At 44.1% G+C, this 142,430-nt stretch overlaps 6 protein-coding genes across 14 annotated transcripts in view; 4 read left to right on the top strand and 2 right to left on the bottom strand.

Annotated features, from left to right (window-relative positions):
• Nucleotides 1-5,294: 5,294 nt before the first annotated feature.
• PDRG1 (p53 and DNA damage regulated 1) lies at nt 5,295-11,380 on the top strand. The gene is made up of 5 exons (XM_001362647.5): nt 5,295-5,668; nt 5,899-5,974; nt 7,308-7,382; nt 10,055-10,135; nt 10,748-11,380. Exons 1-5 carry the CDS (start codon nt 5,540-5,542, stop codon nt 10,828-10,830), a joined length of 444 nt encoding a protein of 147 aa, XP_001362684.2. The 5' UTR covers nt 5,295-5,539; the 3' UTR covers nt 10,831-11,380.
• A 3,390-nt stretch (nt 11,381-14,770) lies between these two features.
• TTLL9 (tubulin tyrosine ligase like 9) lies at nt 14,771-58,898 on the bottom strand. 8 transcript variants are annotated; one of them, XM_007474459.2, is made up of 15 exons: nt 58,736-58,894; nt 54,544-54,587; nt 52,603-52,695; nt 51,608-51,719; nt 51,069-51,254; nt 35,218-35,286; nt 34,413-34,503; nt 29,100-29,140; nt 28,663-28,750; nt 22,801-22,859; nt 20,680-20,876; nt 19,528-19,641; nt 17,150-17,242; nt 16,223-16,347; nt 14,771-15,184 (listed from the first exon to the last, which is right to left on the bottom strand). In XM_007474459.2, the coding sequence occupies exons 1-15, from the start codon at nt 58,748-58,750 to the stop codon at nt 15,108-15,110; spliced, it is 1,404 nt and encodes a 467-aa protein (XP_007474521.1). In that variant the 5' UTR covers nt 58,751-58,894; the 3' UTR covers nt 14,771-15,107. The 8 variants fall into 8 exon arrangements, with proteins under 8 accessions (XP_007474521.1, XP_056667944.1, XP_056667947.1 ...); XM_056811966.1 differs by lacking the exon at nt 51,608-51,719 and having other exon boundaries at nt 58,736-58,898; XM_056811969.1 differs by lacking the exon at nt 52,603-52,695.
• A 1,446-nt stretch (nt 58,899-60,344) lies between these two features.
• On the top strand, nt 60,345-78,733 carry DUSP15 (dual specificity phosphatase 15). Its single transcript, XM_056811974.1, has 7 exons — nt 60,345-60,753; nt 62,247-62,280; nt 66,752-66,834; nt 68,279-68,328; nt 73,349-73,423; nt 75,088-75,259; nt 76,449-78,733. The coding sequence occupies exons 1-7, from the start codon at nt 60,733-60,735 to the stop codon at nt 76,692-76,694; spliced, it is 681 nt and encodes a 226-aa protein (XP_056667952.1). The 5' UTR covers nt 60,345-60,732; the 3' UTR covers nt 76,695-78,733.
• Nucleotides 78,734-91,243: 12,510 nt separating this feature from the next.
• LOC100619304 (interferon regulatory factor 4-like) lies at nt 91,244-106,369 on the top strand. Of its 2 annotated transcripts, XM_056811973.1 has the most exons (8): nt 91,244-91,639; nt 93,212-93,401; nt 93,600-93,673; nt 94,134-94,239; nt 94,466-94,558; nt 97,540-97,929; nt 100,735-100,853; nt 101,710-106,369. In XM_056811973.1, the coding sequence occupies exons 1-8, from the start codon at nt 91,466-91,468 to the stop codon at nt 101,815-101,817; spliced, it is 1,254 nt and encodes a 417-aa protein (XP_056667951.1). In that variant the 5' UTR covers nt 91,244-91,465; the 3' UTR covers nt 101,818-106,369. The 2 variants fall into 2 exon arrangements, with proteins under 2 accessions (XP_056667951.1, XP_056667950.1); XM_056811972.1 differs by lacking the exon at nt 101,710-106,369 and having other exon boundaries at nt 100,735-101,701.
• On the top strand, nt 104,451-106,369 carry FOXS1 (forkhead box S1). Its single transcript, XM_001364119.4, has one exon. The coding sequence runs from the start codon at nt 104,451-104,453 to the stop codon at nt 105,684-105,686; it is 1,236 nt and encodes a 411-aa protein (XP_001364156.2). The 3' UTR covers nt 105,687-106,369.
• Nucleotides 106,370-133,741: 27,372 nt separating this feature from the next.
• The window catches only part of MYLK2 (myosin light chain kinase 2), a 26,974-nt gene continuing 18,285 nt past the window's right edge, over nt 133,742-142,430 (bottom strand). The window contains 3 exon segments of the mRNA XM_056811975.1: nt 133,742-136,373; nt 138,988-139,120; nt 139,926-140,078. Of these exon segments, the coding sequence (XP_056667953.1) occupies nt 136,293-136,373; nt 138,988-139,120; nt 139,926-140,078 (367 nt within the window). The 3' untranslated portion in view covers nt 133,742-136,292.

Consider the following 142,430-nt stretch of genomic DNA (forward strand, 5'->3'; position numbering starts at 1 on the left):
CCAAAGAGCCCTTACCTGAGAGGCAGGAGACCAGAGTTCTAGTCCCAGCCCTGTCCCTAACTTTTGGTGTGACCTTGTGTAAATTGACCCTCTCAAGGTCTCCATTTCCTTCTCTATAAAATGAATAGGCTAGACTACATAATCTCAAAGATCTCTTCAGCTTTGACAGTTTATAGTCCCTCATAGCTTTAAATTCTACTATTCTTGGTGAATCACACTCTTCTTTTTCCTCTAAGAAATTAGCCCCCATCATCAGAAGAGCCTGAGTTGAATAATATTAAAGCCCAAACCTGACTCACTGTCTTCAGCCTTTTCATACATGCCTTGGTATGGTGTCATAGGATTAGGATCACACTGCACATAACTTTTACCTTTAATTTCAAGGAGCTGGAGCTGTGGTTACGTCTATGGTCCCTCAGCCTTTCTTTGGCCTGGTTCTTTTCTGGCAAATGTCACCCTTTCCCTGTCTGTGTGCTTGAATTCCTCCATTCTAAACCACAAGTTGTTTACACAAAATAGTCTTGGTTTGGCCACACATTCAGCTTAGATAAGGAATTATTTATTAAATCTAACACTCCATTTTAGGGGGGAGGAACCCCTCTACTTCTTCATCTAGTGGCTACTCATAGATCAAAATTTTCAGCATTCAGAAGGGGAAAGGGAACTGGATTCTTTTCTGTATATTCCAACAGCCTCTAGGTGTCTTTGTTTTATTTTGAATTAAATATCTTATTAAGGCATTTTTTTAAACATAACCGCCTCTCCTCCAGGACTCCCTCACCACCAAAAGAATCTACCCACACAACAAAGATGTATAGCCAAGCAAAACAAATGGGCACACTGGTAATATGTTCATCTGACAAAGAAGGCTTTATTTTGTGCCCGTAGTCAGTCTATCACATCTCTGCTGAGAAGAAAATGTGCTTCACCAACAGTTCACTGACATCACAATAGTCACTGCATGAACCAGAATTCTATCTTTTAAAAACAACTATTGATAGATCTTTCCTTTTAAAATAATAGCTAACATTTATGTCATGCTCAAAGGTTTGTGAAGCACTTTACAAATATTATCTCATTTGATCCTCACACGACCATGGGAAGAGGTACTGTTATTTCCCCCATTTTACAGATGAAAAAACTGAGTCAGACAGAGGTCAATAGACTTGCCCAAGTTTGAATAAGATAGGTAGTGTCTGATACTGGATTTGAATTCTTAAGTCTTGGTCCAGTGCTCTATCCACTGCGCCACCTAGTGACTTTCATTTCTCAATATAACTTGCCCCACTCCTTATTCAGAAAATTATTCCTTATAACAAAAGAAGAAAGAAACCCTAATCAACACATCAACCAAGTTTTATATTATGTTAAGTTTTCCATATAGTGGTTCCTTGCGTCTTCAAAGAAGAGAGAGGATTGCATCTTAATCTCTCTTTTTGGAAATAAGCTTGGTCGTTTATAATTATGCTGTTTGGATTTTTTTTTTAAAGTATTGTTCTTGGTACTTAACTTATTGTAGTCACCAGTTTCCTGGCTCACCTTTTTCTCTTTGCATTGGTTTATCTGATGCCTTCCAGTGTATTTTTAAATGCAATATTGTGTTCATTGCATAAATACTTCTGCTTCTGCAAACTATACCAGTTGATACAAGTTTTCCCAATTTCCCTAAATCCTTCAATTATTTCTTAAGGCAAAGTAATGTTTCATTACAGTTATTTACGTCAGTTTGTTCAGATAATTCCCAGTTTATGGGCCCCTTTTTTCTAGTTCTTTACATTCACAAAAAATGCTACTACAGATATTTTTGAATATATGAGATCTTTCTGTCTTTGACTTCTTTGGGGTATTGTGATAGAGGCAAGCCAGAAAGAGAGAACTTCCAGCTTGCAAACCAAGCTGGGGACCTGATCTGCAAAATCAAGGTGAAGATTCCAAATGGAATGTTCCGGGAGGAGGCAGTTGAGCTGGCCAGGGAGAGGATCTGATTCTGTCTCTCTCTCTCTGGGAGTTGAAGCTGGCTAGGGGGATTCTGTCTCTCTCTGGGGATTGACTGACCAAGAAAGGAGGCAAGCCTGGTTGTAGGGGGAAGAAGCTGAGAACTAATATTATTAACTTCTGTCCCAGACTGAAGGACCCTTCTTCCCCCTACAGCCAGACTTGCCTCTGAAATAGTACCTCTAACTAGGCATTTTAACTAGGCAGCCCTCAGGTGTGTCCCCTAGTAGAAGCTCTCTAGTCTCAAGCCAGAGTACCTAGTTATTACAACAAGAAATAGTGTCACACATTACCCATTTATTACAGTATATAATTAGTAGTTGATATGTTCAATTTAATATTTCAAATTAATATTAAATTTAATATAATATGTTCAATTTAATGATACTCAACTATTTCCCGGAATGATTGGACCAATTTATAGTGCCACCAACAGTGCATTAATCTGACAATTTTTTCTCATAGCCCTTTCAACATCTTCCATTTTCTTCTTTTGTCTTCTTTGTCAATCTAATAGATTTGAGAATTGTTTTGATTTTCATCTCTTTTATAGATTTAGAGCATTTTTATGTGGTGGCTGATATTTTGCATTTCCTCTTCTGAAAAATTTCCAACCAAACTTTTTAATACATCAGTCATGATAAAGATGAACCCAGAGGATATAGAATTCCTTTGGGGAGAGGGGAGTGTGGTATGTGGGTTGGGGAATGGGGGAGGTGGAGAAGGGAGGAGTGGTGCTATTCTTACCTATCCATATATCCATTCTAGCTTTTTTTCTGTTTCCTCTTCCCTGTGGAGAGAGTGGCACAAATTGGCCAGACTGTACCATTTCCTCGGAAGTATATAGATTCACAAGGCTCAGAGTAGAAACAAGTTATTCATTTTACCCCATTACTGGCTCTCTTAACTGTTCTGTTAACCTGTTACTCCCCAGTCCACCTTCCTTGCAGTCCCCTTCAGCTTCCAACAAAGTTGTCATCATTTCCTTTTTTAGAAGACAATCTCTCCTTTCCATCAGCATTTCAACTCAAAAATACATCTCTATTTTTGTCTAATGTCTTCTTTGGTGCTGTATAGTTCCTAAGATCACTGACCCAATAACTACCCTGGCTGTTTTTATCATCTTGTACTTCTCATAGTTCTAGAATCTCAGAAAACATACTCTGTCATATGCTGGCAACTATTTAACAATCATTTCTCAAAAAAAGGTTTAGTAGTTACACCTTTAGTTTTCATCTGCATGATTAATATTTTCTCCATCACTTTCTTAAAATTAGAAAAATCAACAGAATGATAAATCAAGCCTGACTTACAGGATTTGCCGATTCCAAAGTATAAATGCTCACACTGAAAATTTAGTTAAATTCAAGCTGACTCCAGCATGCCACTGAATACTTTTTCTGCTGTCCTCAAAATTTTTTGTTTTGTCGTAATTCTTTTTTTACATTCTATTTTATTTTCCTTTCAGTTAAAGATTTTCTGTCTACCCTCACCTATTGAGAAGGCAAGAAATATAAAACCCATTACAAATAGTGTGAGACAAATTTCCAATTAACCATGTCCCTGAAAAAAAAAAAGAGAGAAAATGCTACAATCTGTGTGCAGAGTCCATTAGTTCTCTATCTAGAGGTGGATAGCATTTTTCATCATGACTCCTTCAGAAGTAGTTGATCATTGTATTGGCCAGAGTAACTAAGTCTTTCACAGCTGGTTATCTTGATAAGGTTGCTATTGCTGTCTAAATTGTTCTCCTGGTTTTTCTCACTTCACTTAGCATTAAGTATATGATATTGAAAATATTCTAACATTACTAAACTTAAGCTATATGGAGTCCAATGACAAATCCCAAGTACCTAAGATGAGGTAGCAGCTTGGAGTTTATAGGTTGAAGGGTGGGGGGAGCAGCTAGGTGGCAACATGGATAGAGAGAGAGCCTCTGGGTAAGTCACTTAACTCTACCTCAGTTTCCTCATCTGTAAAATGAACTGAAGAAGGAAATGGCAAACCACTCCAGTATCTTTGCCAAGAAAACCTCAAATAGGATCACACAGAGTTGGATATTGGCCTCTGGTGAGTAGTGGAGATTCTCCAGCCTTTGGGGAACTTAGTGTGTGGCAATGGAATATGGAGTAACTTATTGTAATTTGATTGAGTATCTTGGCCAGTAGAACCAGGGTTAAACCATCTCATGGCCATATTGCATTTCATAGGCCCTTGCAGGTTAATTTTGTTACTACTGTTTAGTCTTTAGTGTCCAACTCTTTGTGACTCCATTTAGGATTTTCTTGGCAAAGATCCTAGAATGGTTTGCTATTTTCTTCTCCATGATGCCTCCAGATGAGGCAACTGAGGCAGAGTTAAGTGACTTGCCCAGGGTCACACACTTAGTAAATGTCTGAGGCTGGCTTTGAATTCAGGAAGATACTTTACCTGATTCTAGACACTTAAACTCTATCCAGTATACCACCTAGCTGCCTGTTGCTAATTAATTAACTAATTAATTGACATGCTGTTTTTCTGAGGTTTTCAGAGAGTAGAAAAAGGAGCCATGGAACCATATTCCTTCTGCAGCACCAATGAGTGTACATCAAGCCCACACCACCAATGGTGATGAGGCCTACAACTATCTCTTTGGAACTTAATCTACTTATTGGTTCTGCCTTAGGGTCAGAAAACCCAAGTTCTAGTGAAGAATTCTTGTTACATCTGCTGAGGATAAGCAGATATACTGAAATTCGAAGTCTGTAAGTTTGCCTTAGTTGATAAAAGTATCATTCTTATAGCAACCCTTTTCTCCCCAACATACCAAACTCTTTGCACTAGAAAATTCCTAAAGCTGTGAAGAGATTTTTATACTAAATACCTAATTAAATTTTTCGAATTTGAATCACATTTTACAGAGGAGGAGACTAGAGAAGTGACTTGCACAGGGTCTTAGATTAGCTTCTAGCTTCTTTCTGAAAACATTCTCCTGACTACTCCAGTCCACAAATATCTCTTCCCTTCTAGGTCAAAGCCATAGTTTGAGTTTAGCGGCTCAGCCCTTCCTCAGACTGGCTCCCATGTAGTACTCTTCTAAGTCTTGTTTTCTTGGCTAAACTGTTTGCTTTAGCAATTAGCCTGAGCCTGGGCTTTTGGAAAAGTTCATCCAACCTTTCCTTGCTGCCTTGGGAACTAAAAATGGCTGGATTCCTCTTATTTTCACTCTGCACTCCCCAGTGTAGGCGTCCAGGATTCGGGGTGAGTCCTGGATGTGGGGAAGGAGGGAACCTTGAACTATTTCCCCAACTTAAGGACTTTAAGTGCAGAGACAAGACCCAGCCGGAAGGGGGTGCCAAAACACCTGTCTTTTCCTGCAACACGTGCGCCGCCGCCCAACTCCGTCGGGCCCTGAAGGCCCTGAAGGCGTTGTCCCACGTGGTCCCAAAGGCCATCCCATCTACGTTTCCCCTGCTCCGCCCCGCCCTCAAGGCGTGCGTCCCGGCCTACGTGCGGCTTGCGCGCCGGTGGCCACCGGCCATTCGTAGCGTGCCGGCAACGGCGCATGCGCACAGGGAGACTGCCTAGCTACCAAGTTGCTGAAATCATGTTGGGGCCTGAGGCTGATCGTGTGCTGCGCTACCTGGGAGAGGTAGAGGAGTTAGCCGAAGAGGTCCTGGCCGACAAGCAGCAGGTTCGTGAAGGGCCTGGGAACGAGGAGAAGGCGCTTTCAATTCTTGCCCTTCTTTCTTCTCCATTCCCCTTCTTAACCCGACTCGGGCCCAGGACTCCTGTTCCAGACCCATTTTTGTACAGGGAAGGAAACTGAGGCCCCCCGGGTGGGCGGAAGGAATTATTAGGCCGAGGTCGGTGCTCTGACAGCCTGGGCCCACCATCATGTTTGGCTGTGGGATTTTCTCCTAGATAGTGGACCTGGACTTGAAAAGAAACCAAAACCGGGAAGCCCTGAGGGCCCTCCAGAGAGACCCCAGCCCGTCCGGTAAGTTATGGGAAGTAGGGGAAAGATCAGGGCCTATGGAAATCCTTTCCCGGCCCCCGCCACCCCACCCCCAGATACCCTCCTTTCCATCCTTCCGCCTGTAAAAGTAAATTTCTTTCCCAACTCAATCAAGTATTTAGAGAGCTTGTGAATCCTTCTGATAAGAGTTTACACCCTCAAAGGACTGTGAATCCTACAGACTGCTCTCCTGGGCAGTGCTAGGCAAATTAAAATACCATGATTGGTTCCTGTGAAGTGGGGGAGCCACAGGAAATGAACTCTCATATTGAGTCAAAACCAAAATTTAATTGTTACACCCTCTCATTCTGCCTACAAGCTTAATTTTACTCTATAGTTCAGCCCTCACAAACCTGCGATCTGTGACCTCTTGACCCAGCCTTGTGGTCAAAGGAATGACTCCTAGCTCTTGAAGGCTTGCTCTATGCTAGGGAAGTGTAAGCAGCAGTGGATCTTGCTATTCTTGAACTTTTAGGAATATTTAGTATGAAGAAGACTGGATTTATTGTGACTTAGTCTTCATGCTTTCAGTCATTTTTCTGTGACCCCATTTGAGGTTTTCTTGTCACAGATACTGGAGTGGTTTGCCATTTCCTTCTCCAGCTCATTTTTTCTGAGGCAAACAGGGTAAATGACTTGCCCAGAATTTAAACTCTGTAAGATCTTTTTATTTTTGCCACCAAATTAGGGCTTGAATTCTATCACCTTCCTTAGGGAGTTATGGATACCTTTAGACTTGTGGAGAAGAATATCTATAATAGCTAACACATAGCACTTGAAGATTTGTGAAGTACCCTACATGTCATCTCATTCAATCCCAATGACAACCTTGTGAAGTAAGTATTATCTTCTCTATTTTATAAATGAGAAACTGGAAGAATAGTAGTAAGGTTGACTCACACAGGGTCAAACAACCAGTAAGTATAAGGAGGGATTTCATGACATGTCTTCCTGTCTCCAGGGCCACTAAAAAAATCTGCCTCATGAATCCTTTAATATCACTAGCAAAATTTGGCATTAGTCCTAAAGATGCCAGCTTCAATGAGGACTTGTCTCACAATCAGCATAAGAACCCTTCTTGATCCTTCACCTCCACCAACTTCTAGTGTCCCCCTCCCAAACTACTTAAAATACATTTGTATTTGTTTATTTGACACACCATATATTTATATATGTATTGATGGTCTCAATTAGAATGTAATCTTCAGAGTAGGAATTGTTTCATTCTTAATATTTGTGTCTCATAGTTTCTGACACAAAGCAGGCACTTAAATACTTGTTGATTGATTACACTGACCATGGGCTACTATTTCAGATAAAGTGATGGTTTGCTTTGGAAACATGTTCATCAAGCTTCCCCAATCACGGACAAAGGATATGATTCAGAAAGGTAAGAGACCCCAAAACTGTACTGTGAACACTGCAGCTTCACCTTCCAAATCAGGCTTTGCATAATTTAGGTTTAGATCTTAATTCAAACCTGGCAAAAAGTCTTAGTTCCCAAAATCATTAAACTGTTTATAGCCTTTGATCTAAAGATCCCACTTTGGGACTTACACTTCAAAGATGTCAAAGATAGAATAGACATATTAAAATGTTCATAGCTGCACTTTCTATAGCAGCAAAAAACTTTGAAACAAACTGGGTATGTGTTGATTAGGGAATAGCTATAAGAAACAAAAATATGAAGAATTCAGAAAAAAATTAAGATTTGATGGAGTAGAATAAGCAGGGCCAATAAAATGATAAATATAATAATTATAATTTTTTTAAAAGTCTCAGCCCCCAAAACCTTCTTAGGCCTAATTTTTTTGGGGGAGGAGAGGGATTGTGGGTTATCAGTGCAGAAAAGATGAGGATGAGCTCTACATTCTTCACTGGGAAGAGAAGAAGGGATTGGATATCCCACCAATCTGGTTCAGGAAAGAGCACTGACTAAATCCAGGAAATGGATTCAAGTCCTATTGAACCTATAAAAAGACATTATTATAATATTATTATTATTGTTAATTGTTATTGGTAAGACTTGAACATAGGAAGACTTGGGTTAGGCCTCATGCCCTAGCTGTATACTCTGGACAAGTCTTTTAACCCAATCGCCTAGTCCTTACCACTTTTCTGCCTTAGAACTGATACTTAGCATTGATTCAAAGATAAGGGTTTGTTTATTTAATTATTTGTTTAAAGAGAGGCATTATTATCCTTGTGACCTTGGACAAGACACAACTTTTTTAGGTATGTTTCCTCATCTGTAAAATGGACTAGGTGGCCTCTCAAGTCTCCTTCAGCCCTAAATCTCTGATCTAAATGAAGTCCTGTGGTCTCAGAATTACCAAACAAGGTAGAAAAGTGTCATTTGCAAATAAACTGATTGGGAGTTCTTGGTATCCAGACCTGGAAAAGAAATTATACAATATGACCTAATCTCTCTTTATCTCTTCACTTTCTGTCTGGTATACCATTCCTGATGCTTCCCCATCTTTTTGTGTTTGATCTTGCTATTACACTCTGCTTGCAAAGCTCTTCCTCCTCTCTTTAGTTTCTCTGTACATTTTCTACATACATAAAAGTTTAACTCCTTACTCCAGCAGCAGTTTTCCCCTATGTAACCCATTCTAGGGATCCTCCTTTTCTCACTTGCTGTGCCATTAATCTGTGTCATCATCAAACACATAAATATTTCCAGCCAGGTACTGTCTTTGGATGTGTCTGAATCTCATCAGCTAGATGGTATGTAGAACCAGTCATTGTTCTATAATCCTTTGTTAAGGGGGACTTCTTAACATCAAGTGAGAAGAATCCTTGAATGTCTAAGCTGCAAGGAATTTTAGAGACCATTTAGTCCAGTCCATTTGGTTTTCAAAGTCATGGAGTCAGGGAGTATCAATTGTGATCACTTAGCAAGTTGGATGCAGGCTTTGTTTAATCAATCCACAATTTCCTCCATGTTTCAGCCCAGCTTGCATTATGGTTCACATATTCTTTGTCTCAACAATTCCTTCTCTGCCTCTGAGACCTGGCCATGAACTTCATAAGCCTGGTTCCAGCAGCATTGAGCTGCCTCTCCCACCTCAAACTTGGCTGCCTTTTTTCTACTATTTTTTGGGACCTTGGTAAAACATAAAAGAGACTAGTGACCTCTCATTCCCACTTCTCCATATCAGGCTGTTGAAGTGTGATGGTGTGTGTAAAGACACCTTGTAACAGTCCACACCTGTGTATGCACAAGGGAAATAATCTGTAAGGATTGTTTTAGGAAAGCCTATGCTCAGTCCTGCGCATGGCAAGAAAGGCATTGACCTTTGATCCCAGCATTCCTAAGGTTTAGGCGAGAACTCAGGTTTCTTTGTGCTCACCTGGCTGAGACCATCCAGCCTCTGCCATGTCGTAATTTGCAGCTGAACCAATGGCAATCCACTGTGTATTCATTAATATGTATTATGTACATTTGCATCTCAATGCCAATAAATTCGAGCACAGAAAGCAAGCCCTAATTACCTCTTACCTGTCTATCTTTCCTGGAGCTTGGCCTCTGGCCAAGAACAGCTTTCTCATGGAATTTCCTTTATTTCTGTGAAATACCTCTCTTTCTTAATCTCCTACCCTCTAGCCGGAGTGATTAGAGCCCTCGATCTAAGGGATTGTGGCTTTTCTCTCAGCTAAGCTCTATACTCATTGATTACTCCCATGTGTTGATTTAAAGTTACCTATCTGTTTCATGTCCTTGTGAAAGTTAGGAAGCTGGAGCTTGATCTGTGCAGCTAGATTATTATAAACATTGTGTGGGTGTCTGCCTCCTTTTTATCCATCCCCTTGGCTTCAGCCCCTTTCCCCCAAGGTCAACCTTCTATCTTTCCTTTCTTGTAAGGGCTGCGGGTCAGCCCCTCTTCACACCTGGAGTTGGGGCTTGATGCTGTTATAAGTTGTGTGACTGAGTAAGTCATTTGGCCAGTTTCCTCTATAAAATAAGAACAATGCTATTTGCCCTTCCCACTGAAGAAAAGTGCTTTAAAAACTGCCAGATGCTTTGAAAATGTCAGCTGCTATTATTGTTTCTTTCAGATCAAGAGCATCTAGATGAGGAGATAGAAAAACTACGGAAACAGCTGAAAGGGAAGGTCAACCGCCTTTTGGAAGCCCAGGGTAATTCCTTGGTGGGAACTGAAAAGTGGGAAAAGCCAAAACCCAGCTTAGCATGAAATCTCAGGGATTGGGGTAAAACAAGTGAATGTAGGCCTCCAGAAGTCAAAGAAGAGGGACCTAATAGAAGGACACATGTTAAGAGCCTGGGCCACTCTGAACTCCACCACCAACAATAATCTGAAGTCTCATTGAAGTTTCCTCATAAAGTTGTGCTCCCAAATTGGTCACAGGGGGCCCCTGTTTTGAATTGATAAAAATTGAATCCAGGAGAGAGGCAGGCAGATAGTATGACCCAGGGAGATCTTTATGATCTTGGGTGAACCCAGAACTTGCTTTTCTGCTCTGACAGTGATTGAAGAAGATGAGTAGGCAAGAAAGCCCCTCTGCGATAAATGAGGAAATAAGGGTCAATGAGTGCTTGCAGAGTCCAAAACCCAAGAAATCAGTTTTGCTTAGCACACAAAAAACTGTTTTTGCCTAGTCTTTCTTAATAGACCATTAGTCTCTCCCATGACAATGTATGGAAGCTCAGTAAGCTCTTCTTCCCTCAGCTAGAATGTGGTGGGACCAGCCAGCACTCCACATCTGACCTATTGATGATTCTCCTTGTAGGTAAACCGGAGTTGAAAGGCTTTAACTTGAAGCCCCTGAGCCAGGAGGAGATGAGAGCCCTAAATGTCATCTTGAAAGGTTGAGGTTCAACAACCAAAGACCAGCATGGAACTTAAACCACTGATCCCTAGATGCTCACTGAAGAGCCACTTCCCAACCATGGTGCTAAGGCATAGTAGGAACTAGCTTCAAGAATCTGTCAATAGCAGTTTGCTACTAAAGACTTTTGTTTACAAGATTTGGCTGCTCTATTAAGGCCAGGAACCTAGGGCCTGTTATTATCCACCCAGGACGCCACCAGGGTGGGCCGAAACACCAAGCCTATTGATAGTCCTTGGAGAAGATCCAAGATGAGAGGCTGGGGCAGCAGCAGTGGGAGCATTAGAATGACTGCCACAGGCACTTCCAACAATGTCCTGCTGTCTGGGAGTGTGCGTTTTTCCTTTGCTTCAAACCCACAGTTTGACTATTGTTCTAGGCCTGGGGAAGGGAGTGGGAGAGAGTGAGCACTTCATTCCAGTATAACTTCTCCTTCCCCTCTCCTAGTTGTGGGGAAAAGATGGAGAAGAGAGACTCAGTGATGATGGAAAGTGTTTATAATAGGTATGAATAAAAGAGCAAAGCTCAATGGTGGTTTGTGATATACAGGAAATCTCTACTTGTGGTTCACCACACAGCTCATACAACTAGTGCTGGAGACAGCTCACATTTCTCAACACAGCTCCCCCTTTTTAGTATGTCCTGAGTTCTGATTACATCAGAGCTTTTAATAAACTCTTATTAGTAATTTGTAGATCAGATTGAGACTTAGTCTCCTTAACTTCTCTTGGGCAAAGGGCAGTTGTTTCATTAGTTATTGCAGGGCTTAGGGGCAATTTATCATTGACTTTTGATAATACTGTTCCTATCTATACTCCCCCTGGCTTTGTGGAATTTCCCAGAGGTGGACATACCCTTTGACTATAGCAAATGAACTTCCAGAGAGCCACAAAAAGACTTGAGTGGAGTAAAGAGCCTGGGATGGAATCTCCAGTATCCCTGTGGTGCCTGAGACAGCTTTCGGTGTTTGTAAATGGTATATTCTCTTGCAGTCTCATTGGCCAGGGTCGTCATCAGTGGTATCCTACTACTGGAGATTTTACCTTATATGGCAACTGCTGCACCTCCTATATGAGAGCACTTGGAAAGGAAGAAAGAAATGTATGCTATACAAAATCATGCAGGGAGCATGCAATTGTAGGTTGGACTATGGTTTTCTATTAAACCAGACTTGGGAGTGGGGGGGGAGAAGGGTGAGGACTGGGATGCAGCTGATGGTTCCTAACATTGATTAAATGATGCTTATAGTTGCAGTGACCTCTTACTGGCTTTCTAGTAGGGACCTTTCACCTCTAGTTAGTCTTTATTTTTATTATCATTTTTAAACCCTTACCATCCATCTTAGAACCAATACTGTCCAAGACAGAAGAGCAGCAAGGGCTAGATCATGGGAATTAAATGGCTTGCCCAGGGTCACATAGCTAGGAAGTGTCAGGTCACATTTGAACCCAGGACCTCCTGTCTCTGGGCCTGGTTCTCAATCCACTAAGCCACCCAGCTGCCCCCTAGCTTAGTCTTTCTTCTCCCTCTCCATCCCACTCATTTTTGGCTGTGGTAGAGTGGGATGCCTCACCTGGAACCAGGAGAGGCCTGGCCTCCTACTCATACTCCTGAGACCAAACACTTCCCTTCTTTAACTTCATTTTCTGTACAATAATAATGACATCTGGACTGTTAACCTTACAAGGCCTTGAGAAAAGTACTTGGCAAATTTTAGAATGCTCTGTCAGTGTTAGTAATTACCCCAGGAATTAGAAAGTATATTCTGGCTAGTCGATAGGCTTTCACACCTTCAAACTGATGATACCCCCATATAGTAGGGAGATTATAACTGACATTTAAATTTTGCAAAGTACCTTAGCTACAGTAGCTCATCTAAGTTTGTCAGGAGTCCAGGAAGTAGGTACCTTGGATGATATGTTCTCTATTTTACAGAGAAGGAAACAGGTTCAGACAGGTTCAGGTTTATTTCGCCCTTGGATCTTCAGTGTCACCTCCATGAGACCTTTCCTGATCTCTGGAACTTCTGATGGTTCTTCCTTTGTCTTTAATTAGCTTTTTCTCAGCTCCTCCCAAGGCATTTGGGTTCCCAAGAATGGATAGGACTATAGTCCTCTCTGATTTCTCTGTCACCTCTGACCCTTTGTCACAGTGCTGGCACAGGATTTCCTGTCTGCTGGATCTGTGATTCTGATGAAATGACATCTACCAGTAGAGATCAGTCACTGGTAACTCGGCTCCTTGTCAGGAGGGATTCTTTCCCTAATTGTACTTATTTCCCCAGCACCTCTCACAGTGCTTCACATATGGTACAGGCATAATGCAATGGTGACTGGATAAATGACCCAGCCAGTATGTGTCAGAAGTAGGGCTGCTGGGGCAGCTAGGTAGTTCAGTGGATAGAGGTCTGGACTCGTGACCTCAGACACTTCCCAGCAGCTGTGTGACCCTGGGCAAGTCACTTTGATGAGGAAGGGTTGGGGGTCTTGTTAGGACAACCCATGCCTAAGGCCCTACTGACCACAATAGCTACTGGGGCTTTCCAGGGGGAAAGGCCACTCACACAGCCTACATAAGCAAACTTAACTGTCCACTTGTAACCTGTGCCGAGGGGATCTTATCCCCTCCCCCTCCTGAGTAGCTTGTCCAGTTTGTAGACATTCCTCACATAAGTTACATCAGGTTTGGTGTCCCTGTACGTCAATAAAAGTGAGGGAGCAGTGACTGACCTGGCCTTTTGGACAAACGTGAACTCGGGAACAGAGCAGGCAGGTAAGGGGGAAAGAGGAAGGGACTGACAGGCTAGGCAACTCATGGTCAGGTTACTGAGAGGAATGATGAGATTTAAAATCATGATTGTCTACCCTTTCTAATAAACTTCATAAAATATATATCTGCATAGAAATATATATTTAATTCTTACACACCATCTTGTGTAAAAGCTATCACGTACAGTACCCTAGCCTCCAGACTGACACGCACATGGCTAAACCCTTACAAGGCTGCCACTGGCTTCCTCATAGCTCACCTACTCCCTTAAGGAGAGGGGCCGACGGGTGCCTTACCCCAGACCCCTCCCCTTGAGGGACACATTTGCTGTATTCACTATGGAGAACGTTTGAGACAATTCTTTGAAGGTGACGCTGGCCTCCTCCAATGGCCCGCCTCAATTTAACCTTCATTGCCTAGCCCTTGCCCTCTGTCTTCAGAGTTGTTAGGTAGAAAGTAAGGGTTTAGAAAGAAAAAGGATAGTTCTGCCCTTAAAAAGTGAATAAGAAATAGCTGGTTGCTTTGTTGGCCCCATTATATAGATGTGAGGAGAGGCCACCTGACATTAAGAGCTGACTGAATTGGGAAAACCTGGGTTCATGCCCTACCTCTGACCCACACTGGCCAGGTGACACTGGGCAAGTCACCTAATCTCTCAGGGTCCCAGGCAATCCCCTCTGCCACCAAGGTGGAGAACAGTTAACTGACATTAGGGAAGGGAAGTTTCTTCAGTAGGTAGGAGTTTGGGTTTTGTTTTTGTTTTTTCAAACCCTCACCTTCCATCCTAGAATCAATACTGTATTGGAAGAGCAATAAGGGCTAGGAAATGGGGGGGTATGTCACCCAGCTAGGACGTGTCTGAGGCCACATTTGAACCCAAGACCTCCCTTTTCTAGACCTGGCTCTCCATCCAGTGAGCCACCCAGCTGCAGCCCATAGGTAGGTGTTCTTGATGCCAGTGAAGTCATATGTGGTCTGCACAGAAACTGCCTCTAGAAGTGAAGTCTGCCTTCCTATAGCTAATGGGGCGATTCCTGTCACTAAAACCTTCCAACCTTGTGTTCACAGCTTGGGAGCCATCACTCTTTTTGCCATCCATCTGTAAAATGGGGGTGGCTTCGGCCAACAGCATTCTTGCCAGATCACAAACAGAACTCAAATGATGACTGGCTTTTATTAAGAAAGTTCTCTTTAGGGCTACAAGGCTGCTACATTTCTCTCTGTGGGTCAGATCCTTCCCCAGGCATAGCACCACTTCAGACCAACCCCTGTCAAGGTCACAGATGCATCCAGCTTCCCAGGCTGGCACAGCTCCTGAGCACGCTTCACCCGCAGAGCACGCTGGAGCCAGCGAGTCCAGAATGGCTGATGGTCGGTGACATGCTGAGCCAGCAGAAGTGCTGGCAGGCCTGAGAGAAACTGGAGGAACAGCTCCAAAACTGGGAGGGGTCACTGGGCACCTGCTTAGGCTCAATTTCCCCCTGGCCCATGATTAACTGGTAACCTTCTTCTGGCTGTGAAATGAACAGAAGAGCTGCCTCAGCTGTTTCTTTCGATCGTTGTTGCAGCCTGAAATGAAAGCAAGAGCAGGGCTGCTAGCAGGACCCCATCCTGCCGGTTTTCTCTACTATCTGGTCAGAAGACCTAGGCCCTAGCTCTAGGCTCAGCTCATACTCCCTGCTGGGGCAGGACTGTGGGCAAGCCTCCGTTTCCTCATCTGTCAAATGGGATAGGAGGAGCCCATGTAGTACTTAAAGGTTTACCAATACACCTCGGGACCTCTTCAGGATAGACTGCAAGCTTGAATTACTACCCACAGCTAGACAGATGAGGAAATGGGGCTAGAAAATGGGGGTTTGCCCACAATCCATGTCCTGCATCCAAGACCAGCCGCTGCACTTGGTCTTTCCCCAGCCTTGAAAAGTAAAGCCCTAATGTAGTGGGAGTGGTTAACCCCAAATCAACTTCAAACTCTTTTGCCTGGTTTTTGAGCCTCTCCACAGTATGGGAGCAATCACTACCTTCTGGGTCCTTTTCTCACACTTCCCACCTGGGGGCCTGGGTTCTAGTCCATTTGGAGTACCTGCCACACCCCACCACTTGCCCCATCACATGCCTCTGCCCCTGTGGAAACCCCTTCCCCCTTCCAGACTCAATGGCCTGTTCTAAACACCATCTCCCAGAAGCCCTCCCAAGTGTCCTAGTCCTCAGGATTTCACCCCCCTGGACTGCATTCAAGTGATTGGAAAGCTAAGAAGCCGTCCCTTCTCACTCAAGAGTAAAGAAAAGAGAAGCAGCAGCAGCAGCCCCCGCCTCAGAACTGGGGAGAGCTGATACAAAAGGCTTCAGGGACAGGTAGGTCCCAGGACTAAAATCTAAAAGGCTGGGAGGAAGCCTAGAGGAGGGGAAAACTCAAGAAGGGAATTATAAAAAGAGAATTCGTCTAAAGAGATGCATGTAGACAGCTCACTACTGACTTGACAGGTAATGGTGGAAATTTCTCCACCAGCCCACACTCCCCGCTTTGCTGCTTGGATTTCCCCGTCCCCAGATCATACCAGGCTGGAGATGTGACCCTCAGAGAACCTGGCCAGAAATCACACGTACCCAGGTGGGTGTTGGCCACAAAGTTCCCAGTCCCTGCCGTGTCAATGCCCTCTTCCTCTCTGCTGACCGGTCCATCATTCCACATGAGGTCAAAGCCGCCAACTCGCTTTTCCTTTCCTGTGAGCCTAGGAGGCAGGGACAGCAGGGATGGGTAGCCCGTCCAAGGAGGAATACAGCCCAGCCCTCTGACGGGAAGCTTTGTGGAGGGGGCACTGGCCTAGCCCTAAGGGACTAGCACTTGTTCAAAACAGAGCAGGGGGGGGGGGGGGTCAGTGGTGCCAGTTTTCGTTCCCATGTCACAGAGAAGTCAGCGGAAGCTCCAAGGCCAAAGGATTTGCTCATGCAGACCCAAAACCTGAGCTTCAGTTTTCTGATTCAACTGAAACATCCATACTCTCTCCCTCTAAAAGGTAAAAAGCTGACATGGGGTGGCATTTGAGGAGAAAGCAACGCACTCCGAATTAACAGCCTAATAATACGTGGTATCTGCCCACTACGATTTCAAAGGTACTTCATATCGATGAGCTCATTTAAGCCTCACAATAACGGGAGCACAAACACATTTTTTCCTTGTGGCCATGGAGGTGCCGGTCAGGGGAGTCCACCCCTATGATCCCATTGCTGTTGGACGTGGGAAACAAACAGCCTCAGAGAGCTACGCAGGGGCAGGATCACAGCGCTGCCATGTCAGAAGCAGCATCTGAACGCCCATTTAACAGACTCGCTGAGAGATAGCGGCCTCTCCGTACAAGTATTATTACTCCTGTTTTACAGATCAAAAAACAGAGGCGAAGAGATGAGATGACCTGTGTAGGGTCACACAGCAAGGGACAAGGTCTGGATCCAAGCCGCAGCCCCTCTGACTCCAGCGGCAGCCCTCCTCAGTGCCATGCTATACTCACTGCTGGCTTTGAGTCCCGCACTCACCATGCCAGCCTGGACCCATAGGCCTGTTTCCTCCTGTAGAGTCTGAGTAAGCAAGCCTTGCCCTCCACACTCCCATGGGCTGCTCTGTGTGTGCTTTGTAAACTGAATGAAAGGGATTATCATCATTTTGAACACCTTCTAGAGGATCTGGGCCATTGTGTCTTTCCACCCTTGACCCAAGAGGCATGGAAGCCTTAGGGTCACTGATTGCTGATATGTTTCTGACTTGGCCAGGGATAGATATAGGCCTTAGAAGGGAATGGACTTAGAGTCAGTGGTTCTGGAGTCATGTTCCAGCTTGTTCCCATTATACTTTAGGCAAAGTCCATTCTCTTCTCTTGACCGCACACTCCCCATTTGGGAAATGATGGGACTGAACTAGATTACGTCTAAAGTGCCTTCCCGATCCAAGATCCCATGATCCTTCCAGTCCTTTGGATTTCTCCATTTGGGTCCGAATTGGGTACCTTTCCCTCCTAGCTCCTCAGCTTTCTTTTGTGAGTTGTCTTCTCCCAATAGATTGTAAGCTCCTTGAGAGCAGCAGCTGCCTCTTTTTTTTATACCCCAGTCCTTAGCACTGAATCTGGCATATGACTTCCTGGAACTTCTCTATTAAGTTTTTCCTCACCCAACAATTAATTTTTTCCCAGTAGGAAAAAAATGAATGTGGTTAGGTCTGCCTCAGGGAATAGAAGGCAATCTAGTTTTCTTTCTTTCTTTCTTTTTTTAAACCCTTACCAATACTGTATGTTGGTTCCAAGGCAGAAGAGCAGTAAAGGCTAGGCAATGGGGGTTAAGTGACTTGCCCAGGGCCACACAGCTGGGAAGTGTCTGAGGCCACATTTGAACCCAGGACCTCCCATCTCTAGGCCTGACTCTCAATCCACTGAGCTACCCAACTGCCCCAGCAACCTAGTTTTCTATCCAGTTTCACTCCTGTAGAGAGGTAGTGTGATATAATGGATGGAGAACTCCCCTCAGTGTCAGGAAGATCCCAGTTTGAGACCTGACTATCAAATACTTGCTGTGATGATATGGCATCTCATTTAACCTCTCAGGGTCCTTCCTGTCTTTCTCCTGTCAACCCTCTAACGTCAATAAAGGAGAAGGAAGGTGTTGCATCAGAGAGCTCACTGAGAGCTCTCTACACCAATGAAATGAAAGGTAGGTCTGGGGACAAAAACAGCTCCAATTGGCATCCATTAAGTCTAAAGTACCATTTTTTCTAAGACAACTATGTTCTTGAACAATTGAATAAATCACATTAAAAGAAAAAAGAATCATGCTAATTAGAGAAATGCACATTAAAACAACTGTGAAATACCACCTTATTCTGGAAGATTGGCTAAGATGACAGAAAAGGAAAATGGCAAATGCTGAGGGGACTGTGGTAGGACAGGTACACCAATGCACTCTTGGTGAAGTTGTGAACTCCTATCATTCTGAGGAGCACCACCAAAAAAGCTATTAAACTGTGCATACTTTTTCAATACCACTAATAAATCTATACCCTAAAGAGAACAAAGAAAGAAGAAAAAGACCCATGTGTACAAAAATATTTATAGCAGATCTTGTGGTAGCAAAGAATTGGAAACTGAGGAGATGCCCATCAACTAGGGAATGGCTGAACAAGGTATGGTATGTGAATGGGGTAGAATACAAAGGGTGAGTTTCAGAGAAACCTGGGAAAAGTTGTATGAACTAATGTAAAGTGAAGTGAGAAGAAAGCTGTACTCAATAACAGCAAGATTATAAAGATAAACAGCTGGGAAAGACTTAGTAACTAATCAGCACAATGACCTGTTACGATTCCAAAGGATTCATGATGAAACATGCCTCCTGCTAGAGAACTGATAGACTCAGAGGGCAGATGGAAGCATATTTTCTTTCCTTTTTGGGGGGGATGGGGTAGGAGACATGGCTAATGTGGGGATTTATTTTGTATGATTTTACATATTTGTATGGATTTTGTTTTTCTTGCCTTCTCAATGGGGTGGGGATGAAGGTAAAGAAAAGTAATAACTGAACATTAAAAAAACTGAATTAAAATAAAACAATCATTGCTTGTCAGTTCTGGGAGGGGGAAAGAAAAGGGGAGGGAAAGAAAATGAATCATGGAAACATGGAAAAATATTTAAAAGTTAAAAAAATAAAAAAAAACAATCATATGTGAGGTGCACTAGAGAAAAAATAATCAGCCACAAATGTGTGGACATGATAGCATAGTAAAAAGGGCAATGGCTTGGGTGGGAGTCAAAAGATCTAGATAATGAGCCTGTCTCCAAGAATAAAGAAATTATTTTGTTTAAATCAAAGCTTTCATAGATGTTTCCTAAAGAAGGGCCCCCAGGGCTCTTAAGTTGGATCAGTGTTCTCACCTGGCCTCCATATCTACAATGTGCAGTGTATCTTCTAGGAGGCAAGTTTTGAGCTGATAGTCCTCCTGGCTACTGGCAGCAAGGGATGGGGAAGCATTGACTTCAAGAAGCCACCTAAAGAATAGAAGAGAGGAGAGTTGGTGTTTTCTCAGCTCTGTAGTTAGATGCCATATAACCAACCTGCCTTGGGATGGAGCTCCTAGATTATTCTCAACCTGAACCTCTGAGATGAAAATGAAAGCCCCTTTGCACTGGGGAGACGTCAGACATCATTTGTCAAGATGATGATAATGGACTCTTCCTATTGCTCTTTAAGCAATTTCAATGTTGACGGATCCTCGGAATCCTTATGACCCTCCCTTCAGTGAGCATTTAACTGAGGTGCACAGAAGGGAAAGTACTTGTCCAGGATTACACAGCAAATGAATGGCACATCCAAGGCTAAAACCCAGCCCAGAATTCCTTCCACACCACGTTGTCTCAATGACTATCTCAAGATGCTGAGTCTCTAGAGCTAAATTTTTAGATGTTTGCCATGTGGGATGCTGATGGCCTTATCCCTATGTTCTCTACACCCCTGGCTTAACTTGTGACCCACGCCAGCTGTTTGCCCACCCTCTCTTGAATGAATGGAGAAGGCCGTTTTGCAGTTGGGAGCTACTGGGGCCTGGTGTTTGGTGTTCTTTCTGGGTGCGATGATAACTATAGTATATTGAACCTCTTCCTCCAAGCCTACTAAGGGAGAGACTGTGGACAGTTGGAGAAGAAGAAAGGTGGTGCCAGCTCTCATCCTTGGACTAGTAGCAATTAGAAATGCAATTAGTAGCAAATAGAAATTAGAAAAATTAGAAATCCATAAATTGCAAAATGTCAGAAAACAGTTGTCAAAAATTGTTTCTCCAAAGTACTGAGGAAAAAAGTAAAAAAAAAGAAAAGAAAAAGAAACAGACCATCCTTTAACCTATATAACGGCCTGCCCTATGGAAGAGGCCATTCTTTAAAATAAGACCACTCTGTGAAAGAGGACACTTAGCTCAGAATGAACTTGAACTGTGGAACAGGCTTATCCTCAGGAATGGTCCACTCTGGACAGATTCACCCTAAGCAAGGATCTACCCCAAGAAATGGGCCATGCCACAGAATAGTCCTTACGGCTTCAGGTCCTGGTCGATAAGAATGTCATAGCCATATAGCTCAAAGCAGTGCTTATCACTGATGATGACTTTCTGCACGCTTTGCAGGCTTTTGATGAAAATGTTGTCCATGTCCCGGAAGAGTGTCTCCACCATCTCGGGGCCATGCTTAGAGGTCAGGTACTGGCGAAATCGCTGGATCATCCATTTACAGCCCTACCAGAGAATCACAGGGTGAATGAAAGGAACCTCAGGTCTTAATAACCTGTACCTCGAACACAGGGATCTGAAGATCTAGAAAAGATTAGCACTAACCAACCAGACCCACCCCCATCATCTTATAGAGGAGATTACCAAGGCCCAAAGATAGGAAATGTCTGCCTCAGGCACACAGCATTTAGAAGAGTCTGGATTTGAACCTGGGACCTCTGACTTCCACTCCAGAACTCTCTACTGTACCATACCATTCTTGAATACCTAGGATTATTTGGGGGCCCTGAATTGTCAGGCAGAAGAGCCAAATGATTGTTAAGTGAGCCTATTAAAGTTTAACATAAAATCAACTTTTAGGAGTTATCCTTGTGTTCAAATTGTGATAAGTCCAACCTCTATCTCTAAAGAAGAGCTAGTTCACAGTAATAGGGAGATCTCAGACATAGTGCTTCTGCTTAGCACTCACTTAACCAGAAAATTCCTTTTCGATTCTCTTGTCCTGGCGAGTCATTGTCTAGCTGTTCCCAGACACACAATATCATTTCACATGGGGATGGCTAGACGTCACTGTGGCGATATGCCACTGTAGGCCTACTGACACCTGGTTAGGAAAGGTAGGCTGTGATGGATCAGTCTGTCTAAATTCAGTAGAAAGTCCTACTGCTAGAAATTGGTCAAGAGGCCAAGAGAGGCCCAGACAGCTCCAAATAGAAGGAAGAGCCTAAGAACCAAGGTTGGGGAGCAGCTTTGTAACCAGCTGTTTCTTCTGCAAGGTGACTAAGCCTGGTGACATCTGGGCCCATCTGCCAAGAAGCTGGACTGGCCTATAGGGCCACATGACAAGAACTTGTACAAGATTTGCTGGTTTAGCCATTCAGTCTGATTAATCTAGGTGTGGGGGTTTTATTTTACTTCTTTTTGGTGCTAGTGAAAGAAAAAATACAAACCTCTCTCTTATAGATGAACTAAGAAGAAGGATAAAGAAGCACAATCCAATGGAAAGATGGGGAAGGAGAGGAAGAGAGAATGGAAAGGGAGGACGAGGGGGGAAGAGGAAGAAGAGGCCTCAGTTTTTCATCTGTAAAATGAGAGTATTGGACTGGACAACTGTCCCTTCTATCAGCATCTTTCTTCTCTTATTCCCCTCCTCTTTTATCTCTCTCTTGGAAAAAAAAAAGATTTCTATGCCCAAATGAGGGTGTATGTTATATCATCTTTGAGCCAATTCCAATGAAATTGAGGTTCTAGTATTGCCTGCCACCCTCACCTCTAATCTCCCCCTCCACTGTAAAAGTTTTCATGCCTCTTTTATGTGATAATTTACTCCATTCTACCTCTACCTTCCCCCTTTTCCCAGTACATCCTTTCTTTTTGCCCTTTAATTTTATTAGTTTTTTTGAATATTATATCATCATAGCAAACTTACACTCATGCCCTTTGCCTATACAGAGTCCTTCTGACTGCTCTAATAATAATGTTAATCTCTAAATCTAAAATTCTTTAAGGGAGACATCCAAACCAAACCAAAGACCATTTGGTGGCAGTAGGAGAGATAGAAAGTTTTTCCTCCCAATAGCTTTGGGGCCAGTCAAGAAAAGAAAAGAAAAGAAAAGAAAAGAAAAGAAAAGGGCAGAAAATAAGAGGGCCAAAACTCCTGGGTAGGTCAGGAGTCTAGCCTGGTACCTTTACTTCCACAGGGTTCAGTTCTTCTCAGAGTCCCTCCAACCCTGTCATCCAGTAGAATGAACTTCCTGGTAGAATAGGCTTTCTTCTTTAAAGGAAAGAGCCCCCTTGGCCCAGGTCCCCCAAGGCTTAAGATGTTGGTTTGCAAGGATATAATGGCCTAAGGAGCCTTGCTCCCAGGACCCTGGTCTTTGGTTCATGCCCTCAGGTAGGTCCATGCTCTCAGCTACTGCTATTCACTCACCTTCTCTGGGTCATAATCCGGGGATGTCTTCTGTACAGCAACATTGGTGAGGTGAACATCTGGCAGAGGTCAGCAGTCAAGGTCTAGAATTAGAAGCTAAGAAATCATTCCCTCCCCAGCTGGGCAGGAAGCTCCCCATCTCCCCAAGCCTTCCACACTTATCTCAGGGTCCAGTTTTTTCTATCTTCCATTCAGGATGAAGATTTTCCCATCTTCATATTGCATTTAGATTCTTAGATCCTTATAAAGCTATAAGTGGAAGGGGCTTAAATATCATTAGTCTAACCTGTGTACTTGATACATAGGAAAAACTGACATCCAGAGAAAATAAATGCCAAAGGCAACAAAGCAAGTTAGAAGTCACTTCCTTTCTTTGGACCTCAGTTTTCTCATTTGTAAAATGAAGGGATTGGCCTAGATCATCTTTGAGGTCCCTTCTAGCTTTAAATCTTTTCAATTTCAAAGTTGGTGATCACCACCTCCTTCTGCTGATTTGTGTGGAGACAAATGATATGACAGAAAAGAACCTAGAAAGTACGGCTAATTATCCAAAGCCCTGGACTAAAAGCTGAAGACTTTGTGGTACCTAAGTGGGGTTTTCATCACTACTGTCAATTGGAGGTAGGTGATTTGTAAGAGAAAGACCACATCTAGATTTTTGGACCGTGGCTCAAAATATAGGAATGATGGTGGGGCGGCTGGCCAGGGATGAAGTATGCCTCCTGAAGGCCAATAAAAACACATCTCTTTGGAGCGTTACAGACATGATCAAGAAAGAATGGCAAGTGAGAGACTCAGCAAGCCATCAGAGCAAGCACAAGACTTCTGGCTCAAAGTACTGGTACTAAACTTGGACAATCTAGAGATGCTAATCTAAGGAGACAAATCGGATCTCATCAGCTGTCACTGAGACTTAATGGAACAGGACTAGTGACTGGAATATGGCTCTGAAAAGGTATACTTCTGTTCAAAGGTAGCAATCAATAAATGGGGGTCAGAAAATAGATATACTCATGAAACTCAAGAGCCAGAGGAGAAGGATATGATACAAAGCACCTGGGCTAAGATTAAATGAAATAGCAAAGCAAGGCTGCCAGGGGCTAGACGCCTCCAGGCTATACACCACCTGGCCAAAAAGGAGGAATTAAATAGGAATTTAGGAAACTGGTGAAAAGCTGTGCATCCAGACATGGCAATATGATATAATAGCTTTGAGGGACTTCAGTATATGCCAACATCTGCTAAATCTCTTTCTCTGCCAAAAGCAGAGCAGCTGATAAATTTGTGATTAGCCCTAATGATAATTTTGTCCTTCAAAAGGCAGAGGAAGCAATAAGGCAACTGCTCTTCTGGATCCGATTCTGATCAACAAGTAGAAACTGGTTGCCAGAGGAGATGAACTTTGGAATAAGAGACCATTCTGCCAGAGATGATAATAGAGGAGAAGAAAGCTGGGCACAAGCTAGATGCACCCAAGGTCAGGGCAGAACAGATTCCAATGGGTCCAAGCACAGGAAATAATCAAGAAAAAAATTCTGAAAACTCAAACAGAAATCATTCCAATGGGTGAGCATATAAAGGGTGCACTGATGCATGTGGAGGCAAGGGGAATTTGTCAACCACCTCAAACTGGGAAAAAGCAAGCCCAATAAATGAAGGCAAAGGCAAGTAACTAAGAATGAATATAAACAAAGAAACATAGTCCCGTAAGAATTAGCAAGTGTGCTAAAACCCCAAATGAACTGCAGCTGGCAATCAAGGACAAAAAAGGCTTGGGTGTTTTATTTTGGTTTTTAAAGTTCTGACAGAGGCAAAGGGAAGATCAAAAAAGAGCCCAAAGGGTGGGTAAAATGATAATAATGGATGACAGAGAAGGCTGAACTTTTCAACTCATATTTTGTTTCTTCATTCTCTATGAATGGGAATAATCTTTAGATCCGTTTAGTTAATAGAGTGTAGGTAAGGAGTAAGGTGACATCAGGTAAGCAAGTTACCAGGCTGAGCAACTGCTTTGTTGTTCAGTCATGTCTAACTCTTTGTGACCACATTTGGGATTTTCTTGGCAACAATACTGAATTGGTTTGCCACTTCCTTCTCCAGCTCATTTGACACATAAGGAAACTGAGGCCAACAGGGTTAAGTGACTTGCCAGGTGTTACAGGACTGAGAAGTATCTGAGGCCAGATTTGAACTCAGGAAGACTCATTTTGGTGATCTTAATTTATTTGTTTAAAACCCTTACCTTCTGCCTTGGAATCAATACTGTGATTGGGTGCTAAGGCAGAAGAGAGGTAAGGGCTAGGCAATGGGGGTCAAGTGACTTGCCCAGGGTCACACAGCTGGTAAGTGTCTGAGGTCAGATTTGAAAGTAGGACCTCCCATCTCTAGGCCTGGCTCTCAATCCACTGAGCCACCCAGCTGCCCCCACTTTTGGTGATCTTTAAAAGATCATGGGGGTCTCAAATGGCACCCTGGGCCTGAAGAAGAACAAATATACCCATTTTTAAAAGGGGGTCAGAGGATAGAATTTGTAAATTATAGATTACTGGGCTTGACATCTTTGCAAAATTATAGAAAACAATTAAAAGTGCTGATTGTGAACATTTAATTCATCACCAATTAAACACTCTTGTTAAGGCCCAATTATATGCAAAGGACTAGGAATATGAAATCTCTGCCTTCCAAGAATTTAAATTCTACTAAGGGACTACAATACATAAACTCATCAGTAAATACAATGTGTATGTATATAGAGAAGTAAAAAAGTGAATTCAAGACACAGATTAGACCAATTGAGGAGATAAAGGAAAGGGAAGTAAATATAAACTTTTAGAGGAGGGAGTATTTCTTTGGTTGTATTTGTATCCCTAACACAAGGCTAGCACACAGTAGGTGCTTAATGGACAGATCAGCATGTGCCAGACTGGGGATACAAGGAAAGGTAAAAGACAATGGAAATGATGTACAAAAAGCCAGTGTACAAACATATAATATACAGGAAAAATTGGAGATATTGGTCCTTGATAGATCACTAAAAACTGACCCTAATGTCATCAAGATCAATCCATGCCTAATTAATTTTACTTCCTTTTTTGAAAGAGTAACTTAACTGGTAAGTCAAGGAAATGTTGTAGACATATGTGTTATGCCTGCCATTAGACTGAAAGGTCCTTTAGAGCAAGGACCATTTTATTTCTGTTTCCCTCGTGCTCAGCATTGTTCTTTGCACACAGTGAGCTCTTAATAAGTTCTTAACTCATTTATTCCTTGGTTCATTCATTTGTAGTATATAGATTTTAGCAAAGCATTTCACAAAGTATCTCACGCTGTGCTTGTGGCCAAAATGGAGGATAACAGTATTGTTAGGACAAAATGGAGACAATAGTACTTTTAGGAAGAATCAGAATCAATTTAATGATTAGCTCTCTATAGATCAAAGTCACTTGAGAGACAAGGTCTTTTGTAGAAAGATTTCTTGGATCTGTCCTTGCCCTTGTTCTATTCATTACTAGTCTCAATGACTGGATGAAGAGATCTAATTTGATCATCAAATCTGCCTAACACATGGCAGCTAACACACTAGAAGACAGGTTGAAAAATGGGCCAAATTAAATAAGATCAAACATAATAGGAATAAATGTGAAGTTCTATCCTTAAATCTAAATAACTTAAAAAGTACAGAATGAGGAGGGCCCGGCTAAACAACATTCCTGTGAAAGAGATTTAGTGGGCCACAGGAACAATGTGGATCAATAATGTGATACAGCAGCCAAGAAATAGACTTAATTAAGAAAGGTATAGAAGGGGGCATCTAGGTAGCTTAGTAGTTTAAGAGGCAGGTCTAGAGATGGGAGGTTTGGGTTAAAATCTGACCTCAAATACTTCCTAGCTGTCTGATCCTGGGCAAGTCATTTAACCTCCCCTGCCTAGCCCTTACTATTCTTCTGCCTTATAACTAATACACAGTATTGATTCTGAGACAGAAGGTGAAGGTTTTTTAAAAAAAGAAAGGCATAATATCCAAAACAAAGAAGGCAATCATTCCACTTGTCTCGTTTAGATTATATTTATACCTGGAAAGATGTAGAAAACCTGGAGAACTTCTAGGGGGAAAAAAGATGGTCAACTTAGAGAAGGTGATAGGATTCTCAAACATTCCTTACAAGTTGATGAAGTAAGGGATGCCTAGCCTGAGGAAGAGATGACTTAGGAACACCTCCACTATTATTTGCCCCAAAGATAAGAACTGGGAACATCAAGTGGAAGTTGCAGAAACAGATTTAGCACTTCCAAATAATCAGTTATCCCAAAACAGTGGGGCTTCTCAGGAAGTAGTGTGTCTTGTCTCACTCATTTCAATTCAACAAGCATTCAAGTGTATTGTCTTGGGTGCTGGAGTCTCTGGGAAGAGGTTGGATATCTTCAAGGATGTTTAAAGGAGATTCTTGGTTAGGTAAGGCTGGATTAGATGGCTTTTGAGATCCTTTTCAGTTAATTTTGACATTCTTTGACCAGAGGACCAGAGTTCTTCCAAGACAGGAAGCCCATGGACTAGAATTTAAATCAGGAAAAGGAAAGAGCATGGGCCAAAGAACACAGGGGATAATGGAAAGTTGTTTGGGAGGAAATTCACCCAGTCTATCATACCCAATTTCTCCTGAACACCAATGTTGTACTCCAAAGGCCTGCTCTACATCCTGATCTCAATGGTCCCTCTGGCATTCTAAACTCAACATGACTAAAATAGAACTGATTGTCTTTCTCCCTAAACTCCTCTTCCAAACCTCCCTATTTCTGGTTAAGATGGATCCTCCATCTTCCCTGTCACTGGTTCAAAATCTCAGAGTTCATCCTTGATTTTTCTGTCTTTAGTACAGTATATCTCCCATATATAATCAGTTATCAGGTTTTTCCTATTCTTCACCTGCTCAATATCTCTAGCATCTATCTCTTTCTCTCCACTCACAGAGTCACCATGTTAGTTCAGGCTTTCATCTAGTCTTATACTTGAACCACTGTCATGAAGCCTATATATTGTCTTCCTCTTTCTAGTCTTCCCTCTCTAATCCATTTTCCACACACTTGTCAAGATAAACTTCACATAATACAAGCCTAGTTATTTGTTGTCATTGTTTAGGCTTTTCAATCATGTCCCACTTTGTGACCTCATTTGGGGTTTTCTTGGCAGAGATACTGGAGTGGTTTGCCATTTCCTTCTCCAACTCATTTTCCAGATTAGGAAACTTGAGACTAACAGGGTTAAGTGATTTGCCCAGGGTTACCCAGGTAGGAACACATAAGGATATACTTGAACTCGGGAAGATAAGTCTTCTTGACTCCAAGGTGGGCACTCTTATCCGCTGAGCCAGCCACCAGTTCTAGCCATGTCACTTCCCTATTCCAAAAACCCTCCATGGCTCCTATGATAAATACAAATTTCTCAAACCTACTGTTTAAGGTTCTCTATCATCTGGTTTTAACCTGCCTTTCCAGCCTTATTTCACATTACTCCTTCGCCCACTATAGTCTAGCAAATCAGCCTACTAGGAATGTTGAATTCTGCAAATTTGACATTTCATAGCCCAGCTGGGTATATTTGCATAAGTCATCCTAAATGCTTGGGTGCATTTACAAAAACAAGTCCACCCCAATCCTCCTCTCCATTTAGCAGAATATTTGAAGGCTCAATTCACGTGTCATCTTCTCAATGAATCGTTCCCTCATTCACTCCCCACCCCCAGTTATTAATACAAATTATTTTGAATTTACTTATGTGTATGCATGCATCCCTGGTAGTACACAAGTTTCTTGAGGGCAAGGTCTCTTTCCCAATAGATACTTAACAATGTTTGTTGAGGATACAGTGGTCATCAATACTGCTCAGGGTGAATCGGGTGTTGGAGAATCGAACAAAGCCATCTCGATATAACCAGGCTCGAAGGGGGATGTACTGTTGAAGACAGAAAAAGAAAGATATAGGCAGAAGAAGAATTGAGGGAAGGAAGTAAAGGAGATGACCAGGGATGGAGAGATGCAGAATAGATGAAGAGAAGAGAAAGTAAGGAGAAATGGGAGAGGAAGAGAATGAGAGAAACAGCTGGAGTGGAGAGATAGGAAAGTGGGAGAGAAACAATGTAGGAGAGAGTATCAGAGAAAGATGGAGAGTGGACAAAGGAGAGAAGTGGGGGGCCCAAGAATGGAGGGGAAATGAGGGAAGACAGACATACCTGAGTGAGGGAGGAAAGAATCAAGGAAGAAAGAAAGGGGCCCTACAGCAGCCAGCAAATCCAGTTACTTACAGACATCACCAGGACATACACTCGAAGGTCGAATTTTCGCCCTATGGAGCAGAGAATTAATGTTAGGTAGAGGCCACCTTTGATTCCAACCCCATCCCAAGCCAGTTGGTGTCACACAGAGAACCTGTTCTGCTGTACCCCTAATCCAAGGCAGCTGGCTCACAAGCATATTGCCCTTCTCACAATGGCATGGGGTAGTGGGGCATGGATGGTTCAATGTGGCCCATCTCCATTGCTGAAGCCACAATTCAGAGCACATGTGCTACTTATACATTAGCCCTTGTTTCCATTTCTTTTTAAATTACTTTCAACTGCTGGGGCCACACTTTATTTGCCACCCACTCCTCCCTCTCCTGGTAGATGAGGAAAGGATCTCAGAAGGAACCTCAGGCAGAAGTCAGATCACCAACCAGAGTGCCTTGTGCTCCTATCACATTCGTTTGCACTGTTGATTGGTTTGGCCTAACTGTTTTTCTTGTTAAAAGGGAAGGCTCATTGGGGTAGGAGTGAGCATATCAATGAAGGACTACAATGCAAAAACAAAAGGCCTTTTAAAAATGGGGAGCAGGGGGTTGCAGCAGCTAGATGGTTCAGTGGATTGAGAGTCAGGCTTAGAGATGGGAAGAATCAGGTTTTAATCTGACCTCAGCCACTTCCTAGCTGTGTGACCCTGGACAAGTCACTTAACCTCCACTGCCTAGTCCATACCATTCTTCTGCCCTGGAACCAATTCACAGTGTTGATCCTAAGCCAGAAGGTGAGGATTATTTTTTTTTAACCATATAAAAACTGTACAGAGGAAATAAGGAGAAATCAAGTTGCTCCTGAGGCAACCAACACAGAAAAGGGCACAGATTAATAAAGCAACAGGAGAAAATAATTCTAGCCCTCAAGAAGACAAAAGATTGATTCTCCATGAAGCGAATGCAAGGAACGAGGTTTGTTCAAACTTCAAAGTTCTCCTAAAGCACAGTAGGGCCTCATAGGCCTGCTGCCCACAGTAGGCAGCTTAATAATGTTTGAAGTAGCAGCAGCTGCCTCAGCCTAAGAGCAAGACACACAACTCACACCTGCAACCAATTCAATTCAACAAACAATTCACAGGCGTGAAAGTACCAGATGCTGGAGAGACAAAGAGACAGACAGGAGAGGAACCAATCTCTTTCCTCAAAGAGCTTCCATTCTACCAGGACAACATCAACAGACACTGGGAGGAGGTGGTGGGGTAGGTCCTTGGGGGTCCTGAAAACAGCTAAGTCTTCTTATTCTCCCAATGAGTACCCAGAAAGTAGCAACCTCTGAATATCTCTAAAGATGGTCTAGTGTTAGTGCACTGCAGCCCACTAGAGCAGAGGGCCGTAGCATCCAGTCGCAAGCTCTGGCTGAGAATCTTATTGGTGCCTCAAAAAAAAAACCCAAAAAACCAACCCTTATTTTCTGTCTTAGTAAGACAGAAGGGCAATGGCTAGGCAAATAGGGTTAAGTGATTTGCCCAGGGCCACACATCTTGTAAGTGTCTGTGGCCACATTTGAACCCAGGTCCTCCTGACTCCAGGTTTGGCACTCCAACCATTGTGCCATCTAACTGCCCCATGCTTTTTGTTTCAACATCATAGTCATTTCTGGAGATATCACCTCTAACCTACCTCTCCAAAACTAGAACTAAACCTCCCTCGTAACAAAGAAAACCAATGAAAGGAAAACCTCTGATACTATGACCTGGTTGGACCCCTGCACAGCACTGACAGTTGTCACTGAGTGTGAAAGCCCTGTGTGGGGGCCCTGAGTGTCAGTATGGAGCCAGCATTTCACAGAGGAGACTTCCTGTTTTTAACAAATTTTTGGGAAGATCCCACTAGAGCTGGTAAAATAGTTGTTTTAAAAGTTTCTAAAAGGAAGAGATATTCCTATATTTGCAGAGTCATCAAAGTTCACAAAAAAGTCAATGGAGATGTCAAATTTCTAACTAAAGCAGACAACAATGAAGTTGATGATAGAGGTTTGTACAAAAAAGGCCAAAACTGACTAGGAAAGAAGAATGTAGGAAGAGCAAGGTATTTGTCATATGTTGGGATGAATGATTATCTAAAGTTCAAATAGGCTCTTTTTGGCTGTAATGGGTGCATATATATTACTAAAACATGAATCCTAAAATGAGAAGCAATTTCTGGAACAGGAACAAAACGAATCCTATTGAAAAAAGAAAAACTAATGTATTTTAAATGTTCTACTTTCTATATAAAAGAAAATAATGTGTAAGGTTTGGGGGTGGTTTTTTGTTTTGTTCAAATAAATGGTTCATAAGTTTAAAAAATAAAGCCTCCCTCTGCTGAGAAAAGGTGGGGGATGGTGGTGGGGGGAAGCTGGGTGGCTCAGTGGATTGAGAGCCAGGCCTAGAAACAGGAGGTCCTGGATTTATATCTGGCCTCAGATACTTCTCAGATGTGTGACCTTGGGCAAGACACTTAACCCCCACTGCCTAGCCCTTATTGCTCTTCTGCTTTAGAACCAATACACAGTATTCATTCTAAGATGGAAGATGAGGGTTTTAAGTGGAAAAAAGGAAGAGAAAAAAAGGGTAGCCTATCTCATGACCTGTTCTCCTTCATAGTTTCCAAGTAACTCAGCTTCCAAGTAACTCAGGCTACCATATTTTAAAGTGCTCTTTTCATTTACATTATTGCCTTCATGTCAATTGTTCCTCTAGTTCTGCTGACTTCATTCTGCATCAGTTCATACACATCTTCCCAGGTTTCCCTGAACCCCTTATATTTAGTCTGTCATGCACAGTAACATTCTATAATATTCCTTATACCGCAACTGGTTTAGCCATGGCTATGAATATTTAGGCATACACCTTTGTTTCTTTTGACCTCCTCAGGGTATATGCCCATTAGTGGGGCAGATGGGTCAAAGTGCATGAACTGTTTAATCACTTTCCTTGCATAATTCCAAACTGATATCCAGAGCAGTCTTATCCATTCATTACTCTACCAACAGCAAATTAGTGTGCCTGTCTTCTTACAGCTGCTCCAATATTGGCTTCCATTTTTAGGGGGTGAGGGGAGCATCTTTGCCAATCTGCAGGATGGAAGGTGAAACCTCAGAGTGGCTTAATTTGCAATCTTGTCAGTGATTTGAATTATTCTCATTTGGCTATAGTTTTGTATTTCTTCTTTTGAAGGGCTACTTATCAATTGAGAAATAGTTTTTTGGCTTATAATATGGTGCTTCCCTATATGTCTTAGATATCAGACCTGTCTGTGATATTTATTACAAGGATTTTTCTCCAGGCTACAATTTCTCTTATTTGATATGCATTGCTTTTGTTTATATAAAAGCTTAACTTTTGTCATCAAAATTTAAAAATAAGTTCTAATATTCTGGTTAAGAATTTTCTCCTTATTCATATTTATGAAAGGTACCTCCTTCTGTTCTCTAATTTTTTTAAACCCTTACCTTCTGTCTTAGAATCAATACTAAGTTTCGATTCCAAGGCAGAAGAGGAGGAAGAACTAGGCAAGGGGGGTTATATGTCTTGCCCAGGGTTACATAGCTAGGAAGTATCTGAGGCCACATTTGAACCCAGGACCTCCCATTGCTAAGCCTAGCTCTTTATCCACAAAGCCACTGTTCTCTAATTTTTAAAAATGTGATCTTTTATACTCGTCACATATCTTTTAGGAGTTTATCATGGCATATGGCATAAAATACTAATGGCCTACTCTTTTCAAAGAAAGTAATGGTTTAGGATCAAACTGTATCTGCATTTCTACTCCCATAGTTCTTTCAATGTGGTTAGCATTCTTTCCCATAAGACCTTCAGGAATGTCCTGGCTTATTGCATTGCTACTAGAAACAAATTCCATTACATTGGATATTTTCACAGTATTTTACTTCCTGTGTACAATGTTCTCCTGGTTCTGTTCATTTCACTCTCGTATCTGATTCTCATTCTGTACCCCCTAACTTTTTGCTCTCATTCTTGTCACTAGGTGAAGCTCCTGCACCAGTGTGGTAAGATTTGGAGTTTATTCAGAGCTGTAAAGAAATCCTTCACTCTAACGGAAAGAGCCTCATATGATATTTCCCTCCATGCCTGTGCAAGAATGGGTCATATCCCTAACTTAATAACCAACCCCACTGCCCAGAGGATCAAGGTCAAACTCCCCTGACTGGCTTTCCATGATCTACCCAAACTTCCCTTTCTAGCCTTATTTCCCATGACTGACCAACTACTTACTCAAGCCAGCCTTCTCTCCTCACCATCTCTTGCCCATGAAATATTAATCTTGACCTCTGTGCTTCTGCTAACACTGTGCCAGCCAGGAATGTCCTCCCTACCTCTTCACCAATGTGATACTACCCACCAGTTTAAGCCATGTGAACTGAATTTACATGGAAAAAAACTTGGGAGATTTGCTGACTACATACTCCAGATTTGCCATCCAATCTTGGGCTGTACTCCTAGGGGCACAATACCAGAAGAACAGGACCTTTTATCTGTTTATCCTTTTATCTGTCCTTTGCCCTGATCAGACCACATCCAGAGCACTTTTTGGTTCTAGCCATCACATTTTAGGGGTGGCTATTGACAAGATAAAGTGAGTTTAGAGAACAGTGACCAGTGTAGAGAAGAAAGCTTGAATCTTGGTCACATGGACAACATCTGAAAGCCCTGAGGTTGCTTAGCTTGGAGGAGAAGACCACAATCCTCAATTAACTGGTTCCACCAAGGGGAAGGAGGACTAAGACCATTCTGGCTTAACTCCAAAGGGCAGAAGTCAGAACAGAGTGTAAAAGGGCAATTCTGGTTCACATGAAGGAAGAGAATACCAACTAGCAGAGCTGCAAAATGATGGAAGTGGTGAGGCGCCGAGTTCTCTGACCCTCGGGATGATGAAGCAAAGGCTGGATGCCATTTGGGGGATAGTTAGAAGAAATTCGTACATCAGGTAGGGAGTTGAGCTATATAAAATCTGAGGTCTCTTCTACCTACAAGATTCTGATGCTAAGGTTCTCTATCACACCTCTTCCTCCATCTTTCCCTGAGTATTATCCAACATAAAGACTGCTCCCATCTCTGAGGTCTTCCTGTGCAACACTTAACTACTTATTTTATATGGCATTTTGGAAAATTTTTGCATGTGTGTCTGCATTTTCTCTCCCAAAGAGGGGCAGGAGTTGGACCTGAAACCGCTCTGTCCCTCAGAGAAGACCTCATGCGGGGCTAGTCATACAAAGGGTCCCCAGTAAATGTCTGTTGCTTGACTAGTCCAAGAGGATTGGGAGGAACATAGGGAGCCACTCTACCTCCTATCAAATAAGGATTCTCGATGTACCGTTGAGCTACATAGTTCTCCACTGGGATGTCATCTTTCTGGTCATCGGAGCGGCCCACATCCTGACAGACACAAAGCCCCAACTTCGGTTTCCTTCGTGACCAGCACAAGCTAGGAGAGATATGATGGGGAACTCCCTGTCCCACCCCTGGGCTTCCCTTTCAAGCCCATCTTCCCCCCACCAGCCTCCATACACACATCTTCCATTGGGGTTGTTGCAATTCCAGGCTGGCTGCAGCTCCTGGCTGAGGGGCTTCTTGGCAACAGCGCCCTGTTGGCACCACGCTGGGAGTCAGGGGCACTCCCACACATATGGTAGCCTTGCTGCTCCTCCCTGCCCTAGGATGCCAGTCCCCGCTGGCTTCAGTTTTCATTGCTGCTCCCTGCCCAACCCAACCTCCCAGAAAAGGGCCAAGAGGGCAGTTTTACTATGTCACAGAGAAGGAATTTTAGAAACCATCTACTCCAACCCCTTCATTTCACAGAGGGGAGAACTGCAACCCAGAAAGTTACAGAAATTTGCCAAAGGTCATGATGGATATCAGTGGAAGAGCTAGAAACAGTGGTGGTCCTCTGGCCCAAGTCTCTCTGTCCAGAGTGGGAGTAAAAAATGAAAGAAGGAGCTTTCAGGGCCCCATAAATGAAGGTGAAGATTTTGTCCAAAGAAAATAGCTGGGTCATGGTCAAGGTCATCTCAAAGCCAGGAAGTAAGGAGGGAAATGACCTTTCATTTGGGGAAATTGGTGATAGGGGAAAGAGGAAGAAGAGAATCTCACCTTTCTCCAGTCCATGATGTCTTTAAGCTTCCGGAAAAGGAAAATGCCTTTGCCTTGGGACCTGGCCACCTGGAAGGAGGAAAAGGGAGAGGAAGGAAATAACAGAAAAGATTAGAAGTGGAAGGGTGTATATAAGAATGTTCAGAATGTGTGTCAATGTGTATTGATTCTAAGACAGAAGGTAAGGGTTAAAAGAATTTATCAAAAACAAAAAAGAATATATAGTACTATTTGCCACTAAGTCCTAAGGACCATAAGGCTTTCCAATCTGTATTTGAAGATTTCTATTTATAGTCTCTCCCCAATTTGAGCATGAACTTTTGAGAACAAGGAATATCTTGCTTTTCTATTTGCATTCTTGGAGCTTAGCACAGTGCTTTGTACATTAAAAAAAACCCACTTAAAAATGCCTTTCATCTATTTATTTGTTTTTTAAAAACCCTTACCTTCTGTCTTAGAACCAATATTATATATTGGTTCTAAGACAGAAGAGTGGTAAGGATTAGGCCATGGGAATTTAGTGACTTGCCCAGGGTCACACAGCTAGGAAGTATCTGAGGCCAGATTTAAACTCAGGACCTCCTATATATGGGCCTGGCTCTCAATCCACTGAGCCATCTAGCTGTCCCTTTTTTTTTCCATTTATTTATTCATTCATATATGAATGTGTATACAACTCAGTAGCGATGCATGCAAGTCCATATATATATATATATATACACATATATATTTGTGTGCGTGTATGTATATATACATACATATATCTTCCTCCTCCCAATCCAAGCCCACTTGCCATGCTAGCCTGAGGCCTTTAGAAACTGGAAACCTGGGCAAGCCTGGTTCCCGCCTTGAGTTGCATAAACACTTCTGTCCCCTCTTCTGTCCCTCAATGGACTGCCATGTAGAAAGTGCTACAGAAACAGAATCTGTAATCAGCAATCAGTGCTCTATTACCCAAACAGCACTCAATCCACTTCTAATGTCTTTGAAATTCATGACATGATTGTTTTTTGGCAACAGATTCACTAAGTAAAGTTTCCTCTTAAAATGTGTTTGCAATCCCTGAACTCAAATCAATGACTGTGGTCTATGGGAAGTGGGATGGAGGGAGATGAAATCATTCAGAATAACAGCTGGATTTAAACAGCTGTCCTGAAAAAATCATACTACTGTCATTAAGGGCACCCAGGGCTGGGCCTTTCCAAGGCTCCAGATGTCACTCCATGCCCTTTATTAACAATAATCACTCACACATGTGCAGCACTTGACAGTTACACAGCGCTATCCACTGTCTTATTTGATCCTCATGACCACCCTGGGAGGAGGAGAATGCAGGTTCATTTTCCCCATTTTAGAAGGGAAGGCTGCACAGCTAGCTTGGGGAAGGTCATGTTGCTTATAAATTTCAAAGGCTGCACTCAAAGCCAGGGCTTCTAACTCCCAGTCCAGTGCCAAAACCCAGGGTGGCCTTATTAAAGGGGGTTTTCCTGTTCTTTGAGTCTATACAAGTAGGATGTGATTAAGTAGTTAAGAGACTGAAGTCCAACAGATACGTTTATATGAGATCCTAGAGATATGAGGGTTTTACTTAATAGGAGAGTGACATGGTTAGATCTATAGTTTAGAAAAATTGCTTTGACACCTATATAGAGGGTGGACTTGAGTGAAGGGAGTCATTAAGTTGAGACCTTAATGAGAATGGTACTGAAATAATGGTTCAAGTGTGTGGTCATGAGGGCCTAAAATGGGAAGGAGCATGTGGGGGTGTCTGTGATTGGAGAGCAGAAGACATATAGGTATGTGATTTAGGCATAATGGGTGATAGCATAAGCAAATTAGGATAGTGTGGTATAGTTTATCTCTTAGATCTATAGATAAGGGAAAAATTATAACCAAATAAAATGTAGAGAATGTTATAAGATGTGAAATGAATCATTTCTGTTCTATTAAATTAAAAGTTTTTTGTACAAACAAAATAAATGGAACCAAGATTAGAAGGACAATAATTCTTTACAGCAAATTTCTCTGATAAAGACCTAATTTCTCAAATATGAAGAAAATTGAGTTAAATTTCTAAGAATAAAGGTTATTCCCTAATTGACAAATGGTCAAAGGATATGAATAGGCAGTTTTCAGATGAAGAAATCAAAGCTATCTATACTCATATAAGAATGTTCTAAATCACTACTGATTAGAGAAATACAAATTAAAACAACTCTGAGGTACCACCTCACACTTATTAGACTGACAAATATGATAGTAAAGGAAAGTGATAAATGCTGGAGGGGTGTGTCAAAATTGAAACACTAATGCATTGTTGGTGGAGTTTTGAACTGATCCAACCATTCTGGAAGGCAATTTGAAACTATGCCCAAAGGGCCAGAAAATTGAGCATACTCTTTCTGTTCTATAATCCAAAGAGGTTGTTTTCTTAAGTGGGGTGCAGGGAGGATCTTTATGTACAAAAATATATACAGCAGTAATACTGAATGATGATCAACTCTGAAAGACTTACCTATTCTTAGTAATACAATGATCCAAGTCAGTTTTGAAGGATTTATGCCAAAGAATGCTCTCCACTTCCAGAGAAAGGACTGGTGGAGTCTGAATGCATATTGAAGAGTACTGTTTTTCACTTTATTCTATTTGTGTTTTTATATTTGGATTTTGGTTTTATATGAGCATTCTCTCACAACAATGATCAATATAGAAAATTTTTTGAAAGATCATACGTGGATACCTGAATCAAATTGCTTACCATTGCAGGGAAGAGGTAGAGGGAAAAGAGGGAGAAAGACAATTTGGATCTTACAATTTGGGAAAATGTCTGTTGAAAATTGAGAAAACAGATATAAAGAATTAATATTTTTAAAAGGATATATAGAGAGGGGTTGATCTTGTTGAGATGAGACATTTCATTATTAGAGAATAAAGAGGAAATTGGGGGAATGGCAAAATGATGTCTAGGCATGGCAAAAAGAGAGAGGTAAGAAAAGGGAGCTCTAGGCAATGATCTTAATTTTCTCATTACAATATGAAATAAGGTCCTCAGCTGAGGGGTAGTTGGAAGGGTATTCTGGGAGGATTAAGGTCAAGGTTTGGAACATTGACTGTAAAAAAACAGAATAAAGCTTTGTTCAGTAGCTTGTACGTAGAAGAGACAAATCAGGGGGCGAATCCAGGGTTGGGGTTTGATAAGGCATGACAAGGGTACAAAAGATTCAAGAGTATAAAATAGAACAGAGTTGAACTGGCTGATTAGCAAGTTCATCTTGGGAAGGGAATAAAATATATAGAGAGTAGGAGTGATGATGGCACAGAGGGATAGAGGAACTGATGGTCACCACAATAATGATGGATGCTATAGGTTTATGAAGAGTAAAGCATAGGTAGAGGCAGAGTGACTAATTGAAACCAGGTAAGGGAATTTCAGGATTTTTTATTAGGGGATAGAATTCTTAAGGGTAATAACAAGGTGATCACCCTTGTCTTTGGCCAAGGTGGAATAAGTAGAGAAGCTAGTCATGGGAGTTGAGCTGACTGATGAACTAGAATGTCAGAATATTTGAGGGAACATTTCTCTATCTGTATGTTAATATATAGACTGATGTGAAGGTAAAAATTGAGATGGAGAGGAAAATAATGCATTGAACCCATTAAGTGGGGGAGGAGGACATCCCAAGAGTCATCAATTAACAGTCACCAGGATCTGAATTGGATGATAAATTTGGATAGAATAAACATTAAAGAAATTGCATAGTGATGGTGGTAGAGGGAGTAGCAAGGCCTGTTCAGACTTCTTCTCAAGGACCAGTGAGTCACTGGGGGAATTGGGAGGGGGTTCAGTCATGGATAGAAGGGACATCTTGCATGGCAAAAGATGGAAGAACCATAAGAGGAAGAAGTCTAGAATGAAGAGAAGTTTGTTCATCACAGATCAGGAAGTCCAAAAGGCACAGTGGAAGTGGGAAGGCAGAGAAGGAGTGGGACACCATGGGGACAGGGTTGAGGGAGGGAAATATAAGAGAATGGGCAGCAAGGGGTTTGCTCTTCCAAAGTAGGAAATTCAGGCTCACAGGGATGAGGTAAATGAGTGCAGGGTGAGAATTTGCCAACCACTGGAGAATGAAAGAGGGGGTCCATGGATGGGAGGTGCTCTGCTGATAAAGGCAGATGAGTAGAATGTTCCAGGCCTCTCCCAATTCGATACTGACATTTCATAAACGTGTAAAACACAGAATATCAGAGCACCCTTAGAGATCATCTAGAACAAACCCTCTATTTGTCTCTAGCTCCTCTCAAGTACATATACAAGACTGTTCCTGGAAAAAAACCCAGTGAAGGTGGGAGGGCAGAAAGAATTATCTCTCATTTTGAAGATGACAAAATACCCAGAGAAAGAAATGTTTTGCCTAAGGTCACCCAGTTAATCAGCGGTGGGGCTGGGACTCCTGGGCCGGGTCCTTTCTACCAGCCTCTAAATGTGGCTGGGGGAAGGGGAGATTCTGAACTTCTAAACTACAAACCACAACCTTCTAGCTGAGAGGTGAAGGAAGCCTCTCCCACAATCCTCTTCTCCTAACAGACTAACTCCTCCTCTTAATGATATTCTTTTTATTGCTGCTAATTGAGGATGCCAGAATCAGTCTAATATGTGGTTTCTAGTTACCAATTAGCACAAATTACCCTTTGTCAACGTGGTTAATCGCTAGTTGGAATCCTCGAGGTCTCAGGTTCCAGTGCTCATTTGCATAATTACCTACTGACTGCTCAAAATTCGACTCCCCCAGCTTCGCCCCGCAAGTCCCAGCCCTCGCGAGTTCTTCTTACTCCTAAAACTGATCGCTTGGCTCCCAATCTCTCCCTTTCTGGTCACTGGGCCCCCTCCAACCCAAACAGCTCGTGTGGACGCAAATTTGTGCCAGATTCCTCACTGCCGACAAATTAAACTCTTCCCGGCCTGCCCCCTCCCCCACCCCTCTTTCAACCAGGAGGAGTATTGGGAGCTTCAAAAGAGACAACTGCTACAAAGCATTCAGCAAACCTAGAACAATGCCGGTTGTTATTCTTTATTAGCCTCCAGGCTCGTGATAATTTTATTCCCGGAAGGAGCCTTGTGGGCGCTCTGGGTTTACCCCGCAGAACGGATGTTTAACTGGGAAGGGAATGTTTGCAAACACACTTTAAGGTTTCACTTGCTTTATTAACACTTTCCTAATTCGGCTAATAAACAAAACAATAATCAAATCCCAGTAGATAGACGGTGGATTCCGAGGTGTCGAAGCTCCGCTGAAAACCAAGCAGTCCAGTTAGAGTCGCTGTCTTCACCACACCTCGGCTTCCGGCCTCTCTCCACCTTCAGACCAAATCAGACAATGCTCCTGGTTCTCTAAACACATAGCTGAGGGGCTTCCTCATTCCCTACCAGGCCTTATATTATTCCCTTCCTTGGCCCCAATCCTACCGGTCCGATCCTTCTCGGAAGTAAAACACAGGTTTACTGTAGAGCTCAGGGTTTATAATCTGAGTGTAATATCAGGGGGCCGGGGTGGGGGAGGGTTTATCAGAAATTCATAAATGAAAGGGATCTTTCAGAGGTCTGTTGGTTGGAATGAAAAAGAATCTGCACTATACTCAATAAAGAGCATTTAGCCTTTTTTTGAAGACCTCTACTGAAGGGAGAACCCAATGGACCTCCAGTCCATTCCACTTTGGGACACCTCTAATTGTTTTGCTTTTTTTTTTACATTAAAAACCGTTTTTTTTTTTAGTTCCAAATTCTCTCCTTCCCTCCCACCCCTCTCCTAGGCTTTGGGAAAGCAAGCAACATTATAGACATTATACTTGTTAAGTCATACAAGACATTTCCATATATGTTACAAAATAACAACCAAGGAAAAGTTTTTTTAAAAGCTTCAATATACACTCAAAGATAAAAAAAAAAGTTTATACGAAAATATTCATAGCTGCACTTTTTGTGGTGGCAAAAAATTGGAAAATGAGAGGATGTCCCTCAATTGGGGCATGGCTGAACAAACTGTGGTATATGATAGTGATGGGATACTATTGTGCTGTAAGGAATGATGATCTGAAGAATTTGCATGTGAACTGGAAGAACCTCCCTGACTTGATGCAGAGTGAAATGAGCAGAACCAGGAGAACATTGTTTACAGAAAGTAAAATATTGTAACAGACTCTGCTACTAATGGCAATACAATGATCCAGGAGAAAGAAAGCTATCACATCCAGAGAAAGAAATGTGGGAGCAGAAACACAAAAGAAAAATATATTATGGATCACATGGTTCTATGGGGTTATAACTGGGGATTTGGGTTTTAAAAGGTCACTCTATTACAAATATGAATAATAAGGAAATAGGTTTTGAGCAAGAATATATGTATAACTCAGTGAAATTGCTTGTCAGCTCTGGAAGGGGAGAGGGAAAGAATATGAAAGAGAACATGAACCATGTAACTATGAAGAAATATTCTAAATTAATCATAAATAGATTTTTTAAAATATATATTCATAGTTCATCAGTTCTCTCTCTGGATGCCAAGAGCATTTTTTGTCAGGAATCTTTTTGGAACTGTATGGATCAGTAGCTAACTCAAAGTTGATTTCTGTCACAATATTGCTGTTATAAAGTTACTGTGTACAATGGTTTCCTGGTTCTGCTCACTTCACTTTGTATCATCGGTTCATATAAATATTCCCAGATTTTTCTGAAACCATCTCCCTTATCATTTTTATAGCACAATAGTATTCTATCCCAATTATAAACCTAGACTTCTTCAGCCATTCCCCAAATGATGGGCATCCTGTCAGTTTCCAATTCTTTGCCACTACAAAAAGAGCTGCTGTAAATATTTTTGTACAAATAAGTCTTTTTCCTTTTTCTTTGATCTCTTTGGGATATAGTCATAGTAGTGACATTGCCTGCTCAAAGGGCATGCACAGATAGCCCTTTAGGCATAGTTCCAAATAATTTTCCAAAATGGTACAGACTACAACTCTACTAACAGTATATTAATGCACCTATTTTTTCCACATTCCCTCCATCTTTTGTCATTTTCATTTTTCAGACAACTCTAATTGTAAGGAAATTTGCCTTACATAAAACCTAAATTTGTTTCTTTGCAACTCCCACCCATTACTCTTAGTTCTACCTTCTGGGGCCAAGCATAATGAGTCTGATTTAATTAATTTAACTTTAGTAATAATTTAATTTTAATATTTAATAATATTTTATTAAATCAAATAATAAATAAAAATATAACATGTCTGAGCTTTCTCTTCTCCAGGCTAAGGATCTCCAGTTCCTTTAACAAACCCTCATATGGCACTGACTCTAGGTTCTTCATCATCCCAGATGCCTTCTACTGGATGGTATCCAGCTTATCAACACCCATCCAGAAATGTCATGCTCAAAATGGAATACAACACTTTCCCACTGTTGAGGATATTCCCATCCTTCTAGCCACCTGGGTTTGCAATATAGGAGTCATCCTTGACTTTCCCCTTTCTCTCACAAAAACCCCCACATCAATCACAGTTGTCAAGTCTTGTTGATTCCACCTCCACAACAGCTCTCCCCTCCATCTCCTCTCCACTCTCACAAGCCTTTATGCCAGTTCAGATCTTCATCACATCTTGCCTGGACTATTGCAATTCCCTCCCGATTCATCTCCTTTGCTCCCAGGCTCTCCCCCAACTACCTTAGAGCTGCCAAAGCATGTGTCTAACTTTGTCATTTCTCTATTCAAGAAATGTCAGTGCCTCCCAAATGTCCCTATGATCAAATAGAGATTCTTTTGTTTGGCCTGAAAAGTTCATCACAATCTGGCTCCAGATTGCCTTTCTAGGCTTGCTGAGCACGAATATTCTCATTCATTCTCTCTCTCTCTCTCTCTCTCTCTCTCTCTCTCTCTCTCTCTCTCTCTCTCTCTCTCTCTCTCTCTCAGCTGTCTGATACATAATAGGCAGTTAATAGATGCTGCTTGTGGAATATTCCTAGGTCTGCACAGGGCTCTAACCTCCTTATTCCTAAAAACTCAATCTTCTTTGCAGTTCACATCACCTTTCCTGGTTGACCTATCACTTGTTGACTCTTACAGAACTTGCAGTCACAAACCATTTCCTCTGACTTATGCCTTCAACCAGAGTTCTCCATGAGAAAATGGAATTTTACTCATTTTGCTCAGGGTTTCCCATGAGAACATCAGAATATATAGTTCCTTTCTAAGTCTCTGCAAAATTGGAAATTAAGCCATTGGACTAATTCACTGCAAACAAGACAAACTTGATTTCAGATGAAAAAATATATATAAAATGTAAAGAAAATATTTGAATCCAGGACCATAAATAGTCAAGGTAATTCTTTTCTGTCACTGGTAAGCTCCATCAACCTCAGAGTCCTGACACAGTTCTTCAGGCTTAAAGTGCTGTCTTGTAGTTTCGGATCCTCAAAAATGATCATAAATTCTTCCTTTTTCCATAGATCTGACAGGTAAACTATTCTACATTCCCCTAATTTACATATAATATTACTCTTTATGTTTAAATCATATACCCATTTTGACTCTTTCTTAGTATAGGGTGTGAAGTATTGATCTAAACCTATTTTTTGCCATACTATTTTCCCAGCAGGTTTTTTAAAAAATCAAATAGTGAGTTCTTATCCCAAAAGCTGGGATCTTTCTAGATTGCTGAGGTTATTTACCCCTGGTCTGTTCCACTGTGGATCCCCCCAAAAGAGAGAACACCAGGGATCACTAGGGAGGTAACCCGCGTTCCATACCGGTTTACTCCATAGAACTCACAGTACTCAAATGAAGGGTAAGATCAGGGTGTGCTCCTCCACAATGTGATTCTAACCCTTGCTGTTTCTTGACTGGCTCCTGCTTAGTCAAGGAACTCAAATGCACTGTTGACCTCTTTTTCTCTCCAGGGAGCTTGGGCCAGTATATACAAGCTTCATTGAGAACATTTGATCAAAGACCCAAATGTGGACTTTATGTGAAATATTCTCTCTTTCTCTCTGTCTCTCTCTGTCTTTCTCCCCTTCCCTCCCTTCCTTATCTTGTGACTTAGAATCAATACTAAGTATGGGTTCCAAAGCAGAAGAGCAGTACTGGGCTAGGCAATGGGGGTTAAGTGACTTGCCCATGGTCACACAGCTAAGAAGTGTCTGAGGCCAGATTTGAACCCAAGATCTCTCATCTCCAGGTCTGTCCCTCAATCCACTGAGCCACCTACCTGCCCCTATGTGAGATATTTCAACAAAGTGCTCCTCCTTCAACCTTGATAACTTTTACCAAGCTCCTCTTGGCCATTTCCTTTATAGTAACCTTTACTGATATAGCCAAGCTGAGGTGATCTCTCCCCGAACTCTGCACAAACTGAGGATGTCAAAGCTAGAAAGAGCCACTGACCTGGCATTCTCTGGCAACTTAGCACCTCACATGCCAATCTGTCATCTGAGTGGCATAGTCTAGTGTAGATTTACTCAAAAAGAGCCTCCATCCTATTACAAAACTCCACCAACTCCAGCTCAAAACTATATTTCATTGAGTGCCAGTAATGCTCCTATGGCAAAATGGATTTGCCTCCCAACAAGAAGATTGTAACAAAGCATGACTTCAGGGATAATATGCATTACTCTTGGCATCACACCAATAAAAACAAGAAGCAATACACAATAAAACATCATCTCCTCAGCTGCAGCCAGGTTGGTAGCCTCTCCCGGACTCAAGCTGTTTCTAGATCAAAGGCCATTCTAACTCCAGAAGCTCCAGTAAATGCACATTTTACTTTGCATGACCTTCATGGTACTCCCCCTGTAAGCATGCAGTGGAGATTATACATTTTACAATTGATGTTCAACTTATCTGTTCAATAGGACCATTCTGGAGATAAATATTTGCAAACTCTGGATCCAGAACCAGGATCTCAAGACCTTCTCTGGTCTTTGTAGTTGTATGCCCCTGATCAAAAATGTGTATAAAAATGTGTTTGTTATTTCACATTTTTGCAACTGCAAATGCCAACTCTCCATCAGAAATATGAGTTGCTATTTTTGCTAAAGAACATGTGCATGGATAGTTATATCAGTAAATAAGATCCTTTCTCCTTATCACCTAGAATCACTGAGAAAGTCACTCTCTCTCTCTCTCTCTCTCTCTCTCTTACCTCCTGCTGTCCTATTTGGGCCAGAATTCATACCCAGACTCCAAAGGTAAAAGTTGTCACTCTTTAAAGAAAATGTGCTGTTGTTCTCCCTTGAGAAACAAACTGTAAAAAAGTCTTTCTGCTTGGCACTAAAGAAGCTGGAGAAAATTCCTTAAGATACTTTGTCTTCCACTTACCTCCTTAATTTCACTATTTTTCTTACATTACTAAATTGTTAAGAAGCTCTCTCCCATCTCCAAGAGTAAAATAATTCTCACTTAGAATATCTGAGAACTAGAAAACTAGAAAAACTGAAACATCTCTGTTTCAGAAATGAGACCTTTAGGGGGCAGCTGGGTGGCTCACTGAATTGAGAGTCAGACCTAGAGATGGGAGGTCCTAGGTTCAAATCTGGGCTCAGACTCTTCCCAGCTGTGTGACCCTGGGCAAGTTACTTGACCCCCATTGCCTAGTCCTTACCACTCTTCTGCCTTGGAGCCAATACACAGTATTGACTACATGATGGAAGGTAAGGGTTTAAAAAAAAAAGAAATGGGACCTTTTTTATATAAAAAGGGGGAACCTGAAAGCCATCTTAAGAAGAGGGTTTTTTGAAAAAAATATTTTGATTCACTTTTAATTTAATTTTCATTTCAGAATTCTTTTTCCCCCAACAAGACAAGAAAAACATTTTAATTACAAATATGTATAGTAAAGCAAAATAAATCCCCACATTAGCTATATCAAAAAGGAAAGAAGGAAGGAAGGAAGGAAGGAAGGAAGGAAGGAAGGAAGGAAGGAAGGAAGGAAGGAAGGAAGGAAGGAAGGAAGGAAGGAAGGAAGGAAGGAAGGAAGGAAGGAAGGAAGGAAGGAAGGAAGGAAGGAAGGAAGGAAGGAAGGAAGGAAGGAAGGAAGGAAGGAATTCTGATTTCGGAAGGGTATTAGGCAGTTGCTTCCTCCATCTCCATCCCTCCACCCAGCCCCCTCCCTATACCCAAATAGCTAGTAGAAGGCCACCTACTATTCAGCACCTGAAACCCGTGGAGGTTTGGACTCTCTTTTCCCCATTTGCCTATTGCTAAGTTACTCCCCTTTCCCTTAAGTTCCCCCTTTTCTCCACTGGCCAAACTGAGACATGCCATCTGGTAACAAACCAATTCAAAGCAAGACTGAGGAGCCTGTTATCTGAGATCCACCATCCTGAGACCTCAACTGGCTACAAAGAATACTCTTAATACAAGACTTATGCATGTAGCCTGCCTCTTTCTCCCTTAGCTGAGGCTTTAGTTTATCACAAATCACTCATTCATTGGGCACGGGATAAATGAATATAAAATAACATTTGATAAACCTTTATATTTTCTTTGAACCTTAAGAGTAACCTGACTTTGCTCCTTCTCAGTCTCTCTGCAACAAGGGGATAAGTGGGAATTGTGGGGAAGGATCAAGAAAGGGAAGCTACATTGCCCTTCTTTCTGCACTCTCTAAGCCAGAATTAGTTGCTCCTCATACAAGACCCTCCATCTCCTGTCTCTGTGCCACTGCAAGGGTTGTCTCCCCATGCCTAGAATGTAGTCCCTTCCCACCTCCAGCTCTTGGAATACATAATTTCTTTCAAGACCCAGCATAAGCAACACCTCCTACATAAGGCCTTTCTTATTCCTCAAGCTGCCAGTGCTTTCCCTTCCCAAAATGACTTCATATTTGTTTTATTTATATAAATGTATGCTGTACCAGATCTCCATTAAATATATTCATGGTCTCCCCAGTAGAATGTAAGCTCCTTGAGTGTAGGAAGTGTTTCATTTTTTGGTACCCTCAGCCCCTAACTCTAACCCTAGCACAAGTAGCATTTAATCATTCTCTCTCTCTCTCTCTCTCTCTCTCTCTCTCTCTCTCTCTCTCTCTCTCTCTCTCTCACCCCCACCCCCATCTTCTCATCTCTCCCCATCTACAGGTTTCTTTTCTACTGCCTACAAACATGCCCAAATCTTCATGTTAGCATACCTCTATCTATCCATCCCCTCAACCAGCTATCTTATATCTCTCCTCCATTTCTCAGCCAGATACCTAGAGAAAACTACTTAAACTTACCGCCTCTCTGGAGCTCTCATTCAGCCCTCAACTCTTTGTAATCTGGTTTCCAACTTCATTATTCAACTGAAACTGTTTCCTAACCATCTGTTAATGGCCAATTCTGCTGGTCTTTTCTCAGACCTCACTGTTCTTATCCTCTTTGTTGCATCTGCACTGCCGATTGCCTTCTCTTGCTGGATAGTCTCTTCTCTCTGGGGTTTTGTGACATTATTCTCTCCTAATTCTCCTATCTGACAAATCCTTTTCTGTTTTCTTTGGATACTGTGCCCCCTAATTGTGAGTGCTCCTTATTATCTATCCTAGGCTCTTTCCTCTTTTTCCTCTACACTCTCTTACTCATTGGCCTCATCAGCTCCCATGGGTTTAGCTATCATCTGTATACAGCTGACTCACAAATCTACATGTCCAACCTCAACCTCTCTGTGTGGATGTTGGATTAAGTCCTATATTACCTACTGCTCATTGGACATTTTGAAATGGAAGCCCCAGAGACCTTAAAACCCAACACGTCTAAAACAGAGATTATCCTTCCCAAAAATTCTACCCCTATTTATTCAAAACTTCCCTATTTCTGTTGGAAGTATCACTATTTTTCTAGTCTCTCAGCTTTATAAGCTTGGTGTTATTTCAATGTTTCATTCACTTATGAATCAGCCTACATATTCAATCAATTGCCAAATTTTGCTGCTTCGACCTTCAAGACATTTCTCATACCCAATCTCTTCTCTCTACTTACCCAGTTAGCACCTTAGTGTGAACTTTCATCATTTCTCACCTAGACTATTCTAATAGTCTCCTTGCCTCATCTCTTCCCACTCCAATCCATCCTCTATACAATTCACAAAGCAATTTTAAGTGATTTTCCTTAAACAAAGATCTAACCATGTTATTCTCCTCAATAAATTCCAGTGGATTCCTATTGCCTGTAGGAGAAAATCTAAACTCTTCTGTCCCCTTCCACCCAAACCATCCTGCCTTTGCCCGTGGGTCCCTGGCCTCTTATAGGTAAATGTTTCATTTGTCCTGAATAAAGCTGTTTCTGAAGCATGTCCATATTCCCCTGACTTCTAGCTACCCTTTTTTGTTGCCTTCAGTATGATGGGAGAGCTTATGGTCAGGGACTCTCTTGCTTCCCTGGATTTATATCTCTAACATTTAGCAAAGTACATTAGTAAGCTCATAGCAAACGCTCTATTATTCATTCATTCATTCCAGACTAGTCAAAGAAGCAAGGTAACAGGAGGGAGAGACAGCAGGCAGCATGTGCCAGTCAAGTCAAACAAATATTACCACTTTAACTACCAGCTCCTTCCCCAAAACCTGATGGAGACAGTCTAAGACTCTGTACTCAAAGAGCTCCAAGAAGAGGAGTAGCAACCCCTCCCCACACCTCCAGACCACAAGTCCTGCCTCCAACCCAGTCCTCAAAGTCATCATAGGAAGCAATCCTTATAAAATGTGGTCTGGTGAATGCCTCTGCGGGTACTAAAGCCCCCACTTCCAGAGACCCAGAAACAAAAGTTCTCAACACCAAAGTCCTTGACCCTGTCACATGATTCAAGATCAGAAACAGATAAGATTTTATTAGTGGAAATAACATCAAAGAAACTTTATTGGTATCCTTCAAACATTAATGCCTTCTACTCTCCAAAGCTATCTTTTTGCTGCTCCACCCTAAGGACGATGAACCCTTCCCACCTGACTTATGGCTGGAATTTTCTGTGTGTTGTCTCCCCCACTAAAATAGGAGCTCTTTGGCAGCAAGATTTTCTATCTGTAACCCAAGCTCTTAGCACAGTGCTTTGCATATAGTAAGGCACCTAATAAATGCTTTTTCATTCACTCACTCACAAGCAGGTCTCAATCCATCTTTCTGGCTTAATTCTTCCTTACTTCCCTTCCCACATTCTATAGTCCAGACAAACTGACCTCAACTTATCTCTTGCATACTGTACCCCATTCCTATCTATCTCCCTGTGTGTGTGTTAATGATACCCCATGCCTGGAATCCACTCTCTTCTTACTTATGCCTTAAAGAATACTTCACTTCCCCTAAGAGTCTATTCAAGCACCACCTTCTCTCTATGAAAGTTTTATTGGTCCCTTTCAACTTCTAGTGTCCTTCTCTCCCCATAATTATGTTGTACTTAACTATCTACTATTTATTTTGCATTTGTACTGCTGTTGTTTAGTCATTTTTCAGTTGTGTCTGACTCATCATGACCCCATTGGGGTTCTCTTTTTTAATTTTTATTTATTTATTTTTAAATATTTTTCCATGTTTACATGATTCATTTTCTTTCCCTCCTCTCTTCCCTCCCCATTCCCAGAGCCGACAAGCAATTCCACTGGTTTGTACAAATGTTATCACTTGATATCTATTTCCATATTATTCTATAATATTGCTCTTTTTTTTTGCAATAGAGCAATCTTTTAAAGTCAAAACCCCAATTCTTATACCCATATATATGAGTGATAAGTGATAAGTCATGTTTTCCTTTTGTGTTTCTACTCCCTTAGTTCTTTCTCTCAATGTAGATAGCATTCTTTCTAATAAATCCTTCAGGAGGTGTCCTGGATTATTGCATTGCTACTAGTAGTAAAGTCCCAGTGGGGTGGAAAATGAAGCAAACAGGGTTAAGTGACTTGCCCAGGGTCACAGAGCTAGTACGGGTCTGAGGTCAGATTTGAACTCTGCAACATGAGTCTTTCTGACTCCAGCCCTATTATTCACTGCATCACCTAGTTGCCCTTATTAGTACTAGTGGCCTATTATTATGCCACAGTGAGGGAAGTAAGGAATAATAAGCTATAGCTAGAATTGGCATTTGCCCTTCATGAATTCCAAAAATGGAATGAGCTCCTTAGCACTGAGAATAGTCATAATCCAAATGGTAAAGCCAGAAGGGACTTTAGGGATCATTTAATCTAATCTCTTCATTTTATAGAACAAGAAACAGAGGCCTAGAGAGAGAAGTACCTTACCCAAAATCACACAGCAGCATAAGTATTTACACATTAAAAAAAAAAAAACCAAACCCAGTGCTTCTCCTACTCTGCTATATACAGACCCTACTCATTTTGACATTTTATAACATACTTTCTTATACATTTTACCACCACCATCAACCATCCACCAAGACATCTTCAGGAACACCCAAAGAAAGAGGCACCTTTTTTTTTGTCTCCCTCACAGTGTTAATCATAGTGCTAGGCAAATAGTAAGTACCTACTAAGATTATGGGATACAGAGCTAGGGCTCCTGGGAAATCATGTTTTCCTACATCTTCATTTTACAGAGGAGTAAACTGAGGCCAAAGAAATAACTGGCCCAAGGTCATAAAGGTATTAAGCAACAGAGGCTGCTTCAAGCCCAGGGACTCTACCTCCAAACGTGGGGCTCTCCCCTACCCCTTTTTATTGAATCCCCAAGAAATCAGCTGAGAAAGAGCACGGATATATTATAATATATATAAATAATAAATATATTTATTATCTTTGAGTCTCACAGACTGATTTCTCTGAAGCCCTAGAACCACAGCCTCCAGCTAGATGGAGGGGTTAGATGACTGTCCTGGACTCACCGGTTTCATGATCCAAGTGATGCCGGGAGTTTTTCGAAACTCCTCCACAAAGAGATGATAATCGGAAGGCAGTTCAAAGGTCTTGGGGAAGAAGTCACATTTAGCCGCTTCTAGTTTGCCCACCTCTCTTTCCAGCTGCTTTCGAAAGCGTTTCAGGTTCTTCACCATGTAGTTCTTCCTTGTTAGCTGAGGGAACACATAGGAATGGGGGTCAGCCAGTCCCCTCCTTGCCGGGAGCCTCACATCCAATCTATGCCCCTTACCTCCAGCTCTACATGACCTCACCACCCCCAAGCCAATCTGAACCCTTGTGCCCACAGGCCAAGACAAGGCCTGTGCTGTTGTGCCCTGTGCCCATGCCCAGCTTATACTGCTGCCTGGAGAAAACAATTCCCTTCAGCCTGGATATTCCAAAAACTCAATCAATCTGGGAAGTGGAGAATGGCCCAAACAAGGACAACTCTTAGTCTTACCAAGAAGGGCCTGTGGTCAATTATGGGGTGCCCATTAAGCCTCCCCATTTCCCCCAAATGCTTCACCTCATAATGATTTCGGAAGTGGCTGATTCGTACATGTTCGTCCATATAGGTGTGGTCGAAGTTTTCCCGAAGCCAGCTGACATCACACCAGTAGAAATCCCATTCCCCCTCACTGTAGGGAACACAAGCTTTGGCCACCAAAGGACCCTGAAGGACTTTAGTCACCACTATTGAGAGCGAATGGGGAAAAGCCAGGACCCTGTCTTCCTACCCTCTGATGACTGAAGGGACAGATCACTTGAGAGTCAAGGGGCTAGGAATCAGGGGAACTGGATTTAGGTCCTGACTCTTCCAAGATTCAAACGCAGACCCTCTGACTCCAAATCTAGTATTCTATCTACTTCAGAACATGCCTCCCTATTCAGGCCATGGCTTCCCCATGCTTTAGAACCAATAAAGGAGAGTTAGCTGGAAAAGTAAACCTCTACCCACATTCCTCAACAATGGGAGAGAAAAAAGGAAAAGAAAAATATTCTGGAATTCAGTGAAAAGGTCTCACAGTTAAGTATTCTCAGATCCCAGATCTATATTCAAAGGAGTTAGATCTGTGGGGTACAAAAAAAGCAATCTGGAGGGTTCCTACTGCCTCCCTAGGGAGGCAAGACTAAGATTTCCTGCTAGATTCCTTTGCAGATGGGAGGAGCAGCAGAGGTGAGAGTTAGAGGAGGGTAGGAAAGGAGGGTCCTGGCTTTTCCCTGTTCACCCTCAACATTAAAGCTACTGATGACTTGCCAAAGAGGTTACAGTATATAGGCTCTTGAACCCAGAGCAATTCACCAACTAAACTGGAAACTGTACCTGAGGTCATACAGGGAATCAAGACAAAAAGACTCTATAGCACAGTTTGGCTCCAGTAGATTGATTGCTTTCTTCATGGTGAGTTTCAAAGTGTGAAGGGTCAAAGGCTACCCCCTCCTCTCCTTAACCAATTGGGAAACAGGAACCCAAAAGAGAGCAAGAAATAGAGCAGAAGAGTAAGGAAAGGGCGATCTTACTCTTTCACTTCTACCCAGCCAGGCCTGTGGCGGAGGACATCCATAAGAGTATTCAGGACTGTGCACTTGAATCGGATACATACTTTCTGGTCCCTAAGAGACAAACCCACATCAAAAATCTCAGACAGTTAACTGCTTTCCAAGGGAAGTTCCTGGGAAGTGGAAGGAAGATATGAAAAGAAGGCTCTAAGTCTCTTCACTGGGGCTCTCCATCCTTGCTCCCCCCATAGTCTCTTAACCCTTCTTACAATTCTCTTCTGTCTTCAGAATTTGGAATCTCAAGAGCATGAGTTTAGGCAATTTTTTAAAAGTTGGGTGAATGACTAGGCTAAGTGGAAAAAAATACAAAAACCAAGCCAACTATGAAGAGAAAACACAAGGGAAGAGAAGTTTAGTGTTGCCAATCATGCAAAATATCTCGTGTACAAATTAGAATCCCAGAGTATTAGAGGCTAAAAAGCAATTTCTAAATCATCTCCACCAACTCTTTCATTTTTTGTTCATTTTGTTTTTTATAATTTTTAATATAATTGAGTGTGGCATTTTATCAAAGGTTCTTTCTACATCTAAACATATTTGTGCAAATAGCAATGGAGAAGGGACAAAATTCTCTCTATTTGAAGATAAACTCATGATTTATTTAGATAACACCAGATGATTAATAAATACAACATTTAAGATAATTAAGAGTTTCAGGGGGCAGCTGGGTAGCTCAGTGGATTGAGAGCCAGTCCTAGAGATGGGAGGTCCGAGGTTCAAATGTGACCTCAGACACTTCCCAGCTGTGTGACCCTGGGCAAGTCATTTGCCCCCCATTGCCTAGACCTTACCACTCTTCTGCCTTGGAGCCAATACACAGTATTGACTCCATGATGGAAGGTAAGGGTTTTAAAAAAAATTTTTTTAAGAGTTTCAGAAAATTATTTATACAGTTCAACAATCCTATGAGGTGAGAATTACTTTTGTCCCCATTTTAGAGATTTAGAAACTGAGAAAGTAATGAGATGCCACATGACTTTCCTGAGTCACACAACTAATAAATGTCTGAGGCAAGATTCAAAGTCAGGGCTTCTTGAATCTAAGTGCTCTATCCACCATGTAAACTTGCCTCTTTCTATGAAAAAAATCTGTAAAACTCATTAACAACAAGAAAAAGGAATAATAAAAGAAACCTCATTAACAATATTACAAAATGGATGGAATATCAAAGACAAACTACCAAGGTATATGAAGGATTTAGATGACTGCAATTACAGATAACTATAGATATAAAGGATTACTTAAATATTCAAGGGATTTTTAGTCAACAGGGTGGGGCCAACCAAAAAAAATATGATAGCTATTTTTATAGATTTGTGATATCCCAATTAAATTAACAAGGCAACCCCTTCATTTTACAAATTAAAAAAAATGAGGCCCTAGTTAGGGAAATGGAATGTATTAGAGATCATAGACTTAAAGCTGGAAGTTCCCTTTGAAATCTTCTAGTTTTGTCTGACTGCCTTATTTTACAAATGAGGAACCAGAAGACTTTGAAAGGTTAAGCCACTTACCCAATTCACACAGCTAATAAGGGTACATGCAGAATTTTAACCCAAGTTCTCACATTCTTAGGCAATGTTCTTTCCACCATTACTCAGATGAAATGGCTTTGGAACAATTGCAAAAATAAAAAACCATTTTGCTCTCCCGGGAACAAGACTTTCCAGTCAGGCAAGTGACTTAAGTTGAACAACACTAAGCCTTGACTTCTCAATTGTAAAATAAGGACTGCAAAACCAGTGCTGTGGATCTCACGGAGTTCGTAGGAGGATCCAATGAGATAACAGAACTGGAGGTGCTCCTCGAATGAGTGGAGCCAGGTGTATAGGGTTGCTTCTGGCCTTGGAACTTGACAACCAAAGTCCTTTCCTTGTCTCTGTCCAAAGCCCTGGCACTCACCGCTCTTTCACTTTTGGCGCACCATGAGTCTTCGAACATTGATTCTGGAATTAAAAAAAAGGAGGCAGGAGATCAGCAACAATTGTACAGGGCAGGTGCTGGAGGCAGTTGGAACTGCTTGAGATCTTCCTAAGGAGGGCCTTTTCCTTGCAATTGTACTGAAGAACAGGAAAGAGCTCCATATAGTCTACCAAAGATCAGACTGTTACCAGACAAAGGGCAAAGGGGGAGCTGTAAATCTGGTTTCTCTAACTGCAGAGATATGGAACCATGTGGCTCTTGGATCATAAACCATCACTAGGCTGAAAACCTTGGACCAAGTCCCTTCTTACTGTACCTCAGTTTCTTCCTCTCTAAAATGGAAAAGTTACAGAAGCCCCAGAGTTAGATAAACCAAATCGATTGATCAATAAGCATTCTATTACCTCCTGGGTGCAATGAGTGTAAGGCACTGGGTTTACAAAAACAAAAATGCCTGTCCTTGATGAACTTACATTTTGTCAGTAAAAAAACAAACAAACGTGTATACAAATAAGCATAGTATACACAAAATAAATACAAAGTAATTGGGAAGAGGGGTAGCAACTGGAAGAATCAGTTGGAGGGATCAAGAAAAGTCTCCTATGGGAGGTGGTTCTATACAAATTTTTTTTCTAAACCCCTATTTTCTATCTAAGAATCAATACTATGTTTTGGTTCTAAGGCAGTAGAAAAGTAAAGGCTAGGTAATTGGAGTTAAATGACTTGCCCAGAGTCATACAGCTAGGAAGTGTCTGAGTTCAGGTTTGAACCCAGCATCTCCTACCTCTAGGCCTGGCTCTCCATCCACTGAGCTACCTGGCTGCCTCCAGCTTTATTTACCTTTAAAAAAATCCCCCCCAAACTTTATAAAATCAAACAAGTATTTCCTTGCTCTCTGTTTTTAAAGACAGCTAGAGCCTTCCAGGCATGGGGGAAGGCATTGAGATAGGAGATGGAACACTGATGGAGGAATAGGAAGGCAAAGAAGCCAGTAATTGTGGAAAGGAAAAAGCAAAGTTCAGGCAGGCTGGAGCCAGATAGTGAGGGGATTTAAATACTGAAAGGGTTTATATTTTAATCTGGAGACAACAGGGAGCCAGTAGAACTTTCTAAGAAGGGTAGTGGCTTGGGCAGATCCTTATTTTCAAAATATCACGTTAGTAGCTATGTAGAAAACTAATGAAGAAGAGAATTCTTGGAGGCCTGAAATAGGAGAGAGGGTGGAGGTGATGTAAATGGAAAGATCTTAGGCTCAAAGGATATCAGAGAGATTCATAGGACTTGGCAACTCTTTTATGAGAGAGTGATGGGTTGAAGATCACTCCCAAGTTGCAAACTTGTTAGGATTGTGGACAGTAGAAATGGAGGATTTAGGAAGAAGGTTCTGGGGAGAAAGCTAATGAATCCTTTTTTGGATATGTTGGATTTTACCCTCCCCCCACTGAGTACTGGGTGACCCCACCCCTACCCCACCTTCCCCAACACAGGGGCTGCTGCTGGGAAGAGAGGTGGGTGAAGTGAAGAATGTCCTCAGCACCAGTCAAGAGAGGGAGGGGAGTGGCCCAGGCCCTCCACTCCTCTCCAGCTCTGCCCCCTTTACTCCCTGTATACTACCATTGACTGCTGGGCAGAGGGGCAGGTTAATGTGAAAAAAGGTAGTCAGGCTAGGTAGAGAGGGGGAGGGAGCAGCTCTGATATAGTCCCTCTGCCTTTCTAGTAGTGAACTCTTTGGGGGGGGGGCACAAATGCCCACAGAAAGCGCTTTGTGTGCCATCTTTGGCACCCATGCCATAGGTTCACCATCACTGGTCTAGGCATCTTCAAAGACATGATTACTGAACACATGAAAGTAGACAAAAATCACTAAGAGAGTAGGTATAGAAAAAGAAGAGAATTGGGGGCAGCTGGGTAGCTCAGTGGATTGAGAGCCAGGCCTAGAGACGGGAGGTCCTAGGTTCAAATCTGACCTCAGCCACTTCCCAGCTGTGTGACCCTGGGCAAGTCACTTGACCCCCATTGCCTAGCCCTTACCACCACTCTTCTGCCTTGGAGCCAATACACAGTATTGACTCCAAGACGGAAGGTAAGGGTTTAAAAAAAAAAAAGAAAAAGAAAAAAAAAGAAAAAGAAGAGAATTCAGGACAGAGCCTTTATATATATATATACACACACTCCGTTTTAGGGGATAGGCTGGCTATACATAAGGATCCAGCAATGTAGACTGAGAAGAAATGGCCAGAAAGACCCAAGAACTATATGGGGGAGGATTCCCAATTTGACAAAACTGTTTGGCAGAAAGTACTTAGACCTGCACCTTATACTATGTACCATTAAGTTTCTTAATAAAAAGAATTTTTTTACAATAAGTTTCAAATAGATACTCAACTTAAATATAAAAAGTGATATTTTTTTTAATATAAGAGAAGAATGGAAGGAGGCACCTTTCTCAGTGGTAATCATAAAATAAGTGACAGACAACTTTAACTATGTAAAATTTAAAACATTTCACACATACAAATCAAGACAGCTAGGATTGAAGGGGGAAACTATCAACTGGGAAAATGTCTTTATAATGAAAAATCCTGAAAACATGAAATCCAAATATATGACCAAGAGTTATTCCCTCAGAAATAAGTGGTCAAAGAATATGAACAGTTTTCAACAGAATTGCAAACTAAAGACAACTACATGAACGAATACTATGGGGCAAACTATGTGACTCATTGGATAGAAAGGCAGACCCAAAGACAGGAGGTTCTGTGTTCAAATGTAACCCCAGAGACTTCCTAGCTATATGAATCTGGGCAAGTCACTTAACCTCCACTGCCTATCCCTTACTGCTCTTCTGCCTTGGAACCAACATACTGTATTGATTCTAAGATAGAATATAATGGTTTTTATTTTAAAAGAGAGAAACAAACCTACAAATCATTGTTACTAGAGCTGGTTTGGGCTTGCCCAATTCAAGCAACCCGGAAACCTGCATAACCTACCAATTTTCCCACTGTGCTCTTTTCCAACGTGTGCTGTGGAAAATCAAGAGTCCAGAGGGTAAAAATTCCAGTTAATCCACATAAAAGATGCCATGAAATTAAACTGGTGAAAAGGGAAGAGCCATCATTCCTCTCTCTTTTACCCCTCCAGCTCTCTGCCCTCAGTAATACAACTCAAAGAACATTTATTAAGCACCTACTGTGTGAAACCTACGCCAGACCCTAGTTATTCCAAAATGGGTCTGAGTAGGGAGTTTGAGTTTTATTCCTTAGATTCAGGATTGCAGGTGTGATAGTGCAAAAGACCAGCCAGGGATGTAATCCCTGAGAAGCCAGAGTGCCCATTGGAGCCCAATGTAGGAATTTGGAACTGGGACTAAGCTCTATAGAAACTAAGCTAAACTGTCCAATATTGGTAACACTACTACTACTAATAATAATAAAGAAAAATGCAAATTAATTATTGTGATGTAAAAACAAAGTTTTTTGTTTTTGTTTTTTTAAGAACAGCTTAAAAAATAAAGTGAAGGAATGAGCCTAAACAAATCTTCAGGGCCCCTTTCAGGTTTGATATATGAGTCCATTTGGCAAGACTTGGACCTAGGCTTTGGAGAGACAATGAGTTGAAATGTGGCCAACCCGGGAGACAGCAGGTAAATTCAAGGACTATTCCCTTGTCATATTCCCTCCCACTCAATGGAAAAGTGGGGCTGACAACCTCCTTAGTCCTTAACCCCCACCACCAGAAGGCCAAGAGTCCTAGTAACCCTGGTAGTATCCAAGGTACACCGCTGATTTCAGTAGCCCGGTTGTAAAAGGGAAAGATAGCAAAAAGGTTCCTAGAAAGTGATGGAACTCTGAGGGTGGAGTAACACTATAAGTTTCAACCCATTTCGGTGAAGGACATTCCCAAAGCCACCAGAGGAGTCTGTTTCTCTCCTTCCCCCCTTCAGGAGAATGAATGGTTCTGGCGGCCCAACGCATTTCGGGACCTGTAGTTTCTTGCCCTCCGTTCCCCACCTTTCTCCAAGACGTTCATCAAAAACATGCGCAGTCCCGGAGGAACTCTCCTCTGCCCCCCACCCCCAGCCAATGCAGGCGTTCGCGGTCTTTACGGCAGCTTCACCTTCCTCTCTGGGGAGGACGGCAGAGCTGCTGCTGGCTCGGCCTTTTCTTACCTTCGGTTTGGACATTGCATCGCCTCCCGGACTTCTGGGGTCCCCCCCAACCTGCCTGAAAATGGCCACCGCGTCCTTCTCCCGCCTGTGCGTCGCGTTGCCGAAGCAACGCTGGGGCCCGCTTCCTCCCTCTACCTCTCCCCCCGCCCATCAAGGGCTGAGCTTGGACGTGATAGGCGGAGCCGAGGGCAGGGGCGGGGCGGATGGCCTTTCGCAGTGCGCACCCTGGGGACTCTCCGATGCTCTCTACACGTGTTTGCTGGGTGTTCCTTGCCTATCCCAGTGCGTCCGTGGGCCGGATGAGCAATTCGCTTTAGCCGATTGCGGAATTTATTTTTTTTAGGGCACATGATCTGTAAAATTAAGGAGACTAAGAGAGGGGAAGCAGTCTACCCAAAGGCACACAGCAGAGCCGGGATTCACTACCACCTAGGTCCTGGGAACCTCTCCTGATGCTCCTTCCCCACCGCATAGGTAGCACAGCCGTATATGGATTGTTATGATCAGGGTGCCTGTGGCTCTCAGTCTGGGGATGCTGGGACTTCCAGTTATCCCAATTTTCCTCCTTTTGTATGTGTGGGATTCCTCACATAGCCTTCCCACTAGAGCCCTTGAGGTGGCTCCTCTGCTGAGACATCACTATCTGCCCTCAATAATACAGCTCAAAGAACATTTATTGAGTATCTACTGTGTGTGAAGCACTGTGCCAGACCCTGGTTATTCAAAGAGAAACATTCCTGATCTATCTACTCTTCAATAAGCTGTAACTAGATTTGGGATAGCCTCCCCAAAGCAGACTGATCACAGTGAAGAGTTTTCTATGACTTCCTCCTCAACTAGAGAGTGCCCTTGTTTAGAAATCAAGAGACCTGGATTCTAGCTGAGGTTATTACAAACTGAATGTATGCTCTTGAATAAATTACTTCTCCTTAGTGAGTTTCATTGTCTCCATCTTTAAAATGGTCCTTCCAGCTCTAACATTCTATGAGTCTATGAACTGAAGACAAATACCTCTCATTCCTCCTTCTTTCCTCCTCAGTTAACATTTCTTTTTCTCAAGGACTTTTGGCCTCACCTCAGAGAAGGGGGGCGGGGGGGAGGGAGAAAGGAAGGGAGGGAGGTAGGAGGAGGAGGCAAGAGAGAGAAAGAGACAGAAACAGACAGACAGAGACACACAGATGGACAGACAGAGAAAGGGAGGGAGGGAGGAGGAGGCAAGAGTGAGAGAGAGAAGAGACAGACAGACAGACAGAGACACACACAAAGCGAGAGGCAGACAGACAGAAAGGGAGGGAGGAGAGAGAGAGAGAGAGAGAGAGAGAGAGAGAGAGAGAGAGAGAGAGAGAGAGAGAGAGAGAGAGAGAGAGAGAGAGACTCTATTTTCAACCAAGTCAGCAGTGACAGGGATTCTCATCCCAGAGTCAGTCTCTGGAAGTAACTATCTTTCTCTCCTTCCCTGTCCCTCCCCCCCACCTTATACCACCCTCCCCCAGAATGTCCGGCTTCCCACGGACCCATGCATGGTGCCTGCTTGTGACAGCCCTGCCAGGGTTTGTCCTCCCCCCAAAGGTGCTCCTAGCTCCTGGGCATGGCCAGTGGAGCCTAGTCAGGAGCCAGCCTCCTACTACAAGGTTGAAACAATCTCTCCTTGTCCCTAGTTGGGGTACAAAAGACAGCCCTTGGGGGTAAGGGACACTGAGGCTTTTGTTCATTTAGCCTAGCCTAGCCTAGCCTCCAGTCAGCAGCCCAGCAGCCTGCACATGATTAGAGAATAGGTGGAGCCTTCCGGCTCTGCCATTGTCTCCCTGCCGAGGCTGCCGGGGCCAGCTCTGGGAGAAGGAGCACCTTTGAAAGCTGGTTGGATCATCAGAGCAGGTCCAAGAGGGAGAACCCTGCGCCTGCGCCTGGATCTGACCTCCCAGGCAGCCAGGGGCCCTGTCGGGCTGGAGCCTGGTTGGGAGCAGGAGTCAGGGGCTGCTGGCTGGCCCACAAGGACCATGGGGAATGGCATGAACAAGGTAAGGAGTCAGTGGGGATGGAGGGTGGGTTGGGCCTTGATGCAGACCCCTAACCGGCCAATCCCACCATCCCCCATCCCCCCAACAAGGAATTTCTTCTGACTCAAGTCTGTTCAGCCTACTACAGAAGGGGCTGGTTCTGTGTATAGCGATACTCCATCTCTCTCCTTCCCTCCCATTTCAAGCCTGTCCTTCATCTCTGCCATACCATCTCATCCTCACTGTGTACCACCTCCCCTTTTGAGCTATCTGCCTGACTCTGTCCTTCTCTCCCTCCTTCTCTCCATCTCTGGGTCCCTCTATACATTTCTCTTTGTCCTTCTGTCTTTTTTCTTCCTTCCCTCCTCCCCCTCTCCATTTCTTAGTCTGTATTTCTGCCTTTCCTGTCTTCCCTCCTTCTCTATTACTCAAAGCTTTTTTAATATTTATCTCTCTATATTCTTTTTATTCCTCTCCATCCCTTTCTGGCCTTCTGCCCCCCCCCCCATCTCTTTCCATCTATTCTTCCTTGCATTCTCTGTATTTCTGCCTTTGTCTCATCTGTATCTCTCCCTCCCTTTGTTTCTACATTTCCAAATTTCCCTTTCAAGTCTGTCTGCCACTTTTTCACCTGTCTCTCTTCATAGTTCTCCCTTTATCCTTTGTCCCTCTTTCCATTTCTTGAGTCTGCCTCTCTGTTTTTAACATTGACTTTATCTCCCCAAAGTAGACTGTATCTGATCTCTTTCTGAAGGTCTGGCCCTGTCCCTGTCCCTGTCCCTATCTGACTTTCTGAGATCTTTCTAACATAGGCCAGGATTTTGGTGTTTCCTTGAGTGCAGAATATCTGTCACCAGTATCCACGGGTCCTGAACTCCCTGTCCCCACACTTCCCCTGTAGTCACAGTATCCTGCTGACCCAGGAAAGATCTTCAAGATACCCACCCAGGCTAACAAGGTGCTGGGCTCAGCTCTGACCATCTACGTTCTTGGATTTTCCTCCTTGATCTGGGCTGGTCCCTCAGGCCTTGGGTGCAGACTAGGTCATTCAGAAAAGAGAAAGAGTGGGTCAGATGTGGGAGGACTGTCATGGGGATGAGGGTAGGGGGAAGATGGAAAGAAGTTTCAACCAACCTAGGTCACTTCTTGGCGGATGTCTAGAGACCGGCTATTTCTAATGTCAACTTTGGTGTATTTGAAGGAAAGAGGATTTGGTGACAGAATGACCAAGTTTGTATCCCATTAACTATCCCACAAGACCTTGGCCAAATCATTTCTACCCCCTAGGTCTTAGTTTCTGTAAAGTGTAAAACCTGTAAAGTGAAGGGATTTGGATTAGCTCTAAAGCCATACTATAAGGGCTAAGGTTGGGAGGGTGGGTAGGGCAGCAAGGGCCAGAAGACCTTTCCTTCTTTGCAATTCATACGGACAGCCCTGTGGTTGGGTGAGGGAGGTGCCCCCTCTGCAACCCCACTATAGCCAGAATCTGACCTTCCTTTTCCATGTCCCCACAGGTTCTTCCTGGACTCTATCTGGGCAACTTCATCGGTAAGCAGTACCCAAGTCCTTGGTTACCAGCTCCATGCCTCAATCTCCTTCAGTAGAGCCCCTGCCTCAGGGAAAGGCTATAGCTCTAAAATGAGGCTTTGGCACTGGCCTTCATTCTGAAAAAGCTGATGTTAAGGAGAGTTAAAATTGGAGGATAATTGAGATTAGATCACACTTCCCCGCAACCAAGGACATATTTTCTCATACAATGAGAACCAACCCAAGTCAGCAGTGACAGCAATCTTGGTTGTGTTCTAATCCTGATCCAGCTACTGATTCATGCCTGACCTTGAACAAGATAGTTCCCCTCACTAGACTTATTTCCCTGTCTGTTTAGTGAATCAGTGGTGCGAATGGGAAAAGCACTGGATTTGGAGTCAGAGAACCTGGATTTGAATATTTGTTCTACCTCTTAATAGAGGTGCTGTGGCTTAGAACTCGGGAGTCAGGAAGACTTGAGTTCAAATTCCATCTCAGACACTTCCTAGCTAAGTGACCCTAGGCAAGTCACTTTACCTCTAATTGCCTGACAAAATGATCCATTGGAGAAAAATGGGAAACCACCCCAGTATCTTCGCTAAGAAAACTTGATGGATAGCTATGGTCCATTTGATCACAAAGAGTCCAACTGTGACTGAACAACAACAAAACAATCTTCCACTTAGTACTTGTAAGATATGAGCAAGTTGCAGCTTTTCTGGGCCAGTTTCCTTCTTTGTAAAATGGGGGAAGTTGAGGGAGGTTAAACTAGATGATGTCCAATGACCCTTGTAGCTCTGACATTCTGTTCCTGAAGTCCCAAGTATAGACTTCTCAAGGGTGAGGGAGAAGAAGGAAGACACTTGAGGGAAAAAATAAAAAGCAGGTCCCCAGGAGCAAGGATATTGGCAGACAGACCCCTCTCCAGATAATAGCCAGGAAGGCATCCTGCATAGCCATTACCCCAGAGGCTGGAAAGAGAACCCAGTTTATTCATCTTCTTGGTGGTGGAAGTGGTCAGGAAGGTTTCAGCAGGAGCCTAAGTCCCAGATCTATGCCCAGAGGAAGTGTGGTTTCAGGAATGGGAGGAACCTGGGTTCTGATTCTGTCTTTGATGTTAATTGGCTGCCTGACCTTGGGCAAGTCCCTGCCTTGCTTTGGAAGAAGAAAACAGATGGGATCCCATTTTGAAAATCTAAAATGCTGGAGAGAGAAGGATTGTGTTACTGCAACTGGCTTGGCCTGCTGATGCTGCTCCTATACTTGTTCTCCTCCTCTGGACATCGTCCAAGATGTGTCCAGAGCTGACCTAGGAGATGGGCAAAGGAGGCAGCCACTGGGAATTCCATACCCAGAGGAATACTAGGGGGCACCTTTTTAAAAAACTTATTGCATAACCTCTTGCTAGTCACTTCGAGGAGGGTAATAAGACCTCTCTTTATTCCAAGGTTGTCAGGGGGTCATACTGCATAAGTCTTAAAGTGCTATAGAGATAGAAGTAGCTACTATTAGCAATGGGTAGAAGACAGCCCTCTTCTTTAGGGCACACAAAGACCAATATTGGCCATTGTCCAATTGCCTATTGTGAGAAGGGCAGTGTGGTATGGTACAGTAGAAATAACATCACTCAGAGGCAGGAAATTAAGGTTTACATCCTGGCTCTGCCCTGGGTGACCTTGGGAAAATCACTTCAGAGTGGTCCCTAGCCCAGGGCTCACTTTTATAGGTTGCTAAGCAGCTCAAAAGGCCACTGCCTTAAGAATGGGACCTTTACTCTCCCTGGGTGTTTGCCTCCCAAGGACTGTTCTTTGAGTGTCCCTACACCTTGGGTGAATTTGCCCCAAGCAGAAAGCTTTGTGATTATGCCTGAATTGCTTAACTTTTAGAGCGTCAGTTTCTTTCTCTAAAATGGGAATAGTGATACTTGTACTGCCTATATCGCAGAGTTGTTGTGAGGAAAGCACTTTGTATGTCTAAAAGCCCTATAAAAATGGAGTCATTATTATTATAAACATGTGAGCTGTGATTATCCCAATGAAGGTGATGAGCTTGTAGTAGTCAGTCATACCCAGGAAGCACCATTTTCAAGTACAATGGGGTTGAGGAAGGGGAAGTGGCAGTTTTGATATTTGCCAAGGCTGCAGCTCCAGCTCTGAGTGGGGCTCCCTCCTACTCCCCCTCTCCTATCTCCTTTCTCCCACTGGTAAAAAGTCAAGAACCAGAGACACCTAGCAGCAGTCATTTTGTGTCCCACCACACTGCCCTCCTCTTCTGCTTCTGAAAGGGTAATTGTTAAAAAGAGTTTACTTTTCCTTAGTACTTTATTATTGAAATGCCAACCCCATGAGATGTCATCATCCCCATTGATAGAGAGAATTTGAGACCCAGAGATAAATGCCCAAGCAGAACCAGGACCAAAACTCAAGGCTCCTGGCTCCCAGGTAGAGCCTTTTGCCTTGTGCCAAGTTCTAAGTTTACCCACAGGCTGTACCCAGCAGATACTTGGCTCTTAGGGGAGACAAAGGGCTGCTCTGGTTTTGAACTATGAATCCTCCCACCTTTCTCCTACCACCTTTCATACATGCACACAAACACCCACACATATACACACCCCAGGAAATGGAATTAATTTTTAGTGCTTACTGATGGAGAGGAGGGAGGTGCCCATTATGTGGGCGAGGCAAAACAGATTTTTTAAAAAATGTTTTATTGATGCCTTCTGTCTTTCCATCACAATCATTCCTGGAAGCTGCTCTCCCTGCCCCATTCATCTCCTCAAATGAATTCTTCATTGTAACAAAGAAAAGACAATTAAGCCAAAACCCTGGATGATCTGACTTCATCCCACAGTGCCTACAGCATACTAAGACAGACTCTCGGTGCTTTCAGCATTAAATTGCATCTCCTTTACCACCTATCCCCCAGGTTGTGCCCATTCTCTTTTCCTCACATGAATTGCTTTCTCTAGGGGAATGGGACTTGCGAAATCCATCCCCTCTTTTTCCATTCTTTATCCTAGAGGATTGTACCATGGCCCAGCCTCCATCATCCCTTTTCCTATGATTTCTCAACGTATAAGACATAAATATAATAAATGTATATGCCTTTACATGTAAATTTACATATAATTAATATAGTATATCATAATATAGAATATATTTATATTATATGTTATAGGATTATGACTTATAATGTATAATTTATATAATATGAATATATAAACATGATATAGTATATATACAATTTCCAATGCCTTCTCTTTATTCCAACCCTTTCTACCCCACCAATCCAAAGGCCCAGGACCTTTACCCTTATTATCAAGTCCCTGTTCCTTTTCTGGAAGACTTTTCTTACCTAAACTATCTACTTACTATAGAACCATGAGGAAAGACATCTTAGAAAACACAGACTGGTGGAGCCAAAAAGGAGCTTGGAATACCAGATTTAGGTTGTCAAAGCTGGAAAGAACCAATGGACATCCAATGGAAGAGCTAGAGAGGACTTTGGATCCAAGACTATCAAAATTGGAAGGGACCTTCAGGGGTTTGTCTGTGGATAAATATTTAGGAATCCATGAGTTTAGATGGGAAAAAGAATTTATATCCTTATTCTTTACTCACCTTTGGTTTCCTCTGAAATTAATTGGGTTTTTTTGTTGTTGTCATTCTTGTTTTTTAGTCATGTCTGACTCACCATGAGTTTTTTTGTTTTAAGGGGACAAAGATTATTGGGGTGGTTTGCCATTTTCTTTTCCAGTTCATTTGACAGATGAAGAGACTGAGTCCAACAGGGTTAAGTGACCTGCTCAGGGTCACACAGCTAAGTAAGTGTCTGAGGCAGGATTTGAATTCCTGAAGACAATCTGCCTGATTCTAAGCCCAGTGCTCTCTCCACTGCCTCCACCTAGAGAAGGGATCCATAGACTTCACCAGATCCTGCTAAGGGACCCAAGATACACAAAAACGTTAAGAACCTCTGGTCTGGACCAACTTCCTCATTTCATAAAGGTGGAAGCTTGTTGGCCAAAGCCATCCAGGTAGATCTGGCAGAATTGGGCCGGGAATCTGTTTCTTCTGACTCAAATTCAGTGCTTTTCCTACACATTCTCTTCCTCCTCCCTTTTTTCAGGTAAAGGATTGACATTCTCTGTTAAAATGCAAATGTGTTTCCAGGAAAAGGGACTCCTTAAAGCCTTTGTTAGCTTTTGATATCTTAGCAAGAATTAGATTATCTGAGAGCCTGGTAGACACAACCCTAGCCTCAGTGAAGAACCCTGCCTTCCTGTTTGGGACCTCCGCACTACATGCTGCACCCAGGTGTGACCCGTGGTGGAGAGAGGAGTCGGGGGGGGGGGGGGGGGGGGGGGGAGGGGGGGGAAAGAAGGGGTTGTATGTGAGGGAGTTGGGGGCAGGATGCCTCCGCCTGCTCTGCCAGACTCTAAGGGCTATAAATAAACCCACCAGGTCAGCACTGGATTTTTCCTCTTTCTCAGATGCCAAAGACCCAGACCAGCTGAGCAGGAATAAAATCACCCACATCATCTCCATCCACGAGTCTCCTCAGCCCTTGCTACAGGTATTGGCATCTCTCCCCCTAGAGCTCCGTAACCCCGGGAATGCCTCCTGCAGCCGTTGCCCTACTGAGAATGTGGCCAGAGTCACCCAGGCCATGGCTCAGACTCAGCTCAGGGGGAAGGGAACCCTGTTGTTGCTCTTGGTACTTCTTTGGGGGTGGCCTTAAGGGCAGTGTAAATCCTAGGATGGCAAGTTGGCTGGGGAAGCTTAAAATGGAAGTCAGGAGGCCCAAGTTCTAGCCCTACACTTCTTTGGGATAGGCTAGGAGATGAACTGTGAGTTTATCAGGGAGGCAGATTTCCAGGATGGTGATTCCTTTCACTGATGCAGATCAATAGCTCAGCTATAATTTAGACTATACAGAAATGTTAAGGGACTTGCTGTGGTCACATAGCTGGTATCATCAGAGACAAAACTTGTACCCTAACTTCAAGGCTAGCCACACCTTTTTCTCTTGCCTTGACTCTGAATAAGTCATCTTTTTTTTATTATTTAAAAGTGTATTGACATATAAAAAACAAAATAAAATTTAAAAAAATCAACATTGATGGAAGGAGTTTCCATAGTGGGAGTTTTCTATATTGGTGAATTAGGACTGAGTGGTCTTTTAGGTTTCTGCTAAATCTGACATTCTAGGTTTTAAGGTCTTCTTATAGCTCTGATATTCCATGTCCTGTGTTCTAAGCTTCCATTATAGCTCTAACGTCCTGGCTTCTAAGGCCCCTTCTAGCTGATGTCCTATGTTCTAAGGTCCATTCTGGCTTTGACATTCTGGGCTTACCCCCATCCATAAAATGAAAGAATTAGACTAGCTGATCTCTCAGGCCCTTAAAACTCTAAAAATCAGTTGCTGTATTGATATCGTCTGTTCTCAACTTGTTCCCCTCCAGAGCTAGGACTGGAGGTGGCCAAAGTAGGCAGCTACCTAGAGCATAGCTATTTTTTTTCCAGAAAAGGATATGTTTTAATACAACTTCTTGCAAATGTGCATATTTTTAATGCCAGAAAGTCCTGTTCTCAGGGCCCTGGGGAGATTTATTTTGAGGTCAACCTGTATTATAATAAACACCAAAGATTCTGAGGCATACGAACCTTTCCTAGTTTGCTAGTTATTAATTCCTTTGTTTTTTTCTTTTGTCCTCACAGTTGTATCCTAGAAAAACTTGGGACCAAAAGTCAAGAGACCTTATGTCTAAGCTCTTGCCCTGTAACTAATTCATTGGGTGTTTTCCCCCTCTATGGGCCTCAGTTCCATTGACTCATAGGATATCAAAGCTGAGAAAGACCTTAGAAAGTCCCTTTTTTTTTAGTTGGGAAAAATGAAGTCTAGACAGGGGAAATGTCTTTGGCCCAGAAATGGATCTAGGAGAGGGCACTAGGGCTGAGGAATGAGAAACTGGCACTTTGGCATTTTTCAGCTTCCTGAGCTTGTTTTCTTCTTTTAGGATATCACTTATCTCCGGATCCCAGTGCCTGACACACCTGAAGTTCCTATGTAAGTATTAACTAAGGATATTGCCAGGTCAGAGGGCCTGGAAGGCAGAGGTACTGAGAACTATTATTATAAGGGCATCTACAGATTCCCCCATTTGAATTAGGCTCTGATACTCAGTGTGAACTGTCTTGGAGAAAAAAGGGTAACTCCAAGCATGTTAGAAGGCATGGGGGTTATTTAATGGTTTATTCAATAAATTATGTTGCATAATCATATTGTTAGAGTTGGAAGAGGTCATTTAGACTGACTTCTTCATTTTATTTCTTTTTAATAGTTTTGTTGATCCTTTTTGCTTTTATATTGCATTTATTTCTTCATATAACCCCTATCCCTACCCCCCCTCCCAAAATGAACTTTCTTTTGGCACATAAAGAAGAGTACAGGGTCAACTAGATCACTCAATGGATAGAGAGTCGGGTCTAGAGATGAAAGGTTCTGGATTCAAATCTGGCTTCAAACACTTCCTAGCTGTGTGACCCTGACCAAGTCACTTAACCTCCATTGCCTAGCCTTTATCTCTCCTACCTTGGAACCAATATACCATACTGATTCTAAGATGGAAGGTAAGGAAGAAGAAGGAGAAGGAGAAAGAGAAAGAGGAGGAGGAGAAGAAGAAGGAAGAGAAGAAGGAAAAGAAGATTCAATAAAATAAACCAACACAGAAATCTTAACATATACATAATTTTATACCTCTCACCTCTTTAGGTAGAGGAATGTAGTTTATTTCCTCTTCACTGTGCCCAAACATAATTATTATAATTGCATATGGTTCTATACATTTATATTATATTCATTATGGATATTTTCTTGGGTCTGCTATTCCATGTTTCTCTGAATTCTTCATATTCATTTCCTACATCACACTAATATTCCATTCTATAAGCATTGATCCTTCTGGGCTACCTTCAAAGAAGATGGTTATTACTTTCAGGTTCTGGGTTCATACTCCTAAAACTATATCATAAACCCCCATCAGTGAACTTATCTTCAGAAGTTAGCCAGCAGGCACAAATAAAAGTAAAGGCATTTATTAAAATGACGTAGTTAAGGACAGTAGTTACAAAATATTCCCTTTCTCTCTTATAAGCCTGAGACACATTTTCCTAAAAATACCCATGTAGTCTGGGAGTAAAATGGGCAAAAACTTCTAGTACACTGGTTGCAAGGCATACAGAAAGGGAATACAAGTAACCAAAGCAATTCATACCTCTGGTTATAGGCCCTTATGTCCTTTCTTTTTCTTGTGGAGTCCTGATGCTATTCCCCTTTAGGGGCAGCATCTTCTGGGCTGGTTATTCATCCAGTACGCAGCTCCTAAACTTTTGACTGCCAAGGCTAGTTTTCCCTCTTGTCCAATAGTCCGCTCTTTTCTTTGCTGCCAGCGATCCCACTACTCAATGATTTTTCCTGCCTCAAGTTGTTCTACCTGATTCTCCATGTCTGGCTCTGTCTGGAGAATGAGTGGTTCTGCTCCCTACCAGGCATGGTGTCTCCTCTTGGAGAGTAACTCTGTTGTCATGGACCATGTGTGAGAGGGAGGAAATCTTCTCCTTCTTCCACCTGCACCTGCTTCTGGCATTTATTGCACAATTCTCTGACCTGGGCAAGTCATTCCATTTCCAAATCTATTGTTGATGGGAAATCAGCTATGGAAAAGAGAGAAATCTCTTCCTCCCCACTAAGAATTTCCTTCTCAGTGGCCAGATTCTTTCTTAGTTGCTGGCCTGATATGACTACAGAGCTAGAAAACTAATTTTTAAGTGCTAACCAGGACAAAGTCAATATTTTCCCAGATAATGGCAGGGCTCTCCTTTCAATTAAACAGAAGGTTTGCTTCCTAAAGGGATAACAAAGTGAAGACATGGCTTTATATTTAGTTTGATATAATCCTTACTTTTTTCCTATTCTATCTTGGGCTGGACAGGAGAAAATGTGTATACCATAGTTTTTTTTAGCCAATCTAAAACAAAAAACAAAAACGACCCTTACCTTCTGGCTTCGAATCAATTATCGGCAGAAGGGCAGTAAGGGCTAAACAACTGGAGTTGAGACTTGCCCAGTCATGGAGCCCTAGCTAAATGTCTGAGGTCAGATTTGAATGTATGGCCACCCATCACGAAACCTTTCACTGAGCCACCCAGCTGAGCTCTTAGTCAATTTGTTTCTAGTTTTTCCCTACCCCAAAAAGTGCTTCCAGAACTCCTTCACCTCATAGAATTGTTTTCCTACCACCACTGTAGTATACTGCTAGATTGGGAGCCAAGATACCTGGATTCTGATTCCAGCTGTACCACTAACTTCCCCCCTGTTGCCTTTCTTCCTGTGTCAAATGGGAAAAAAGGATTAAATCAGGCATTTAAAAAAAATTAATTCAGACATTTCTAACTTTTTTGGTATCATGATTAAGAATAATATTTTAAGTATATAATATAAAATGAATATGATTACAAAGGAAACCAATTATATTGTAATAGAATTGTCAAATCAGATTTTTTTAAAAGTTCGCAGACCCACAGGTAAAGAACCCATGGCTTAGATGATCTCAATAATACCTTCCATCTCCAACATCCTCTCTTCTCATAACCATAATTCACATTTCAGTAGTGATTAAAAAAAAAAAAACCTCCCCTTCTGTCTTAGTATCAATTCTATACAATTGAGGTTGTGACTTGTCCAGAGTCACATAGCTAAGAAATGGCTGAGATCAGATTTGAACATAGGCCCTCCTGCCTCTGTGAATAGGCCTGGCATTCTATCCACTGGGCTATTTAGTTGTCCTTTTCTATAGTTATTTATTATTGGCAAAGCATTTTCCCCACCAAGATAAAATGATCTACTCTTGCAGTTAATAAGTGTTTGAGTCAAGACTTGAACTTGAAAAATCTTTTTTTGGGTTGTTTTGTTTTTAAATATATCTTATTTTACCAATTACATGTAATAACAATTTTCCACAAAAATTTCTGAATCTATAAGATCTAGATTATCTCCCTCCCTTCCTGCCCTCCCCTTCCCCAGAAATATTAAGCTATATGATCTGGAATAATACATGTATTATCATGCAAAACATTTCCATATTGTTTATTGTTGTAAGAGTGCACTTATAAAATCAAAACCCAAATCATCTAAAATGAAAAATAGTATGCTTTATGCTTTAATTCTGACCCCAATAGTTCTTTCTCTGGAGGTAGATAGCATTCTTTGTCATAAGTCCTTTATCTTTGTCCTGAATCTTTGTACTGATGAGAGTAGCTAAGTTTTTCACAGTTGATCATCCCACAATTATTGCAGTTACTGTGTACAATGTTTTCCTGGTTCTGCTTATTTCACTCTGCATCAGTTCATGAAGGTCTTTCCAGCTCTTTCTGAAATTATCCTGTTCATCATTCCTCACAGCACAATAGTATTCCATCACCATCCTATATAACACAATTTGCTCAGCCATTCCCAATTGAGGGACATCCCCCAGTTTCCAATTCTGTGACACCACAAAAAGAGCTGCTATAAATATTTTTGTATAACTAGATTCCACACACACACTTTTTAAAATCTTTTTGGGATACAGACCTAGTAGAGGTATTACTGGATCAAAGGGTATGCACAGTTTTCTAGCCCTTTGGGCATGAACTTTAAAAATCTATTAAAGTCCAGGTCTCTTTCCACCTCAGTCTATGAAGATTCCTTCCAACTCCAACATTCTATTTTCTGTTTTCTAAGGCTCCTTTCAGCTTGATGTTTTGTGTTCAAAGGATCATAGATTCAAGGATAGATAAAACCTTAAAGAATGTCTAATCTAACCCCCTCATTTTATAGATGAGGAAACAGAGTTTAAGTGACTTGCACAAGGTCACACAGTTAATGTATTAGAAGTAGGATTCAAACCTAGTTCAGTATTTTGTCATTTAAGAAAAATTATTGATCTCTTTTGTCTCTATCACCTTCATTTCCAAATATGTCCCTTCTCCTTCACCTACAAAAGAGTCATCTTCCATGACAAACAACTGTTAAATTTATTTTATTTTAATTATCAAAAACATACTTCCATATTGGTCATTGTAAGAGCATACTCATACATAACCAAAACCTCCAAATAAAACCACAAATACACTGATGTGAAAGATGGTATGCTTTGATCCACATCCACTCAACACCAACAGTTCTTTCCCTGGAGGTGGATAGCATTCCCCATCATAAGTCTTTCATGATTGTCCCAGATCATTGCATTGCTCAGAGTAGCCAAGTTTTCACAGATAATCAGCATACAATATTGTTGTTACTGTGTACAATGTTCCCCCAGTTCTACTTATTTCACTGTGCATCAGTTCGTACAGATCTTTCCAGATTTTTCTGAAATCACCTTGCTTATCATTTCTTATAGCACAAGAGTATTGCATACCAATTTATACCACAATTCGTTCAGCCACTCCCCAAGTGATGGTCATCCCCTCAATTTAAATAACTTTTTTAAAAGAGGAGAACAAAGCAACATCTTAGACTACTTTATGGACACATCAGCTGAGTGTGATGGAGCAGGCAATGTGCCATGCCCTCTGTAGAGAGAGGAAGGAGGGAACTGCATTCTCTCATCTCTTTTGGGGACTAAATTTACTCTTTATCATTCTCAGAGCTCAGGCTTGGGGTTTGTTGCTGTTGTGGTTATTCTTTCTATTACCTAGTTGTAGTTAGTGTATACATTTTCCTGGTTCTGCTGATGCTCTTTCCACCGTACCCTCACCATGCCTGCTCTTTGAAGGATCCTCCCTGCTCTGATATTTCATATTTCAAGGTCACTTACAACTCTGGCAATCTTTGATCCCATCTTCCCTGAGGATCTCAAGACACTTTATCCAGAGATGCTTTAGAGTGAAAAAAAAAGAGTATGTAGCAAACCCAGGCAGAGAATAGAGGAACAGCTAGACCAGAACCTCCTAGACAGATCAAGGCACACTGGAGCAGAGGACTCAGGAATCCTACCTCCCTCTTTGTCATGTCAGCCATTCACCTGTGTCTCTTTCTCCCCTAGTAAGAAGCACTTCAAAGAATGCATCAACTTCATCCACTACTGTCGTCTCAGTGGAGGGACCTGCCTCGTGCACTGGTGAGCCACACACTTACCCACAATCCTGCCCACTGTCAAGGGACTCACTTCTTTATACCACAGGAAAGGGAGGGACCAGTGTTCAAGGTCGGAATTTTTAGCTCAATAAGATACCCCTCCTCTTCTTCAACCCCATCCTTTTAGTTCAGAAAACACTTCCTCAAAGGATCCCTTGAAGTACCTGAAATTCCACCCTTCCTGACTCATTCTGTTGGGGGTAATGGAATCGAGTAGAAACAGCACTGGGCTGGAAATTAGGGGAACCCCAGAGTCTATTCCAAGATCTGATATTGATTCATTATGTGACCTTGGGAACTTCCTTTTCCTTTAAGAAGTCCAGCTTTCCTTGTCTGTGAGATGATTGGGGTTGATCTAGAGGACTTCTGCCTGGAAAAGTTCTGTTAAATCTTAATTTTCTTTGCTGAGATTAACATCATTAATACATAATGAGGGGAGCAGTTAGGTGGCTCAATAGGTAGAGAGCTGAGCCTGGAGATGAGAGTTCCTGGGTTCAAATCTAACCTCAAACACTTCCTGTCTGTATGATCCTGGGCAAGTCACTAAATTGCCTAGCCCTTACCGCTTTACTGCCTTGGAACCAATACTTAGTGTCAATTCTAAATCAGAAAGTAAGGGTTTAAAAAATACCCAAGAAGGGATTTATTTATTCCTCGAACTTCTAACCTAACAACTGCCCCCACCACCACCCCAAGAGCTCTGTATGCGGAAGCTTTGTTGGGCAGTGTGTAGAAGGGAGGGTCTAAGCTTTGAGTCCTGCTAAGGGAGAGTCAGGTTGACTGAGGACATATGATTAACTAGGGAGCTGAGAGCCATACAGGATGCCCTTAAGGGAGAAAGAAATATTGCAAGTGTAGGCTAAGGAGGACCCAGAAAAGAAATGTTAACAACTTCACCATTGTATTGAGCTCTAACCCTGCTTTACCTCTTCTGTGGGCCCTTGGCTGAATTGAACACCAAGGGTGATAGGGCCTGGGGATCTGCCCCAATGGGGCATTCATAGAATGGTGCAATCATAGGACCTTACTTAGCACAGAAGACATAGAAAGTCAGAATTGGAAGGGGTCTTTATAGATCTAGCCAGATCCTCCCACTTTATGCAGGGGGGAAGGAGGCTCAGAGAAAGAAGAAAGGGGAAGCAGCCAGTGGTCACACAGAAAGCTATTAGCAGAATTCAGATTTCATGATTCCTATTCCTGTTTTTTTCCCACTATTTTCTGTAATTCTGGGTGAGAAGACCAGGGACAAGAGGGCAAAAGCAACTGAGCTTCTTCAGCTTCTGGTAACAAGGAGAATCCCCAGGCTAAAGTCCATCCTGAAGATGTCGTCTCCTATGTAGAGGACAGGCTAAAGTACCTTATAGGAGAGGCCAAAACAGAAAAGAATGAATTCCCTTGCACTTTGTAATCACAAAAACTTGATCCTTTGGGAGTTTCTTCCTTCAGGATACCATGGGTCATTCTAGAGGTCCCTGACCTTGCCACATGATGCCAGGATCATTGAGACCCCTCCCCTTCCTGCCTTTCCTTGGACTGAGCCACTCTCAGTGGCACCTATGGGATTAGGCAAGCAGAGGAACCACACAGTGGGGTTAACCTAGTTGCCCTGGCAATGATGCCAGTAACAAAAAGGTTGGGCATCCTCAGCTTTGCGGGCATCTCCCGAAGCGCCACCATCGTGACGGCTTACGTGATGACGGTGACAGGACTGGGCTGGCGAGAGGTTCTGGAGGCAGTAAAAGCAGTCCGCCCCATCGCCAATCCCAATCCAGGCTTCAAGCAGCAGTTGGAGGAATATGGCTGGGGCAATGCCCGGAAGGTATTGGGAAAGGCTGTGGGCCTGGCTACAGGGGAGGGAGAAAAAGAACCCCAGAGACTGACATTCTCACTGAGGGCTACCGTCAGACAGCAGGCTTGGAGAGGGAAGGGGAGGAAGATTCTAAGCACCAGGCACCAATCTGAGGCCCCTGGGGAGTGTGGAAGGTGGAAGAAATACAATAAGCATTTATAGAATCTATTATGTGCCAGCAACTGATCAGGAACTGTAAAAGTGAGAAGCACTTTGACAAATATTATCTCACTTGATCATATTCTATCAACTTCACAACTTTGGCAAAATCGAATCTTGTCATTGATCTTACCCTCTATGGCCCTTCCAACCCTCCTCCCCAATATGCCGTCCTGGAGCATAAAGTCAGGGGCATCCTCGTGAAAGAAGGGCCACAAGTCACTTTGCCCCTAGAGCTTCCCCACGCCTAGGCAAGTGAAGTATTATGTGGGCTGGCATAATCAGGCCTGTATTTACAAGGCTGTGCTCAGAGACAGGTCCCTTCTGACCCAGAAGATTGGTGTGAGAACTCCTGTCTTCCTTTCTATAGGGCCAGAGGTCTGCTAAGGGATGCCTCTAGGGCTGAGCCCGTCAGGTGTTCCATCCCTGCCTATATTCAGAATGTCATTCCAAGGGTGTCACTAGATGTGAAGCCTGGGTACACACAGCCCATCAAGAATGGGTAAACCATAACTTCTCTAATCCTCACTTTCAGATATTTCTCATAATGTCTTACCCTAATTTGGTCTAGGTCACCATCAGAGGGCAAGATTTCCATGAGGATGTTGTCGGGTGGGGGGCTGCCCCTGGCAGATGTGGGGGGCTCTCTGCCCTGTGAGTCCTTCCTAAAAGAGGAAGAAGCATCAAGGGCTTGAGCTACAAATCCATGGGCACTGGAGCTGGAAGAGAGTTTAGAGGTGCTCTTATTTTATAAACTGTCCCTTCAGGATCCCTGTCCCTCACCCCAAACTTTAGCCCAGTGGCTAAGCCTCCTGGGTTAGATTACCCTGGCCTTTGTAGATGGCACTAGAGATGACTTCCAAATTGCAGAAGGAGAACTAGGCTGCCTGGGTTTTGTTCCTCTTTCCTTGATTTCTCAAATTCTTTTCCCCATTTCCCATGTACACTCTTCTCTCACCCTCCCCTCTTCCCCTCCCCCCACCCCCCTCTGGACCCATAGCTGCGCAGGCAACTAGAGGAGAAGTATGGAGAGAGTCCATTCAACGATGAAGAGGAGATCCGGGCCTTGCTACCCCTATGCAAGCGCTGCCGGGAGGCATCCCCATCAGGCAGCGCTGAGGGTACCCTGCAGAGACTGGTTCCCCGACCCCCTCGAGAGGTTCGGAGGCCTCTCCCTCTTCTCACCCGAGTCAAGCAGACTTTCTCCTGTATCCCCCGGTGTCTGTCCAGGAAAGGGGGAAAGTGATCACTGTAAGTTATGTCCAGGCCCTTGTTTTGCCAAGCTGAGTTGGGTGGGAGTCAGGTTCAAGACCCAGAAGCATGAAGGCGGAGAACTGAAAGGATGGACAAGATCGGGCTGCAGCAGAGATACCCAGCTTGGAGTAGCCTTGTGGTTTGGGGTGGTACAGACACCCCTGGCTGCCCTGAAGAAGAACAGACCTCTCCTGGGCTTGAACCGGCTATATCTATTCCTGTCTATGGTTTCTCCTTCCCACCTACTCACGTCTCCTCTGTCTCTTGTCTCCCTCCTGTCTCCATGTCTCTGTTGGTTGCCTATGGTCCCTAAGTACCATAGGATCCAAAGGGAAGGTCCTAGTCCCCCTCACCCCATAAAAGATGATCCCAGATCTGAGTTTCTGGGCCATGCCACCTGATTCCCTGGGTCCCACATGTCTGGGTCTGGTGTCTGTGAGTCTGTCTCCTGTCTGCGTCTGTCTGTGTCTAGTCTGGTGAGGCCCTGCTGCAGTAACTGGTGCCTTAGCTCTTGGGGAGACCCAGTTTGCCTGGGACTTATTAAGCCCCTGCCTTACCAAGGAAAGGAGCTCCTAGGATTTGGAGCAGGATAAGACCTTGGAGATAGATCATCCAGCCCAACCTCTTGATAAATAGGGAATCTGAAGCCCAGAGAAGTAAAGAACTCTACAAGGTAGGAAGGAAGAGGCAGAGGCAGATTCTAATGTGTCCCCCTAACTCCAGATTCAGAGCTCAGGGATCCCTGTGGAAAGTGAACCAGAGTGGGTCAGGGTCGGTTTGGTATGTGGGCCCAAGGGACCCAAGGAAGGTGGTTAGGGCAAAAGAAGCAGAGAATAGGAGTTCAAGGAATTAATAAGGTGAACAATAGCCTACAAAATTCCTGTCAGCCAACGAGGAGCTTTCTCTTGGTACTACAGATATTGCCATCCCCATTTAAAGATGAGAAAATAGTCTTGAAAGAAATTAAGTGGCTCATTTACATATTACTAGTCAAAGCCAGATGTCAGACTTGAACCCTTGCCTTATCTGACTCGAAGTCTGACACTCTTATTGCTATACTACACTGCCTCATTTTACAGAAGAGAAAGCTGGGGCCCTGAAAGACAAAGAGGCTTACCCAAAGTTAGAATCAGGGCCAAAGACTGACTTTTTCTGACTTCAGATTTAGAGCCTTGGGAGACTTCTGGAAACACCAATCTGGTCTCCAGCCTCTTTCCAATCACCACCTCAAGTGGAGGCTTAGATCCTGGCAGAAAGAAAGACAATGCACAGGCAAATTGGATCTTCTGGGAACTTAAGATGGGTAGAGAGGGGAGAGAACCTTCCTGTGGCCAAAGCTGAGCTAGCAGCTAATGGAGCTCTAGTTCATTCCCTAGAGTGGCCCTGGGTTCCCAAATACCTCCCAATCCACTAAAACTAATCCAGTCCTTGACACTGAGACCCCAATACCTTCACAGCCCTCATTCCCTTGAGCCATCACCCTCACTGAACCTCATCCTTAGTCACAAAGACCCCTTTCCTCCTCCCCACCACCACTCAAAACCTTGTCATTTCACCAAATACCTTAATTTATTTTTAAAAAATAAGCTCAGTTGATGCTTTTGACATTGCAGTCATTTTTGGTTATTCTCCTTCATTCCTTCCCACCTGTCTGTCATTGAATGTGTTCTCTCTTATAACAAAGAAAAATGGTTCAACCAACCCAACCATTACAATGATCTTGTCTGGCAATGTAGGCTACATTCTTCCTCCACAGTCCCCCAGATCTCTACCAGAAAAGAGGGAGGCATTCCTCATCTAATCTTGGGGCCAAGAGCGATCATTACAGTTCCATAGGATTGGACTTCTTTTGGAGGGGGTGGTAATTGTATATATTATTCTCCTGTTACTTCTTTCTGCATCAGTTCATATAAGTCTTCTCATGTTCTCAGAATTCCTCCTATTGGCTATTTCTTACCACGCAATAATATTTATCATATTACATACATGTGCCACAATTTATTTAGCCCTTCCCCAATGGGCACACATTTATCCTGCTTTGTTTTGTTGTTTTGTTTATTTGTTTTTGATAACACAAAAAGTGCTGCGTTAAATTTTTTGATATGCAGGGGGCCTTTCTGCCTTTGACCTCCTTGGAGTGTATGCCAAGTAATGGAATGTGTGAGTCAAAGGGTATGAAGAATTTAGAAACTTTTCTCACACCATTGTAAATCATTTCCCACAGCAGTTAGAATAATGCACAGTTTCACTAAGAGTGTATTAATGTGCCTGACTTCTCGTTGTTCCTCCAGTATTGACTTTCGGTCTTTGGTTATCTTTGGCAATTTCCTGGGTGTGAGATAAAACCTCAGATTTGTTTTGACTCATTTCTCTCATTAGTGATTTGGAGCAATCTTTCAAATGGCTGCTATTCGTTTGAAATTCTTTTGAGAACTTTCTTCATATCCTTTGACCACCTGTCTCTTTGAATTCCTTAATTTAGCTACTATAACCCTCAATGAATCACCCAATCCCTCAAGGAGCCCATGCTCCCCTCCCAGAGCTTCCATTACTCTGGGAATTTGGGCCCACTCCCTCACTGAGCCTTCATCTCCCATCTCAAATCCCTACTGATTTTCTTTCCCCCTTTCAAACTCCCTAAGCTCACATCCTCACTCCCTGAGCCTCTCCTCCTCCATTACAGAATCACAACATTTCAGAGTTGGAAGGAATCTCAGAGCACATCTAGTCTAATCCTTTCCTAAACAAGAATCCTCTCTGCCCACCATGTTGTCACTCGCTCATTGGGACAGAGAAGGAATCCACTACTTCCTGACAGCACATTCCACTTCGTAATTGTCAGGAATTTCTTATATGTACTGAACCACCCAACACTCTCACAAAGCTTCCCATGTCCTTCATGATCCCCTAAGCCCCAATTATTTAGTCTTCATCTCCGCACTGGGGCCTTGTTCTCTTCACTGAGTTCCCTATTCCTTCATTGTATTCTCTGTGCTCTTCAGGGAGCCTTCATCTCCTCAATAACCCACCATCCCCTCACTGAGTCCCTGTCCTCTCATTGAGCCCCTGCATTTATCACCATGTCTCCATTCTTTCAACAAGCCCCTATCCCATCCCTGAAGCCTACATTACTCTCTGAACCTACATACTCCTAGGTGAACTACCATCTTCTTCATTGTTCCCTCATCCCTACATTTACCCCCCATGCTCTTCACCCCTGACAACCTCCTTCCCATCCCTTTAAATCACCCTTGAAATACCTTCTAGCTGTTACAATGAGGACCTTTGCCCGAAATCCTCAGCCCCCATATAGCCTGCCACTGTCACCACGTCTACCTCAGCTTCTCTACATTCCTCCCCCTCCTTCATACAATAGCCCTTGGGTTCTCCTATAGCCTTGGTGTTGGGCCACTTCCCAAGAGGAAGGATCCCATGATGGACTTGCCAGTATTTCCTGGTTCGCTCAGTAAATGCACCCACTACCTCAAACCCTTCCTGGGCTCTTAGGATAAAGCAAATAGGGAAACTATACCCACTCTGAGCCACACCATCTGTCCCCCAATTGTCCTGAATAATAGAGAAACTACTTCTCCATGAATCTCCATCTCTGTTCCACCAAGGACTCTGGTGACTCCAAAAGGAGAGTCATAGACTCTCACTAAGGTGCAGCCAGTCTGAATATCACGGTGACTCAAAAGGCAAGATAACTGACATCAGTGGTCCCAAAATTCATGGGAGACAGGAAGAAATAGTATTTCTAAATCCATTGAAGAATAATAAGGGACATAACAGCAATTCCTTCTCTGGACGTCAGACTTACATTTTTCAAAGAAGCATTTCCATACCCAGTATGAGAGAAGGGGATGTCAGATGTCTATATTTACAAAGTAGGGAACTGAGAAAGCAACAGTAGAAAAGTGACTCACCCAAGGTCACAAAGACTAAGCTGGAACTAGAATTCAGGTTTCTGGACTCCCGTTGCAAAGGACCTGGCTACCTGCACTTCTTGGGCTGGAAAGGCTGATAGATTTAGAGCCGAAAGAAATTTGAGAGGCCAATTAGTGTAACCCCTTGTTTCTCCCAGAAAGTCAAGGAGCCACATGGGTAGTAAGGAGCAAAGGCAAGGGCTTGTACTCAGTGCTCCAAGTCAAGAGCCAGTGCTTTTTCACTGAGCCAAGCAGTGAACATTTAGTAGATACCTACTATATGCCCAACATTCATTCAACAAACATTTCCTGAGCATCTTCTGTGTGCAAATTGGGCTCTGTACTGTAGCAGTCAGTTAAAAAGAAGAAATAAAACCTAGTCCCTAACCACAGAGAGTTCATTAGCTTCTTGGAAGATTGGAATAATACTAGTTAAAATCATCCTTGGGTGCTTCTTACCTAGTGAGTAAAGTATATAGTGATTTGGGCATCCAAGGCCATCTGGAATCTGGCTCCAAATTACCCATCTAGCCTTCTCTACCACTATATTTTAGCTAAACTAAACTAATCTCCTATCTTATTTTCTCCCATCCCTGAAACCTAGAATACCCCCCCCAATATCAACACTTCTACCTCCATCTCTTGGAGTCTCAGCTCACATGCCACCTCTTCCATGAAGCCTTTCCTGGTACCCCTTTTTTGCTGCTCCAAATGAAAGGGATCTCTCCTCTTACAGAACTTTGCCTGGATCTTTCCACTGGATTTATCTCATAGAAACTTAAAGTTGGAAAGGATGCCAGAAGGCATCTCATTTCAACTTTACCCTAACTACACAATGGAAGTGTACAGAAGTGCTCTTGATGCCATGCTTTTGGAGGCCTGGAACATTTTACCATTTAACATTTTTAGAAAGGTTGCCAGTTTGGTCCTGGCTATAGTCTTTCTCTCAGACTAATGGCAACTTGGTACAGGCAAAGAATACAATGCAATGCGGTGCTCTTCCATGTTGTGTGAGCCTCACCTCCCTTCCACTTCTGCAGAGATGGGGGCAGAGGGTGCTGGGATTCCCAGAGATTTAGACCATCTATAACACCCTCAATGTGAGGTCATGGTCCAATGACCAAGAAGCAGGGGGAAGTGACACGTTCTGGTTTCTACATTCTCACAATAAAGAGAGCCAGAAGACAGAGGACAAGGCTCCTGGATTTTCTATGGAGAGACAATCACAGAAGATGACTTGGTTGGTTACAGCTGCAGCTCATCATGAAACATTCTTTCAGGGTAGCTAGGTGCCTCAGTGGATAGAAGCCAGGTCTAGAGACAAAAGTTCAAATCTGGCCTCAGACACTTCCTAGCTGTGTGACCCTGGGCAAGTCACTTCACGGCAAGTGCCTAGCTCTTACTGCTCTTCTGCCTTGGAGCTGATAGTATTAATTCTAAGACAGAAGATAAGAGTTTTTTAAAAAAGAAGAAGAAAGAAAGAAGCATTCTTTAATGGAGTATTTGTTTATTTAATGTAATTCTCATGGTAGTAGTAGTAGTAGTAGTAGTAGTCTCTTGGTAACCGAGTGAACATTTGTAAAGTCAGCCAACAAGCATTTCTTAAGCACCTTTTATGTACTGGGCACTGTGCTAAGTTCTAGGGATACAGAGAAGGGGGTGGTGAATCCACAGTCTTTCTCCTCAAAGAGCTAAAGTTCTAAAAAGGAAAAGAACATATAAATAACTATATTTACAGGAGATCTCCAATATAAATGGTAGGTGATCTCAGAAGGAAAGGGCTAGCCGGAGGGAGAACAAGGAAAGGCTTCCTAGAGATGGTAGGCTTCCAGCTGAGTCTTGAAGGAATCCAGGAGGCCTAGGGGAGGAGGGAGAGCATTCCAGGTATTACTGCAGCCATAGAAAAGATCACAGAGGCAGGAGATAAGAATGTGATGTATGGGGCCCAGTGAATAGGCTATTGTGGTGTGTAAAGTAAAGAGGGAGGAGTAAGACTGGAAAGTAGGAAGGGCTTGAAATGCCAAATGAAGGACTTTAATCATGGAGATAAGAGCAAGTTTATTGAGCAGAGGAGTGACACCATCAGATACACACTTTAGGAAAATTACTTTGGCAATTTGGAGGGTGGATTGGAGGAGTGGGAGACCTGAGGCAGAAAGATCTTCCAGTTAGAAGGCTACTGCAGCTATCCAGGTAAGACATGACAAGGACCTTTGCAAAAGTAGTAACCATGTGGATGGAGAAAAGAGGCTGGACCTCAGGGATGTTGTAGAGATAAAACACAACTTGGCAACAGACTTGATGTGTAGGATAAGGGTGAGGCAAGAATGACACCAAGCCTGGGCAAGAGGGATGTCAGTGGTGACCTCAACAGTAACAGGGAAATTGGAAAGAGGAGAAGGTTGAGGGGAAAGATATTGGATGAGGTATCTTCATCTACAATAGGATAACTCCAGTTTAAAATAACAAGTGGCAGATTACACTTTAAAGTTTACAAAGTGTTTTATGTGCTTTATCTCATTTGAATCACATGAAAAAGCAAGCAAGCAAGGAAGGAAGGAAGGAAGGAAGGAAGAAGGGAAGGAAGAAAGAAAAAGGAAGAAAAAGAAAATGCAAGGAAGCGAGAGAAAGCAAAGAAGAGAGAAAGAAAGAATGAAAGAATGAAAGAAAGAAAGAAAGAAAGAAAGAAAGAAAGAAAGAAAGAAAGAAAGAAGAAAGAAAGAAGAAAGAAAGAAAGAAAGAAAGAAAGAAAGAAAGAAAGAAAGAAAGAAAGAAAGAAAGAAAGAAAGAAAGAAAGAAAGAAAGAAAGAAAGAAAGAAAGAAAGAAAGAAAGAAAGAAAGAAAGAAAGAAAGAAAGAAAGAAAGAATGAGCTTACATTCTAATAGTATAAGACTCCATGAAGGGAAGCTGAAAGGGGTCATAAGAAGGAGGAAGGGCTAGGAAATAAGGAACCTAGTGTAGGGGGCATGGTGGGGTTTTTTTAAGTCCAGCAAATCAAGAATAAAGCCTAGAGGGAAATGAAGACTGGCCAGTTTGGGCACCTCCACAAAATAGAAGCTCTACAAGGAACTCATCAATGGGAAAATGGAGGAAGGCTTTGCAGAGGGATAAATAAAGGGCTAGTGGGCTGTGAGAGTACAGGCTATTCCAGGGAGAGGAAGCCCCAGGTATACTGAAAGGGATTTCTAGTATGAACCAGCAGTAGATGGGGCATGGTTTTGAAGTCCAGAGAAAAGTTTGGAAGAGCATTGAGAAAGGAATAAGAAATAGGTTGGGTGTTTGGTTTTGTACAGATTTGTGATTTTATCAGAATAGAGAACACCAAGAGAGGGTTATTCCCAATGTAATGAGCAACTGTTCTGCAGCCTATGATGAGAGGTACCTAGGGCACTTACAAGTTAATTGACTTGTCCAGGATCACCTGACACATATTTGAAACAGAACTTTATTCCAATAATAAATGGACAGTATCTACTGCACCACCTTCTACTTTATAAGCCAACATCTGCTAGAGAGGATAAAGAGGTATAAAAATTCTATTAAAAAACTCAATTAAGAACCTCGAGGTTAAATCAACACACTTTATTTTTAATTAATATTTTATTATTCTGAATTACATGTAAAAACAATTTTTGACATTCTTTTTTAAAAAATGTGAGTTCCAAATTCTTTCCTCTCCCCTCCCCCTTCATTGAGAAAACCAGCAATTTTGTGTATCTATATACTTTAATGCTTGGTGACTTCAATGCAAAGGCAGGCATGAACAGGATAATGAAAATTATGTTAGACAATATGACTAAGAAGTAAGAAATGAAAGAATTCAAAGACTTGGAGATTACACAAAATATATCATAAGTACTTTCTCAGGAAAAAATCATGTCCTTTTCATGTTGAACATCAAATTTTTTGTTGTCATTCAGTCAGGTCTGATTGTGACACTTTTGGGGGTTTTCTTGCAAAGATACTGGAATGATTTGCCATTTTCTTCTCCAGTTCATTTTACAGATGAGGAAATGAAGGCAAACAGGGTTAAGTGACTTGCCCAGGGTCACATAGCTAGGAAGTGTCTGAGGCCAGATTTGAACTCGGGGAATATGAATTTTCTTGACTCAAGACCCAGCATACAATCCATTGCACCATCTTGCTGCTCCTTCAAATGGCATTATCCCACCCCCACCTTCCCAAGAAAGGGAGGGGGACTTATATAATTCAGGAAATGATTGCTTATCAACTTCTGAATCAGCTGCCTGGGCACAGTTAGACCATCAACTTGGACAACAGTTAAAATCAATACCAAATTGAAAGGGGGAAAAAAAAGAAAATGAGCAGGCATGGTGGGCAACTTTAAAAGTGCCAACCTATCCCATTTAAACAAGCTATTGATGCCACACACAAAAAGGAGAAATGAAAAAAGCAATGCTATCAATATTGACACCATTTCCTAAGGAAGTTTCACCAATGTAAACCAATCTCCAGATGTCTGGATACAGTCTAGATACTGTTTCAGCCAACAAACATTCGCTTTTCATTTGCTTTCATGGATGGTAGGCATGACAGCCAATGACAATAAGAGTTTAGTTGTGTAAAAGATCAAATGTACAATCCTACATAAGAGGATGGTGGAAGATCATGAGTTATATTCCTTGAGTTTACAGAAAGCTTAGCAAAAAAAATCCAATTAAGCCAGAGTAGTCTGAGAGCCCATAAGACTGAAAATGGAAAGAGAACAAACAGGTGAAAAAAGGAAAAAGATCTGCCATGATATTTTTTTAAACCCTTACCTTCCATTTTGGAGTCAATACTGTGTATTGGTTCCAAGGCAGAAGAGCGGTAAGGGCTAGGCAATGGGAGTTAAGTGACTTGCCCAGGGTCACACAGCTGGGAAGTGTCTGAGACCACATTTGAACCCAGGACCTCCCATCTCTAGGTCTGGCTTTCAATCCACTGAGCTAGCCAGCTGTCCCCCTGCCATGCTATTTATAATTATTTTCTTCAGCAATTCCAATAGAGACACCAGATTGAACTCTAATGTCACAAACATCAATGTGCTTTAAGAAGGCATAGAAATGGCACTAAGCAAAATGAAGATGGGAACTCCAATCAACTGAACTAGACCAAGTATACACAGAGGTCCATGTTGTAGACAAAACTTTTGGTGCCATCAAGGGATTAAGTCTTAGAGAATATGAAAGAGGAAAGGATAGTAAAAGGATTGGGAAAAAAATATTACTCCAAAAAAGACAATTGAGAAAATGTTAATAACTATTCACTCATGTGGTACAGTGGATAGAGTGCTGAACCTGGAGTCAAGAGTTCAAGTCCAGCCTCAGACACTTCCTAGTTGTGTAACCCTGGACAAGTCAATTCACTCTGTTAGCCTCAGTTTCCTCATCTGTAAAATGAGCTGGAGAAAGAAATGGCAAACCATTCCAGGATTTTTTGCCAAGAAAACCTCAACTGGGATCACAAAAAGTCAGCAAAACTGAATAGTCACCCATATGCTTACTTTCTCATTTCTTTGCTAAATGTTTTTTACTACTGAATCTTAATACAAATAATATATATATGTATATATATACACATATCAGGATATTCTTGATTAAGTTATGAATAAGGAATGGGCAAGGTTTCATTACCTTCTGCAGGCCACGTCTTTTCAGTCATCCTGTTAACTGAACAAGTCATACAAGACCCCATTGTCCTGATTTTTTGTTGACTATTAAAACACATTTGTTCTAGGAGACCAAGTTGCTACCTTAAAGGTTTTTCTCCAACAAGGTACTTCCAGTGTCTATATTACAAAAGTCCTTGAAAAATTCAACAAAGATAACTTTGTTTAAAATAACTCTACAGGTAGATCCTGATTAGTGCAAATAACAAATCCCATAAAGTGGCTGAATTTTCTAATGAGCACGGCACAGTTGATTGGACTGGAATTAATGACTGTATTTTATATAATTATAATTTCAAATAGAGCAAAAGGTTGGCATAGTGGATAGAACATTTGACCTGAAGTCAGAAAGACTCATTTTCCTGAGTTCAAATCTAGCTTTACACACTTACTAGATCTATGACCCTGGGTGAGTCACTTAACCCTGTTTGCCTCAGTTTCCTCTTCTGTCAAATGAGCTGGACAAGTAAATAGCAAACCACCTCCAGTATCTTTGCTAAGAAAATCCCAAAGAGTCACAAAGACTTGGACATGACTAAAAAACTTCAAATAGCACAGATTTGCATAAGTGTGACCACGTCAAGGGGTCCATTAACTGCCCTAATCTGAACCTACCTGTAACATAATCTAAGAATGCAATAAGAGATAATGGGGAGGGGGCAGCTGGGTGGCTCAGTGGATTGAGAGCCAGGCCTAGAGATGGGAGGTCCTGGGTTCAAATGTGGCCTCAGACACTTCCCAGCTGTGTGACCCTGGGCAAGTCACTTAACCCCCTTTGCCTAGCCCTTACCACTCTTCTGCCTTGGAATGAATACATAGTATTGACTCCAAGACGGAAGGTAAGGATTTTAAAAAAAAAGAGAGAGAGAGATAATGGGTAAATAACTTTGGGGTTCTATTGATAGCCATTTATTGTCAACATGGTGACTTAGTTACGTGACATACTTCTAGCACACAAGATCCACCCATGAGGATTTACAAAAGGGTAAGAACAGCAGAGGAAGGTGTGGACAGTCTACAACCTACATGAAAGGAGCAAATCCTTCCATTGTTGAGATCACAGCCCCATTGAAGCATTAAAGCAACAATAATTAATAATAATATCAAACCCTTGCAGAGTGCTTTACAAAGCATCGGCATCAGCATATACATCAGCACATTTGATTCCCTCTAAATTACAAGCAAAAGGATCATTGATTTGCCTTAAAGCCCTCTAGTTATGGGGAACCCATTCTCTCCTAAAGGAGTGATTTCCACCTTAGGAATTGGATGGCTGTTTGGGCAACTCAAAATTATTATTATTATTATATTATGTAATTATATTCTATATTATGATGTTATAATAATATAATTACATTAGATAGTTCTTCCTTATGTGAATCCAACAGTTGCCCCTATGTAACATTTACCCACTATTCCTAGGTTCGGGTATTAGAACCAAACAGAGAAAGTCTATATTCTTTGTTGTTGTTCAGTCATTTCAGTCATGTCTAACTCCCAGTGACTCCATTTGGTCTTTTCTTGGCAAAGATACTGGAGTGCATCTTTGCCATTTCCTTCTCCAGGTCATTTTACAGATGAGTAAATTGAGGCATACAGGATTAAGTGACTTGCCCAAAGCCACACAGCTAGTCTGAGACCAGATTTGAATTTAGATCTTCCTAACTCCATTCCTTAAAAAAACAGCCACTATCCGGGACTTCTTTGACTGCAGAAACAAGAAAAGATGCTTCAGGACTAAAAAAGGGCATGAAATATTTTCCTTATATTTGTTTGAAAGGGAAGAAAGGGAAGTCTATGAACTTATAGACTAGTGGGCTGGATACAATTCTATTATGATATTGCTCTTAAAAAGTTCCTCAAGAATTATTGAAAGGATAGTTTGTGAACATCTGAAACAGGAAGTAGTATTCACCAAGAGCCAGCACGGCTTCACCAAGAACAGGTTATAGTCATCAACCTAGAGCAAGAAGATCAAATACAGTCTAATCTACTCTCTTCATTCTACATTTATTGTTATCTCATTTCATCCTCACAACAACCCTGAGAGGTAGATGCTGTTATTATCCCCATCTTACAGTTAAGGAAGCTAAGACGACAGAGGTTAAGTGATTTGTCCAGGGTCACACAGCCAGGAAGTGAAATGAAGAGACTGAGCGTTAGAGAGATTCCTCTCTAACTTCCTCTTGTCATTCAGTTACCAAGTGGCAGAATCCAAAACTATATTCTCCTACGCTAAATCTCATGCTCTTTCCATTCTACCACACTAGCATCATTTCCTTTTTGGATAGTGTTCTGGAACTGGTAGATGAGGAACGTTCTGTATATTGGCCTAAGGATATGAGAAAAAGCTGTCATGTTATTTTTGTAGACAAAGTGGAGAGATGTGGGCTAGACAAAGTACAGATCGGTGCATTTGGAACAAGTGAAAGGGCCAAGACCAGAAAGTGGTTATTAATAGTTGATGTCACCTTGGAAAGTCTCCAGGGGTTCAGTGTTGGCCCTGTGTTGGGCAATATTTTTTATCAATGTTCTGGATAAAGGCAGAGATGGCACACAACTAATTTGTAGGTAACAAAAATCTTGGAAGCATTCCTAATACATTAAATGTAGAATGAAGATCCAAAAAGAGGTGGCCAGGCCAGGCCATTAGAGTGAAAGTAATAAGATAAACTTTAATACAGATAAATATAAAGACTTACACTTGAGTCAAGAAAATCAATTGCAGAAACCCAGGATGGAGGGAGGTATGTCTAGACAGCAGTTGACCTGAAAAAGAATATTAGTCAATCTTTTACTATAGTAGACAAAAAGGAGGCAGCTAGGTGGCACAATGGATTGAATACTGGGCCTGAAATCAGGAAGGCCTGAGCTCAAATCTGTCCTCAGACACTAGGAATTACTAGCTGTGTGACTATGGACAAGTCACTTAACCTCTGTTTGCCTCATTTTCCTCAACTATAAATTAGGGATAATAAAAGTACTTACATCCTAAGGTTGTTACGAGGATCAAGTAAGATAACATTTGTAAGGTGCTTAGGTCTGGCACATAATAGGCACCATATAAATGTAGCTATTATTTTATTTTTATTTTTTTAAACCCTTACCTTCTCTCTTAGAATTAATACTATGTATTGGTTCCAAGGCAGAAGAGTGGTAAGGGCAAGGCAATGGGGGTTAAGTGACTTACGCAGGGTCACAGATTTGAACCCAGGACCTCCCATCTCTGGGCCTGACTCTCAATCCACTGAGCCACCCAGCTGCCCCCAAGATTGTACTTTTTCATCTCAGAGGCAGCTGAAGATTTATAAAATGGCATGGACACCTGATCTTTGGGGCTAGTTATACAGAACCCATTGACCTAAATTCTAACACTATTCTCTCTCCCTTGTAGCACAATTATCTGAAGATTTGTTCTTCCTATTAGATTTTGTCACTTCATGAGGGCAGGGACTGGGATTACTTTTCATTTTTTACCCCCAACATCTACCTAGCACACACCTGCCCACGGTGCTTTAATTTGATTAATTTATTGAATCAAATTCTGAAAAAATTAACTTGCAGTGCAAGATTTTTATTATAATTCTGGTTAGAAGAAAAATTGATAACAATCATAGATACTATGAGAGTATGTCACTGAATGTTAAATGGAGAAAAGACCTTAAAAGTGTCCTAGTCAACACTTTCATTTTGCCAAAGGGAGAACTGAAGTTCAGACCAGAGGACTCCTTAGCAAGGAACTAAGATGGTATTGAAATCAGTTCTTTCTACTGCAACCAGAGGGGTGTACAAAATGAATGGAATAGAGAGATCCCTGTGGACTAAAATAGGATTAGGAGTCAGGAGAAGGGTTCTAGTTCCTGGTTCTGCCACTGATTCCCTGTGTGTAACCTTGACAATGTCCTTTCCCTTCTCTGAACTCCAATTTCCCCATGTAGGAAATGGAGGGATTGGATTGGATGATCTTCCAACCCTGTAATCTACAGGTTCTATGTCAGGAGGTGGGAAGGAACTGGAAATGGTACTTACCCAGGGAAGCCATCCACATTTGAGTCTCCGCCTCTTCTCTCCCTAATTCCCTTGGCATTTGGGTCCAGGTGGAGGTAGGGATCAAGGAGAGGTTTTTGAAGTTACCCTCAACAGGACTCCCTGGGGACAGCCACAGGCGCAGACAGCTTCCTCTCAGGTTTCCCAGACCCCAAGAACAAGCTACCCCCAGGGAGGTGAGAGGAAAGAAGAAGAAAGTGAAAGGAAAGGGAGAAGAGAAACTGGGAAGGAAGGAGGGAGGAAGAGAGAAAGAACAGAAAGAAGGAAGAAAAGAAGAAGGACAGAACCACACGCATTTAAGCTCCCATCGTGAGCTGAGCAATGGCAAATACAAAGTTTAGATAAGGTATGGTCCCTGCCCTCACCCAGTTCACTGTTCAGGAAGGGAATAAGATACAAAACCTGATCAACCATATTCCATGACAAAGCTCAGCAGAAAGGCGCAATGAAACAACCAAGAAACATTTAATAAGGGCTTACTATGTGCCAGGCACTGTGCTAAGTAAGCCCTGAGAACACCAAGACTAAAAACAAACGGTTCCCTCCCTGAAAGAGCTTTCATTCTAAACAGGGGTGAAACCTGAGGGATAAAAGGAGGGAAGCTGCTCCTGGGCTGGGTATCAGGGAAGAGGGAGAGGAAAGAGATGGAATAGAGAGGGAGAGGGAGAAGCGAAAAGGGGAGCGAGGATAAGGAGGTCCGGGACCTGAGGGCGTGGAAGATGGAGGGGAAGACAAGGAGAGAAGGAGACGGAAGAAAGGGAGGAGAGAAGAATGAGATGCGGAATGAGAAGGAAATAGGAAGAGAGAGCGAGGGAAGTTGGGGCAGGGTGCACACCAGGTGGCCGAAAGGGAAAGCGAAAGCTCCTTCGGGCTTTCACTTTTATAGTTTCTTCCGAATTGCCGAGCCCCCCCCCCCCCCCCCCGGACCCTAGGCAGCCAGCCCTTCCTGTCTCATCTAGTTTCGGTGACCTGCTCCTCGTTCCCCATCTCTAGACTGCCCAGAGCAAAGCGCAGGAGCTCCAGAGTTCGTCCGGGAGCTGTCCGGAGAAGCTCTGTTAGATTCGTTCCCAGGGTGCCCAAACCCGAGGCGCCGTCCGAGTCAGGAAGAGTGCAAGGCCATGGCAGAGCCAGGTGGCCCCTTGCGGCTCCGGGAGTGGCTGGTGGCGCAGATTGAAAGCGGACACTACCCCGGGCTCCGCTGGGAGAACCGAGAGAAGACGATGTTCCGCATCCCCTGGAAGCACGCGGCCAAGCAGGACTACAGGCAGCAGCAGGACGCCGCGCTGTTTCGGGTAAAGAGGCAGTGCTGAGCCGCAGCCTGAGGGGGAGGAGGCAGGGAGGCTGAAGCCGGGACACTTTGGGCCGCCCCGGGGTCACCCACGTGGGGAGAAAGGGGCCCAGGGCTGGAGAGAGGGGGTATGTCGGTTCCGTTCTAATCAATAGAGCCGCCAGGTGGGCTCCCTGTTTCAACAGCAGACGAGGTGGGACAGGGGACAGAGAGCGGGAGACCTGAGTTCGAGTCATAACTGTGACACTGTGAACTTCAACTCTGGGTTTCAGTTTCAGTTTCATCTTCTGTTGAAGGTCAACATCGGACGGCATGGCTTCTGGGCTCCTCTCTAGCCTTCAGCTTCTTTGTCTCTCGGAGGAACATAGGTTCATAATTTAAGAGCTGGAAGGGATCTTAGAGGCCATCTAGTCCACCTCGGGACCCCATTTTATAGATGAAGAAACTGAATCTGAGAGGTTAAGTTACTTGCCTAGAGGGTGGCACAGTTAGTGAGTGTGTCAAAGATGGGATGTTCCCAAGTCTGCTGGAAAACTGAGTTCAGACCTCTGTCAGAGACCTGGCCCCTGCCCCTAGGAGGTCTTGGTTTAGGTGAAGAGGCACCATTAACTCAGGGCACACAGAGTACACCTTGTCCTCCGTGATTGCTAGATGGTGCAGAGGTCTTGAGTTCCAATCCAGATTGGGACATAAGCCATGTGGTAAGAATCAAATAAGTATTTGTAAAGGGCTTTGCCAACACCTAGCACTTAATTTGCCCTTCATCAAAGAAATCCTTTTCTTCCTGCCTCAGTGAAAGATCTAAGATATAGAGCTGGGAGGGGGAAAGCTCAGAAACGGTCTGCCTAATTCTGCACTCTCATTGGACAGATCAAAAAACTGAAAGGCAGAGAACTGAAACCACTTGCTCAATGGAAGCCACACAACTTTAATAGTTTAATATGGAAGAGCTGGTTTGATCCAGGTCTGAGTACAGAACTAGGGAGGTTTCTCCTGCACCAACTTAGAAGGGACTCTTGAGATGGCCTCCTCGTCCAAATTCTTCATTTTCCAAAGGAGGGTCCTTCCATATCCAAAGAATCCTTCCATATCCTAAATATTTATGTGGATAGATTAAATGACTGAGCCACTGTATGCAAGATGAATTGAAAAGGGAGCCACTAAAGATGAAGAGACCATATAGGAAGCTCTTCTAAAAGATCAAGCAAAAGGAAGTAATGCCTTGGTCGTGGGAATGGAAAGGAAGGCATGAATGGGAGAAATAATTTTGAGCTGAAATTGACAGAACATGGCAACTGATTGGTGGTAGGAAATGAGAAAGAGAAAAGAATTGCATGTCTCTAGTTTTCTGCCTGGGTGATTGAGCTGCCACCAGAAATGGGGCAGCCTGAAGGAGGGGTTGGTTTTTCAGGGGAAGACCCTTCCCGCATCCAAATGCTTTACCCTCAGCATCTTTCCTTCAAACTTGCAGGTCAGGGTATCTTCAGTTTGTCTTCCTATGTAGGCAGAATTCCCAGAGCCAAGTCCCAGGAGAGTGGAGAGAAAGTCTGGAGACTTGAACCTTCTTTTCCCCTAGGCCTGGGCCATTTACAAAGGTAAATACCAGGAGGGCACAGACAAAGCTGACCCCTCTGTTTGGAAAACCCGCCTGCGCTGTGCCCTCAACAAGAGCACAGACTTCCAGGAAGTGATTGATCGGAGCCAACTGGACATCTCTGAGCCCTACAAGGTCTACCAGATCATCTCTGAGGGGATCTGCAACCTGGGTATTCATGAATTCAAGAACATGTGGTTGGAAAGCAGGAGATTCAAGTTCTGGTTCTCAGGCATCAAAGAGCCTAAGCTTTGCTGGGGGGTGAGGATGAGGGGTGCATCAGAGGGCTCTGGGGACTACTAGAAGCGGAAGGAAGCAAAGCTTTCTCAGAACCTTGAATTAGACCTGTATGTACTTGCTTTTCCTGTAGAGGATGAGGGGCAGCAGGGCCGTCTCAGAACCCCACAAGATCTATCAGCTGAACCTCTCCAGAGGCCAGACCAGGTCAGTGTACAGACATCCACTCTACCTCTATCCTTGCCCCATCATCCTGACCCTGAAGTGGCCTTTCCCTTCCTTAATTCCTTCATAATTAATCAGCCCCATCCCTTCCAGCCCCATATTCCTCCTCCTTCCAACTTAGGGCATTGAGATGTGGGAAGCTGCCCTTCTTCTAGCATCTTCACATCCAATTTCACTCCCTTCCACTCTCAATTGTGCTGCCCACAATCTCATTCCCAAGGCATTTGAGCTGTTTTCTACCAAAAACTAGATGCTGGTGTGTGCTTACATGATTAGTTGGTGTCCCTTCTGCTTAGCAATGAGTCCTCACCATCTTCTTTCCCCACTGAGATCCTGTTTCATCCTAGAAGGCCAGTCCACTCTGGTGAAACCAGTGGTTGGGCTATAGTCTCAGCTGCCCCACATGCCTCACCCCTCATAGGCCCTCTCTCCCAATGCCTAGGCTGGCTCAGACTCAGCTGCTGAGGAAATTGGCAAAGAAAGGATTCCTAAGGGCTGCCATCAGGTTCCCCCAGCCCCCTGCTTTACCAGTTCAAAGGCTGAGCCTGGTAAGGGAGGGGCCTCTATGGGCTTGGGTCTTCCTATCCTCTTTGGTCTTCCTTATTCTTCAACTCATCCTTCTCTTTCCACTTCCTATTCCCTTGTTCCCAGAAGTATCCTACTCTCTGGGCCCTGAAGGGAGGGAGCTGGTCCGGAAGAGGACCTGGCCCACTCGGGGTATACCAGGGCAAGGTTACACTGGTACTCTTTCTATCTCCCTCTTCTTCTGTCCAGGATACCAAGTGACAGGCACATTTTACAGTTGGGACCCTTCACAGAGTCACCTTCCCCCAAGCCTGACACCCTGGGAGGATGTCAGCAACTCCGGTAAGGACCATCAGCCTAGAAGCTTCTTCTGAACCATCAGTCCCCCTCCCTTGCCCTAGCTCTCAAGATTGAGCCTGTGCTTTATTCACAGAAACCTCATGTAGCAGAGGGTAATTGCCTCTATCTCACAGAGGAGGAAGCAGGCTCAGAGCTATTAAGTGACTCACTGTGAAAAGGGTGTGAAACTGGCCTGGGAGGTGAGGAGGGTTCTCCTATCCAAAAAGTCAGGTGTGGACCTCTGTTCATCACTCACATACTTAGGTTCCTCCTTCCCCCTCCCCCCCACAATTCCCCCCCTCCCTGGCTCCCAGCTGTGAGGTCAGAGCCTCTCACTGGGGAGGAATAATTCCATCCAGGCTACTGAATGGCCCAGTCTGGGGTCCTTAGCCTAGAGCAGTAATAGTAAACCTTTTAGAGGGGCAGGTGATGTGAGAAATGTCCTCAGGTGCCCATGGAGAGGGGGAGAGGAGCAGCCTGACCCCAAGTCCCTCTGGCTTTCTAGTGACAAACTCTGGAGTACTCTGTGCTGAGGCAATGGTGTGCCTACCCACAGAGAGGATTCTCTGAGTGCCCCCTCTGGCACATGTGCCATAGGTTCATCACCATAGTCCTAGGGTCCATGAATTTTAAAAATGTATATTTATAGAACCGTACTTCAATATGATTGGTTTCCTTTACAATCCTGTATCTTATTTTATACACTTAAAAACATTCTTCTGAAAAGGTGACCTGTAGGCTTTACCAGACTGTCAAAGGAATTCATGACACAAAAAAAGCAACCTTCTACCCTGACATAGACACATACAACAAGACTCCTAAACACATGTACCTGTACCTATATACACGAATGGCACACTTAATATGCATGCATGCATCATACACTCAACATGTCCATATGTATATGAGCATGGACCCACATTCATGCCCACAGAGTTGGGACCATACCTACATCATCCCTCTCTTTCTTCAATTAGGTCAGTGCCTGCTTCATTGTCTTTCTCTCTACTCTAACATCTGCCATCATCTTAGGGGACTTCAACATGCATATTGATTTTCCTCTCAAATACTCCAACTTCCCACTTCCCCAGTGTACTCAATTTTCATGATTCATTTTTCCACTTCACCCTTAAATCTTACCAGCACCCATAAATATTATGTGTCTATGTTAATAATGTTGTGGTTGAATCATTTCAGTCATGTCCAACTCTCCTGACCCCATTTTTGGCAAAGATTCTAGAGTGGTTTGCCATTTCCATCTCCAGTACATTTTACAAATGAGGAAATTGAGGTAAACCACGATTAGGTGACTTACCCTGAGTCATACAGCTGGTAAATATCCAAAATCAGATTTAAATTCAGTTCTTCCTAATCCCATGTCTGTCCACAGCACCACCTAGTTGCTGAAAATATATGTTCATAAACTCAAAAATTCTTTGATCATAGTGCAGAGTTGACCTTGGAGCCAGGAAGACTTGGATTCTATCCCTACCTCTCATATATACTGATTGTGTGACCTTGGGCAAGTCAAGTTATTTAATTTTTCAGTGCTCTAGGCAAGTCTTTAAGTTTCTTTTTTTTTTTTTAGCCCTTACCTTCCATCTTGGAATCATACTATGTATTGGTTACAAGGCAGAAAAGTGGTAAGAGCCAAGCAGTGGGGGTTAAGTGACTTGCCCAGGGTCACACAGGCTAGACATGTCTGAGATCAAATTTGAACCCAGGACCTCCCATCTCTGGGCCTGGCTCTCAAGCCACCTAGCTGCCCCCAAGTCTTTAGGTTTCATAAAAGGTGCTGATCTGCGTTGAGGGAGGGAGTTTCTTTATGTGGGAGTTTCTCATACTCATAAAATCTCAAGTCTATTCACTCTCTCCATCTCTGCCTCTCCCTATGCCTTAGAACCACTAATCCTATTCTTTGTCCCTGGGATCTCCAATCACTCCACATCTCAATACTTTTTCCAGGTTGTCACACCTACTCTCTCCTTCCCAATCTCAAACCCTTGGTGAACCATCCTCTACCCTAGTCTCTACTTTTGGATCCCTTGTTCCCCTTGCCCTACTACCTTGCCATTTGACTTCCCATTCAGCTACAAAAGTGGTTTTCCTAAAGCACAGATCTCCCCAGTGACACCCTGTTACTTTCACAACCAAATAGTCATTTTACAATCATTTTAACCTTTGTTTTCTTCTGAAAGCTCTATAATCCAGCCACGGTGGTCTGCTTATCTGTTGTTCTTCAGTCCTCCATCTCCTGCCTCCTATTGACATCCTTGGCTCAGTTCTCCACTCAGATGTAGTCTTTCTGCATCACTCTAACCAGAGGTTTCCCTCTATCTACTCTGTATGTATCTTGCATGTGCCTATTTATTTGCATGTTATCTCCTTATTAGAACCTGAGTTCCTTGAGGGGCAGGGACTATTTTTTTCTTTTCTTGTATGCCCAATGCTTGGCATGGTACTTGGCATTCTATATATCTTTAAGGAATGCTTGTCGATTACTTGATGACTCTCCACTTTTCATTCATGCACCAGGTATGCACTGAGTGATTAATATATGCCTAAAATCCCGTGTTCAATTATTTTGTGACAGTACTCAGAAAATAGACACCCTCCCCCCTCCCAGGGCTCCTCATCTAGTCAGGGAGATGAACAACAGAGGATGGAAGTATAAAATCAGGGAACAGAGCATATGGCTCAGGCTCTAATCCCACCTCCTTTAGGAAGTATTCCCTGACTGCTTCCAGCTCCAAAGGTTACAATTCCTCACTATCCTACTGTCTGTTCCGCTCACTAGGCCCAGTCCACAGTTGCCTGGCCCTTTCCCATGGGTGAATGCTGACTCCTGGGCTAGACTGCATTCCCTGAGGGCTGGGACCCATTGATTTGGTCTCCAGCTCCTCCTCAGTACCCTGGACAGGGCTGGAAGTTTAGTCAATGCTCAGAAAATGATTGGGGATGATTTGATGTATTGCTCACTCCAGACTGCTGGCTCCACATCCGTCTGTACTACCGAGATGTCCTGGTGAAGGAGGCTATCGCTTACACTGCTGAGGGCTGCCGCTTGACAACCCGGCCTGTGCCCATGGACAGCCCACATCTCTATGGCCCTGCCAAGCTGGAGCAGATCCATTTTCCATCACCTCACTCTCTGCCAGGGGCCAGCCCACCTGTTACCCAGATCTTGGAGCGTCTCTTGCCTCACCTGGACAAGGGAGTCTTGCTGTGGGTAGCTCCTGAGGGGGTCTTTGCGAAGAGGCAGTGCCAGGGTCGGGTTTACTGGAGAGGCCCTCTGGCGCCCCATTGTGACCAGCCCAACAAATTGGAAAGAGAGAAGACCTATAAGCTGTTGGACACCCAGCAGTTCCTGGATCGTAAGCACCTGGTGGGGAAGGCCTGGCAAGGTCCAATTTGGGGACAAAGGAGGGTTAATGCTGTAAGAGGAGCATGAGGAGATAAGGGTGCCCTTTGCATAAAGTAAGATCAGTGTTCAGTGAAGAGGCATGGGTTTGAGACCCCTGGCTAAGCTGTTCTCTGAGTTTCATCGTCCTTACAAGGAAGATTATATTTTTACTCCCTGTCTTACATTGTCCAGGTGAAGGAAGCTTTTTGTAAAACTTAAAGTAATGTAAAAGCATGAGCTGCTGTTAATATCACTTCACTCACAAAATTTCAGAGGCATCATGTCATAATGGGTGAAGAAAGAGAAGGAAGGAAGGAAGGAAGGAAGGAAGGAAGGAAGGAAGGAAGGAAGGAAGGAAGGAAGGAAGGAAGGGAGGAAGGAAGGAAGGAAGGAAGGAAGAATGGAAGGAAGGAAGGAAGGAAGGGAGGGAGGAAGGAAGGAAGGAAGGAAGAATGGAAGGAAGGAAGGAAGGAAGGAAGGAAGGAAGGAAGGAAGGAAGAATGGAAGGAAGGAAGAATGGAAGGAAGGAAGAATGGAAGGAAGGAAGAATGGAAGGAAGGAAGGATGGGAGGATGGAAGGAAGGTAGGAAGGAAGGAAGAATGGAAGGAAGGAAGGAAGAATGGAAGGAAGGAAGGAAGAATGGAAGGAATGGAGGAAGGAAGGAAGAATGGAAGGAAGGAAGGAAGGAAGGAAGAATGGAAGGAAGGAAGGAAGAATGGAAAGAAGGAAGGAAGAATGGAAGGAAGGAAGGAAGGAAGGAAGGAAGAATGGAAGGAAGAGAAAGAAGGAAGGAAGGAAGGAAGAATGGAAGGAAGGAAGGAAGGAAGGAAGGAAGGAAGGAAGGAAGGAAGGAAGGAAGGAAGGAAGGAAGGAAGGAAGGAAGGAAGGAAGGAAGAGAAAGAAGGAAGGAAGGAAGGAAGGAAGGAAGGAAGGAAGGAAGGAAGGAAGGAAGGAAGAGAAAGAAGGAAGGAAGGAAGGAAGGAAGGAAGGAAGGAAGGAAGGAAGGAAGGAAGGAAGGAAGAGAAAGAAGGAAGGATGGAAGGAAGGAAGGAAGATTATATTCTTACTATTTGCCAGGCACTGTGCTAAGTGCTGGGGACACAAATATAATGAAACAACACAGTCCCTGCCTTCACCCATTCAAATAAATGAAGACAGCACATAGAGGAGGTGAGGGAGAGGGCTGGAATAAACTCTGCTGCATGGTAAGGGGACTGCATGCAAAATAAGGTGAAAGTTCACCTATCAGAGTCGGGGGACCTAAGGACCAGGTTCCAGTGAGAGAAAGATAAAGACAATGGGAAAAGGTATGATGTGGAAACTATTGGGAATTAGTGGGAAAACCTGAGCACCAGGGGAAAACTTACCAATGGGGGAGGGGGGGAACCCTGAGGCAGAATCCAAGATTGCAGTGGGAGGGATATGAAGATGATGATCCCACAACCAGCCATGAAGCCAGAAGGACCTGGGTTCAGGTCTTGCCACTGATATACACTAGCTGTATAAGCCAGATAAAATCATTTAATCTTTCAGTGCTTTAGGCAGCTCTAAGACAGGAAGTTGCAGAGAAAGTACCTACCTGTATTAGTAGAGGGAATTTTCTTTATGTGGAGTTCTATATATCAGTCTCTTAATCCTTAGCTTATGATTTAGCAAACTATTTTATGAATTGCTATAGCCAAAAAAAAAAAAAGTGTGCCCTAATGGCTAGCCTTCTCTATCTCTGTCTTCCCCCTCTCCCCTCCCTTTCGGTCTTAGTAATAAATAATTCTAAGACAGAAGAGAGATTAGGGCTAGGCAATGGGTGTTAAGTGACTTGCCCAAGGTCACACAGCTAGGAGGCATCTAAAGTTAGATTTGAACCCAGGATCTCTCCAGGCCTGGTGCTTTATCCACTGTGCCTCCTAGTTGCCTGACCCTCTCTTAATGGGCCTCTTCAATTAGCTAGTCAACAGAAGACAAACACATGGTCCATCAGTGCCACTGAAGTCTTTCCAGCCTGGCAGAACCTGCCAGATTACGTGTGTGCTGTTGGCAGGACTTTCAAGAATCTAAGGTCCCTTCCAGCCCCTTCCTGTCACAGCAAAGAATGAGAAGGAAGAGAAACAGGCACACCTACTATGTGCCAAGCATTACGCGAAATGCTTTATAAATATCTCACTTGATCCTCACATAAGTCTGGAGGGGGGGAGTACATTTTATCCAGTTTTACAATAAAGGAAACTGAGGCATATAGAGACAGAGGGACTTGCCCAGAATGGCAAGAGGAGTTTAGCAGAAGAAAAAGAAAAGGCAAAATATGCCTGAAGTCTCACCATACTGAATGGTCAGGCCAGAACTCAAACCTGGGGCTTTTGCAGTGGAGCCTGAAGCAATTTTTCCACAGTCCTTGGTTGCCTCGGTGGGTATGATATTGTTCTTGGATCACCTGCCTCAGTGGGTTGTTGTGAGGAAAGTGCTTTATAGACTGTTAAAGTCTATTGAAATATGAGCAGCTATTACTATATTAAGAATGAAGGATGAGTGCCTGAGAGCAGTGTCAGGGCCAAGCACAGGGGCTGGGCACCCCTATTGGCAGAAACTATAGGGTTAGGCTGGTTCATGGCCACCTAGGCCCAATTCCCCCCCCCCAAAAAAAACCGATAGGAAAAGTGTTCAAAACCTTCACTGTGGGCAGGCTGGTCTACCCACTGCTGAAAGATCTGGGATCCTGATGCTGCCCCAGAGTTGGAGTTAGGGATCACCAGGAACCACATCTTCCCTTGTGCTTTGCAGAGCTGCGTCGGTACCTGTCTCTTGGGGAGCCCGCACCCCAGTACCAGATCCAACTCTGCTTTGGAGAGGAGTACCCAGGTCCAAGCTGTCAGTCCCAGGGGAGACTCATCATGGCTCATGTGAGTTTGAGGAGGAGAGGACAGCCAGGCCTCTTCCCTTCCCACAGTAGATCACAACCACAACCATACTGTATGATCTTGGACAAGTCATTTCTCTCAGGCCCTCAGTATTATCTTTCTCATAAAACTAGAAAACTGAACTAGATCATCTCTAAAGTTCCTTTTAGATGACCTACTATACCTTCTGCTAGACCTTACTGGGGTCTTTTTTTTCCAGCCTCCCTCTCTGTATCCTTTCCAGTCTTTGGGAAGTACCTGTGGGAGCCCATGAGCCAGGCCCAGCTTGGGAATAAAGGAGGTAGTCAGGGGATCACTGGGAGAGAGAGGAGGGCAAGTCACTTCTCACTTTTGACTTGATTTACCCTTGAAGGGTCTCAGGGTCCCATCCTCCCTAAATATATACCTCGAATTTATATAGAACTTTAAGTTTTACAAAGAGTTTTATATATGTTACCTCATTTGACCTCCACAATAACCCTCTGAGGTGGTACTATTATTCCCACTGTACAGATAAAGAAACTGAGACTGAGAGAGGTTCAGTGACCTCTAATAAGTGTCTGAGGCAGAATTCACCTCTGGTCTTCTTGATCCAAGTCCAGCCTTTGGTCTGCCATCCCACCAGCACCGCCTTTCCCCCCTTCTCTTGGCCCCATGCTTTCTCAGGGAAATGGCTCCTCCTCATATTTCACAGTCCTTAAGGCACTGAGGGAGGGAGCAGGGAATCGGGGTGGTCTGAGATGATGAAGTAGGTAGTGCCAAAAGCGGGGTACCTGAAGAAAAGTGAGGGCCACAAGGGGCCAGGTGAATAGGGAGAGCCTCTCTTATCTGTGCATCCGTCCTTTCTCTTCCTCCCCAGGTGGAGCCTGTGTTCGCCCGAGAGCTCTTCCTGCACTCTAAGCGTTTCAGCCCCCAGGCTCCTCCAGGTTCCCAGCCCAGTGCTCCAAAGAGGCCGAACCAGCCCTGACTGTGGCCTCACCCCATCTCTGGAGAAACTCCCGCTCTCCAGAGCATCTCCCTTTTAGGGCGCATCTTCTTCCAAGCTGAGCCAGTGTTTTCCCCAGGCTACCCTCACGCTCATGCCACCTGCCTCAGAGGAGGCTTTGTGTGTGCCAGGCAGTGTGTGAGAGTCTTGGAAGTGAGGGAGCCCAAGCTGTGTGTCTAAACCAAACTTGAGTGAGCTTTAGGCGTTGTTCACACGAGGAACCCTTTAACCCTTTTGAAAACTGGCCTCTCTGTGCCCACCCCCAGACGTCCAGAACTCCGGGCAGCTCTGTCCCGTTCCTGCCCTTGGAATGCCTCCTGTGCTGATGTGATGGTAAACAGAACTGTAACCCGTTTGTCAGGGGTCCAGTGGAAAGAGCACCGGGTCGGGGAGCTTCAGGTTCGCTTCTCAAAGCCACAGGGATTCGGGCCGTGATGTGGGTTAGTCACACCACCTCTGAGAAGCGATCTCTGTCCAGTGGAGATGTTCCTACGGGTAGTATCTGCCTCAGGAGCGGTGGTGAAAACGAGGCAGCATGTACAGCGCATTTTGTAAGCTTAAAAGGCCTCCTATCGGTGGTAGCCGGCCTTGTTTCCTCATTTGGATTTCACAAGGAGAGACGGGAAAAGGAGTTATTGTCCATATCTTTGTAGGGAGGAAACTGAGGCTGGGGGGGTGGGGTGGTCTATGGCCCTACAGTGGCAGGGCTAGGATTGGGAACTAGGGTCTAAAGTCCTCCCAGGCCGCCTTTCCCTGGACTCCATGGCACCTTCATCAACAACAGCAGGCTGAAGGCCATCATTGACAATATCAAAAACCTCTCTTGTCGGGGGCAGCTGAGTAGCTCAGTGGATGGAGAGCCAGGCCTTAGAGACCAGAGGTCCTGGGTTCAAATCTGGCCTCAGACACTTCCCGGCTGTGTGACCCTGGGCAAGTCACTTAACCCCCATTGCCTAACCCTTACAGCTCTTCTGCCTTGGAACCAATACACAGTATTGACTCCAAGATGGAAGGTAAGGGTTTTAAAGAGAGGGGAAGAAAAAAAACCTCTCTTGTCATGCTGCCTGTGTAGAACAGTCTTGGATGAGAGAGATCATGCTGGGAGAGCCTCAGGGGTGGGGCCGAAGTAAGACAGGCCTGTGGTCAATTCCCCACCTGCCCTGCTCCCTCCCTCCATTCTCTTGTTAGCTGGACCCTGGAAAGGACCCTGGGGATCATCCAGGACCACCCTCCTCATTTTATGAATGAAATAGGGAAACAAGGGCCCCAGAGGGAATGGGACACCAGGGCCAGGAGTGGGTTCCTCAAGGGTGACTTGCCCAAGTTCACACAAGTAAGGAATAAAACTGGGATTTGAATCCAGGTCTTCTGACTTTATTATCTTTCCATCGATTCCTGTTTTCCGGGTCCCCAGGAAAGATCTGACTCAGAGCCACTGATGGCTCCTAAAGTTGAGTAGTATGTCCTTCCTCTCCCTGCACTCACTCCCCAAGATCTATAAGGGCTGGGGCAGGTTGAAAGGAGAAAATGTGGCTAAGCCCAGAAAGACAGCCTTTTCTTCGGAGCTCAGCAGAGGGAGCTCCGGCCAAGGAGCTACAGAGCTTACTGAAGTCTCTCTCCCACATCCTTCCTCTACAAGGGCCAGGGGCTTCCCCACACCCACCCTTCCTCTTCCTCCCTCCCAGCAGCCCCCCTCCTCCTCTCCTGCCTCGGGACCCCTTCTCCCTTCTTCCCCACCTCTCTGGCTCTTGGCCCTCCTTCCACACCCCAAGCCCCCATTTTCCCCTGCCTGCCTCATAGCTCTCGCTCCTCCCTTCCCTTCCCCCCCACCCCCTCCAGGCTCCCTTCTCCTCTTGGCCCTCACTCCTTCCTCTCCTTCCCCACAACCCCTTTCCTTTCTCCCGTGGTTCCCCCAGAGGACCCCCCTCTTTGATACTCTCCCCCCACCGTCCATTCTCCCTTCCTCCTCACCCTCATCTCCTCCTGAGGGAGAGGCCCTTGTTTGCAAAGGGGAAAGGATGGAGTCCTAAAAGGAGCCTGGAGTGTCTGGAGGAGTGTATAGAAGGGAGATGTCAAGGGGTGGGGGGAGAGAAAAGGAAGAGGAGAAGGGGGAAGGCAAGAGCGACCAGAAGGGAAACAGAAAGAGAGAGTGCGGGAGGGAGGGGGGAAAGGACAGAGATAAAAGCCCCCAGGCCGAATGGGAAGGAAAGTGCTAAGCCACCTCTGGAGATGGAGAAGCCCAGGGAAAGAGAGAGGCAAGAAGGCAGTTAGGAAACTCTAGTCTGACTTTGCGGCTCTTTTTTCAGTTCTGCCCAGCCAGTCCAGCCAGCCCAGCCTCTCCTTCGTCCTCCTGTGGTCCTTCCCTTGGGACCCTCAGCCCTGGAGCCTGGGGGGCTGGGCCAAAGCGTGGCCCCTCCCCGGGTCCCCAAGGGCTGGGGCAGGGCTCCCTCCAACCAGGGCTGGCCGCGGTGTGAAAGGGGTGGGGGCAGAGAGGCCGAGTCCCTCCCCTCCAGCCTTTCCAGGCCAAAGGGGCTGGGCGGGCCGAGGGCTTTTAACCAGCTGGCGGAGGCTCCTGAACGGCTTTTGGCGGTGAAGGCCTCTGGGAAAGGAAAGAAATGCAGCCTGACTGTCCCACGCCACGGGGGCCTGGGAATGGCCAGAGCCAGGACCCAGGTCCCCACCGGCCAGGGGAGCTGGCCAAGCCCCCGTACAGCTACATCGCCCTCATCACCATGGCCATCCAGAGCTCCCCAGGCCAGAGGGCCACTCTCAGTGCCATCTACCACTACATCATGGGCCGCTTTGCTTTCTATCGAGACAACCGGCCTGGCTGGCAGAACAGCATCCGACACAACCTGTCCCTCAATGAGTGCTTTGTCAAGGTGCCCCGAGATGACCGTAGACCCGGCAAGGGCAGCTACTGGACCCTGGACCCTGACAGCTACAACATGTTCGAGAATGGCAGCTTCCTGAGAAGGAGGCGCCGCTTCACCCGCAAGAGGGGGTCTGAGCCCGAATCGGAGACCCAAAGGAAGGCCAAGAGCAGGGCCCGGGCAGGGCCAGGTCGCGGAGGCTATCGGGCCGCTGGGATGCCAGACCCTCATGGTGATGCCCGGGAGCAGAGGGGTACTTCTAGCCAGGCCAGGACTACCACTGGACCATGTCTAGCCCCATCCCTGGAGCTGCCTGAGCCCCAGGGTCTCTGCCATCCCAATCCAGAGACACCACCCAATGAGAGCCTCTTTGGGGGTCTTGCGGAGGCCCTCCCTACCACCCCAGCTGGTCTATACATTTCCACGTCTGAGCCGCTGGCCCTGCCAGCCTCCCAGATGCTGATGGACCTGAAGGAGCCTACAGAGCCAGCCAGGTCTCCTGGACAGAGGGTGGACCCTCAAGAGCTTCCGCCCTCCTCCTCCTCCTCTTCCTCCTCTTCTGCCTCTCCATGCCCAGCATTTAGCCTGCCCCCAGGTTTCCCTGCCCCTCAGGGCCCTCAGCCCTCCCCAGCCCGCTTTCCAGAGAGTGAGGCCTATGGCAAGGCAGGGCTACCCATCTTTGGCAACTTTGGTGGGGCTGAAGCTCTGGGTGGCAGCTACCAGTGCCGGGTCCAAGCCCTGAGCTTCTGCATGGACGAGCGGGGCTGCGGTCCGGGCCTGGATCATTTGCTCACACCTGCTCCGGCTTCCCCAGCCACCCCAACTCAGTCAGCTCCTTTCCAATCCCCACTACCCCTTCGAGGGAACCAGAAGGAGCCCTGGACTGGGGGGACTTTCCCACTCCAAGGAGGAGGAAGCTACCAGCTAGGGCTACCCCACTGCCTCTATCGGACCCCAGGCATGTTCTTTTTTGAATGAAGTCTCCTTCTGGCCCTCTGCTTCTTCCCTTGTACAGCCAGACAGGTTCCCCCAACTTCTTCATGCAAGGACATGCTTAAAGAATGGACTCTTACCTGAGGGATGGAGCTAAGCAATACTCTCCAGAAGATGCCCTGCTCCGTCTGTCGCCAGCACACTGGGTCTCTGAGAGAGAGGGTGCCAGGGATGGCAAAGGATAGGGCTCTCCCCTTGGTAAAGATGGGGGCCAGAATTCCAGGCCAGGGAGAGGAATTATTCTCACAAATGTATGAAAAACTAAGGATTAAATCACAGAACTATTAGATCTGGAGGGGACTTAAGAAGTCACCTAATCCAACACCTTCATCTTACAAAGGAGGAAGCAAAGGAGGGCAATGACTTGCCCAAGGTCACACAACTAGTAGTACGTAGAGCCAGAGCCCAGACCTAGGTTTTCTGAGTCTTCTTAATCCAGAGCTCTTCTCACTACTGAACAGGACTGAAGAAGCAACAGAAACAGGAGATCTTTGTCTTCCTTGAATGACACAGGGTTCTGCTTCCCGAGGATCCCAGAATTTGGGCCAGTGACCTCATGGTCCTCCATGGACAAACTTGGGGAGTGTGGGGAAGGAGGTGTGAGCCTGGACCTTTGTCAGATTTTACTCAACACTCTACTTAATAAAGCAAGTGAGTCTTGAAAGACATCATAAGCCTGGTTTGGTGGATGGGATTCAGGACTCCTGGATTCTTCCAGGACTGCCTCTGGGTAGCCATTTCCCATTCGGGTAGGAATGGGGAAGGGAGTGGGTTGAGTTTCTGTGTCCCATGAGGATTGCCCTATAAGGGGACTTTTGGTGGGAGTTTCCTGCCACTCCGGGAGGGGGGAAGAGGGAGATTAGGATGGGAGGAGGAAACAAATGGGTGGGAAAACAGGGAAAGAAGAGAATCCAGAGAGAATACAAGGAGGAAAAGGAGTCTATTCCTTGTTCTTTCCAGATGCTCCCCCTTCTTCCCCTGCAACATGGGGCTGGGAACTCTGCACTGACCAAGAATTCCAGAGGATAGACAATGGATTCCTTAGAACCCCCACTATCCACTATCTACTTCCTCCACCTCAGTCCCAAGAAGTTGTCCCTTCATCTTCTAGGCCCCTTCTCTCAGTGGTCAGGACAGCTATAATCCACCAACCAAACACTCCCCCCACCCCCCAACCCAGCCTCCACTCCAAAATGTTCTTGGAGGTCAGTTCAGAGCTGGGGAGACTCAGGGGAGAGGTATCCCTGTTAGAGGCAAGGAGTGAAGATACTCATAGTCTCATGGAATTCAAATCTCAGAATGGGAAGGACCTTTAGAGATTTACTAGTCTGGTTTCCTTATTTCATATAAGAAGGAATTGGGAAAGTGATTTGTTTCAAGTCACAAAGTAAAATTAAGGCAGAGTCAAGATTCGAACCCAAACTATTTTCAGATAATTATTCTTTCCACTAAAATATCACTATATTCTGCCTTTCTTTTGTTCCATCTAGCATCTCCAGCCACTGGGGAGTCAGATCAAAGCCTCCAACCCTTTCTGACATAGTTTTCCTAACTTTTTTCACTTCCCCACAGCCCCAGTCTGGGGAAGAATGAATTTGAATCCTTGAGAGTTTGATACCTATTTCTTCCCCTGACCACTCCTCTTTTCTGGAAGTCAACTGGGTCTCTTCTTTGTGATTAGGATAATTAGGAGAGTGTCTTTCATTCTCCTAGACCAGTGGAATCACTAGTCTCCTAGGTCCCAAGATTCTTGGTGGCCTCTCCCCACCTCCCTCCCTCGCTTTCTTTCTTTCTTTTTTTTTTAATTAAAACCCTTACCTTCCGTCTTGGAGTCAATACTGTGTATTGGCTCCAAGGCAGAAGAGTGGTAAGGGCTAGGCAATGGGGGTCAAGTGACTTGCCCAGGGTCACACAGCTAGGAAGTGGCTGAAGCCAGATTTGAACCTAGGATCTCCTGTCTCTAGGACTGGTTCTCAATCCACTGAGCTACCCAGCTGCCCCCTTCGCTTTCTTTCTTTTTTTCCTTCCTTCTTTCCTTCTTTCCTTCTTTCCTTCTTTCTTTCTTTCTTTCTTTCTTTCTTTCTTTCTTTCTTTCTTTCTTTCTTTCTTTCTTTCTTTCTTTCTTTCTTTCTTTCTTTCTTTCTTTCTTTCTTTCGTTCAAACTCTTACTTTTTGTCTTAGGATCAATACCATGTATTGGTTCCAAGGCAGAAGGGTGGTAAGGGCTAGACAATGAGTTTTAAGTGATTTGCCTAAGGTCTCACAGCTAGGAAGTATCTGTATTAAGATTGAACCCAGGACTTCTCATCTCTAGGCTTTGTTCTCAATCCACTGAACCACCTAGGGGAGAGTTTCCTCTCCCCTCTTTCAACTCTTGTGAATCAAGGAAGGCATTTGTTGCCAATGTAGAGACATCAGACATTGATGGGTAGAGGGTGGGGACATGGGGGAGAAGGCATTTATCCCACTGATGATGAATTCTCTCAAAGACCCTTTTGATCCTTGGAATGAGGAAAGAATACAGGAGTAGAGGTTAGGTTGTGTTTCCCCCCACCCTATCCTACTAGGATGTTCCTAGCAAGTGACTTCCTCTTTCAGAGCCGCAGTCTTCCCATCTGGACCACAGGAAGCCCAATCCTCAGGGTTCCTGGAGGGAAAGGGATATCATTCTCTTACTGGGCAGATTAGTCAGACAAAGCAAAGACTGTGTACTGCTGGAGCACAAGTTTCTGCCCACCCCAGTGCCTAATAATCTCTGTACATAAATTTCCAGTCATTTTTAGACCATTGACTGTTGGGTAAAGGCTGGTGACAGACACCTGGGTAATGCATCTTTGACTTCCCTTTTATAGTTAAGTGTGTCCAACAGCATCCCTCCCTCCTTCCCAGATCAAGTAGGACGGAAGGAGGGAGGAAAACGGAGGGGTTGACAGTGGCTTCATATTAGTGACCATGCACACCAGGAGAAAGGCATTTGGTTGTAGACACTGTGATGGATACCAACCCTGAATAATGGTCAAGGACAAAGTGTACAGGCACCCAGAGGAATCAATATTCTGAGGCATGCCCAGTACACAGGACTCAAGGATAAAGAGACGGACATCCACCCCCAGAATAGGGAGTTTACAGGAGAGAAGGCTGAGGTAGAAGACAAGTAGCTATTAATGTCCCCAGTCCTGAAGTGAAGCCCTCCGAGGACCCAGGAGGCCTTGAGGCTGAGTGCTCCCTGCTCCAGGGCATCCTGGGTACCAGAGGATATAGGGGAACAAAATCACCAGCATTCAGGTCCTGCTCCTGAGGCAATGGCAGGAGGGAAGGGCATGGAGAATGGCTCACCATTTGGTGTGGCAGCTAGCATAGGTGGGCAGATAGGAGGCCTATACTACCTCCAGGGCTAACTCTATCTTCCACCCCCACCAACCAAATGGCAGGTTGATTTGCCCCTGCCCAGTACAGCTTGGGTGGCTCAGTGAATTGAGATCCAGGCTTAGAGACAGGAAAATGTGGGTTCAAATCTGGCCTCAGACTGTGTGACCCTGCTGTGTGACCCTGAGCAAGTCACTTAACCCCCATGGCCTAGCCCTTACAGATCTTCTGCCTTGGAACCTATACATGGTATTGATTCTGAGATGAAAGGTAAGGTTGTTTTTTTTAAATAATAATTTTTTTCCTTTCTGGAATTATGTCTTAGATTTTCTCCTCTCTTTGCTTATCCCAGTCTCCATCTTCTGCCTCTGACCTCTCTCCCTTATCAGTGGGCCACGCCTCCAACCCCACCTCCAGGAAGCCCCACTGGCTGTGTGGCCTAGTTGGGTATGTCTGGCCTGGCCGATCAACCTAACTGCCTGGGCCTCCTCCCTCCCTCCTTTCCCCTCCACACAGACTCCCTCCCTCCTCTCCCTGGGCTCCCAAGGGGCCTGGGAGGAAGCACGCCCGAGGAGCGGTGCCCCGAGCCGTCTGGTTCCCACAGACTCGCCCCTGCTGTGGGCAGCCCCTCATGGGGGCCAAGCCCGGTCTCAGCGACCGGGAGCTGAGCTGGGAAAGCGTTCCCAAGGCCAGCTGCACTCCCCCTTCCCACACGCACACTTCCCTCCTCTCTCTCCTCGGTTCCCCTCATCCCAGAGACGGGTCTGCCTCTAACTTTAGGACGGCTGCGACCTCGGCGGGGAGAGGCGGGGGAGGGGAGAGAACAAACTGAAAGCCAGGGCCTTCGGAGTGCCCGAGAGGCTGGGGTCTGCCGCGCTGGGTGGGAGGGAGGGGAGCCGGGAAGGCATGCTGGGAACCCTAGGGAGGAAGGGATGCACCACCCATACCACGGACGGGAGGGGCGGGAATGGCGGAGGAGAGACGTAGCCTGAGGGAACGCGCGTGCCCCTTGCAAACGTCAAAATGGCGTTTAAATGAGAATGATGACGACGACTGCGGAGTCAGGGCCGGGAGACGAGGGCCGATGGTGGCGTGTGTGTATGCGTGTGTATGCGGGCCGGTCCGTGTGTGTGTGTGTGTGTGTGTGTGTGTGTGTGTGTGTGTTCGCGCATGTACAGGCTGCACCATGAATAGGTGTTGTCTAAAACGGGTTTGCCACAAGTGGGTAGAAAATGGGTGTGTGTATTTCTAGGGGATATAGATGTATTTTTATAGGTATATACAGAGAGGTTGTTTTTTAATCCCTCACCTTCTGTCCTAGAATCAATACTGAGTATTGGTTCCAAGGCAGAAGAGTGGTAAGGGCTGGGCAATGGGGGTCAAGTGACTTGCCCAGGGTCACCCAGCTGGGAAGTGTCTGAGGCCACATTTGAACCCAGGACTGGGTCTCTGAGCCTGGCTCTCAATGCTCCCAGCCAGCTACCCCCCAGAGAGGTATTTCAAACAGCTCCTTGACATACTCTTCCATATAGACCATTGGGCCTAGAGTCAAGAAGACCTAAATTCAAATCCAGCCTTAATCCATGAAGACTGGCCTAGAGTCAGGGGCCAGGCTTTTGAATCCCCATTCTGGCATTTGGTAGCCCAGGGATTTCAAGCTGCATGATCCTGGGCAAGCCACTTAATAGTTGTCTGCCTCAGTTTCCTCAACTGTAAAGCAGGGATAATAATCGCATCTACTTCTCAAGGTAATCACGCGAGATAATATCTATAACATGTTTAAAGTGTTATATAAATGATAGCTCTTATTATTATCTGGGTTTGTGTATAAGCAAAAGAAATTCAAGTGAATGGGGACAGCATCAGGGCTGTTTGTGTGGGGCCCGCGTGTGTATTCAGGGTGTTTGTCTGGTGAATTATTCGAGTACGGCAGGCAAATCAGGGATGTGTGCCTGGTGTGTGTGTATCAGAGTGTGTGTTCTTCATCTGTGTGTGTGGCTAGGCATGTGTCTGGAGGGAGAGTGTGTGTGTAGCTGGGAAATGTGTGTGGGGGGGGGCATTTGTATGTTCTTTATCTGATGGCTCAGAGGGAGGCCTTTCCTTCCCCTGCCTGGAGCCCTTCCCAGGCTCATTCTTGCAGGGACCTTGTGACCCCAGTTCCTGTGCTCTTCCGCGCTGTCCCCTGAGCCCCGGGGAGGGGGGGAGGGAACTAGCACCAGGCTTGAGATTTGGAGACCGGTGAAGGTCATCCCTGACTCCCACCCATTCTGCGGGAAGCCCCCAGCCCAGGACTCCCTCTTCAGGATTCCCCGTACTCCCTCGGCTCCACATAGACATAACTCTGCTGAGCTAGGGTCCCTCTGCCAACCTCTCCACCCTGGGCTTGGTTCCCACCGTCTCCCTGGGTGGTGTTGGGAATGCTGGGGTGGAGTGGGGAGAGGGGATCCAGCAATTGTAGGATTTATAGCTGGAAGGGGCCTTAGAAAGCGTCTAGCCATTGCTTTATAAGCTCAGGGTAGAGCGAGAGAGGAAGTAGACAAGAAAATGTCATCGTTGGAATGGACCTTGGAGAGCGTTTCTTTTAACTCCCTCATTTTAAAGGGAGGCAAGAGCAAAGTGATTTGAAGAACGGGCCATGGACTCCGAAAGACAACGGTGGGAAACCTTCCCCAGGGGTCCCTTTCGGGGGCTTAAATCTTCCCTCCATAGACAACCCCTAAATCCTACCTGGGAGCAGATGGTCAGCCCTGCCCAGCCAACCACTCTTGTTCTAAGCTTCCTGCTTCTCCACCGCCACTACCTCAGCCCCAGGATTCCCTGCCCCAAGCCTCGTCGAGTAATGAAACACAGGCTAGACTTAGAAGATGGATTTTTGAATCCCCATTCTTGGTAACCGAGGGATCCCAAGCAAATCACTTCCTCCCTCTGGGATTCAATTTCCTCAGTCATAAAAAGTGAAGAAGCTGAACTAAACGACCCCCTCCAGCTAGAAATTCGAATTCAATATGGGCCTCAGATTTCCTCATCTGCAAAATAGAGATCACCAGATTTAGCGTAGGAACTTTAGAAAGGAACTTTGGAAAAATGTTTGGCATTTATTTCATTAATGAAATTTATTTTTCATTTTTTCATAATTTTCATAATGAAATTTATTTTTCATTTTTTCATAATTTTCATCATGAAAATTCAAAAATGAAAAAATTTATTTTTCATAATTTTCATTAATGAAAATTACTCCCAGTATGTAAACTCCCCCCACTGCTGCTGATTGACAGCTTCTCTATAATTTATACATTTAAAGTTGCCTGAGAATGAAAGGTGAAGAAGCTAGATGCACTGTGATCATACAGCTATTATGAAAAGAGACTTGAACCCAGGTCTTTTTGACTCCTATGCAGCCCTCTGTAGTCACTATTTGCACCCCTTGTGCATGTACCTTAAGTTACTAGTATTTATATATTTATATATAGCTTTAAAGACATAAATATATATATTTATATATTAAATAATATATATTAAATAAATAAATATATATTAAATAAATAAATATATATATTTATATATAGCTTTAAAGACAAAAAATATTATCTCATTTCATACTCACAACAGCCCCATTTTACAGGTAAGGAAACTAAGGCAGAGAGATCCTAAGACTTACCCATAACTAGTCAGTAAGTATCTGAGGCAAAATTCAAACTGAGGTTTTACCAACTCCAAGTCCAACACTACTCCACAAAACTGCTTCAGATATTAATGATGGCCTGTGGACTGGCTATGAGAGAATAGCCACAAACAAAACAGACGCTGAAATGGAGGATTAAAAAGGAAAAAAGAAAAACTAGGCTCCAAAGAGGTGCCCTTCAAAGGAGGAATACCTAAACAAACGGTGGCATATAAACCTGGAAACATTTTTAAAATGCATAAAAGAGGACAGAAAGAAGCACAAAAAGGACAGTTTTGAAAGTAACATGTGGAATTTTATTCTTTTTTCTTGTCAAGACTATGTGTCCCTCTCTCACCTTAGTGGAAGTATAGAAGCCTCTTACTAGCCTATTCTTCGAGGGAAAAATTGACCTGATCCATTCTTGACCTGGACCAATTTACCCTTCTTTAGACAGTGTGGCAGCCTTACTCTGAGAAAGAGGGAGTGAATTCACCATACTGGTGACATCCTCGGCTTTAGCCCTACTGTATCTTGGGACTTCTCTGACTGACCCAACCCTGATATTGGGTCCCTCCTCATCTCCCCTCCATTTTGAATTTTCTTTTGTTTTTTGTCTTCCCTCATCAGAAGATTTCAGTAAAAATAAAATTTTTATTTGCTATAAGGAAATCATTTCAAAATGCTGTAATCCTGGGTTCAAGCTTAGAATATTTTCTTGAGACTCTCTTCATTGGATTAAAAAAAAAGGGGGGGAGGGAAGGGCCTGTTTGTGTAGGGTTGTGGTTTTTTTGGTTGTTTGTTTGTGTGTTTCTTAGCTCTTACCTTCTGTTTTAGAATCAATATTACCTATTGGTTTTAAGGCAGAAGAGTGGTAAGGCCTAGGCAACTGGCATTAAGTGATTTGTCATACAGCTAGAAAGAATCTGAGGCCAGATTTGAATCCAGGAATTCCCATCTCATCCACCAAGTCAATTAGCTGTCCCTGAAGGGACCTGTTTGAACAAATATATTTATTGCAGCTTTTTTTGTGGTAACAAAGAACTGGAAATTGAGGGATTGTCTTATCAGCCTTATCAGGGAATGGCTGAACAAGTTGTGGTATATGATAGTTACGGAGTACTATTGTGCTATGAGAAATGACAAGAAGGACGATTTCAGACAAATCTAGAAACACATCAACTGATGCTAAGTGAAGTGAGCTTCAGAACAAGAACATTATACCTAGTGACAGTAGTATTTCTTGATGAACATTTTGTGAGTGACTTAATTATTCTCAGCAATGCATTGATCCAAGTCAGTCCTAGTCATGATGAAAAATGTCATCTGCCCTCTGAGAAAGAACTGATAGAGTTTGAATGCAGATTGAAACATTATATTTCATTTTATTTCTTCTTTTTTTGTTTGATATCTCTTCCACAAAATGGCTAATATAGAAAAATGTTTTATATAATAACATAATAGTGTGTGTATATAATAATATAATATTATAATGGTTTATACATGTAAAACCTATATCGGGCTACTTACCATTTCAGGAAGAGAAGAAGGCAGGGAAAGCGAGAGAGACAACCAGAAGAAGGGAGAGAATTTGGAACTTAAAAAAAGAATATTTTAATTTTCTTTTTATTGTCATGCAAAACACACTTCCATATTGGCCATTGTTGTAAGAGCAAACTAATACATAACCCAAATCCCAAAATAAAACCATAAATACACTGATGTGAAAGAGGTGGAGGAGAGCATTCCCTGTCATGAATTGTTAAGGATTGTCCCAGATCATTGCTTTGCTGAGAGTAGACAAGTTTTCGCAGACAATCATCATCTAATATTGCTACTCCTGTGTTCAATGTTCTTCCCGGTTCTGCTTATTTCACTCTGCATCAGTTCCCACAGATCTTTCCAGCCTTTTCTGAAATCATCCTGCTAATCAGTTCTTTTTTAAACCCTCACCTTCCGTCTTGGAATCAATACTGTGTATTAGTTCCAAGGCAGAAGAGTGGTAAGGGCTAGGCAATGGGGGTCAAGTGACTTGCCCAGGGTCACACAGCTAGGAAGTGTCTGAGGCTAGATTTGAACCTAGGACCTCCTGTCTCTAGGCCTGGCTCTCAATCCACTGAGCTACCCAGCTGCCCCCTGCTAATCATTTTTAAGAGAATATTTTTTTAATTGCTTTTATATGCATTGGTGGCGATGAGATAAGGGTGACTTCACTCCTCTGTACCTGAGGAGTGGTAGAGTTAACCCACTTCAAGAAAGGAAACTATGGTAACTTCTGAGGAGAAATCCTCAGAGACAGGCTGACTTTGGAAGCCAGACAGCCAGGGAAACCATAAGCTACATGGTCCCTAACTTCTACCTTGCCTCCTCTCCTATATTCTTTGATCAACTCTGCCCCTCACACGGCTGAAAAGGGGTGGAGCCATCTTTCTCTCCTCCTATGGGAAGAATCTTATGCAAATGAGCCAGATTTGAACCTAGATTGATAATACAGAATTTGAAGCTATTACTGTTATTTCTTGAGCAGCCACAGAAGTGAGATAAGGTATAACTCTCTCAAACTCTTTTTGTCTCTGTCTCCCCACCTCTGACTCAGTCTTCCTCTAATATATATACACATGTATCACATTATATTACATAGAATTATATAATTTAAAAACCTAACATATAATACATTGCATATAATATTTCGGATTCAGTTTATAAAACACTTTCATAACCATTACCTAATATGATCCTCACAACAAACCTGTGAAATAGATACGGCACGTATTATGCCCATTTTATGGAATTGGAGATGGAGGTGCCTTACCAAGAGAAAAGTGACTTGTCCAAGGTCATGCTGTCAGCACCAGGACTCACTTCAAAGTGTCCTAATTCCAGGTTGAAAACTTGTGCCCCTACAGCACCCTGCCTGGCATGCATGACAGAGATTGTATTCCAGTAGCTCCGGAGGCCGACGATAGAATCTCAATAACTCAAATGGATTGTGATACGATTAAACTGGATATTCTCTCCAGTGATGCCGGTGGAGCCCATCTCTGGGGCAAGGCCTCCAGCACCGTGGGTGGGCCCAGTTTGTTAGAGTACTTGGACAAGAGGGACGAATCTAGAGACAGACCTGTATAAAACAAAAGAGGACCGGTGCCCAAGCTTCCGGAGGGATATTATTCTGGCCACCTCAGCTTCCTGTCTGGGGTTCCTCACGTGAGTAACAAATAGACATATATGTCATTGCCATCCACAGTAAAAGAAGGAGCATTTATAGATCCACAGACCGTTGGAGAGGGACGAGGCTCTCGAGCATGGAACATGGAATAGCAGGGATGGAAGAGATTTTAGAGCTCAGCGAGGGCAACCTTCTCTTCGTACAGGAGAGGAAACTGAGGCCCAGGGCGGGGAAAGTCTAGGTTCCAAGTCCTAAAGCTCATTCATGAGCAGTAGGGGCATTAGCCTTTTGGGGGCCGGCAGGTCATGGGCTGGGTGGGAGTGGAACAGCTGGTACGAGCCCAGCCCGGCCCAGCCCGGCCCAGCCCAGACTGAGGCACTGGCTGGGTGCTGAGTCCCAGACGGAGTGATCTCATCTCCCCACTCCACCTTAGACTCCCCGACACTCCTGAGACCAATGCCCCCGCCCAGCCCGGCTTCCTGCCCTCACATTCTTTCCATTCTGGACTCCCCACATGGCTGCTGGCAGCCCCCTGGGCCCCAGCCTTCCAGAATCAGAAAGGGAGGAACAAGAAGACCATCTCAGAACAGGAAACCGCTGCAACCCAGGACTAACTACGGGTAATTATATTATTTGACTCCATCCAATAAGCATTTAGTAATAACAGCGACAGAACTGGGAGGTTTACAGTCACGTGAAGTGGAATTATTATCCCCATTTTATAAATAGAGAAACCGAGATTCTGTTAAGTGCTGTGCCGATGGCCAAAGAACCAAGTGCCAGAGCTTAGAGTCTACCCCAGGAACTGGTATGTTGATGAGTGTTTAACGACTGACTCCCCAAATATAGTATATTAAAGAATAATATTAAAGAAATAATAAATGAATGAATAAAAAGAATCCATTTTTAAACCCTTGCCTTTTGTCTTGGCATCAGTATTCTGTATTGGTTCCAAGGCAGAAGAGTGGTAAGGGCTAGGCAATGGGGGTGAAGTGACTTGCTCAACTTTGAATCCAAGACCTCCTGTATCTGGGTCTGGCTCTCAATCCACTGAGCCACCTAGCAACACCCCCAAAATACATTTTTTAAATCCCTTACCTTCTGCCTTAGAATAAATACTGTGTACTAGTTCCAAGGCAGAAGAGTGGTAAGGGTCAGGCAATGGGGGCCGAGTGACTTGCCCAGGGCCACCCAGCTGGGAAGTATCTGAGGCCAAATTTGAACCCAGGACCTCCCGTCTCTGGGCCTGACTCTCCATCCACTGAGCCACCTAGCACTCCCCTCCCCTCCCCCTGGCAACACATTTTAAGTTTAATCTGCAATCTTAACATTTCTCCATCACTTCTTCAATCTAGACAATAAAACAATAAATCAAGCCCTGATTGGTAGCTTGTGGATTTCTGAGGTGTAAATGATCATACTGAACACAACAATCAGCTCAGGGAGCCAATATTAGCTGGATCTACATCTCTGATCTCAAGTCTCCTGACTCCCAGTCTGTCTTCCACCTGCCAGGTTGCCTCTCATAAGTAAAGCCTCCAAGAAAAATGGGCACAGACAGCACAGAGGAACCCCCAAACTGCCGCTAATTTGCTATGTGACCCTAAAAATTTCTCTTTGTCTCTCCATACCTCTGTTCTCTCATAAAATGTTCCCGTCAGGCATTCTTAGAGGTTCAGAGAGAGACAGAAAAGATACATGCAATGGAACTGAGATATAATAAGGGCTACAGGTATCCTGCATGATGAAACTCCCTCTACCCATTCAAAATGGCACCTTCTCTCCAACATGGAGTCTTAGAAAGTTGTCTGGAGCCTTAAGAAGTTAAGCGATTTGATTGAGATCACGCAGTCTGTGACAGACTCAGGACTTGAACCTAGATCTTCTGGGGTTCTCTCAAGCCCTGCCCTCTCTCTGCTCTGCTTCTCAAAACTTATGTATATACTATATATACATATTATCATATTTACATATCATAGGTATATAAACGCACACACATACCTACACTCCATAGAGTGTTTACAAAACACTCTCAATAATTTGCTTTTTCTTTTAAAAAATGTCATTGATGCTCCTATTTTAAATATTTATGTAATTTTCCAACCTCTCCACTAATCCCTCATCAGAGAATCCTCCTTGGTAACATAGAAGTAATAGTCAGCCAAAACAAACCAAGATATTGGCTAAGCCTGCCACGCCTGACAATGTATGCCTGCATTCCACCTTGAGTCCCATGAGGAGTCTTCAGCATCCCCACAAGCCCAGAGCAGCTGGGGGAATGGCGTATTCTGAATCACTCCTACCCCACCTTCCCTCATCCCAGACTCTCCTAGCCTGGTAAGCACTGGAATCTCTCCCTTCATAAAAAGATAAAAACTCAAAACATTAGCATAGCGTTAAAGGAATGCGTAACAAAGAATGTTCAGGCTTATGTGGTCAAATTTCAGAAGGTAAGGAAGGGACAGGGGAAGCCAGGTAGCACCGTGGATGGAGTGCCAGACCTAGAGACAGGAAGATCTGAGTTCAAATCTGGCTTCAGATACTTCCCAGCTATGTGACTCTGGGCAAGTCATTTAACCCCCATTGCCTGGCCCTTACCTCTCTTCTGCCTTGGAACTGAGATATTTATTGATTCAAAGACAGAAGGGAGGTATATGTTGGTGATGGAATACTATTGTGCTCAAAGGAATAATAAAGTGGAGGAATTCCATGGAGACTGGAACAACCTCCAGGAAGTGATGCAGAGCGAGATGAGCAGAACCAGGAAAACATTGTACACAGAGACTGATACGTTGTGGTACAATAGAATGTAATGGACTTCTCCATTAGTGTCAATGCAATGTCCATGAACAATCTGCAGGGATCTAAAAAACTCTATCCACAAGCAGAAGATAAACTGTGGGAGTAAAAACACGGAGGAAAAGCAACTGCTTGACTACAGAGGTTGAGAGAATATGATTGAGGAGAGACTCTAAATGAACACTCTAATGCAAATTCCAACAACAGGGAAATGGGTTCGAATTAAGAAGATATGTGATACCCAGTGGAAACACGAATGGGCTATGGGAGGGGTAGAGGGAGGAGGGGGAGGAAAAGAAAATGATCTTTTTTTTCCCAATGAATAATGTTTAAAAATGACCAAATAAAATAATGTTTAAAAGGGGAAAAAAGAAAAGAAAAAGAAAAAGAAAAAATGAAAAAAAAAAGACAGAAGGGAAAGACTAAAAAAAAGTTTTGGAAGAGTCCTTAGTTTCTAGTCCCAGCTCCCCCAGCAAACTTGCTGTGTAACTTTAGACAAGTCAACTTACCTCTCTAGGCTTTCACTTCTTCCTTGTGCTATAGGCACAAATGCTCCCCTGCTTCTTTCACTGAGGTCTGGTGGAAAAAGTTCTTTTCAAAATAATAAGATTATGCAGCTCTGTGATGGGAGGAGTAGAGGCACAAATGTGGGCCTTTGGTAAGTCACAGCCCTGGTTTGCCTACTTGTCCAGGGATCAAGCTTACTCCACCATCTTCAACAATTTTCTTTTATTGTTGTCTTATTTATTGAATTTTTGTTGTTGTTTTATTATTATATTTTCCCCAAATTATATGTAGACAATTTTTTTTAAACTCTTATCTTCCATCTTGGAATCAATACTGTGCATTGGTTCCAAGGCAGAAGAGGGGTAAGGGTCAGGCAATGGAGGTTAAGTGGCTTGCCCAGGGTCACACAGCTAAGAAGTGTCTGGGGTCAGATTTGAACCCAGGAATTCCCATCTCTGGGCTTGGTTCTCAATCCACTGAGCCACCCAGCTGCCCCCTGTAGACACAATTTAAATCATAATTTTCTGACATTTATGATCCATATTGTCTCTCTCTCAACCCTTTCCCCTCTCCAAAACTGCAGGTAAAATAATATAGGTTATACATTTTCTGTCATACAATACATATTTCCATGTCTGTCATGTTATGAAAGAAGATACTTACACAAGAAAAAAACTCATGAAGAAAATAAAGTGAGGAATGGCATGCTTCAATCTGTGTTCACTCTGTCTGCTCCTTCTAAGGCGATGGATAGCCTTCTTTGTCCTGAGTCTCTTGGCATTGTCTTGGATCCTTGCACTTCTGAGAATAGCTAAGTCACTCACGGTTGATCATCATACATTATTGCTGTTACTGCATACAACGTTCTCCTGGTTCTTCTCTCCTCACTTTGCATCACTTCATAGAAGTCTTTCCAGGTTATTTTTGTCATTGTCCTGTTCATCATTCCTTACAGCACAATAGTATTCCATCACCAACATGTATCACAATTTGTTCAGCCATTCCGCAATTGAGGGAAATCCCCTTTAGTTTCCAGTTATTTGCCACCACACAGTGTTACTATATTTTTATGCAAGTAGGTCCTTTCCCCCTATTTTTGATTTCTTTAGGATACAGATCTAGTAGTAAGTAGTATTACTGAGTAAAAGGGTATGCACGGTTTTATGGCCTTTTGGGCATGGCTCCAAATTGCTTTCCAGAATGGTTGTATGGCTTCACAGTTCCACCAATAATGTATTAGTGCTGAGGGCAGTTAGATGGCATAGTACAGTGATGGCAGACCTTTTAGAGAGGTGGGTGATGTCTTCAGGTGCATGTGGAGAGGAGGAAGGGAGGAGCTTGGCCCTGAGTCCCTCTGGCCAAACAGTAACAAACTGGTGAATTCTGTACTGGGGTGACAGCGGGCATGCCCATAGAGAGGGCTCTGACTGCCCCCTCTGGAATGTGTGCCATAGGTTCACCACCACAGGCATAGTAGATAGAGAGTTGGGCCTAGAGACAGGAAGACATGAGTTCAGATCCCACCTCAGACACTTCCTAGTTATATGACCTTGGGCAAGTCATTCAACTCCATTTGCCTAGCCCTTGCCCTTCTGTCTTAGAGTTACTAGGCTAGACAGTGAGAGTTTTAAAAAATAGCAATGGTATATTAATGACCTAATTTCTCCCACATCTCCTCCAGTGTTTGACAATTGCCTTTTTTGGCATGTTAGCTAGTCTGGTAGATATGAAGATTTGTATTAATTTGCATTTCTTTAATTAATAGTGATTCGGAGCATTTTTTGTATGACTAAAGGCAGCTTTATTCCCTCCATCTGAGAGCTGCCTGTTCATTTCCTTTGTCCGGTTATCAATTGGGGAATCTTGTTCTTTTTGAATCCCCAGCACTTAGTACAGTGCCTAGCACAAAGTAGACTCTTAATACATTGATTAAATGGCTTGTCCTCCCTCCCTCCTTCATCTAGATATGAGAAGAGAGAAATGGATGGGAGCTGGGACATGAGAGTTGAGCATCATGAAGTAACCCATGGTTCTAGCCCTTTGAAATGTATTGTCTTTTTAATGCTTGTAGACCTGTGAGGAAAATGTAAGAAGGTCCTACTGGGTGAGAAAAGGACATAGAATTTAATGTAGGAGGTCTTGGGTTTGACATGAATCCTGTGACCCTAGGCGAACTTCCCTTCTCTGAACCTCAGTGTCTCCATCCCTAAAATGGGGTGATTCTCTGGCACAATTTGCTTTGAGGTCCCAGGGAGAAAAGCTTTGTAAACTTTAAAACTGATAGAAAAAAAGAGAGAGAGAATAAGGAACTTAAAGCAATAAGAAATGACCATTGTGATGCAAATGAAAACCATTGAGCCTTCCAAAATGAACACTGCAAATGCTAAAGACCAAGTTTAGCTGCTCCACAGAAGAGACTGAAGAAAACACTTCCCCCTGCTTCTCTTCACCAGCAGGGGAAACACAGGCTCAGAAGGAACACTGCCTAGAACCACAGACTTTGGCGGATGTGTTAGTTAATTGGACAGGACTTTTTTCTTCTTCCCATCTTAATTGATCATGAAAAGGAATGGCTTTCTGGGAGGGTGGGCGGAGAGGGACGCTGTGGCAAATGTAGGCCATGTGAAAGCAAAAGGTATCAGTAAAAATCTACTTAAAAAAAACAATCAGTCGGCTATGGGAGAGGGAAAGGTGGTGGGAGGGGGGAGGAGGAAAAGAAATATCTTTGTTTCCAGTGAATAATGTTTGGAAATGACCAAATAAAATAATGTTAAAAAAAAACAATCATTGCAAAATTGTGAAGAACAAGAAGACAGCTTCACCCAATCCTTTGCAGAAGGTGTGTGTGTGTGTATTGCTACTGGGGGGAGAGGAATCCTACAGGGTGGAACACTGAATAATATTGTCACATTTATCTCTATATTGGTCAGTTTTGTTTATTTTTTTCCTTCCTCTTTTTCTTCCTTTCTTTTTTTTTATTCTTACCTTCTGTCTTGGGATCAATACTGTGTATTAGTTCCAAGGCAGAAGAGTGGTAAGGGCTAGGCAATGGGGGTTAGGGGACTTACCCAGGGTCACACAGCTGGGAAGTGTCTGAGGCCACATTTGAACCCAGGACCTCCTGGCTCAAGGCCTGGCTCTCAGTCCACTGAGCTATCCAGCTGCCCCCACCCCTTCCTCTTTCTCTTAAAAAAGAATCTATTAAAAATAATTGATTGACATGAAAAACCCAGTGTAATTGCTCATTGGCTATGGGAGGGAGGAGGGGAGGGAAAGAACATGAATCATGTAATCATGGGAAAATATTCTTAATTAATTAATTAATTAAATAAGCTTTTAAAAATTGATCTCTGGGCCAGGAGGTGGGATTCAAGGAAATCTAGTAATTTTTAAAAAATATATCAATAAAAATTTGATTAAAAAACTGATAGGAACATGAATTGTTATGAGCCTGAGGTCAAGATGACCTGAGTTCACATCCAACCTTAGATACTATCTGTGTAACCCTGGGCCAACCCTTGTCTCAGTTTAAGGATCAAGTGAGAGACTTGGAAAGCCCTTAGCACAGTGCTTGGCACACAGTAGATGCTACATAAATGCTTGTTCTTCCTTTTTTTTGTAATACCTCATTATGGACTGGTTGTGACGTTGAGTTCTCAAAGGCCCTGCGAGCTTAGTGTAAGCTGTAGCAGGCTCTGTGGATCAGAAAAGGCTGTAGGTAGGGGCCAGGTGACCTGTCATCTGGGGATCAGCCTAGCTAAGTTTAGAGGTTCACCACTTCAAGTAAAGTAAAAATAGTTTTGGGGCAGCTGGGTGGCTCAGTGGATGGAGAGCCAAGCCTAGAGACAGGAGGTCCTGAGTTCAAATATGACCTTAGATACTTCCTAGCTGTGGGATCCTGGGCAAGTCACTTAACCCCCACTACCTGGACTTTATCACTCTTCTGCCTTGTAACCAATTCATAGTATTGATTCCATTGATGTATTGATGGAAGATAAGGGTTGGTGGGGTGTTTTTGGAGGGGGTTAGGGGGAGGGGCTAAAGTCAGTGGTTTGTCCCCTCAGTCCATGCAACCCAACCACCTAATAAAGCAGAGAGGGGCAAAGATCCCCACTGACAAAAGGATGATGAAATCATAGGTCTTTGAAGTATGGAAGCAGGTAGCATTACAGATGGGGAAACAGGTCCGTCTGTGATGGAAATTACAAAAAAAAGAAAAAGTAAGAATTTGGCCAAAGCCACATAGAAAGTTATTGATCAACCTTGAACTAGAATAACAACAACAAAAAATCAAAAAACAAAAACATTCCCTGCAGTATTATGACCAAGCTTGACCTTAAAGAAGATAAATCAAAGTTCACCTCCTTCCTTTCTTTGCAGAGGTAGAGAACTATGGTGTCATTGCACTGTCAGACTTAGCTAATGTTCTGTCTGGTGAAGTTTGATGAACTCTTTACTTTCTCTTTTAGACATTGTTATATCTTTTTCTCTTTTTTTACTTTCTATTTTAGATTTTATGTCTTTTTCTCTTCTCTTTTAGACTGTTATAAGTCTTCTCTTTTAGATTTTGTTGTCTTTTTCTCTTTTACTTTCTCTTTTAGACTTTGTTCTAAGTCTTTTTCTCTTTTTACTTTCTCTTTTAGTCCCTGGTATTAGGAGAGGTTCTATAGGTTGCTGGAGGACACCATTGGAAAATTGTTGTTTGTCCTTCATTTTTGTAGAGGACCAGTGAATAATATCATGATATTGGGGGCGTACAGAGTGTTCCACTGTGACTGATCAGTCCAATATGAAAATGAAGGTCATACGAAAGCAAAAGACACCAGTGAAAATTTTACATAGGCAAGGACCACCTGTAACCACATAATGAACAATATGAGCAAATGAACATAATGAGCAAAATAGCTTGAATGGAGCAATTTAACCTTTTTTTAATTTTTCTTAAAAACCAAGAAGGAATCTTTTTTTCACTAATCTTTCAGATTAAAACCAGCTCTCCTATGTCTAACAGGTCTGGGTGTGCTAACACCTGCTAAATAAAGGGATTCTGGCACTATAAAAAAATTTCAGGTGTCTTATAATATTCCCAAGGCACTGTCCACCAGCCTTTCTCCTCTGGAGAGGGAAGTCTCCTAAAGAGGACAGGATTTGGGTCCTAGAGTCAAGAAGACCCACTCTGGATTTAAATCCTGCCTCAGATGTTTGTTATGTGATTCTAGATAGGTCATTTAACTTCTCAAAGCCTCATTCCCCCCCCCCATGTAAAGTGGGGACGATAATAATACTATAATAATAATAATAATGAGGTGCTATTGTACCTTATTTCAGAAGTTGTTTTGAAGTCATATGAAATCATGCATGTAAATATGGACTATTATTTTTTAAAACAATTATCTTCTGACTTAGAATCTTTAATACTGTGTATTGGTTCCAAGACAGAAGAGAGGTAAGGGTTAGGCAATGGGGGTTAAGTGACTTGCCCATGGTCACCCAGCTAGGGAGTGTCTGAAGCTAGACTTGAACCCAAGACCTCCCAAATCTAGACCTGGCTCTCAATTCATTGAGTCACCCAGCTGCTCTCAGTATGGACAATGATTGTTAATGACTTGTTAAGCATGAAGTTCCTACTCTCTAACATTGTAGAGGTGAGAGAATTGGGGAGCTAATTCTATTTCTCTGGAGAAATTGAATGGAAATGGGAGTTGGGGGTAAGAGTGACTGAAGTTAAGGTGAAGACTGATAGAGCCTTCTCCCAGGGGATGGTACACCAGGGTGGGAGGCAGGAGGGACAACAGAATGTCCTGATTCCTAGGACATTCTGTCTTTTTGTCCAGCCTTTTAAGGGCAGGCTGGCCAGTGATTCAGGCCCCTATCTCTCTTCCTCTGGTGGAAGCCAAGGCAGGGTGGGGACAGAGAACTTATAATGGAGAGGAGGTTCAGGACCCTGGAGGTGGGTGAGCATCTCTGAGCTCTCTCAGTCCCTTTCCTCTCCCATCTAGGGGCCCTTGCTTCTGAGAAGTGACTTTAGAGGTCATCTGATCTTACCTACTCATTTACAGAGGAGGAAACTGAGGCCTTTAGAGAGAAGAAAGTCACTTGCCCAAGGTCACACAGCTTCCTCTCCCCCTCTTCCTTTTTCCCTCGGAATCTCCCCACCCAGACCTTATCTGCTCCTGCACCCAGCCTCTCCCCCACAGTCTACTTCCTGCCTTAATTTCTTGCATTCCTTTTCCCTGGGACAGATGCTCCAGGACGTCCTCTTCCTTTCCACCCACTAATGTTCAGAGAAGGCATAGGAGGGCTTCTAGATCTGCTTCTGTCTCCTCCTGCTGATTAAACAAGAACTCACTTTTAGAGTCTCCCCAGGAAGGCCAAGCAGCCAAGGTTTGGGGCTATTTATTCTGCCCCAACCCCAAAAGGGGCCCCCAAGACCTTCAAGCTCAAAGTACATTGTTCTTTAGGGTATCTGATGCCGTCATGCTGTAACTAAGCATTATGGAAACCCCACAACCGGCCAGGGATCTTGGGTAGGGCTGATTTAAGGGAACCCCCAACTTCCTGCCTGGTTTCCTCCACCTTGACCCTCTAGTTAGAGACATACTCACATCATCTCAACACTGGAAAGGATCGTAGAACAAAAGAACATTAAGTGTCTTAGGGATCATCCGGTCCAACCTCTTCAATTTTATGGATGAAGAAATTGAGGTAGAGATGTGAAGAGACTTGTCCAAGGTCACACAATAAGTTATAGAGTTGAAAATCAAATCTGGGGTTTCTGATTCCAAACCCCAAGCTCTTTCCACCCTAGTATGTTCTCTTGGAAACCATAAAGATGTGTCTTTCTCAGTCTGTCTACAAGCAATTTATTTTTTGTCATTGTTCAATCATCTGATTCTTTGTGTCCCTATTTGGGGTTTTCTTGGCAAAGATACTGGAGTGGTTTTCCATGTCCTTTTCCAGCCCATTTTACAGAAGAGGAAACCGAGGCCAACAAGGTTAAGGGATTTATCCAGGGTCATACAGATAGTGACCTCATTTGGGGGTTTCTTACCAACATACACTAAAGTGGTTTGCACTTTTCCTTTTCCAGCCCATTTTACAGAGGAGGAAATTGAGATCAACAAAGTTAAGTGACTTGATCAGGCTTACACAGCTAATAAGTATTTGAGACCAGATTTAAAGTCAGAAAGAGGAATCTTCATGATTCCTGGCCCAGCAGTCTCTCTGCTCTGCCACCTAGCTTGATTAAGTGCCTACCAAGTGCCAAGGCTTGTGCTAATCACCAGGAATACGAAGAGATGCAAAATACAGTCCTAGTCATCAAGGAACTCATGTTCCAAAGAGGCAGACAGGCAGTGTGTAAATAGTAAATGCATCATACCGGCCAGACGATTTTCTTGGGGCGGTTAGCCTGCTATTGGGCATCTGGTGGTGCCTCAGCAAAGGAGCCATTGGGAGAAACAGATGCTGAAAAGACTTCCATTCACAGAGACTATAGGCCGGAGTACAGTAAAGCTGAGATGGCCCATTTACCCTCTCCCCTCCCCTCTGCATTCCAGTTACCACCACTGTGCCCTTGGATCCACAAAAGAGAAGAGAAGGAAGAATCCTTTCATTCAAAAATCTTCCTTGGGAAGGTCTTGGGCCACTCTCCACTACTCACAGGCTCCTGTCCCTCCTAGCTAATAAAGCTATTTTGTTTTGACCAATTCCACGCAATAACACAGTTCCACATACGGTTTCGGAAGCTATATGATGCTCCCGTCTCCTAGGAACAGACTCTGGGAGGTTTGTTGTGTTACCAAAGACGGTCCCAGATGAGTGAAATGAGTAGAACCAAAAGAAGAGCTTCTGCGGTGGCAACGGTGTTGCAAAGACAACTTGAAGGACTCACGAACTCTGATGGGTGCAGGGACCAGTCCTGGGCCGGGGGGCCCTGCCATGAAAGATGCTGGCTCCCAGACAGAGAGGGGATGGATTTAGGGGACAGAATGAGAAATGCGATTTTTGGCCATGGCCCATGTGGGGATTTGTTTTCCTTTTATCAAGGATATTTGTTACAAGGATTTTGTTTTTCTTTTCTTTCAATGGAGCGAGGGGAAAGGAGTAAAAATACACTTTTCTTCACTGGAAAAATTAAAGCTAATTCTTTAAAAGGATTATCGCAGACTCTGTGCACCTTTTGGGGAAAGCCCTGAACTTCTTCTGTCCCCAGGAGATGGCTGGGAAGGACTCTGGCCCTCTCACACCCCCTAAGGACATCCCGGATCCTCAGCCCTCAGAGATGACTCGCTGTCAGACTTTAGGGACATACCTCTCCCTTCCCCCAGGGCCAAAGGTGGCAGCTGGAATCAGAGGCTGCTGGGCCCAGACAGGAAAGACGACGTCACTGACCCAGGCATAATCCAGACCAGATGGGGCCTCTCTGGCTTCCAGACTCACAGGGGTGGTCACTGGAGGGAGCTAGGCCAGTGCCTGGTGACAGGAAATCGTCTTGGGGGAACGTCCCTGAGCCCAGGAAAGCTGGGAGGGACGGGGGCAGAGGAAGGCAGCTGCTGGGTAGCAGTACCCACTGGTGGGTCAGGGCATCAAGAGCAACTGTATTTGCTGCTCTTGGAATCAACAAAGGGACTGGGCACTGGGACTTGGAATCAGAACAGGATTTGAATCTTGAGCCTTTCGGCTGCTAGATGATGCCGTGGATAGAACTCTGGGCCTGGGGTCAAGAAGATTGGGGTTCAAATTCAGCCTCAGACACTTCCTAGCTGGGTGACCCTGAGAGAGTCATTTAACCACTGACTGTCTCCCTTTCCTCAACTTTAAAATGGGGATAATAATAGCTCTTATCTCTTAGGGTCATTGTGAGGATCAAATGACTTTATGTCTACAAAAGCTCTTAACCCAGAACCCGGCGCTTAATACGTGCTTATTTCCTTCCTCCCTTCTTGCTTACCACCTATGTGATTTGGGAAGGGAAAAGAATAAGCATTTATATAGTTGAAGGCAGTTAAAGAAACCTCCAGCTTGACCTCAGTTTCCCTGTCTGTAAAAGGAAGGGGTTTGAGTCGGATATCTAGGATCCCTTTCAGGGCTAACATTCAAGGACTGGTCCCAGCTCTGCCCCCCCAGACCCGTCCCTTGGATCCCCTGCTTCGACAAACTCAGCTGAAGTCTTCCTGGTGGGGGCCCCTCGCTGGGGGGGCTGATACGGACCAGCCTGGCCTGCACCCCTCAGACTGTCCTCCGGGCCCTCAGGGAGAGGGGCAGGAAGCCAGCAGTGTGGAATCTGCTTCCTCCCTCCCCCCAGCTGGCCGGCTGGCTGGGCTGCTTGGGGAGACTGCCCAGGGCTGGGGCCATGCTGACTCACCAGCCTTAATCAGATGGTGGGAAAGAGCCTCCTTTACCGACACCATCCCACTTCCCCCAGGCCCCCCTCCTGGCGGCTGGGAGCGGGCCGGGAGATCTGGGGAGAGTGACACGTCTGGGGCCGCTGCCAGGGCAGGGTGGCTGGCTGCCGTGCCGGCCAGGGGTGGGGGTGAGGGTGGGAGTGGGTCCCCCAGAAAATCTCAGTTTAAGCCCGGGAGGGGAAGAGAGGCAGAGAAGGGGAGGAGAGCCAGCTCCCTTGTTCTTCAGCCACTCCTCAAACTCCATGGCCTCTCAGCTGGGGATTGAGGTAGCCACTGCACATAACCTCTAGGCACCTCCATCCCGTCCTTCCTCATCATCATCCTCACTATCAACAACATAGTCAGCTCTAGAACTGACTCTACCCCATGTTTCCTGAAGCAAATGACTTCCTTCCTCTGGACTTCATTTATCCCATCTGTAAAATGGGACATAACACTTGCTCCATTTACTCCACAGCAGGGGTGGAGCTGGGGCATCAAAAAAGCCCGGGCCTAGGAAAGTATTTTGAAAAGGACAAAGCTGAGAGCAGCTAGCTTGCTCAGTGGATTGAGAGCCAGGCCTGGAGATAGGAGTTTCTGGGTTCAAATCTGGCCTCAGACACTTTCTAGCTGTGTGACCCTGGGCAAGTCACTTGACCCCCATTGCCCAGCCCTTAGCTCTCTTCTGCCTTGGACATGATAGAGCCATCTTGGGGAGACTGCCCAGGGCTAGAAGGAAGGTAAGGGGTTTTTTTGTTGTTGTTGTTGTTTTAAAGGACAAAGCTTTGTTTCCTTGTGAAGCCGGTGCTATGCTTCTCTCTGAGTCTCTGTTTTCTAGTCTGTCAGAATTCGATCAGTAGCAGCTAGAAGCTGGGGTGGGGGCTGGAGAAAGCCAATCTCTTCTCTGTCAGGGAGTCAGGGACACTCGACTTCGTCTCATTTCTGACAGAAAAAAGGGCTCTGTTCCTGGGCTAGTTCCTTCCGTTCGTGGTGCCCCATGGCATTTTCCAGGGCCATACATTTTAGATCATCTGCTGGGGAACGGAGCTCCCTCCCTGGGAGCTGCTCTCTACACCAGTGAAATCTCAGGATCAGACAAAGGAAAAAATGGCCCCCTTGTATTACCTGCTTCAGGACTGGCATTAGGAACAGCATACTGCATTGAACTACAAGCCCCAGAGAAATATAGAAACCCTCCCCTTCTGCCTTAGACTCGACTGGGTATTGGTTCTCAGGCAGAAGAGCCGTAAGGGCTGGGCAATGGGGGTCAAGTGACTCACCCAGGGTCACACAGCTAGGAGGTGATGAGGCCACGTCTGAACCTATTTTTTACTCGTTTGATCAATATTAGCAGTGTGGCTTTGGGAGTCATTTTGTGTCCATGAATCTCATTTTCTTCATCTGTAAAATGAGAATAATAATATATGAACTACCACACAGGGTTGTTGTGAGGGACACACTCATTCCCATCCCGGTAAAGTCGGTGGAGGAGCAGCCCTGGCCATAGTTCATGTAAGCAGACGAAGATATGACTCCTAATTGGCTAAGAGAATTAGTGTGGGGAAGGCGCAGGCACTGCAGATGTTTTGAGAGGGGACCTCTACATAGGTAACAGAGAGCAGGGGAAGGGAGACGGAGAGGGAGATAGAGACAGAGAGACACAGAGACACAGAGACAGAGAGAAAGGGAAGAAAGAGAAGAAAGAGAATGGGAGACAGACAGAGAGACAGAGACACACACAGAGGAGACAGACAGAGAGACAGAGAGAAAGAGAGAGAAACACAGAGAGACACAGAGGCAGAGAGAAAGGGAAGAAAGGGAAGAAAGAGAATGGGAGACAGACAGAGAGACAGAGACACACACAGAGGAGACAGACAGAGAGAGACAGAGAGAAAGAGAGAGAAACACAGAGAGACACAGAGGCAGAGAGAAAGGGAAGAAAGAGAAGAAAGAGAATGGGAGACAGACAGAGAGACAGAGACACACACAGAGGAGACAGACAGAGAGAGACAGAGAGAAAGAGAGAGAAACACAGAGAGACACAGAGGCAGAGAGAAAGGGAAGAAAGAGAAGAAAGAGAATGGGAGACAGACAGAGAGACAGAGACACACACAGAGGAGACAGACAGAGAGAGACAGAGAGAAAGAGAGAGAAACACAGAGAGACACAGAGGCAGAGAGAAAGGGAAGAAAGAGAAGAAAGAGAATGGGAGACAGACAGAGAGACAGAGACACACACAGAGGAGACAGACAGAGAGAGACAGAGAGAAAGAGAGAGAAACACAGAGACACAGAGACAGAGAGAAAGGGAAGAAAGAGAATGGGAGACAGACAGAGAGACAGAGACAGAGAGAGACAGAGAGAACTTTTGAACAGCTACTGAGAGTCCTTAAAGCCCAGAATATGGACGAGAATGTCTGCCCCGTTAGGATCCTGGAGTGTCTGAGGGCTTACCACTGAGACTGCTGAAAGTGGAACTCCCCTGGGTGAGATCATTCTCTTTCTCTTGGTTTGAGCTAAGATTTTATCTGGTTTCCATTTGAAGAGCTCCTTTACTCTTGGGGCCCGTTTGGTATATTCTAATCTTTAGAACTTCTCCAATTTCTATGTGCTGCTTTGCTTGGATAAATGAGTTCACTCAATATTTGCTAATCGTGATGGCCTTTTATGTGAACAGCATTTGGTGGGAAAGAGCTAAGCTGGGAGTATAAGCTAAGGAAAGGCTACTCAGACCCTTGAGAGCACTCAGGGGAGGAACTGTCCTTCTAAACCTAGACTCATATCCCTACACTAGAGCTATTTGAAGGTTGGTAAATAAATATAACTCTTAAAAAAAAAAAAACCTTACCTTCCTCCTTGGAGTCAATACTGTGTATTGACAGAAGAGTGGTAGGGTTAGGCAATGGGGGTTAAGTGACTTGCCCAGGGTCACACAGCTGGGAAGTGTCCAAGGTCAAATTTGAACCCAGGACCTCTCTTCTCTAGACCTGTCTCTCAATCCACTGAGCCAGTCAAATAGGTATAATTCTAGCCCAATACTCTTCTTGGAAACTAGAGGAGAAATAGCCTATTCTTGCCTCCATCCTGGATCCTGTCTTTTCCCTTCCACCCCCATCCAGGCTGCTAGCGTTATCAGCATAGCTCCTCTCCTAATTTCTGTAGAGGTGATTATATATCACCCATGGGTTGAGTGTATATGTGTGTCTCTCACAACAGTATGTGGTAGGTCCTCCCCACTTCCCATATACAAGCAAATCTATATCTACATCCACATGCATATACATACATACAGATAGACAGATACATGAATGGATGGATAGATAGACAGAAAGACAGATAGACAGAGTCAGGCCAACCAACAGATGGATGATAGATAGATAGATAGATAGATAGATAGATAGATAGATAGATAGATAGATAGATAGACAAATGGGTAGATAGAGATAGCACCACAATATATGTTGTCTTCCATATTTTAGACACATGAGCTAATAGTATCATTACGTTCCCCAGTCTGACCCAGCACATAGATTACACAGGATGGGAATGGCATGATCTTAGAGCCCCAAGGATTAGCTCTTTAAGAGGGAAGTGGGCAGATATTGGGGGGGGGAGAATAACTGTAGGAAGACATTTTTATTTAGCCTTTCCTGAGGGGTGGGGAGGACAGATCATAGAAGCATTGATTTAGAGTTGGAATAGACTTTAGGAATCATTTCACTCCCTTATTTTATAAGTGAAAATTACTGAAGTAAATACATTAAATCTCCAAGGGCCTCAGTTTCTTCATTTGTAAAATGAGGATTCTATTAGATGATTTTTGAGGTCCCTTCAGTCTTTATGGATCTATAATCTGTGAGACATAGAGAGGTTAAATGACTCTCCTATTAACACACAGGCAGAAAGTAATAGAACCATTCTTAAACTTAGATTCTCCAACTCCATATCTAGTACTATTTCTGTTGTGCCCCACTGCCCTACAGGAAAGGGCTCAGAGAGGGCATCCTTCCCCCTGGTTGGCTCCCAAGGACTGAACCTTGGGTCTCTGCCCACCAGCAGACTGCACCACTCCCTGGCAGAGCCGGATGCCCCACCCCATTAGCTCACTAGTTCTGTCTGGACCACCACACTCCAAGGCTGATCTCCCCACCCCAGCCTCCCCAAATGACTCATCTCGCCCTCACTGGGTGGCGACTCAGCCTGGGTGGGGGAATAAATAGGACTAGGGAATAGGAAGTAGTGGAGATAGTCCAAATGACAGGTGGAGTACAAGGCTGGATAGGAGGCCTGGGGACTCCTGGGAGCTTTCAAATTTCCTTTATCCCTGGGGAAAATTCTCTGACCACCCACAGTGATTTTGAACAAAATCCCCCTTATTCTGCAAACCTTGCTGGCTGGACTTTCTCTGAAAGTCATAGATGCTGAGGGCAGACCCTCATGCCCACAGGTGCCCTACTCCTCTATCCCACACCTTTCTAAGCAGTCAGCTCTCCTCTCTGAGCTGTGGGATCTTAGCTCAATCACTTTCCCTTTCTGGGACTTAGCTTTGCCATCTGTCAAATGATCACAGCAGCCCCACCTTCTCTTCAGGGTCTAAACCCCAGGTGAAACTATTCTCTAATAAGCTGAAACTCCCAATAGGTATTTTCTGGAACCTTGAGGGGAGACAGTGGCCCTATTCAAACATTAGGGGTAGAGGAGGGTAAATAAGATGCCTCTAAAGTCCTGTTAACACCTCTTTTCTTCCTTCCTTCCTTCTTGTTCTTGTTCTTCTTTTAAATCCTTACCTTCCATCTTAGAATCAATTCTGGGTATTGGTTCCAAGGCAAAAGAGGGGTAAGGGCCAGGAAATGGGGGTTAAGTGACTTGCCCAGGGTCACTCAGCAAGGAAAGGTCTGAGGTCACATTTGAACCCAGGACCTCCCATCTCTAGGTCTGGCTCTCAGTCCACTGAGTCACCTAGCTGTCCCCTAAAATCTCTTTCCTCTAAAGCACAGTGCCTGCACATAGTAGGAATTTGACAAATATTTATTTCTTTCCTTCCTTCCCTCATCCCTTTCTTTTTTCCTGTCTCCCTTCTAAGGCAAGGGTTCTTAACCTTGAGTCAGTCCACAGGGTGTCGGTGGATAGATTTCAAGGGGTCTGTGAACTTGGATGGGGAGGAAATCACATCTTTATTTTCATGAACCTCTAACTAAAATTTAGCATTTCCTTCAATTATTTGGAAACATTTTTCTGAAAGGTTTCACCAGCCTGCCAGAGGGCCCATTACACAAGAAGTAAGAGTCCTTGTCCCAAAGGTGCTAGAGGATCACAGAATACAGGTCAGAACCAGAAGCGACTTTAGATTCAGCTCAATGCTATTGCCATCGGATGACCCTTCATCTAAGGCTCAGATGGGGGAATCTAGAGATTCTAGGGCCTTCTCCTCAGCAGAGAGATCTTTGCCCTAAACTAGAAAGCAGGGAGTAGAAAGAAGCTCCTCTTTCTTCAATGGAAAGCTTCCATTTCCTCCCATTTGGAAACTGTTGGGGGGGTAGAGAGTGGAAGAGGGAAAGGACTTGGAGTGTAGAGTCTAACATTTTAGGATAAGGGAAAGAAAGGGTCATGTTCTAGGGACAGAGAATTGGGATTTGGAGCCAATGTGATTTGGAAAACAGGGAGCCCCCCACCCCAAGTCCTTTCATTATCTGGGGGAGTGTGGGAGACCATGCATGCCCCTTGCCCAGATTCTCCCCCCCCCATATTCAGACCAATTGCTGTTCTTCCTGTACATTTATTTACATGAAAGCCAGAGCTCTTGAACCTCATCTTTGTTGGGAGGATGTGAGCCATCATCCCAACCCTCACTCCAAGCTTCGAAACGTTATAACCATCCCAAGTGACTTCACTATAATGACCCTGCAGAGATGCATCACTGAGACCATCCGAGCCTGGGTGGGAGGGTGGGACGAGCGGTGAGGCCATTCCTGAGCACTTCTGGATGGCAGGGCTGTCATCTAAGGAGCCTGCTCATGTCACTGTCATTTAAAGTTAAATAGGAAGGAGAGATGGCAAGGGCTTCTGGATCCTGGGGACCAGCAGCCCCACAAGAGCTCTCTGGCACTGTTAGGAGGCTGCTGCAGTGCCCCCTGCCCCCAACTCTTCTTTCCCAAGTTCTTGCTGACCCATGTGGGGAGGAGGGGGGAGGAGGGAGAAAGGACATAGGGAAGGGCAGGGCTGCCCTCCTCCTGAGTTCTGGCCCACTCACACACAGAAGTTCCTGCCTGTTGGTGGTCACTGTGAAATGGTGCTTTCATTGGGGTGAGGAGGCCAGCTAGGGGCCCAGCTGGTCTGCATTAGCACGGCAGCCTCTCTGGACTCTAGCTATGTGGAGGAATCCTTTTCTGGGGAGGAGGCAGGTTCCATCTCTCTCGGCCTCCGTTGGTGGCTTGGGAAGGCCAGGGAGGTGAGTAGAAAACAAAGCCCTTGCTGTGTACCCCCACCCTCACCTCTGTGGCCAGGGACTCCTTCTGGGATCTGGGTCAGGGGCTTGCTTCCTTCCTTCCTTCCTTCCTTCCTTTCTTCCTTCTGCTCTGTGCAATGAGCCTTCTGGCATAATAGGAACTGGGTTTTTTTTCCCTCTGGATTCCCCCCACCCCAGCTGTAGAGCTCACCCAGCAAACAATGACTCTGAGTCTGGGTTCCCTTCCTGTTTAGGGGAACTGGGAGCATTTGGGCACCCAGGATCATAGGATTTAGAGTTGAAAGGGAACTTAGAGAACACTTAGAAAATCCCCTCACTTACAGAGGCAGAATCTGAAGCCCAGAGGTTATGACTTATTTGAGGCACCATAACTAGTAACAGAACTGGAATTTAAATTGTGACCCCAAATCTAGCTCTCTTTCCATTATGCCATCATGACTCCTACTCCTTCCAAGGGCCCCTAAGTCTGTCCATGGGCCATACCTCCCTACCAGGCCCCAGAATGGACTATTAATTCCCCTTGAGGCTAGAGGGCCAGAGGATGGGGAAAGGACTTGGGGCGGGGGCTGCAGCTTCGGTGTAGCTTGGGATATAAGCTCCTGAGATCAGAGTAGTTTGGGGAGGGAAAACTGGATAGGGTTAGGCAACCCCTTCCCATCTGAACGAATCACGGACTCCACAGCCCTAGCAGAATGGGAGGGAGCCTCCCACGGGGACACTCAGTGTTCAGAGAGTAGGAACCAGAGCACTGAATTTGGAATCAGAAGGTTTGTGGGTTCAGATCCCAGCTCTGCTCTCTGATCACTGTGTGACCACAGTCACTTCCCCTCTCTGACCTCTCTTGCTTTTCCCATCTGTCAAATGAGAGAATTGGCCTAGATGGTCTCTAAGGTCCCTTCTTGCTTGAAATACTATGAAACCCATGCATGAGGTGGCATCCAGTGAGGGAAGTGTGTGTTGGGGGCCTAGGGAGGAAGATTCTAGGACAGGGAGGGTTCTGGATCTGGTCACCGTTTGGCAGGGGAAGCCCCCACCCCAGCCGAGCCGGAGAATGGGTCGGGCTTCAGTTCTGAGGCAAGTCCAAGTCCAAGCTGTGGAAGTCTAGGCGTTGTCCCCCTGACTGTCCTTTCCTTGGGGGCCTGGCCCATTGCCCTCAGGCCCTCCCAGTTGCAGGGCCCTTGAACCCCCTGAGGCTCTCTAGGTTGTTCTGTTGCAGCCTCCACACAGGCCCCCTGGCCTCAGACCCCCAGAGCCATCAGGGCTCCTGAGCTGCTGATCTTCTTGAAACGATTGGCAGCACTCACAGCGATGAAATTTTTCTGGGGGAGAAGAGAGAGTGTCTAGTCAGGACATGGTCTTTCTCCCTCCAGGACTGGTTCAAAGGACACTTGGGTTTATCATATTCATGACTCACCCATATCTATCTGTCAAAATCCCTCAAGGCATTGCTTCTTCTATGGAAATATGCCCTAATCACTCCCAGATGGAAGCAATCTCACCCTCCTCAGACACTATCTTAAATCATTTTGTTGGCACCTATCCTGTGGCATGGATCACACATTGCCTTGTGTGGAGAAGGGTCTCTACTCCAGACTCCACTTCTGATTTTTTTACTACCCATGTGACTTTGGGCAAATCCATTTGCTCTTCCAGTCTTGGTTTTCTCATCTGTAAAATGGGGATAATAATAACTACAGTGTGCACTTCCAGAACTCTAACAAATATGGTGCCTGGAGCAAATAGCATAATATGCGGCCAGGGCAAACATGAAAGACTCCCATCAATCTTTTCGATACAATTTAATTCTTTTTTATTTAAACCCTTACCTTCCATCTTGGAATCAATATTGGGTATTGGTTCCAAGGCAGAAGAGTAATAAGGGCTAGGCAATGGGGGTTAAATGACTTGCCCAGGGTCACACAGCTAGGAAGTGGCTGAGGCCAGATTTAAACCTAGGACCTCCCATCTCTAGGGCTGACTCTCCATCCACTGAGCTACCCAGCTGCCCCCTCAAGACAATTCAATTCTACGGATTGTTAAGATCAAATGTTTCTAAGCTTCAACTGCACCAAAGGAATCTCCATGCTGCTGGTGCCCTCTAAATTTCAGGACTATAGAACAATGCTCTAGTTACACTTGTTCCTAAATCTATCACGAGGAAAATTCTTGGGAAATCCCAAAGGTTTACAGAAGATATGGGAGTTCCTTTTGTCATTTTAGTTCTTCAGGCATCCATGATTTCATCAGGGCAAATACTACCCTGACATAACCTGTCACAAGTATCTTCACACCTTGGAGGATTCTCCTAAGATGTTGTGGCCAAACCCCACCTCATTCCCTGGATGGGTCAGTGATGAGGCTCCTTTCTGCCTTCAGCTAGGCACTGAGGCTAGCACCAGGCTGTTCTCAAAGCCTTTGCAGGGTAGCAGGACCGAGCAAGGTCTGAGAGCCCAGCATCACTTCCACGATGCTGGGAGGCAGCATCAGAAAAAGGTTTTATTTTATTATGATTGGTGTCATTGTTGTTAATTGTTTAGATTACCCTTGGACTCACTTAATCTTTATGCTAAATGCTGGCCCCTGTTTGGAGTATAGATTTGAAAAATGGTTGATAAATCAAATCAAATCACAAGGCAGCTGGATAGCACAGTGGATAGAGCACCTGTCCTGGAGGGAAGAAGACCTGCATCCAAATCCAGCCCATCTGTGAGACTCTTGTTAAGTCGTTTAACCTTCATCTAACTCAGTTTTCTCCCTTATAAAATGAGAATAATAACACCCTCCTTCCAGGGTTGTTATGAGGATCAAATGAGATAATATTTGTAAAGTCTTTGGCAAAACTTAAAGCCCTATGTTGTTGTTGCTGCTGTTGTTGAGTTGTGTCTGGCTCTTTGTGACCCCATTTGGGGTTTTCTTGACAAAGACATTGGAGTGGTTCACCATTTCCTTCTTTAACTCATTTGATAGATGAGGAAACTGAGGCAAACAGGGATAAGTGACTTGACCAGGGTCACTCAGCTAGTAAGTGTCCAAGGCCAAATTTTAACTCAGAAAGAGGAGTCTTCCTGACTCCAGGCTCAGCCCTCTACTGTACCACCTTGTTGCCCTACAACCCTCCATAAGGGAAGTTATTATTATTAAACTGAATCAGATGACTCTGTGGGTTTAAAAAAATATTGTGGCTGGGGGGACTTCATTTCCCAGCATTCTTTCTCTTCCTGGGGTCCCTTTGTCTTGTGTCCCTGTGTTGCCCCCTTGCGTGGATTTGTTTATAAATTTCCTGAAACCCACGCTGGGGGGCTCTGGGGCTTTTGCTTTAGCTCAAGCACAGCAGGTGTGGGTCCCTGGCTCTTTGCTCTGCTCGCTCGGCTGAAGGAACCCCTTGCTCTCCCACTTTGTTGTTATGAAATCCTATAAATTTCAATTCTTGGAGTATTCATTCATTTTTAGTCTGACAACTCCAACCCTCCTTCTGTGACCCTCTGCTGCACATGGCATAGATCTTGAAAGCACAATTTTCTATGTGTCTCCCCCCCCCCCATTAAAATGGCAGCTCCCTGAGGGCAGGAACTGTGCTTTTGCCTCTCTTTCCAACCTCAGCAGTCAGCCCAGTGCCGGGCACATAGTAAACGCTTAATAAATCCTCGTTGATCGACTGACCAAACAGAACTGGATCAAATAACAGGATTGCCACTCTGGGGACAATTGAAATGTCGTAGAAGGAGGCCATTCCTGGAAACCAGAGGGCAGAAGTGTTATTTCTGGTTCTGGTCCTTACTCCCTAGGCGACCTTGGGAAAGTCACCTGCCCCAACGCTGGAAGGGGAAAGTCTGTCTTAATGGGCTCTGCCTTGCAGCCGCTCCAGGGGCTGCCTGGTCCCCCGCACTGGCCCCACCCCACTGGCCTCATCCATGCCCTCTCTGACCCAAATACCTTCCAGCGGCGCTTCATTACATATTTCTTGAGCAGGATCTGAGACTTGAGGCGTCGGTTACAGCGCTTGGCCTTCTCCGCCAGGTTGTTGAGCCAGGGGTGTGCCAGGCACTGAGCCGCACTCATCCGTTCTCTAGAGAGGCAAGTGGGAGGGAAGGTGGCTCCATCTGAATCCATAGCCAACCCTGCCCGGGCCCTGCAGAGCCCTACTGACCCACATATCCCAGACCCCACAGAGGGATGGGGAAAAGGGCCTGGGCTAGAAGGACTCCCAGAATGCCAGAGCTCGAGAGGGCGCTGGAGGTCACCATCATGGCCCAGCAGTTCTCAAATTGTTTGGTCCTCGGAACGCTTTACACTCTTAAAAACATACTATCCAGGCAGCGGCTAAGTGGCTCAGAGGATAGAGAGCCAGGCCTGGGGTCCAATGTGACCTCAGACCCCCCCTAGCTATGGACCTCGGACAAGTCACTTAATCGTAATCGACTAGCCCGGACCCCTCTTCTACCAAGACCGAGGGTAGATTCCAGTTTAGAATATAAAGGTTTATGCCATTCTTGTTATTATTAAGATCCCTTCCAAAGAGCTTTTGTTTATGTGAGTGATATCTATCAGTATCTATTATATTGACATTTTAATTATCTTGGTATTCTTATTAAAATAGTTTTGACTCCATAGATTCCATGAAAGGGTCTTGGGGGAAAACTATTGATCTCATCTAGCCCCATGTCACAACGAGGGAAACCGAAGCCCAGAGAGGGAAAGGGAAAGCCCACAGTGAGTGAGCAGCAGAGTGGGACCCTAGGCTTGGGTCTCCCAAACTGGAGGCCATTTTATAGGGGTGATTTTAGGCAGGGAAGGGGGCAGGAGAAAGGCTGAGGCTATAGGAGTCAGGACAAGAATCCGGATGGGAACAAGGCCAGGGGCCCAGGCCTCACCCGGGGTTCTTGACGATGAGCTTGGATACAAAGTCCTTTGCCTCCTCTGAGATGGTCTCGAAGGTCTCCTCATCGAAATACCAATTGGCAGCCAGGACGTTGTTGAGGGTCTCAGTGTCATCATCTCCCAGGAATGGGGAGAGGCCACTCAGCCTGTGGGGGGAGGAGGGGTGTTAAGAAGGAAGAAAGGGTTAGGAGGGAAAAAAAGAGAGGGAACAGAGGCAGAAGAGAATGGCGAAGGGAAAACTTTTCAACATAAGAACTGTCCTAAAGGGCAATGGATTGCCTTAGAGATATCAAGGGCTCTTAGTTTTGTATCCTAACTCTTCTCAAAAGCCTCTAAAAGCCTATGGATAGACTCCTCAGAACCATGCATGAAATAAAAGGCAAAGAATTACAAAGAAATTCAATTATATCAAAATATTTTAAAATATATTTTAAATACTTTAAAAATACATTTTAAATAGCATACAAAATGTTTTAAAAATGCATTAACAGAAGGGGCAGCTGGGTGACTCAGTGGATTGGGAGTCAGGCCTAGAAATGGGAGGTCCTGGGTTCAAATCTGACCTCAGACCTTTCCTAGCTGGGTGACCCTGGGCAAGTCACTTAACCCCCATTGCCTAGCCCTTACTACTCTTCTGTCTTGGAACCAACACACAGGATTGATTCTAAGGTGGAAGGTAAGGGTTTAAATATATATATATATATTTAGATATAAATAAAATATGTTTATATAATATAAAATATAAATATATATAATATGTATTATAACAGAAATATATTTCTATAGATATAGGTAGATATAGATATATATGCATTTACATCTAAAGAAATATATTTATGTATAAATATATTAAAATGTATATAAAATATTAAAATATATACATGTTTAAATAAAACATATATAAATAAATATATAAGAATATTTCTACACACACACACACTCGCTATGACTCTAGCAATGCAGACAGAAACAACCAAATAAACAAAACTGAACATTATGATATGATAATGACCAACCTTCATCTCATCTCAAGAAGAACTAGGAGAATGTGTCTCCCTCCCTTTTTGGCAAAAGCAGGGGGCTATGGGTGTGGAACACTATGTATGATGTCAGACTCAGTTGATGAGTTCGTTTTGCTGAACTTTTAGAATTCTTCATCAAAAGGGATGGCTCCCTGGGTGTTAGAGGGGGAAGGATAGATTGGGGAATGGAGGTGGTATTCTCTACAACAAAGAAAAGGGCCCCCAGCTCCTCTACCAATACAGATGGGTACCTTCTCTTCATCATAGTCTTTTTCTTTTTCTTTTTTTTTAACCCTTACCTTCTGTCTCAAAATCAGTTTCAGGGCAGAAGAATGATAAGGCCTAGGCAACTGGGATTAAGTGACTTGCCTAGGGTCACCCAGCTAGGAAGTGTCTGAGGCTAGATTTGAACTCAGGTTCTCCTGACTCCAGGCCTGGAGCTCTACTCACTGTGCTACCTGGCTGTCTCTCCCCTAGAGTCTTTGGGAGTTGACTGGAACACTAAGGAGCTATGTGACCTGCCCGTATTGGCATAGACAGTACATGTCAGAGGTAAACCTTGAATCCAGGTCTATCCTGGCTCCAAGGTTAGATCTCTCTTTACTATTCCTCACTGCCTTACATATTCCACCTCGTTATTTATTAATAATTGGAATAATAAATGGATAGCTGCTGAAGTAGATGGAACAAGAGACTAGAAATCAGGAAGATAGGTTCAAATTCAACTTTAGACACTTACTTCCTGAGAAAATTGTTTCTTATTTATTATCTTTCTCAATTTTCTCATTTATAAAATGGGGATAATAATAATAATAACACTTACCTCCCAGAGCTGGGAGGCAGCTAAGTGGTATAATGGATAGAATGCCAGGCCTGGAGTCAAGAGGACCAGCCTCAGATACTTGCTAGCTGTGTGACCCTAGATAAATCGCTTAATCCTGTTTGCCTCAGTTTCCTCATCCATAAAATGATCTAGAGAAGGAAATGGCAAACCCTTCCAGTATCTTTACTAAGAAAACCCCAAATGGGGGTCCAAAGAGTTACCTAGAGCTGTTGGGAGGATAAAATGAGATGATATTTGTCAAAAGCACTTTGTAACACTTAAAGTGCTGTATTCATACTAACTAATTACTACATTTTGATAATTCCATTCCATCAATGGCAGGGAAGTATTATCATCCATCTTTTTAGAAACTAGAAAGCTGAGGGCTACAAAAAGGAATAGACTAAGGGGCAGATAGCTGGTACAGTGGACAGAGAGTCAGACCTGGAGATAGGAGGTCCTGGGTTCAAATGTGGCTTCAGATACTTGCTAGCTGTGTGACCCTGAGCAAGTCACTTAACTCCCATTGCTTAGCCCTTGCTCTTCTGTCTAAAGAGTTGTTACTAGGGGGCATCTGGGTAGCACAGTGGATTGAGACCCAGGCTTAGAGATGGGATGTCCTGGTTTCAAATCTGGCCTCAGACCTTTTCTAG

The sequence above is a fragment of the Monodelphis domestica genome, chromosome 1 (assembly GCF_027887165.1).
Source record: "Monodelphis domestica isolate mMonDom1 chromosome 1, mMonDom1.pri, whole genome shotgun sequence".
NCBI classification, from domain to species: Eukaryota; Metazoa; Chordata; class Mammalia; order Didelphimorphia; family Didelphidae; genus Monodelphis; species Monodelphis domestica.

Coding starts and splice junctions, on each gene's coding strand:
- PDRG1 (XM_001362647.5), top strand. CDS start 5,540: ATGCGCACAGGGAGACTGCCTAGCTACCAAGTTGCTGAAATCATGTTG. Junction 7,383..10,054: donor AAAGGATATGATTCAGAAAG/GTAAGAGACCCC, acceptor TGTTTCTTTCAG/ATCAAGAGCATCTAGATGAG. Junction 10,136..10,747: donor CCGCCTTTTGGAAGCCCAGG/GTAATTCCTTGG, acceptor TTCTCCTTGTAG/GTAAACCGGAGTTGAAAGGC.
- TTLL9 (XM_056811966.1), bottom strand. CDS start 58,886: ATGGGCGGGGGGAGAGGTAGAGGGAGGAAGCGGGCCCCAGCGTTGCTT. Junction 34,504..35,217: donor ACATCATGGACTGGAGAAAG/GTGAGATTCTCT, acceptor TGTGTCTGTCAG/GATGTGGGCCGCTCCGATGA. Junction 28,751..29,099: donor TGTATGTCCTGGTGATGTCT/GTAAGTAACTGG, acceptor TGTCTTCAACAG/TACATCCCCCTTCGAGCCTG.
- DUSP15 (XM_056811974.1), top strand. CDS start 60,733: ATGGGGAATGGCATGAACAAG. Junction 62,281..66,751: donor CTATCTGGGCAACTTCATCG/GTAAGCAGTACC, acceptor CCTCTTTCTCAG/ATGCCAAAGACCCAGACCAG. Junction 75,260..76,448: donor GCTGGGGCAATGCCCGGAAG/GTATTGGGAAAG, acceptor CTGGACCCATAG/CTGCGCAGGCAACTAGAGGA.
- LOC100619304 (XM_056811972.1), top strand. CDS start 91,466: ATGGCAGAGCCAGGTGGCCCCTTGCGGCTCCGGGAGTGGCTGGTGGCG. Junction 93,674..94,133: donor CTCTCCAGAGGCCAGACCAG/GTCAGTGTACAG, acceptor CCCAATGCCTAG/GCTGGCTCAGACTCAGCTGC. Junction 94,559..97,539: donor GGAGGATGTCAGCAACTCCG/GTAAGGACCATC, acceptor TGCTCACTCCAG/ACTGCTGGCTCCACATCCGT.
- FOXS1 (XM_001364119.4), top strand. CDS start 104,451: ATGCAGCCTGACTGTCCCACGCCACGGGGGCCTGGGAATGGCCAGAGC.